This window comes from Numenius arquata, chromosome 1 (assembly GCF_964106895.1).
Source record: "Numenius arquata chromosome 1, bNumArq3.hap1.1, whole genome shotgun sequence".
NCBI lineage: Eukaryota > Metazoa > Chordata > Aves > Charadriiformes > Scolopacidae > Numenius > Numenius arquata.
In genome coordinates, this window is record NC_133576.1 from 54,898,002 (window position 1) to 55,016,635 (window position 118,634).

The following is a 118,634-nucleotide window of genomic DNA, read 5'->3' on the forward strand; positions in this document are numbered from 1 at the left end:
CCCTGTCCTTGAAGCTCATTTCATCTAATTTCAGATGTCTACAATCCAGAAGCCTGTATTTGATCTCAGTGACTTGGCTGCCTTCACAAACAGCAGAGAGCCATTTTTAAGATGCGATTCATCTCACCCTGCAGTAGATGTCTAAAACAGATCAGATAAATTGTGCTTTGCTTCTCTCTGTTGACTATGAACAGTTCAGGTGAATTCCACTCTACCATTCCACATCAATAGAGTGCTTTGCACAGATTAATTTCATTTCCTTCTATTCAGAGGTACTCTCAGCATGGAATAAGAGTTGCCATGTGGCGAGTTTGACCAATGATTACTCTTTAAAAGTTTGCTTCTTAGCAGAAACTTTTGCACAAACTTCTCCATTTTCTATTGTAAATAAGAAAGAATATGCGCTTAGGAAAGAGAGATGAGTTTTCCAAAGGAAAAACCGATACATTAAGATAATACTGATCAACTCAGCAGGCTCATTTTATTGACTACCAGACCATTTTTGAGTTTATTAAATGCATCATGGAAAAAAGTTGGAAGGATGTTGTGAAGGACTTTGTGGTTATTCACAGGCAGTTCCTCTAAGAAGTTGTCAGGTAACATCTAATTATCAATCTGTATTTTTAGATGCAAGGTAATTAAATCAAAATGTAGAATCAAGAATATAGTCCAAAGTGATTGATCTATAGTTCACCAGATACTTTCACGATTAGAGCTACAGATTAGACCAAATTTGGAGAAACAGACAAAAATATAATTAATCCTCCAAAACTTACATAAAAATGCCAAGCCTATGCATAAGGTAAAATATTAACGCATTGTAGTCTGATGCCAAAACTTCACCAGAACTCAATAAAGTAATAGCTGGCACTAATTACAGCAAAGTGACTTTTGGAATTAACATAAACATTTTCAGCCACAAACAGCCTGTTGTCTTAAATATCAGAAGACCTATGTGTCTTTGCAACCTAAAGGTTTGTCAAATAACATACACTTGGTTGTGGAGTTTGGCCTTCCCTAGTGCCAACTCAGTCTTTACTAAAAAGTCTCAGTTGATACTTTAAGAGAAAGAAATATCTTCTGATTAGAGCAGTAGGTTGAGAGTCAGGAGATCAGTGTTTTAATTCTTAAACTGCTACTGATTATTCCACACTGGATAAGTTAGAAACTATCTGAAAAGTGGTGGTGATAGTACTTTCTTTCTCTATTTGTTTTTAAACCCTTGAGAACGGAAACTGTTTCAGCTGTGACATTTTTAAAAATACGAATTCAACAGCTAAGTATAAATTTTTCTTGTGAACAAAGTATTTGATTTTCTACATAAATTTTCCATAGTGTTTTGTTATTATTTGCCTTACATTATCTGAATAATTCCTCAGATAGTCTTTATTATATTCTCCAGTTATTTAACTATTAGGTTAATACATTTCTTTTTTTTTTTTTTTTTTCTAGTTTTTCTTCATTACTCTAGTAGTTAATTTTGAACTGAAAGAACTTCTGATGAACACAAAATGATATGTGTAGCTATTGCTAACGATCGAGCAGTTGCTCAAAAGATAACGCATAGTTTGCCTAGAGCTTTTGGCTGCAACGCTTCTGGAATGACTACTATTGCCAGCGACGTTAACCTAGAATACAAGAAAATCAGAAAATTAATCAGATAGGAGTACTTACCATATGCAGAATTCAAATGCAACTTTTTTTTTTTCTTCCCAGCATCAGAATTCTGGAAAGTTTTCTTCAAAGAGGTGAGAGGTAAAAATCTTGAGAGGAAAGATTTTCAAATACTTAAAGGGATTTACGATAGAAATGGTAGCTACATTATACTAGTAACAACCGAGTATAATTTTCAAAGGCAGGACTTTTGAGTACCGTTCCTATTTGGACTTTTAGGCTGAAAATGGTGAGAGAAAATGCAGATTTCCAAAAAGAGACAGAGCAGAGGAATTTCTTATACAAATATCAAAATATCATTCATTTCCTCTGTCTGGACAAACTTAGAAGAAAAAAACTCCCTTGATGAGAGTTATGTCAAAGCACAGGCAATGAAGGTCCTAGTTGCTTCAATAAACAAAGATGTAAGGTTGCTTGGCTACATAAAGGAAAGTGATTCATACAGGGTTCTGCAATTTTAGGACTTCAAATATCTTATGCAATAACATACAATTATAATTTCTTTTTTAAAGTTTATTAATTCAGAGTCTGACTTTTGTGGGTGTATGAATCCCGAAAAGAGCAAGTAGCTTTTTTATTTCCTGTAAATCCCCAATCCCAGCTTTACTGGCGTGGCACGCAAAATTAGAAATGCCCATGAACAGATAGTCTTCTTAGAATTTCTGGTGTGGAAACATTCTAATTTTTCAATTAAATCTTCATAGAAAGGTTGCCTTTATGACTTAAAGCAAATGGTGAGTAATTCAGTTTCATCTAGCTCCTAGGGTTTCAGTTGGAATTGTTACTATGCAGGGGCTCAGTTGTAAGAAGAAAAGAATGTATTGTCATACCTGCGGGGTATTAGAAATCACAGTTAGGTTTCTCTTCTGATCTAGCCAGTGATATAATGGCATTGAGTTTGCACCCCGATGAATTCAAGTAACAAGGTGCTCTGTTCCGAGTGCTCACTTCTACTTCCGTTTTGCCCTATTTTCAAGGGCTGAATCTATCACAGTCTACAATACTATGTCTCGTTGTGCCAAAATAGCTCAAGTTGGTGTCTTGCCAATGCCAAAAGACTTTGACTCAAAAAGACATTTGAGAATGCTGAGATGAAACTTCTGGATTATATTTTCTTCTTGATTCCTGTTTTAAAGTACATACTATTGTATTTCTCTTCATCACATACTCAAACTAACATAATCACATGTAACAATAAACAATACTGAACTGACAGCCTTTTAACTTTTACTGTTTGCTTAGGAAGTGTGCGAGAGCTCATGTGAAAGCATATTAATTCATTTTTTGACCAACGTATGATGAGTAACAGATTTTACAATAAAAATGGTTTGGGAAAAGACAAGATACATTTTTGGTGTGACATCCACTTTTGACTATGTCAAACAAAGCCATAAAACTTAACTTTAGCCAATATGTCATGCAGACTTTTTGGAACAAAATTATGCAGTTGCCTCACTCCATTCTTTCAGAAACCTTTTCCACAGAGTTTATTACACTCTGACATGGTTATACTCTGCCACTGAGAGCCACTGTCACAAGGAGCCCAGGGGTTTCCTGGCAAATGAGACCAATTGTCCTTTCTTTTATGGGCGGTTACATGTACCAGACTTATCATGGAGCCTTTGCTGGCTCCAGCACTGTAACAGTGTAGAAACAGCATACAGCTCTGCTTTCCCACACACTGTCCTGCGTTGAAACTATTCAGCTGGACTAAAAGCCCTGGCCCCAAGAGATAAAAGCTTATCCTGTCATAAACCAGACACGAGTAATGATGTCGGGGTGCCTCATGCCGATCTGATCTGCAGAAATGTTATTTGCTGCAGCGCTTTCTAGTGGTATTGGAACAAGCTCTGTAGGATCACACTGTGAGGAGCTGCAGTAGAGTTGCAGGAGGAAGCCAAGACGGTTGGAGGAAATACTAGTAAGCACCTTACTCTTTAAGTATTCAGCTTCCCTGAAAACACGTTCTTGTCAGCATTCCTACTGTTGGATCTCTCCTTCCAGTTATGAGACCACACGATTATGATTTTGCACGGTAAACCTAAAGACTCTTTTAAAAGTTTCTTAAATTTCTTGACAAAAGAGCAAGTCTATTATTACTATGTATATAGGACTGTTTAGACTACTGACCACTTGGCAACAAATTGGCTTTACTTTCAATGACTTTTATTTTCCTATTGTTTTTCTTGGATAATATCAAGCTAAAAATACATGAAAAAAAATTTTGCACGTGTTTTGTTTAAAATGAAAATGGTACTTTTTGATGGGCAAGAGACCGGAGTTTTCTGCTTGTAGGTAATATTTCTAGTCAAATTATATGTTGTCAGTAACATTAGCTTTAGGCCTACTTCTGTTAGTGAGCCTGACTTCTATCTTTATAATAATTCATGGAGCCTAACTTTAAGGGATAGTGCATGTGTTATTGGCAGACTAGTCCTAGTCATATGAGATACATCATACATAGCATATTTCATTGCCTGGATAAAATGCAGTCTCTCTGGATGTTGACCCCAAGTAGCACATTTACAGTATATCCTTCTGTAGAACACAACTGTTCAGAGCTCTATTTATAAACTGTTTAGGAGTTAAATGTCTTGTAAATGTTCCTGTCCATAAAAACAAGAGTTTCTGCTTCCAATATATTCGTGAAATGCACACATTTATTCACAAATCAGTCTCTGGACTGGTTTTATCAGTTCTAAAACCCAGCTGAATCAATGAAATTTTCTCTCTTAAGCTGGCTTTCAGTCAAGCCCGCAATCACTTTCCCTGTGTGCCTTGAATGTTTAATCGGTAAACACTGCAGGGAAATATTTAACTACAAACAAAAATCTATCATCACTGCCATGTCATAAACACATAGGGAAATTCCTATTTAATTTTCTGAAATTGCTTGCTTACAGCACTAAGTATGTGGGATTAAACTGACTTGAAGAAAATGCAAACTGAGAAGCAATAAGATGCTTTTGGCCCTATGCTGCTTCTGTAGGCTTTGCAAAGATGCTATCATGCAGCATTTCAGTCATGGCAGGAATGAACTGGAAGTTGCTTGAGAAGAGGTGGTGGGTAGGTAAAAGGTTGCTATAAAACCTTAAACCTCCCCTAAGGTCATACTGCAAGCTGCTTGAAACAACAAATGTTTAAAACAAGTAATGCAGCTGTGGTGTAAATACAAAAGTGCTGTCTAACTAACAAGACTGGAGATATAAAGACAAAGATGAGGTACCTCTGAATGAAGGAGAAGCAATGGCTTTTTATATGATCTTTCCTTAATCTTTACATCCCTTCTGCAGTTTCAAGCCCCAGTTACCTCTTCCATTCCCCCTCTGAGCATCTTGTCTTCTCAGTTCCACTTCTTTCTTTTGTGTGATCATCACTTAACATCTTTGCCAACTGGAGGCCTCCTTCTTTAATGCTCTCCCAATTATTTCACCTCCATCAGCTTGGTTTTTCATTTGCTGCATGCTACTTTAGCCCTGTTTCTGTCTATAGCTCTTTGATACCTAATTCACCTTATTATCTTTCATTCGTTGTAGCATCTTTATCTGTTATTTAGAAATCAGGGGAGCTTTCTCTATCTTCCCATTCAAACTGCACAGTCACCTGCCCAACCTGTTCTGAATGAAGCACTGTTTGTTCTCAGATCTATCTTCCTTTTCTCTTCTTTTCCTAAGCCATACCTTATTCTGTTTGATACTAGTCATTTGCATCCCCTCCTGCTGAGAGCCCTTTGTATGATGTTCATTCCTTCAGTTTCTGATTTCTCTGCTGTTTACAACCTCTTTTTCTTGCTCTGCTTGCACTGTTGCTGACTTCTTGACTGAATTTGTTTTCAAAATGCATACTGCTTTTTGGGTTTGGACTGTGTAACAGAAATCATGTTTAAGAGCTAGTATCTCTTTTCTGGAAGCCAGTCTTTCCAGTGCACACTACTCTTAAACCATTTTTGTATCAACCCCTGGAGGTATTGATACCCCTCTCCAAAATGAGTTACATCCTCACATCACTGCAGTCAGAAAAGGGAGTTTCTACCCAGAGAATTTATGATCCAAATACTGAAAATAAAAGGGATCAGAAAAACATCAAAACATTATTGCTCCTGTTTTACAGTGGCTGAGCTGAGAGTTTAATTCAGGCTCTGTAAAACTTAGTCCGATTTGTTAATGGTGGAAATATTCTGCGACTTAGACTGTCATCTCCCTGGTTCTCCTAGAAGCCAAACGAAGTCTGGGCAGATGTGGAGATTTTCTCAGCAGCTGCCATAGTTACTCGGTGTCACAATTAAGGTGCTGCTGATATTGATGACAGTTGCATTGCAGACTTTACTGTGACGTGCAATCAACCAGTAGAAACTGGTTCAAGAGCACTAAAGCTGGCTGCTATTATTTCAGCTGTCCAGGAAACTAGTCTGATTGTATGTAACAATATGGTCAGTGCCCTTACTGATACCTGTCTTCAGTTTTTCCAACCTTTTTCATTTTTCTTTCAGTGAGATGTAAATCACAGACATTAACAGATATAAACACAAGTGTTACTGTATAGTAAGCAATGATTCTGCTGTGCAGGCTGGTTTTTTTAAAGGACTTGATTTTCTGCTCTGTTGCATTGGAAAAGTAAATCCTTTAGAATGGGAATCTTAAAAAAATGGACCTAGATTCAGTAGTCACTTTCCAGAATCTTGGCCGCATCTTTATATGATGCATGTAATGCTTATTCACTGTAAAAATATCTTTCTTTCCAAAGAAAATTACCCTTCAGCATGAATCCAGGTTTTACCCTAGCATCTCTAGTGTCCTCAAGGGAGATAGAGCATTAAGCTATGGATTGTATCAAAGCATATAACCTGGTATATATAAGCCACTAACAATCCCCAGGCAAAAGTGCAGCCTTTCAAATAGATGCCACAGCTGGCAAACTGAACACAACTAGGTAGGGAGGCATAACTCTATAAACAGTCCTTCTCAATCCTACCACCACAGTCATTTCTTTTAAAGAGATGTAGAGAACAGAAAGGTTGACAAATATATTTGCTAATTAAGTCCTGCCTCAGCTAACTCAGGAGTAAAACGCAAGATGCCTTCCTCCTCCTTTTCTTCCTCCTGACTGCATAAGAATGGCTTGCTGTGAAATTCTCACTTTTTCATTTAAAAAACATGTTTTTACTGACAAAACAAAGTCAAGCAGATGCTAATAACTCTGCAAAGTGGTTCCAGATTTCTTAGTGAGGAGGTGAAGTCAAGATGGGGATGTGGGGGAGGTGCTGGGAAAGGCAGGAGGTAGAAGAAGTACAGGTTGTGAATTCAGTGTCAAACTGGTAATGAACATGGTAATCAGCTCTGACATTTCTAACTGGCTTTCCAATCTTCAGTTTTGATCTTGGCAGAAAGACAGAGAAAAGCCTAATGAACAATTCTGTAGGTAAAAATGTAATTACTTACAACCAGACCAGAGATGTACAGTGTGGAAGGTGGAAAGGGGCCATTTGAGGCCACGCGTATAATTGAGAATCCCTGTCTTTTAGCATGCGTTTGGCTTATTTTTAAGCTTATCCTAGCTAGGTTGATTTCTAAATAACTTTCTTCACCATCAACATTTTTTAACATTATTGTCTACTTTTCTGACTCATTTTCATAGAATCATAGAGTAGTTTGGGTTGAAAGGGAACTTTAAAGGTCATCTTGTCCAACCTCCCTGCAATAAGCAGGGACATCTTCAACCAGATCAGGCTGCTCAGAGCCCTGTCCCACCTGACCTTGAATGTTTCCAGGGATGGGGCATCTACCACCTCTCTGGGCAACCTGTGCCAGCGATTCACCACTCTCATTGTAAAAAATGTCTTTCTTATATCTCATCTAAGTCTACCCTCTTTTAGTTTAAAGCCATTACCCCTTGTGCTATCACAACAGGCCCTACTAAAAAGTCTATCCCCATCTTTCTTATAAGCCTCCTCTAGGTACTGAAAGGTTGCAATAAGATCTCCCTGTCACCTTCACTTCTCCAGACTGAACAACCCCAACTCTCTCAGCCTGTTCTCATAGGAGAGGTGCTCCAGCCCTCTGATCATTTTTGTGGCCCTTCTCTGTACCTGTTCCAACAGGTTGATGTCTTTCCTGTGCTGGGGACTCCAGAGCTGGACACAGTGCTCCAGGTGGGCTCTCACCAGAGCAGAGTAGAGGGGCAGAATCACCCCCCCTGACCTGCTGGCCACACTTCTTTTGATGCAGCCCAGGATGCAGTTGGCCTTCTGGTCTGTGAGCACACATTTCAGGCTCATGTCCAACTTTTCATCCACCAGTACCCCCAAGTCCTTCTCTTCAGAGCTGCTCTCAATCCCTTCATCCCCCAGCCTGTATTGATACCGAGGGTTGCCCCAAGACAGGTGCAGGACCCTGCACTTGGCCTTGTTGAACTTCATAAAGTTTGCACAGGCCCACCTCTGAAGCCTTTCCAGATCCCTCTGGATGGCATCCCGTCTCTCAGTTGCGTCAACCGCACTACTCAGCTTGGTGTCGTCTGCAAACTTGCTGAGGGTGCACATGATCCCACTGTTCGTGTCATTAATGATATTAAACAGTACTGGTCCCAGTACAGACCCCTGCGGGACATCACTTGGGACTGATCTTCATCTGGGTATTGAGGGTAGTTGACCACTACCCTCTGAATGCAACCATTCAAACAATTCCTCCAAATTCCACCAAACAGTCCACCCATAAAATTCATGTCTCTCCAACTTAGAGAGCAGGATGTTGTGGCAGACCACGTCAAAGGCCTTACAGAAGTTCAGAGAGATGACATCCATAGCTCTTCCCTTGTCCACTGATGTAGTCACTCAGTCATAGAAGATGACTAGGTTGGTAAGGCAGAACTTGCCCTTAGTGAAGCCAGATGGTTCACTTGCTGGCTGGTTGTCTCAAATCACCTCCCTGTCCCCATGTGCCTTAACATAGCTTCTAGGATGATGTGTTCCATGGTCTTCCCAGGGACAGATGTGAGTCTGGGAGGTCAGTAGTTCCCAGGGTCCTCCTTTCTACATAGTAAAAAAATGGGTGCAAGATTTCCATTTTGCCAGTCACTGGAGACTTCACTTGACTGCCATGACTTTTCAAATATGGAGAGTGGCTTGCCAACTACATCAGCCAGTTCCCTCCAGGACTCTGGGATGTATCTCATCAGGTCCCATAGGTTTCTGTATGTTCAGGTTCCTCAGGTGCTCACAAACCTTATCTTCTCTTACAGTGGGAGGGGCTTTTCTCCCCCAGTCCCTGCCTTGTGGTCCATCCACTCGAGAGATGTGGGAAGAGAGGTTGCCAGTGAAGACTGAGGCAGAAAAGTTGTTGAGTACCTCAGCCTTCTCATCTGGTGCTACCCATTTGTCGGACTTGGTCATCAGGGGACTACCCTTTCTTTGACCTTGCTTTTCTGCTGACCTACCTGTAGAAGCCTTTCTTATTTTTCTTTGCATCCCTTGCCAAGTTCAGTTTCAGCTGCTCCTTGGCATACCTGACCCCATCCCCACACAACTGGGACACACCCCTGTACTCTTCCCAGGATACCTGCCTTGCTTCCACTTCCTGTGCATTTCCTTCTTGCCCTTTAGTTTGACCAGCAGGTCAAACTCAGCCATGCTGGTCTCTTGCCTTTCTTTCCTGATTCATACACTTGGGGACCAAGAACTCTTGTGCTCTGTGGAAAGCATCCTTAAAGATTTCCTAGCTCTGTTCGGCTACTTTGCTCCCCAGGGCAGTTTCCCGGGGCGTCCTATTGACTAACTCCTTGAAGAGCTGGAATTTTGCTTTCCTAAAATTCAGGGTCCTGACTTTACTCTTCACCTGACCCATATCCCTCAGGCCTGCGAACTCCGTCAGTGCATGATCACTGCTACCTGAGCTGCCTCCAGTCTTGACCTCACTGATTAGCTCACATTGGTGACCAATAGGTCCGGTATCACATCCCCTCTGGCAGGGCTATTACCTGTCTTCAGGAGTTGTACTCAGTGCACTCCAGGAGTCTCCTGCGTTGCATACAGCTTGCTGTGCTACTTTGCCAGCAAGTATCAGGGTGGTTGAAGTCCCCCAGCAGAACGAGAGCCTGCCAGTGCGATGCCTTCTGTAGCTGGAATAAGAAGCCTTCAACAATAGGCTCCCCTTGATCAGGTGGCCTGTAGTAGACATCAACCACAAGGTTCCCTTTGTTGCCTCAGTCTCTTATTCTTACCCATAGGCTTTCAACCTGCTCCTGGCTCTTCTTGAGAGACAGCTCTTCACATTCTATACATTTATTGATGTAGAGGGCAACGCCTCCAACCTCCTTCCTCACCTGTCCCGTCTGAACAGCCTGTAGCCATCGATAGACACACTCCAGTCATGGGATTTGTCCCACCAAGTTTCAGTAATGGCAACTAGGTTGTAGCTTTCTTGCGGCACAGTGGCTTCCAGATCCTTCTGTTTGTTGCCCGTGCTGCATGCATTGGTGTAAAGGCACTTCAGCTGGGCTGTCGGTCCTGTCACCTTCTTAGAGGAACATCCCTTAATTCTTCTGAGGTATTTCCCCAGTGTTTCCCTGTTGGCTCTTATCACCTCAGAAAGCCCCCATCTTTTCTTCCCTGTGGAGGTGGTCATGATACAGGGACAGGCTTTTCTGACCTTGGTAGTGCCTGTGGTGGATATGGACCATCATCCACATCATCCATTGACTGTCCTTCCACATCCAGAGCCTTGCACCTGTTGTACAGAGGCACCTGGGAAGGCAGGATGGGCAAAGAGGGGGGGTTCACCTCCCACCCTGTGCACAGACTTGCCTCCATTCACTCCTCTCCATTAAGCTACTGCCTTCAGCCTGTCAGGGGAAGGATACAGAATCCCCTTGATCTTGTGTTTTTTTCCAGCAGCTGTTCCCATTTCTGTCTCAGGCAGGGCAGAGCATGGTTCCACCAGTCTATCTCTTTCTCAGGCTCTCATGCTCCTTAACCTTTCTACTTCCTCTCGTAGCTCTGCCACCAGGCTGAGCAGATCATCCGCCTGGTTACACCTCACACAGCTATTCTCACTGCTGCAGAGGGCTCTGGCGCTCCCTGTAACCCAAGACCCAGATGGCTGCCAATTTGTAATTTTTACTTTATTGTAAACTTGTATTGTTTACTTCACTTTTTCCTTTATTGTAATTTTTACTTTAAAAATAAGAAGTGATTAATAATGCCAGATAACTAGCAATTACAAATTGTTCAACATTGTGTTTTGGTGATCTTAAGGACATATGCAAGTGTAAGAAGTGATAGTCTGTTACTAGACTAAAATGTTTTAAAATTGGGAATGGTACTTACAATTTTTAGAACCTATTCTAAAACATTCTTTAGAGGAATGTGGTGTGCGTGAATAAAGACCTTCTGAGTAAAGCAATCAGCCACAAACCAGTGTTTATACATGCAAAGCTTTTTATTCATTAATGTGCTGTGGACCAAAGAAAGAAAGAAGAAATAAGGCACTGTAATACTCACTGGTTTCAAGTTACTTATATGGTTTTCGTGGGGTAGTGTTTTATCCCATTACACCATATACTGCTGGTCTAGGTGCTCTGAGCAATCCTATTTATATATTCCTTCTTCAACATGACTGTGGAGCAGGCTGTACCTAGGCTGCATACTCAGGCTCTGCCTATAGTATGTTGCGTAAGAAGCAACCCCACAGCATGATTGGTCCTCGGGTGGCTATCCATGGTGGTATCTCTTTCTTCATTGACTATAGAGAGGGGAAAAGATGACTATCCAAATGCCTAAAGCAAGTGACTCAAGCTAGGTGGGGTTGAATCCCTGAATTCCTGCCGTCATAGCAGCACCCTGTTCAACCAACCAGCAGCCTTGAAAGCTTGTTACAGTCCAAAGCAGAGAAAACTTCCAAATTCCATTTGATTGCTACATCCTTACCCTTCAAGACAAAATAACTTTTACAAGATGTGCTTAGAATAATAGGCCTATGTCTTACACTATGCAAGTAAGGAGTTTTGCAAAATGCATTAACTACAACAAGGGAAACCCCTTGCTTCATTCTATAGATTGAAGAAACTGGGACAAGGAAACTTTTCCTACTTTGGCAGGTCCTGTTCTGTCACTGCTCTTTAGGATATGTCACCTTATTCTACCATTACTTTAATACTTGATACTCCACTCCATAAAGGGGCAGGATGTTTCCTGCTGATGTCAGCGGAGCCAGATCATGTCTGTGGTGAATAAGGATGGAAGAAAGGAGTCCTTTATATTTTCATATTGATAACAGCCTTATTACTCGTGCATAATTTGCCTCTGTTTTCGTGTGAGTATCATATTCAGGGCTTACTTCATGGACTCCATTTAATTTGAACCTACGATTTTCTGGTATCAGTCTAATTGTCTCAGTGCAGTGTTGGATTTCATAGGAGAGCATTCCAAAGCCTGGGATGCAGCAGCAGAAATCTCTAATTTCAGATGCCCGCCTGGCTAATAATTTAAGCTGTTCTTAAGACAGATGACTTCGCTTACAGCTGGAGAACAGCAAGCTTTTATCAACAACACGCTTGCCACAGTTTCTTCTCAATGATACGTCAAGGTCAAACATTTGGAGCAGTTGAAGAGGAGACAGCCCATTTCAAAGCTCCTTTGTTCATAAGCTTCCACAGCCAAAGCTGTACGCTTCCTAGGCTGCAAAGTTAGATTTATGGTTTTTTAAACATATCAAAGGTATTTCAGCAAACACTCTAGAAAAGCAGAACAGCTATTCAAATATTAAGGCGCTTTCATTCTTTAAAATAATAGTTGGGTTTTCCCCAAAGCTTAAAATTGACAGAATCTCTTTAACATTTCTCTCCAACAAGAAAACATTTCGTTCTTACATGGTTTGTACGCATTTGTAGAGACATATCCCCACACAGACTGCTACATGATATTGATGGCCCTGGAGACCAAACTCCTTATGCTCCAAAACAAATACAGCAAAGATTAAAAAAAACCAACAACCAAAAGACACAATTTAAAACATTCCTGGAAACATCTTGGCTCTGTCCTGGAGATTGTAAGTAGATCCTGGCCAAGACCTCGACTTCACCTATAGTATTGCATAAACAGTCTGGACAGTGGTTCACTAAACAGACACTGGATTGTATCCAGGCTGTTTCCCATCTGCCGTATCCTGCTCCCACCCATGCACACAGCATTTTTAAAGACAGAACTAACCCCTGCTGCATTTTCTGGGATGCTTGATTTAAGACTTTCACGCTGAGACCAAGGGCTCGACTGAGCCTCTGGGGCGAGAGGAACAGCATGTGTCGTTGCCAGACCCCAGCCTCAACCCTGTGCAGGAGCTCTTCTGCTGTGGCAGGGCTGGTCATGTGCAGAAGATGACTTCAGGGCTATTTCAAGTAAAAATCTGAACTAGTTCTGGAGGTTTGTTGACCTCAGGGCAAGCAAGGTCCTAAATGTAGAGCTTGGTGAGCTCCGCTGGCCTAAGTCCCTCCTTAAGACTGTAGGTCCCTTTGCAAGTCTGGCCCTGACAGACGCTGCAGGTCACAGAGAGAAGGTGTAGCACAGCGGGTGACTTGTCCTGCTGGGAGATCTCAAATCCAAGGCCCATATGGAGCTGCTGAACCCCGTTTCTTCACTGCAAGCTCTAATTTATTGATCTGACAATGCCATTTCAGTTCCCTTCACTGCAGCTACAGCCTGTATGTTTCACAGCTTGCTAAGGCCACTGACAATCATTGTTTTTATCTAAACTGATGACAGTTCAGGTCAGCGGAAGTTAACCGAGTGCTTATCAAATTAGCATCTGTGTGTATACACAAACTTATGGCAGAAGAAAAGAGGTTTATTTTGCATTTCAAAGCACCCTTTTGATCTAGAAGAGGGCCTTTATTTAAGGGGCATTTTTCCAAATTATTTACTTATTTATTTGTAATTAATAATAAACATTATTATTTTTTAAACCCATATGACCATTCATTTTCTGGATTCTTTTTGCTATTTTACTTTGCTATCAGAGTATGACAAGTTTGGTTTCGTGACTCCTTTATCAGCTACATTCACTATCAAGATTTTTTTTTCCTTGTTGCTATAATGAACTAAGTTCACCAAACCTGGACTCCTGGTTTGGCTGCAACCTTAATGTCTCCAGGTTCACCATACAGCTATAAAAGCTCATACAAATAATCTGCATTGCACTTGCATTTGACTTAGCATGGGAAATGAACTGGAGAATCATACATACGAGAACAAAGTGATTTATCACAATTAGTATCCCATTTAATATCATGTTGCTAAATGATACATTTTAATTTTTACACCATCATTTGCACATGCTAAAAGTGAGCCCCTCCAAGTTAACCTGTAAGTGAAAGCTGAGATGTTTTCTTCAGAATTGCTTTTGGTGTTTTCATGTCAAGATGAAAAATAAAGATTAAAAAAATTTTGCAGTTTCCAGCTAGGTAAATTCTCACGTGGACAATAGGTTTCTGCACATTTATGAAAAAATACTGCTTGATAATATGCTAAAGTTTTCACAACTATTTCTGTAATATTTTTACTTCTGGTTCAGTTGTATTTAATTGCAGCTAAAGTGGTATGCAGAGGCCAGGTCAGTTAACTACTGATGTGCTCTCTCTAGAAGTAACTTTGAAGATAGATAAATGGTGGAAAAATAACGAGGGCCTTCATATATGACTAATAACTTATCTGCACCGGTCCAGTAAATGAAACAGTGAATTTTATCTGGTTGTAAAAAGCATACAATACAAGTTCTGGTTTGCCCATTTTTTCCTTCAGCGCTGCAGCACGTTGAGCATTGCAAGTGCCTTGCAGAACATCTCCAGGGAATAAATTCAATCATATAATAAAGAGCGGTAAACAGTCCCAGAGGAGAAGAAAAAAAAAAAGAGTTTGTTGGTATAATCAGTGGTAAGTACCCAGGAATTTGTGGTTTATAATGCATGTTCATAATCTGCCTTTGTTGATTTTGTAGCGATGATAGAGATACAGGTGGTTTGGCCCAGTTTCTACTAGTTATTCAAATAGCTGCAGGAATGAAAACAATGCCAAGGGGCAAAACATTATAAAAATGGATTGATTAATTTTTCTTAATTGCACCTGTGAGGTCAACTCGTGCTGAAGAGGGAATGTGGCAAGAGGAGAAAAGTTCTGACTTTGCATCCAGACTAACTGAAAGCACGATCGGGCCCGATCCTTAAACAGGGGGGAGGGACACCACTCTGAGGTCTAAATGCCCTGAACTGCTATCTAGAAGGACAGGCTTTTATTGCCTCTCTGATCTTACTACATGGAATGTTTCTACCCATGATGGAAGTTTGTTAGTTCTATTTGCAGGTCAGGTCTATAAATGCTTCAAGGAAAAAAAAAAGTAGTAAAAACGCTTATCATGGAGTTACTAAACAGCACTCATATCTCCACTTGTAAAGTACACACGCTCTCTTTCTGATTTAAAGATTCTGTAAATGAACAAACCACCTCTCTCTATCACAGCCCTTCCCTGATTTTGTCCCATTCCTAACTGTAAGACCCACCGATTCTTTTCTCCTGCACGGGAGAAAAAAAAAAAGGGGGTCAAGTACACAATTGTGGCAGTTGGCCAAGATGATCATAGTCCCCTCACACAGCCTTGTCTCCACCTGGCGCCCCTTCATCGCTTCCTGTAAATCTGTGCACTGCTGTTACCACCACTCTACATCTGGAGGCAGACGGTATTTTCCTTATAAAATAAGCCTTCCTTGTTCTTGCTGTGGATAAGGCAGCAATACCCATTTCTGCTGCTTCCAGACCTAAGATCCAGAAGCAGGAGGAGAACGCATGTATTCTGCTAGCCCAACTTTTATAAAACAGCCTGTATAGCAATATTAAGAACAAACAGAAAAGTGTAGATGTATTATTACGTCAAATAAAACTCGCTCAAAAAGCCTTGTATTCCACTTTAATTCATGAGTCAAAAAGAAAAGCAATGCAAGGAAAGAAAAGGAGTCAGTCTGCCTTGATTTTTTGCCCACATATAAGCATCTGGTGTGATACAAAATGCCCTCAGGTACCCCTCCTAGTATCCAGCTGCTGGTCCAGAATGCCTTTGATCTCCTATAGGGCCTCACCCACATCTGCCAACCCCATGCGTAGGTCTTAGAAACCCTAAGACCTAAACCAACAGGAGAAAAGTGGGGGATGAGTTTCAAAATGTTCCAAGTCATTAACCTAAGAACACCTTAGGATACCTCAGACCACACCAGATGCCTATGTGCGTAACTGAATCAAATCCAGTAGGCTTAGAGGAATTCACACTTTTAAGAATATCTGGTAATATTTTAATAGAGATCCTCACAGAACTGTGAAACGGAAAAAGACACAAAGACTTTCATAATACAATAGCAAATATAAAGGATAACATTTAATAATAAAAAAAAAGAATAAAAAAAGAAAAATATTTCTTTTTGGCTTGAAAGATTCCTTGCAGGGGAAATGATAAAGGATGTATGACCATGTGTTTTCAAGACTGTCAGAAGTGGCGGTTACATATTATTCAGCCACTACTATATTCACAAAGAACTAAAAAGAGGTAGAATTAATCAGAAATGTAGAGAATAAGATACATAATTGGTAAGAACATCCAATGCTATTTCAACAACACTGAAGCCTTAAAAGCATCAAATAAACACCAGACCCACATCTGTCTGAGGTAAAAAAAGGGGGAAAAAGTTGGTAGAAATCTGGGTGACTGCTGGTTAGACCTCATGAAAGTTGTGGATTCTCCCATCTTACCACCATAAGATTAGAATTAAACCTTAAATTGTATTTCATTGGGTAGTTCACATCAAAATCTCATAAAAATCTTAAAAAGTATTTAGGTCAGTTCAATACATACAGACCTACTAGCGATGTTTAGGAATGTTTCTGCTTGGTGATTCAAACTGGTATGATCAGAGGAAGAATTATATTAAGCCTTCTTTATAAAGTTACCAGCAGTAAGACTCATAGATACAGTATTTCTTTCTAAATCTTATCCTGAAATTATATTAGCGATTAAGGTAACATTCCTCAACATGACATTAAGACATAATTGATTTTATTCTAGACTACAGAACATACATAATCAGAATAAAGGATAACATTTTCAAAATCAACTGAAAAACCTCAGGACCCTCCTAGAAGCTTAACTGCTTCACAAAAAATATTGTCTCTACCTTTAACATGAAAAAGAGAAGAAAAAGAGAAAAAAAAAAAAAAGAAAAACAATCTCCTCATGCAAGTATTCAGAAAATTGCATAGCGACCTATCTGGGAAATCCTACCAATGTGTCCAATCCGTGCTTTGTGCCTATTTCTCATGGTAATCTTTTATCTGGGAACAAAGCCGTGCTTGCTGAAACAGCTCCGCTTGTATAAAGTAACAGCTTGTCCAATAAGCAACAAAGGACAATGTAGTTCACAGTACAAATAACCTGGCCAACTCTAGATTGCTCAAGAAACAGAGCAGTAAAGCTTCATTCTTAAATAAAGCTAAACAACCTGGTTACACCATCCTAACGCAGCCCCAGAGAGCATCTGGATACCTAAGTAAACTTGTTCAGAACTAGCAGGATATGTGCCCAGCTCTGGGCCGGCATATCTATACAAATCAAAGGTCGTGATACATAACATCACCTTAATGTCATTCGAAGATCTGACTTTTTAAGTTCTTCACATAGGACTGTTCTTAACACGCAGAGAGGTGGTTTCACTTACCTTGACTATGGCATCCTGTGTCAAATATTTCACTACAAACCAAGCAAGCAGAAGTCCAGAACTCCACCAGAGAATCGCACAGGTACTAAGGCAAGAGAAAGGGGTTTGCTCCTATAAGGCAGTCACTATGTACCTTGGTCACACTAAAATGAAGCTAGCTTTACTCTGGAATAACATGTAGGTGTCTGTCTGCATGTACTTCTGTTATAACTCAAACTATTACTGTCATAAGCTGGTAAATAAGGTAAAATAAAGTGATAGTTACTAATTTTAGGAGGTGGCCAGATACTGAAAAGGATAGTGGTACCTTATTGGTACCCAGAAAGAGAATACGAATGTCGTTATGAAGAGTATGAGAATACATGAGAGAATATGGTATAAGGAATATATGGAATTATGTCACTCTTACCTTATTTTTAAAAACAGATTTAAGCACATTAACAATCAAACAATGAATTTATTTGCAGGATACATTTATCATACATAGAAAACAATACTTATTGTTTGGTTGATTAAATAGAGAAAAAAAGCAAAACAAAAGCACAATACATTATTCAAAGCGTTCCATATATTTGTTAGCTGACATTTTAAAAAAGAAGCTTTCTTTTTTTTCCTTTTTTTTTTAAAAAAAAAAAACCATGATCATGAACAATGCATAGTGGGAACAAAGGGTCTAGAAATCTAACATTCCACAGCTGTGAGTCAATGTGAAAAATAAGGCTATGTAGAGGAAAAAAAAACCACAGTGAATTTCAAAACAATACATATTCCATTGACGGGCTTCAGATAAGATCATCTGAGCATATGAAATCTAAAAGCAAAGTTATGTAAGGAAAGAAGGAATTTAAAATATTAACAAACAACTTGGGAAAGAAGAAACTAAATTTTTCTAGTGACGGCTTGGAAATAGCCTCCAAACTTTCAAATTAGTATCAAGTGACAGTCAATTACGCTATGATGGTGCAAAAACCAACCCTCAAGATCAACACCTAGAGGTGAGAAACATCCATTTCACTAAATAAGGTACAACTACCCATGCCACTTATTCACCACACGGAATGACAAAGTGTTAAAAAAAAAAACACCAAGAAGTTTGATCACCAGTCACTGAATGATTCAGTGAAGGGCTGGAAAATATATCTGCGTGCTCTGAAATGTTAATTACAAGTTCTTTTCACGTTTCATGCCGATGTAAACGGAATGAATGGAATTGCAGTGTCATATCCTGCTCTTTGTTCCTGTCCTTTCACGCTGGGTCAGCAGTGTGAAGGTTTCATAAAGCTGCCATAAACTGAGGTTCTTCACTGTCCTTAGTTGCTGCCATCTGTGCTTCACATGATCATAGTGGATGAGTCCAAGGAACAAGAAAGAGTCATTTTCTGGCAGTCCCTAGTACAATGCTTCCCAAATGCTGCATTAATACAGGATATGTCCCCCAGATAACTCAGCCACATTAAATAACTAATCTATGTATAGTGTTACATGAAGTTCAGGATAAAAAGGGTATAAAATAACTGCTAATATTGGATCTTACCTGAGTTAGATTCCTTGTTTCCTTACTCACAATGTCACAAGACTAAAGCTGAGGCAAGACTGCTTGTGCGAACTGGTCTGAATGCGGGTGTATAGAATGCATATTTTACAAATAACTACTTATTTCTAGAGTTTAACGCATGTCTTTTTAAAATAATTAAATACAGACTAGGCAACATAAATCTTTATAACCCTTCTTCATCTGTCATAAATTATATCCAGATCCAAATTCAGATCTTTCAGACAGAAGCCATACAGAATTTATTTAAAAACTTAATTGCTACAGGTCACCCTTTGCCATCATGTAAAATGTGTAGGAAACTTATTAGAAAACTTGGATTGCTGGTGTTCTAAACTGAACAAAAATATATCCTTATTTCAAGAAAGCTGAAACATCCTGACTGCCATGGGAAGGTCTGTCCTGAAAACGTTATTTCTTCAGTATAATCTACACAGTCTCTCTCACCCCAGTTATCATCCAGAACAGCAGAAACAGCAGCGTTTAGAGTGATGGATTCTAAGGCTGACTTCTTTTAGTTGCCCTGAAAAGTCTGTGTTTACCAAGCTTGTAGCTGAGGCCTCACAGAAAGCAAGAAACACATTTTAAACATCAGCTGAGCAAAACTGATGCAGCTGTGGTTACATTACATCCATCGCTTGTCTTCTGTTAATAAAGAAGAGTTAGATCAGTTAAGGGAGAAAAACATAGCTGCAATTTTAAAATCCAGACAAAGCCATGGAATTCATAGAGAGAAAGAAAAGGAAAAAAAACCCTTCATTGCAGAATATGGACGACTGCTGTTAAGTTATCCCTAAAAAAGCAGCAATACAGACTGTGGCTGTGTATGTACCTTATTATATGTATGTATACACACACATATATGCAAATGCAGAATCATCATCACTGAAAAATATAACTACCAATACAGTTGCTTGTCTCATTCTAAATAAAATGGATGAATTAAGAGATTTTCCACTGTTGGTCATATATTTGGTATGACTAATCTGCAAGTTTGGCCTTTTCTTGTGAAGTCTCTTTCATTTAACTTGCACAGAAGCAAGCTGCTTTTATTTTCCTAAGTTAGCAAAGAGCATGTAACTTCCACATGCTAAGAAGTTAGCCACTTTCACGTCGTATCATGGATTATCAGGACATGCTACGGAAGTATTTGCTGATATAAAAAAAATCTCATAAAAACAAATCAGAACAATGACTGATTATAATTACAGAATTCTTCTGGCAGTTTTCAAGTAAAAGCTACATATAACACTTCCCAATGTTAGACATTACTTTTTCCATCTGATACAGATTTCAAATGCATAGTATATACATAAATAGTAGTATCCATCCGATCTTTAAGAGTGTTCTGTTTTATACTCCAGTTAATATGCCCTATAATTATATTGATGGATCCTGTATTAAAGAATATATTACATTCTGAGGGACTAATTAGAATGAGAAGTGGAAAGATTTCATTTTAAGGAATGACTTCCTTTCAATTTTTACAAAAACAGAAATAGAAAAAACAGCAAACAGTGCAGAGTAAAAATCCAGCACACAATAAACGTTCTTGGTCCTTCTGTGTTTTCTCTTGCTAAATAAACAAACAAAACCCCAGCAAAACTCCTCCCAATAACTGTATCTATTGCACTAGCTTATGTTAGGATTATAGGAGAATGAAATGGATCCACTGAAGAACTTTTTCTTCAGAGAGTGGTCCAACTTAACTACTATCTTTGTCCACAGGTAATCTAAGATGTGCTGGGTCACCATTCATACCCAGTTTGCTTGAAGTCTTGATTCAAAGCACCTGTACACACCTAAATTGGACCCTTATTCAGTAGAATTCCAGCACACAAAGAAAAGGACCCATTAATTATTTTTAAACACTGTGAGTACTGTTTCTCCTATAAAAGATAACCAGGGTCTTTACAGCATACTAGCATGTCTATTCTGCTAAAATCATGACTGATGTCTTCTCCACCCTCTTTTTGATTATGAGGTCAAATGCAGACTGAAGTTCTACTTAGTAGAACTGTGGCTTCCAGTGATTGTGTAAAGTAAAATAAACTGGAATTAGTTTCCTTTGGTAAAACATCATGTTTTGGTAGCACATTAAATAACCAGGAACAACCTGCCAGCCTCATTATAGCAGATGTAACTTGTGTATGTTAAATCAGAAACTTTGGTTTTTTGTATCTTTTGCCTACGACTCCAGGAAGGGCACTATGCTAAAAGATTGTCCCAAGCAGTTGTAATCAACATGAATATATAAAGTATCAAACTTGAAATGTTTTTCACAGAATAGTTATAAAATCACCATAGATTAATTTGTTGTTGCTTTAGATAATAAGACGGCATTGCAACTCTGGTACATAAATAGTATCCACTTTGAAAAGTAAATATCCTGTCTTACTAAATAGCATTAAAACTCTGAAGTGCAAATCAATGTTGTACACTGTAGATGGGACAAGATGCAGAGACAGAGAGTGGCACAGAGTCACTCCCATGAGAAGAGAAGGCTCCGGGGAGACCTCATAGCAGCCTTCCAATATCTGAAGGGAGCCTACAGGAGAGCTGGAGAGGGACTCTTTGTCAGGAGATGTAGTGACAGGACAAGGGGTAATGGTTTTAAATTGGAAAAGGGGAGATTTAGATTAGATATTAGGAGGAAATCCTTTACTGTGAGGGTGGTGAGACACTGGAACAGGTTGCCCAGGGAAGCTGTGGATGCCCCATCCCTGGAAGTGTTTAAGGCCAGGCTGGCTGGGGCTTTGAGCAACCTGCTCTAGTGGAGGTGTCCCTGCCCGTGGCAGGGGGGGTGGAACTCAATGATCTTTAAGGTCCCTTCCAAATCTAACCATTCTATGATTCGATGATTCTATGATGAGTTTGACTTTCAGGGTGTCTCGAGAAGGAGGAGAAGCCTGATGGCATTTTCTGATAGTTTGTTTTTCCTTTCTTGCACTCTGTGTGACTTTTAATAGTCCCCAAAGGGACCGACTCATGCTGGATTGACCGGAGGATTTACTTTTTCTTACCGGGATCTGTGCCGACATGCCTGAGTTGAAATGACTGAAAATGGGCCCAGCCAGCCCATGACAGCACTGAAGAGGTAAGTAAACTAACACAATAACAAATAAACAAACATGCTCTCTCATTACTGCTTGCATCATCGTAAGAAAAGAATATATCTTAAGTAAGTGTGAAGGCTATACTGTGCAAAAATAAAGTAACACATCAGTGGACAAATGCAAACATGATAGTTATGAATCCATACAGTAGCACCAGGAACTGGTGCTTTTAAAATTACCCAGGCTTTTACCTCTAGTGCCAAGAGAATCTATGGTAGCTGGCCATGAATGCTTCAGTACTCCCTGCAGGCCCATACTGTGAGCTTAGCTTCCACTTTAGCTCCTGATGGAAAGGCCATTTCTGTAAAGGAGCTCTGAGCTGCAGCAGCTCCTATGGGGAGCACTGTATGAGACAGGAGTTGCAGGGCATTTTTCAAAATATCCCTATTTCAAATATTCAGGCTCCCAAACTAGAGCAATTTTTTTTTTTTTTTAAATATCAGCCTATATTGAAGCAAGCGGCTGAATGAACCTGATTGATATAAACCAGGCAATATATCACAGGAGGGTATGACAGTCAATATATAGTCCTATTAGGTACAAAATATTACAGACTTAAAGAGCTTCAAAGTAGGTCAGGCATGCTTCAGTCAGCAAAACACCAACTGTTCTTCCACTGTTCTTTTAAGAACAAGGATAAGGTCTGTATTCATTTTAGAAAGCAAAGCCAAATGTTTAATTAGCTCAATTCACAATCATATTCTTCCTCTAAGAATTCTGATCCAAGACCTGCTTCAGTTAAACATCTTTGTTAGCTATCTTTGAACAGAATGAATCCTAGCAAAGGAAAAGACCCCTTTGAAAGACAGAAAACCATCAGTGAGTTACTGTACATATTACATGCATCGCATCAGAAGACAGACACCATAAAAACAACCGGTTTCACTTTTAACTGTAAACAAGTATAACACATACTATTTTCTGAGTAAAACATCACAAACATTACTTATCACTTGTATTGTGCACAGCATACTTCAGCACTCAGAAACTAAATTTCAGTCATCTAGTGGCTATTGCTGACAAATATTGCCTTTAAAAAATCTTCAGTTGTGTATGATAATATACAACTGAATGTGTAAGAAACACAGACATGTGGGCTTTGTTATTCTCCCACATGCCTCATTCTTAACAGACGTTGGCACTTCTTATATACATCCTGAGGACAACATGCTTCCAGTCCATTTTGGCCAGCTGAAAGGAAAGATACTAACCCATATGGCCTCTCTCTCCTCATTAACACATGGTAATCATTTTCTTAGCTTTTCACCATTTTGAGATCAGACTTTAGGGCTTCTTAAGAGTCCTGTTTGGTAGAACAACAGAATAAAAAACCAAAACCAAGACGCTCATGAGACTAAGAAATGATCAAATCCCACACAAGATTTTTGGACAATTATCCAAATTATAAAATAAAACCTAAGTGTTTTTGTTCTCCCACTTTACAAATGTTTGAGGCAAAATAATTCTCTTATTTTGAGATCTAAATTAATGAAGTCTTAGGCTTTTTAATGTGAAACTTTACAATGCAATTTCTCCAAAATTAGTACAGTGCATAAAGAGTATATGCAAAGGTTCCTACTTCTTTCTATTAGTTTTCTCATGACCACAAGCATAACGTTGTACAGATTTAAATTAAAACAGCATCCACCAGCGATTGTTCTTTCAGTGTCATTTTAAGGGAATTATTTCAATCTGAGTACTCAACAAACTTTAAAAGGCGATGGATTCATTATTTCTGTGTACTTTGAGAACTGATGAAAGAGCATCCAATGTTCTATCGTGCTGTCACCATCCAAAGTCCCAGTGCAACATTGGCAGCCAAAAGTGCACTACCAGCAAGCAAAATTAAAAAGCCAACAAGCTCTCTGCTTTGTTTTTCTACAACCAGGGGGCTCAGAGTAGCTTCCAGGAATGAATTTAATATCCACTGACCATCCAAAGCAAAGCAGGGTACAGCATTGATAACTGCCAGTGCTCCTGACAGTGAAATTAGGTATCTGGGTGACATTAATTAAGGTTCAATAATAATATCCAAGATAATGTAAAAAAAAAAATAAATACAAAACATATTTTTTATCTCTAGTATGCAGGAACATATGAGGGTTATTTATTTTTTTTTAGCTACTACTCTGTTTCATGGAAATTATAAGTTCAATGGTTTTTCCACCATAATGTACAAACTCAGAGAAATGCCTTTATAGATTCATTTTTTTTTAAGCACTAGGTTTGGTTACTTAAACAACCCACACTCTTCACAACTCAGATGAAAGCAGGAGACAGCAAGACCACACTTAATGCTGCCCATCCTCCTCCCTTGCTTTGTGTGGTTTTGGAGCAAGGTTATAGCTCTGACACCATGCCTGAAGTAGGAAGGTATTCTAGACCTATGACCTAAGTATGAAATAATGATTGAGAATATTTTCCAAAACACTCCCTCTCTGGAATAAGTAAATGGCTAGAATATAATTGGAAATCTGGCCTCTCTCTCCTACTTATCTGTTAGCCAGAAAAGTTCAGTGGATTTCTGTACGTGTAGGTGCATGGAGAATGAGGCAAGGGTAGATAATTTTTATTGTTGGTAAAGGCTTGCAAACATTCATACCTACCTCCATCATACAATGGCTGGACAGTAAGACATATGACTCAGACAGCAGCTGGGTCAGCGTGAACCTTGGTGCGTTTCCAGAAAAGGGAAGCTTATGTAGCATCTTTAGTTTTATGGACAAATCTGAACTATGCTGTTTAATTATTCTATAACCACACATAAACTTTACAGTTTCTAAGGTTAAGGGTTCTTAGATTAGCCATATTCAAGCCTAATAACCTTTATGTATATGTATACATATAATGTCATTCATTAATAAGCATGTTTTACCTGAATTATAATCCTACCTTTTGAATAGGCTAAGTTTTTTCTTTTCTGTTGAAGGAAAAGGAAAAAAACACAACAACCATACCCTGTTATTTAGTTCAGTATAACGACTCAAAAATTATAAAACTCTGACATAACAAAGCTAGCAATAACATCTCTTTTGTCCTGCCGTAAATTCAGGATTACTTTGACTTTCTTGTCAGAGCTGTTAGGACTCAGTCTCAAGAGTGAGTTAAAAAAGCACTGACCAAAAATATCATGCTAAGCACAATAAAGTGAGAGATTTCATTTTGAGCTTGGCGCATGGACAATAATCTATGCAGAGATGGGATAAAGATGTTAAAATGCTACAGAAATGTTTCAGAGCATCCTGTCTAAAATGATATCCAACTGAAATTTTGCTGGGTCACCAACTTCTAAACACTTCCCTTCTTGCCTTAGAAGAACAAGCAGACTTCAAAGGATACTTGCAAAACGTCTCTATCACCACAGGCACATCGATGCTTAGAAAGTTTTGTCGTGGTACAAAACTGCTGAGACTTACTGAAATGAAAATATAAAGATACACAAAACATGAACAGTCATTCCAGGATCATAACATTATGAATTTTACATTATAATTTTGCAAAAAAATAAGATCTGAAATGACATTTCTTCAAGGATGAATAACCAATCTAAATATAGCTGTGCTTGGTCTTTGTTTTTAAAAGAGTGCAGCCATTAAATCTTTCTTAAACATGGTCACTATCATAGTAAAGTCACTCCACAAAATATAATTAGCATGATTTCAGTTAAAGTAGATCTAAGATATATATTTTCAGAGGCAACTGGATATCTGTAGTCATAAAGACCACATTGTGTAATTTAAGTCCTTTTCAAAGAAAAATATATAAAAAGAAATTATAGATACCAGACTTTTTCAGCATATGCAGACCACATGTATACATTCACACTGCGGGTGCACATGTGTGGGTACTTTCTCTCAAAGCCAGAAAATTCTTTTCTCTCAGTACCTGCAGAAGATACCCCCGTCCTGAGGGGGTATATGAGCAGGGCCGATAGGGAGCAGAGCTCTAGAGTCCCTCTGAGAAAGCAAAGGCTAGGAGATGATGCACGGGTGCATTACACATCTTAACACGTTCGCCAGTACTTAACTAGTTTTTTTTCCCCGTCTTCAGATGATTCTAAGATATAACAGTGCAACTTAAAAACCTGGGAGATGGGACACAGCACCCTTCATATAAATAGTGACTGGAAATTTTCAGTGTCAAGTACCACACAACCTTGAAACACTTCTTTAGTACTGTAACTTCTTTGAAGGTGTACATGAAGCTTCAGCTGACTGAATGTTAAATGTTTACGAGAAACTCCTCAAAGAAAACTGAGGTAGCTTGAGACCTCCCAGAGTGCACTCTGTTAGTACAGGATGTTCCATCTGGGTTGTCTCATAAAAAGTCTTGATGCAGTCTTTTGAAGTAAACAGCAGTCTCAGTCTGCCAGCCTCAGGGACCATTTGAAAGCCTTAGTTCTCTGACAGCTGGAAGAGAGACACCTTTCCTACCAGAAGGCTCCACTCATAGCATAGTGGAGTCTTATCCCCAGAAGGAAGAGATTTAAGTAAATTAAGGCAGAAATAGAAAACCACCTGAAGACAATAGTCACTCTGTCCCTAAAGAACAACTCTGGACATGAGTTGAGGCCAGCCACAATGGCCTGAATTTTCCCTACCAACTTGGGAAAAAGTTATAGCCAGAAGAAATACCATCTCCACAGAGACAGGTGAAAGCAGGAGTTCAAATCCCACTCAATACACACACCCCTTGGGAAAGGAACAATTTAACCCACGCTTCTAAAACCATAGGCTAAGAGAACACTGGAAACCTCAGCACTAGTACATGACATACCAAAAGTGCTGCTAAGTATATCTTAGTTAAGAGTGAGATCAGATTTCTTCAGGTTCAATAAACAATTCAAGGACACTGGAACACAGATGAGACGAAAGAAGTTCCAAAGGCACACGAGGCAGAGAACTGGTCCACTCAGTCACATAAACACATTTTCTTCTTCTGTTTTCTTCTGTTCTTGATGAGTCAGAAGGGAAAATTAGTACAACCAGCAAGCATACCATGAGATGGAGAGATCTGGATAGCAAGGAGTCCCGAAGAAGGAATGGGTTTGATGTGGCAACAAGCAGAGAACTTTCCAATAGCAAAACTGCCACAGCTGTGCCAAGACGGTTTGAAAATCATGTTCTCTCTTACCTTAGCTTAAGAAAGAACTTTGATTTAGGGAACTGAGAGAAAATAAATAAGTCCGTTGGACTACTGAGTGAAGAACATAACAGACAGAAATCAAATCTTGGACACCACCCAGCTCAGAAAGTCAGAGGCATCCAAGTCAAGTGATATCCAAAGCAAACAACTCATCAAGCTGAAGGCTGGTATCAGAACATCTGATCAGAGCTCTTGTTCATGAGCCAAAATAGCAAAATGGCTAAGGCAGCCAGTGTATTCAAAGGTTTCAAAACACGTGAATATAGTGTAATATCAAAGCTTGACTGCCTCTTGATTAACACCTAATGGCCACTAAGAAGTCACCATCCTGAACCTGAAGTTGTGCCTACATTCAGAATGGGTCACTAACCTCGTTCCCTTTTTGTGACAACAAACTGTCTGCTGTCCCTGACAGCCAGTACACACGGATCTAAACTCCAAACCTTGCTGCTGAAGCAATCTTCAAGACACAAAGAAACTCTTCAGGAAGTTGCTGGACTGAGCTCTAGACATAGTAATATGAGGCAATGAATTTAGTGGCTGTAATGGATCAAACCTAATGGCAGCAGGCAAATATGTCCTTCGAGGAAAAAGCAAAGAATTACAGAAATGTTCTCCAGGCTTGTCTTCCAAAGACACTGCCGGGAAGAGATGAAAAGCAATGAGGCTGGGTGAGAGAAAACAGTCATCGTTTTCCCACTCTAATTAAACAATTCTTTGACCTGGAATTAACATTTCTTTTGTTGGCTAATGCTAGCTGGTGTTGGCAAATATTGAGAAGAATGCACAATGGACACAATTTTAATTAGAAGTGATTTGGAGACTAGGTTTACCAAAAAGCTTTTCAAAATCTCTTCATGGGGAAAAGGGCATATATGCTGTGGAGAAAAGAAACAGTACAGCATGAGATATTTCTGTGTGGTCTCCAAAAGAACTATACCTGTAACCTTTTAAATATGGGTTGAAAGCAAAGAAGGATCATCCTCAGCAATAAGGGGAAACAACCATGGAAATACTGAGAAACCAGACTCTAACAGATAGATAGACATTAATCAGGGATTATGGCTGTTGTTGCCCCAAAAACTCCCCAAAGCTAGAAAGTGGCTTTGGTAAGTTCCATCTTCTTTTCATGAAGGAAATCTTGCAGTTTTTGATCCCTGATGCGCAATGCAGATTGAGTAACATTCAGGGATATGATCTTCCCTCAAGCAGTGTGAATTCCAAATGTGAATGTTAGTCACCAGATTCTTCCCAACGAACAAGGGCCACAGAAGGAAGCCAAGATTTTACAATACCAGAAATGACATGAAGGAATAAAAAAACACATACAAAATAAAGAAGAAAGACTGCAAAGTTGCATGGCAATAATGAAAGAGCCCTCCATTTCAACCTTACACATCATCTATCCAACATAGGGAGAGCCTCTAGAGCATAACTGGCCTGCAATAAGAAAAGCTAAAAGTCTTGAGTAATAGCACATGAATTAAACCCACAGTATGACTTTATATTGGTTTACATTAGATACTTTTTACAGAGAGAATGCTAATTAAAAGGATTAATCAATGTGTCCATCCTAAACAACATGCATTCCTAATCATTCCTTCTAGTTCAGTTTTGGCCAAACCTCCAGCACTGTAAGTTCATTTAGGAGTAAGATTGATTACAGGGTTTTTTATACTGAAAACGAGCAATATATAGAGTCCATATAACAGAAGATATTTTTGCTAGGATATTTTACTTTCAGGAAATAGAAGCATTTTATAGAAGTAGTCTGTATAGCCTTTTTCTTGTGAATATGGACATAAATTTTAAAAAATAATGTATCTGGAAACTAGCATCAAATGAAAGGATGAAATAATTACTGCTTCTCCATAAATCAGGACTATCATGACAACAATAGAAGCCTAAGTTGAAAATAATATATGCATAATCTTAGAATGTTATTCAAATGTTTCTTTAGTGACATTACTAGAGAAAGTAAAGCTATAGTACACACTAGTACAACTCCCATATCAGGTTGTGTGTTAAATGTGGTACTACTCTAAAAAGTAATGTTTCCTGCAGGCAGAAAGATCACAGTAAAGAATAAGGCATTTCACTAAAATGTATTCCTATTTCAAAAGTCACACAGTAGAGGAAAAAATTATTTTCCTTCCTTAACTGTAAAAAAATGGTTACCACATTCTGATTGGTCACATTTGGAAAAAAAATCAAACCGGTTGGCCTCAAGTCAGTATTGTACAGTGCAAAGTTAAGTCTGAAATATTTACAAGTTGTTTCATTGGAAGGCATGGAACTCTACAATGGTACAGTAGAATACCTGCTGCCCAAGCCAGGATCCTATAATTTTTAGCTCTGGTGTTTTTCCAAGGGGAGTATAGTTTGCATTTGCAGCAAAGTTTGTAATAAAGTCAAGCTTTTAGCTTTCAAATTAGCACATTCAATGTGCAACTCTCTGGGTTCAGTATATCACTTAAGTATTATATTCCTGTAAATTTTATTTTCACACAGTAACTTCTTAAACTAGAACTACCTCTTTAGATGCAATAACATTATTTTCCATCTTCTGAAAGACTGACAGGTTCTGATTGTTTTGCAGAATTACCATTCAGGAGGAAGCACCGACTAAAACTCCATTGCTCCAACATATGGGGAAAGAGAACAATATCAATTGTTCTAGAGTACCTACAATTTGTATTGTTAGAGACTGAGAAAGGGAACTTAAAATAATTATCACGCTCTATTCTTGAAATTTGTTGCTGCATTTGGAATAGATGTCATCAAATACAGAATTGTGTATTGATATCACACAGGTGAACAATGTTTTTCCTCCTAAATGGCAAAAGGGCAGAAATAACAAGTGAAGTGATCATATTTTGGGCTTAAATGAGGGTATAGTGTAAACAAGTAGAAATAAAGAATTTGTCATGCAGTATTAAAATATGACCAGTACAGAAAGATAAAGACTAACAGATTAACTAAAAATGTGTTTATGCAAGAATGCTAATGGATTCACACCACCAGATTTCATCACTGTTTCTAAAGCTCTTTTGTACCTAATTCCAGTGGTTATTCAGAAAAGTACAATGGCTTGCTAAGGAGGTACTTCAAGATATCTGAAGCAGAATCTCCCCCTGTGAGGTATAAGCCAACTTATAGACAAGTTCCTCACAGGAAGGGAAAGCAGTTTAAGACTTCATAATTTTTGAGGCCATCTGAAGCTAATTTTCACCATGCCACTCAAGCTACTAAGTAAGAATGTAGATGAATTTGTTCATTCTTTCCATACTTGCTCCAAGAGCAGAATTACCTTCTACTTGTATACTTGGTTCAAGCATATAAGCTTGCCTAAAGGAGAGCCATAGTCCATTTCAAAGTAAGGAACTAAGCTGTTGTATGTTATTTATTTTAGGGCACTCAAATAGATAAAAAAAAGTCAGGAAAAAACTATGTTGTAATTGTACTTGTGGCTCAGCAGTCATGGGAATCTGTCATAGATACTTGGATATTAGGTATGATTTAAGCAGTCATGATAATATTCCAGGCAAGTTGTTAGAGCAAGATGCCCTAGAGATTTTACAATAGCATTTTGAGTTTATGTGTTAGTAAAATGCAGGTGCCTGGTTCCCATGACTAACCTGAGTGAGATCTGTTATAGAAATAGCCCTTTAATACTTTTCTGAAAAAAACAACTATCTCATATCACATATGGTTTCTATTACCTTTGTAACTCATTGCACTGTGCACATTTCATTTTAGGCCTGAGTAGTCCATGTCTCTCCACTGGCTGTAACAAGAAATGGATTCTGCATTAAACAAGTTAACTGACAAGCGCTCCAAGACCTTGTTCAAGCAGCCAGGCAAAGTAAACCACATTAGGAATCTTTTTTGTTAAACTGTTTTAATAAATAATACCAACCTGTGTACTGAAGATGCATGGGGTGTCCTACATACAGCATGTCAATATGGGGTGGATGTTTTACCCTGATTAGTCTTGTTTGGTTCTCTAAAGAAGGAGTCACACAAAAGCTTGGAACAGAGTCCTTCTGGCAGTCCATGTTGGTTCGACAAACTTTGCTGGCCTCAATAACTTTTCGTGCTGGCAGACAGGCATACTGCAAAGGGCATTTAAAATGATTATCAGATGTAAAGGTAATTTTCCAATAGATCAGAAAACAGCGTACTATATATTCCTTTGTAAGCAAAGGAAGTGCCTCACTGATATACTATCAGCCCATGAAGAGCTGAAATCTGATTTACTGTTTGGTTTTTTTTTTTTTGTCAAATCCAGCAGAACCTCTACCTGATACATATTCAACCGTTCATTGCATTTTGGTGGAATGTGGAAGACAGAGTGTGCACATGTACCAATATCAAAGCTATTTTACAAAAGAAATCAAGGCATCTAAACATAAGTCAGTGATTTCTAATGAACAGAGGCTGCATCAACATACTAGTACTGACTTACCTGTTTAAGAATTTTTAGTCTTCATTATTTCATTTGACTGAACAAAACTTTATGTTCAGCAAACAAACCAAAAAACCTACTGGCTGTGTGATAACTGAGAAACCATTCTCAACTAAGATAACACAGGACTTAATGCAGTGCTGTGTCCCAAGTCCTACCTATAACACTCTTTCACTCAGCAGTCTGAAAGACCAGATCTTTCTTGCTCCCCACAGACCAAAAAAAGAGTATATCAGAAAGGAACAGGAAATTGTTTTTCCCCCTCATGTCTCTTGTAAAAGCTCAGTGATGATTTTCATTTTGTTCTTAAATACAAGCAAGGAAAGTTCTTCATCTACTGTTTGCCTTAGGAAGACAAAAGCCGAAAAAAAAGGGATTTTCTTGCTTCTTAGGCTGATAGTTACAGTCCCTATAGATGCATGACTGTCAGACACTCTCCATTAAACTCAATACAAGCTCTTTCAATTCTAATGAGGGAGAGAGGACACACTTTCAAGTACTGCTGCATAGCACTGCAAGGACTATTTAAAATAATGTTCAGAAACTCACAGCCAATCTAAGGACACTTGAAGGTCACAGGCTTATGGATGCTTTTATTTCTTCTCTGTTCCTAAGTAGCAGCTATGAGCTTAAGAATGTCAAAGCTCAGTGGGGTAGTGATTTATCAAATCTTGCAGAATTCCAGCATGTTACCAGCCACTGTCATCTTTCAAATGAACTGCTGGTCTGTGTTCAATTCTTAGTGGCTAAATACCACAAAATCACCCTGGAGTGGGAAGTTTACCATCATAGAAACTGTAAGCATAGCAGATGCAGGAATAGAATTATTTCCAGTTCTTTAGGTATTTAACACTAGAGATCAGAACAATAACAAACTGGTATGTGTAGAAAAGTTAACACAGTTGGCACTCGTGCTCTTTTTCTTGTAAAGAGAACTGTTAGAAATATTCCATCCCTGTCAATATGGATCACCTATTTTAACAAACATTTCCATATTTTGAAGAGAATAAGTCAAAAACCTACTGAGAAACTTCACATTTCCACATGTTACAAGAAAATCAACATGATAAAAAAGGAATCAAATAGAGGCCCTGATTTTGAGAAACTGGGCAATCTCTAGGACCTTCTCTTGCACATTTTTAGTTTAACCTAATGAGCAGCACTGCTGGCTTCAGACAAAATAACTGAACAGATGATAGTCCAGTGCTGTGCTTTGCCTGTAGTGCTCAGTACCTTTAAAGACTGAAGCACCAAAATAAAACAATTTCACCTTGTTCTCAAAAGCTGCTTTTTCTTGCTAATATTCTGGACCCAGTGGTGAAAATGGGGGAGATGTCTCTGCCTAAAGGAATGAGGGGTATAAGATCTTTTCTGGTTCTTTCAGAGACTCCCTGATTAATCATGGGAAAAATCATAAGTAATATTTTGGGGTTTTTTAAGCTGTAAATGGGGAGAATAACATACACATAACCTTTATTACAAACTGAAGGTGTTCTTAAGCACTTGAGTATGCTGCATAATTGGTGGTAAAAGTTACTAATTTAATTTAAATAATTTCAGATTTACCAAACAGAATTAGCAGTTTAAGTAACTTACCAGGTGGCTGTCCAATTTATTGCTATATGAAAAGCAAATGTCTGTGAGGCTGTTGTTACTACAACACTCAACTGTGCCGTCCAGTCTTCTGTAGACTAAAGAACATAGGCATAGAACAAATAATCAATATTATAGTAACTTCCTGAAAAGCACTTGGTCTCTGACTAAAGTCAAATCATTCTGCGGCCTTCAAGAATTACAGTAATTCACAGAGACTAGCTGTGGTTCAGTCACAACTAAAAATAAGCTTCACCACTTATATGCATGAACATCATCTGATTTCCATCATGTCACATACTGACTTTTTTATCTTAATAAATCTCCTTGAGATACTGGGATCTACCACTGCAGTGTTCTGAGCATTACAAGTAACAAAATACTTTTATCCATTGCCCCAAGCTTGCGTTAAAGTTTGGCATAGAAAATTGTTACCTGCTACTGCACTGGTTTCACTGGCTTGCTATAGAAATGACCAACACTCAAAATGTCTTCTTAAATATGTGAAAGCCTTTACAAGTATTCAGGTTCTGAAAGCTTCCCAAGCCTTGAAGGCTGCAGCAGTGAATAAATGATGTTTTAAACTGTGAATTAACTAGTCTGGTACAGAATCTTTGTACAGATGTTCTTTAAATGAATTAAACCTAACTTACTCTGCAACAACAGCTTTAAAAAAACACAAAAGAACAGCCTCTAAGAATCTGTGTCACAGCAACACTGCAGTATCTTCCTTAGGTAGATCAAGCCTGCGATACTCGTTGCTGATTTATCACTGCATAACCTGCAATCCACTAACATGGAGCTTTATACCTGGGGCTTACAGGTGCAAGCACTGTACCGTAAAATCCTTTTTTTAAGTACCCTGAGGCTAAGCAGCCACGTATATTTTTGAATAGTGAATGACCATTAAATTAGTTTCCTTATAAACTACATTGAAAATACTTTTTTTTTTTTTTTTAAAAATTTCAAGAAGGTCCTTGGGGCATTGTTTTCTGTCTGGCTTCATACTCAAATAGTTTACTCTCCATTTGTTTTATGGTCAAGTAGATAGGGTCCATTTGCTAGATACATTTTTATTGATATTCTGTATTTATGTCAAGTTGTGAACTGTCAAGATTTTGACAAATGACAGCTGCTAGAGAGCAAACAGAGTTCATTTAATTTCAGAGGAATATTTCTCACTGCTGGAGGCTTATGGCTCTGAAAATGCAGACAGACTGGTCTGATTAGAATGCAGCAGTGGGACAATGGACTGCTAACACAATACAGCGACCAAGCTTGCAAGCACTATTAAGTCTCTAGTATTAAGTCTCTAGTATTTCCATCTAAATAGGACTGGTTCAGTTGCAGAATACACAGTTTTATTATCTATGACTCTGAAATTGCATTTCAGAGAACAGCAGAATCTAAGCATATATAGCTACATCATCTAAGAATTGCTTCTTACTTGCCATCCCTGCGCAGCTGAATGCTTGTGCCAAAGTCGCCTTCCTCTTCAGAGGGATAATCCAAACTGTTAGGTCTCTAAAAGCATGATATTACCCCTACTCTGCTAATTTCCAGTTTAAATATTTATTTTAGGTCCAGCTGTAAGATTACTTTCCTTACACACTAAAAAATAAATAGATTACCTTTTCAGTCTCACAAGAGAACTATAATGCATCAAAAAACATGGGAAGTCAAGCTGCCTGACCTCCTGGTAGCTTCCAGTATGATGGTAAAATGCAGTGACAATTTTAAAGCTCTGAATAGCATCATATAGGTTTTGCTCAGTGGCAGCCGCTTACCTCTGGAATTCAGTTTCCATGGATGCTTGCATGAAACAAACTCTAGAGAGCTTTAGGGCATGTGACAAGACATTCAGCCAATTTAACTTGATCGTTCTTTTTTGTTCTACTTAATTTTTGTTTATTGTTCTAGTTTAGTTCAGTTCATATTTTTTTGTTTCTCAGGGATAAGCTGTTACAGCAACAAGCGCTCTAATGTATAAATGAAAACAGAAGGAAATAGACTGACTTCTAGAAGCAATATGTGCAATTCCAACAAAACTAAGTTTCTGAGTAATGACACTGTGAGGTTGAAGAAGCAAATGAAACATAAAACCCGTACAGTAAGACACATCAGAAGTGGCCATAATAATGTACATCATTGAGTTAAGCCATACAATTTGTAACGTCATGCTGATCAAAGCAGTGAGGTGATGTGTGGAATTTACAACTGCAAAAGACCAGTGAGTTGATCCATATAACTGAACTAAAAACAGAGGAGATAATTGTATTACTGCTACTACCATGCTACGCAATATCCTGAGGAGGCAAATTTCATTACTCAGATCATACAGGATATTTGTATAGGATGACAGATGAATTTCGCTGGTCTTCCAGTCTTCTATCTACCTCTTCCTTACTTTCAGATTTCACAAAAATGAATGGCATATTGGTCAGTGCTTAAGACAGGATAGCAGACTTGACTTATGAGAAATCTGACCCCACCAACAAATCCTAAATCCAAAACAGTCTTTAAGACATGATAAAATTACAATATAAAATAATGAAGAGAGCACTTAAAGCCATACCTCTAGCTGGAAAGCTTAATTGCTGTAGGGTGGCTGCACTTATACAGTAGCCGACCTGTGACTTGTCTGTAATGTCTTCCAGACAGGAATTCCAGTCTTCCACACTATAGACTGGGCAGTCTTGTAGGTTAGTGACAAGGTCTCCCACAAAAAGACCTCTTGGTCCATTGGCAGGAGAATCCTGAGAAGAAACAGTGAACTCAGTCATGTTGTTATAGTTAAAACTACAAGGATTTGTTTACAGTTCTGCCAAATAGCCATGAAATCTTTAGGTTAAGACACTTTCCAGAGAAACAGAAAATCTCAGGCTCCACTGGAACTGATTATTTCAACTTATGATAGAGCATTACAAAACCAACATCCTCTACAAATAACAACTTATTTAGTGCAAAGAAAAGAAAAAGGCAAGTCTCGAAGTGTTCCAGGGAACCTCTTCAAATTTGAGTACTTATTTTCATACAAGTTAGTATGTTGTGGGTTTTCCTACCATTTCAAGTTCAAGAAGGTAAAATTAATACCCTGAATCTTTCAACAAAGCAGGGTGTACCTATACTTTTGAAGGTATAAAGCATAATAAATGTCACTCTCCTGAGTTATATCAGTTCACTTTTAGATCCAAGAAAGACTGAATCCTTTCAGCTCTACAACTGTGCTGTATTTGATTAAGTCAGAAAAAAACCCTAGTCCTTTCCAGAAACTCAGCAGTTTATCTCTACTTTGCTTCCAGCTCACCAAACAAGCAAGGAAATCGGCTCAAAATAATCTTTAACATTAAAACCAGATAGCAATAACTAGAATGATAATGCAGTTTCCAGTAGATTTACTTGGTGCCAATATTGAAAAGAAGTTAAAAAAACCAGCAGAAATAAGCCTGCAAACTCATCTCAAGCATCTAATAGTTTTATAGTACACTGATTAGTCTATAATTATTCATGCCATGTTCCTCCATTTACTAATACTAAAAACTGTAAGATTGAGAAGGAAACTTTAAGCAGACAAAAAGTGCAATATATTAGGTTCTGCAGAGTGCTGCACCGACTAAATTTGATTGCAATAATAAGAGACACAGGTATATTTCAGATTATGAAGCATATAATATGAAAACAGTAAAGATCTTTTCTTACCTCTGCGACCTCAGTGACAAGTGCCCCAACACCCGTGTAATAGAAAGGGAAAAGAATGGCTGGCAGCAGTAACAGAACAATGAAACTTGCAACACCAAGAACAAAATTATGCCACACTCCTAAAAAGAAGGAAAAAAAATCATGTTTCTAAATAAACACTCGTAACAAAAAGGTGTTTTTGAAATGCAAGATCCTCCAGTTACCTTTTAATTAACTTCCCTGAAATAATTAGCTGACGAATAGATGAAAAGTTAATTTGTGAACACAGGTACAGAGGAAGTATACGTATACTGCTTTACAAACTTAAGTTTCTATGATGTCACTTTGTAGGGGGAGTTTTAGAGAAGCCTCTGAGCCCCTGAGAATTATACTACCAGAAAGGACAGGGAAGTGGTAAGTCCATTTTTAAGGTGTCATTCTAGCATATTGATATTTCATCATGTAACAGTACTTTTCGAAGAATGTAGTGGGCAGAGTACCCAGATGAAAAACTGGGCAGAGTATCCAAAGAAAAAACATGCTTCTGAATCAATTATTATACTACAGTTTCTATCTACAAAGTTGTCATCAAACACAAATATTAAAAAACTAGTGGACTGAAATGTATTGCATGTCACCCTCTACCAACAATAAACTACTGAAAATAAGAATCTTAATAAATGGGCTTATATGTGAATAAATACTGTTTATCCTAGTCAGCAAGATGTTTGAAATGTAGTTGCAATTCAGTATTTTTCACGGTTATCTCCATTGTATCAACGAAAATAATTACATGTATATGTGCCAAACAGGTTTAGAAAATTATTTCAAAAAAGGCTCCTTTTACAAGAAAATCTGGACCTAAAACCCCATCAAGAAACTAAGTTGTGCAATCAGCATTTCCTGACATGTTATTCTGGGCAACATACTTGCAACTGCCATCTTTATAGTATGCTGTTCTCCATAGGAAGAAATGAACCACTATTATAAGACACACTTGGCTTCCTTCAACATCCAGTACTATACAAATTTACTCATTTTATTTGTATTCTTGGACAAACATTTTGTATGACCAATGCAGGGAAACTTTTCAATGTTGAAGACTCCTTATTTCCTTACAGTGCTTCATCTTGTTAAGAGGGGTTTGATTCGATTCTATATTTACAGTGCAGTTACAGGACAGGAACTGAAGTAAATATATCTAAAAACATATTAAACTTATCTCTCTTGTACTGGAATCATAACATATGGCAGACTCTTATTTCCCCCGGCTATCTCTACATTTCATCTGGTCTTCTTTTACATTTCTAACGCTGCAGAAATGAGAGGTATTTTTAGAGTACTTTAACTAAGGGTTTGTTGCCATTTCCACTAGTAGGTGCTTCTTAAAGTGATTTCTCTTTCTATAGTTTTTAATCTTATCTCATTGAAAGGCAATCAGATAAATGAAACGTTTCAACATTAATTTCTCTTTATCTCATGCACATATATGTATGCATACTCACACACACACAAGTGCAACAAAACCAAAAGTTTTAAGTAAGTGTTTTAACTTTATTGTTTTAACCTTTTGATCTTTAAAAAAAAAAAAAAAAAAAAATCAGCTTAACAAAGGATAAAAACTAAGACAGAAACAAAATTCCTTTGTAACAGTGTGGCTGCTAGAGAGACTAAACTGAAAAAACACCTCAAAATAATAAAAAAAAAAAAAAGAGGTGATGGAACTGCTAGAGGGTGACAAGGAAACAGCCAAGAAAACATGGGCCTTAATATCATATTCTACACAGTTTGCTGTGTGGAATACAGCAGAAAAGTGTAAAATAGAAAGGCTTCAAATTCATCCCAGGTGATCCATAGAAAAATAAACAGGATCAAAATGAGAATACCTGTAGAGGCACACCGCTGAGTATACCAATTTCATTTTGCTGTAACAGCCTCATCCTTGAATACCTAATTCCTTATATTTAAAAAGACAAACTTTACACAACCCTTAAAACACCTTAAAATAACATTTTTAAAATGTTTAACTCCTTTTTCTGTCAAAGACAAGATGTATTAAAAGTTATGTCAAAAAATAATACAAATATTTGAACTAATTATAAGAACGTGCTGCACAAAAGCACTTTTCATCTACTAGGCATGGAATTAATGCTAAAAATATCACAAGTCTTACAAGAACGCTCATTCACTATTCTTGAACTCACGATGCCATCTGCTGTACAACAACTATACTCTGTAATCTCCAGACTATAGGTGGACTACAAAAAGGAATACTCAGTGTTGTTTTCCACTCTAGCTCTTTTACTTGGCTGCCACATAAAAATCTGAACGCATGTTTCTGTAAACTCAGATCTTCAGAACACTGAGAACAGGTTCATTCAACTGTTCTGACAGTTAAGAAAAACTAAGTCAAGTTTACTGAATATCACACTTTATCATTATCAAACATCCAAGTTCTGAAACAACTCTATCATTAGCTTAAAAAAAGGCACATATTTCTTATACCTAACTGATAACAAGTCATTGATGCTAACCAGTCTTAGAATCATAGAATCATAGAATCATCCAGGTTGGAAGAGACCCTTGGGATCATCGAGTCCAACCATCTACCCTACACTACAAAGTTCTTCCCTATATCATATCCCCCAACACCACATCTAAACGTCTCTTAAACACATCCAGGGATGGTGACTCAACCACCTCCCTGGGCAGCCTGTTCCAATGCCCGACCACTCTTTCTGTGAAAAATTCTTTCCTAATGTTCAGTCTAAACCTACCCTGTTGGAGCTTGAAGCCATTCCCTCTCGTTCTGTCATTAATTACCTGTGCGAAGAGACCAGCACCAACCTCTCTACAGTGTCCCTTCAAGTAGTTGTAGAGATTGTAACATGCTTGTTCCTACCTTGTATTCCCCTATTTCAGGTTTCCCAAGAAACCTGAAAAATGATTAGAGGTGTTTGCTTCTCATTAAGAACATGCAAGCAATTATTTTCTATTACAGCTTATAATCTTATTTTCCTAAATGATTTCTCAGTAATGTATGTAAGCAACCCATTTTGAAAACTAGTATATCTTCTCTTTTGCTTCTGTTTACAGTAGCTGGAAATGGAAATTGATTAATCTGAGAAACAGGGCTTTGTAAGTTAGCCTATTGCAGTGAATGACTTTGGCTCATTCGGGTATTTGGAATATAGATATATTTACTTACCTAACATTTATCGGCATTTGCCTGATTTATGAAAGCTTGAAAATATGCTTTGCTAAAGGCTTCTGTATGCCCAGCCTAAAATTCTCTTTATAATGTTTTAGTTACAATATTCAAGACACTGTGTTTGTATCTAACCATTACAACAAGCTGGCTGCTATCCTACTGCCCCCTGCAATAGAAAGTCATCAGTATCAACAACTAAACCAAGACACTAACTTTTCTAACTTTATTTCAGCAGTTTGGGAACCACCTTTGTCTCTAGAAATCAGTAATACAAGTGGTTCAAGTAGCAGTCTCAGTCTAACTTTCCACAGCAACAGAGCTCTACTTCCCAGTAGCCAGAGACTTCAAAAAACATCAAATCAAAAACATTTGGAAGTTATTTGGAGCCACAAGATGTGATTCTCTTTGGATGTTTGCGTTTCAGCCTTTATTTCCTCCTGATGGCAACATGAAAACACAGTGACCTGTGTAATAACCTAACTCACACGTCACTGAAAATCACTCACAATACTACCAAAAAATCATATAATGGATTGTTCCTGTTGCAGAAAATGATTGTGAATTGCTCAAGGGTTTTCACCTGTGACAGCAAGTCATGTTCTTATACCACCAGTCTTCCAGCTGAGCATTTTCCAGCTTGCAAGCTCCAAGGATTTGCCACTTGGGCCACACAATATGCAAAAAAACCTCAAAACCCCCACAAGAACAAAGGAACCTCTGCACTTGAGCTGATGTAAGAGCTTTTTCTAATAAGAGAGGAAGGTCAGAAACCATGTTTTTTTTCCTCAACCACACAACCAGAACTTATTATGCACAACTATTCTAAATCAGACCTACGATATAATAACATTTTTCATTACAGGAAACTGGTACTCATTTAGACTCCCAGAAACTGTCATCTCTCCTCCAGAAAACAGCACTCTATGGACAGGAATGATCAAATGACTTTCTGAAATCACAATTTAGGTTCTGAACAGAAGAATCACCTTTAGGTAAATAGAAGTTCTTGTATTTCTTCATTTTAAACCTTCAATCCTCCATCAGGGATTAACAAATGATGCCTGTAGAATAAGTAACTGTGCTAAGTAAAAATTTAATAAAAAAAGCACAAACTATTACCTGCACAAAATATCCTTAATTGCTGGACTGGAGAGATAAGTTGCAAGTGGGTTGTGAAGAGGTCAACAAATGCTCCAGGATAGACAATGAAGATAAAAATCCCAAATCCATTAAATCGTACTTGTTCTCTTAAAAAGAAGAAAAGAAAAATGGTGTTACTGCAAACAAACAAATGACAAACTGAGAGATTCTACATAGCACACATTTTTGACGACAAGAATAACTAAAATTATAATTATAAAACTAACTTATTTTTCATAGTATGAATAATTGAAAGATAATTAAACTAAAGGATGTTTTCTGCAGTAGATATCACTTTTAAGCAAAAAGGCTTGGTAAGAAATAAACGATAAGTTCATCTTCTTTTCTGCTTCCTGATAACAGTAACACATAAAATACTTTTTTAAAAAAAAAACCTACTTCCAAGTTAATGCATATTTAAATGCGGGGGGATTTTTTCTTTTCAGTAAAAAAATGGCAGCCTGTAGGATGCAGTTTCAAAATAACCTATGAAAAATTATTTGGAAGAAGCAATCGCTTTCCTTTTAAAGGACACTTAAAGATTTCTGGAATTTATATTTTCTCTGTTTCTCCTAAATGAAATTTAGAGTAAATTATAAACTAACAAAAATGAAAATTATTTCAGGGATTTTCAGGGATTCAAAATTTGTCCACAGCACAACTATTCTGTAAAACCTAAACCTTAAGGATTTACAGTAACAGCACTAGAGACTCAATCTGTGCTAGAAGGAAAAAAAAATAATTAAGTCAAGCACAAAACAGCAGCAGCAATGTACATTGGACAAACTAATTTTTCCCCTGGAAATGGCTGGGAATTGATTTTTTTTTACAAAAATATAACTCCAGCTTGAATACTCAGAGCCTTTGCTCCAGATCTTGAATGAAGATATCACACCACTAAGGTATAAGAATTACTCATTCAGCTTAAAAAGAGCTCTAGAGTTACTCCTGGCTTCTCTGTAGTTAGCCAGCAGCATGTGAAGACACTAAGAGAAAGGAAATTTTGTTACTTCTTCCTGTAGTGGGATGAGCAAGAGCAAGAGCTTCATCCTCCACAGAAAAACCCCTGTGAATACTAGGGGAAAAAAGGCGAAAGAAAACCAGAAGATATGAAACATGGAGGGTCCCAGACCACCCCTTTAATTGAGAACTTTTGGGGTTATAAAAAAGGTAGTAATAGGTTAAGATGCAGTCGTGACTCCCTACACTCAAGAAAATCAGAGAAACAACTTTGGGCTTCAGGCTTATGGGGCAGATAACGATGATGTCCAGGAGAAATGCAGAGGACATCTGCGTATGGGTCTCAGTAACTACCACTTAACCCTCTTATGCTAGAGTGTCATTTAACAGTAGTGACTAACCATGTCAAATAACTTTTCTGTGATGTAATCATCACAGTTAAGTGGCATTAAAAATATCATCTTTGACCAAAATTAACACATCACTGAGATTAACAGGGGCAAATCACACTTGACTGAGTTACTGTTACTCAGTTACTGAGTTAACTGAGTCTGTTCGTATGCTACTATCAATTGAAAATCTATTTTAAAGTAGCTTTGTACAATAGCGCATGGGTCCCCTTCAAGTGCCACAGCTGCAGAAATGCAATTGTTGTCTGAAAAACAGGCGCACTTAAAAGAAGTATTATTTTAAACCTGATGCAGTGTGCTATATTTACAAAGCAGAAATCCTTTCTCACGATCTGTAGAACAGGCACTGTATTAAAACTCTATCCTTAATTGTACACCCTTCCAAACTTAGAATCTAAGGAAACTATGAAAGACAGAATAAACAGACTCCCTAGATAAATTGAAGCAGTGCTAACATCACCTGTGAGTAATGCTCTGGAATACTAGGCTTTGTTGGCACATAGTAAGAGAAAAGTAATTTGTATTACCGAATAGCTGCCACCCCATGGCCGACTTCATGTATCACACCACTAATGAGGATTGCAGAGAAGAAATAGGTCAGCTGGCTGACAGGCAAATTTACACCAGGCACCTGTTGATGTAGGCATGACAACAAAACAAAACATAGGAGGAAATCAAGAGGTACAAAGACAAATCATTGTGCCCCTAAACTAGCTGCTCTCACTCAGCTTCTTCAGACCCGCAACAGAACAGGGGCTATTCCCACACTGCACTATCAATTTGTACCTTTTCTCCCAATTTAGTTAATGCATTTTAAAATATATTAAATATATATTCTTTTGTTGAAGTTTGAAAAACTCTCCAGGTGCAAAAGCCTTCTCCCTGCCTTACTTATTCCCCACAGCCCTGACGAAAAGTGTTCTACTCTATATTAAGCTCAAGAAGTTTATAAAAATGTACACAGACTTCCACTCAAATGAGACAAGTTTGGCAACTGTGAGCGTTAGTTTACAATGTCCTGCAGCCAGTCATGCAGCTATAGAGAAGATCCACCCCTCAAAAAAAAATTTAAAAAACAGTATGGCACTATTGTCCATAGTGGACATAAAGTGTCCATAAAGTCCTGATGGACTTTCCTCCTGCTTGGTTCCTGTCATCCTCTGCAGTGGGATGATAAGGCCACTTCTGCTGCTTGCTCTGGGACAGTTCTCCTGTCTGCTCCACAGCTTTCCTGGCTTGAGGCAGGACACACTCCAGTACAGTCACTAACAGCTGATGTGAACACAACTCGAATTGTAGTCCAGTGGCTATGGGCAAAAATAACTGGCCTGTCTACAGGACTCTCTAAAACCTACCCTCATGGGACACAAAAGGCTGCAGATCCAACTGAACAGATCCCATTTGATCCCATTTTAATTCAGCCCTGCACATTCCTGTATTATATGCTTTCACCTACCCATGCAGCAGAACTCTACAATAGGTTGGTGGGACAATAAATCCTTCAAAAGACTTTTTTCATTACTGTTACACTAAATCATTTAATAAATTCTGTCCAAAGTGTAATCATGACCAAGGTATTTATCTAAACTGGCACGACTATCAAACCTCACTGTATATAGACAGCTGCTCTTCATTCATTAAGGATCCATTGCTTGCATAACGACATCAGCTGGTGGCACTAATGCACTAGCTAACTGGCATTGCCAGTGGCCCTCTGCTCTGGGCACGTGGGAGGACAGATAACATCTCATGTTCAACTTGTGCTCTACTGGATGCACACTGCTGTCTGCTTCTGGAGATAATACAGGAGCAGGCTGCGGACCAGGTGACCACAGTGGCAGTATACCAGCAGTTCTCTCCCAGGTCTCGTTGCCTGCTTTTGTCAACATACACTACATTTGTTATACTCAACCTGCATGTGTGAACAGACCTAAACCATCCCAAAAGCACTGAGTTTATGGCACATGCTAATGATCAGGCTTCCTGTGGCCATGCAGTTTTTTAGCCGCATGCAGTCAGCTCAACTGTACTCATGGCAGCACACAATTCCCAACTTCTGTTCAATAGACTAGCTGAGTACTCTTTTTGAGTAAAATGGTTGGGCACCCCAGCTCTAAGCCATGCAATCATAGGACTTTCCACATTCCTGGAAGATGTTCATACATTCTGGCCAGATAACAATCTTGAGGAAATAAGAGTCGCTAGAAATCCTTCCAGGTTAAAACTGTTGTAAGGGCAATGTCAGTTCTTCCATTACTGCCTCGCGTAGAGACAAAAAAGACAGTATTTGCAATCTCTCGCATTCTGTGAAATACATTCCTTTCGAAAACCATACAATATATTGTCCAGTACCAGAAATCCATAAAACAATTAAATACATTGTTATTAGGCCTTTGACTAGAGACTGCCAGAAAGAGAACTTGAAATACTGTAAATTGGGGCATAAGCCCTTGAACAATCAAAAAATACGCCATCTCCTCACTAATGAATCTTGGCTTCCACTATCACACAAAGCTTTTTACACTTCTTTCCTTTTCCCATAATGTTCTGTAATAAATGAAATAGAATTTCTTTCTTCTTGTGGATCATGGATTTGCTCTGCAAATTTTAAGGCCACCAGTGCCTCTACGCTGCACAGCCCAGAGGCGGCAAATTCTTAGCTCTGTTTTGTATTTTTAGTACTATGATAATTTAAGGCTTTCCAAAATTACTAGCCAATTCTCACTCCTGAGAATTTTTAATATAAACTCTTCCGCATGTTTGCCTTCATTCATCTTCCCCTCTTTTACTACCTCTGCTCCCCATTTTTAAGGCTGATAACAAACCAGCAAATTTTTATGTAGATGAGTATCAGCAGTTAAGTTATTCTTGCAAGGGAGGATTTAAGCATCACATACCCCAATAAGAAGCTGATTAAGATGAGTTCATAACTCTCAAATAAAGACCTGAGGGCAAAATATTTACCACAACTTGCAGCATACGATCATTCTGGGCTTTTGGTGCCTCAGTGAGCATCTGTGTCAATGTTTGCATCAGTGTCTTTCCGAGCAGAATAACAGAGCCAAACATGGCAACTATACCAAACACCATTCCTATGCTGAACCTGCAAAGAGAAGCAAATAGTTTAGCAATGCGTAGCTGCAAGAAGATAGGGTATATTCTCTGGAAATGTAACTGCTTCAGCGCAATTTAGTACAGCAAACTCATGGGGCAAAACTTATCCCATCCTACCATTCGTGTATCAAAAATTCAGTACAAGATATTAGCTAAAGGAAACTAAAACCAATAATAACTCATAACATTGACTAATAACATATAATATTTTCCTTGTTTAATAAATGTCTCATATCCAAACCACATCCTGATTAATTTTCAAATATTATGTTGTTCTTACACATTCTAAATTTTATTCAGCTACCCAATACATTAAACTTGCCACTAGCTATAAATATAAAAATATAATTAACAATGTATAATTTACCATGTTGCAGCACACCATTACATATTTAGGGACATGGATCAAATGATGGGGTAGCATAGGTATTTACTTATGTAAGCTTTTTCAGTAAATTTTGCATCTTCTTCACAAACAATAAAAAGTGCTAAAGAACAATAAAGGAGACTCAACATTTTTTAAAGAACAACAACTAAAAGGTACAATTGCAAGACCAGATTAAATTAAATTACTTAAAATACATTGTTCTTCTAACCAATTTATTTTTCATTAAAATCAGTGATGAAAATCATTTCAATTTACATCAGTCCACCTAATGGTGAATTTTTATTCACCATTATTATTATTATTATTCACTGTTCAATAGTTAGAGGATGCAATAAAAGTTTTTTAGCTAAAACACTTCAATTCACTAACAGTCCTTCCTCTCACAGTAGCATAACTGTTCTCTTACCATCCCTAATGAAGCTCACTGGGAATTAGTTGATTTATTTTAAGCAACGTGTATTTGTAATGTTAATTAAAGAGACTGGTGGAAATATTATACTGTAATAAATTATTCCCATTAAAAAATTGTGATTGATATAGAACTATTTCAAATTGAAATAGTAAAATCATTACATATGAGAGAAACCAATACCAAGCAGACCTCTTTTATTACTGTCTCACTGAGGGTAGCAATACAGGAAATGAAAAGAAATTCAAACCTTATTTGTTTTATATTTTCAGAGCAGATATAAAGTAATGCTAGGAAGGCAACTGAGCAATAATTTTCTAAACCAGTCCAGAAGCACCCATACAAACCATCTTGCTTATTTACCCAATCTGTAATTTACTGTGCAATATTAGCAGGGAAAGGTGCTGGCAGATAAAAGACAGAAGGTGAGCAATGTGCCTCTAAGCATGTAGAGTTGCTGAATGTCTGGGCAATGATTGACAACAGGGACACAACTGTCTGAATACTTTGTAAACTCTAGTGATCAGGCAAGAGCTCAGTGTACAACGATAGACAGATCTAGGATATGAGAAGCTGCTTTCAGACATACTTTTCTATGCAGTATTACATGTAATAGTTGTACTCTTAACTATGTACAGTTCAAACCATAGGTAAAAGTAGTTTACAGATTTCTAGTTTTATAGCATCTCAATATGGAACCTATATTACACCTACGTACTTTTAAGTAGAAGAGGAAGACTTATACTGGCACAGTACAACTATCACAACCACGCTAGTTTGCTGTTATCATTAGCCCAGTGAAATAACCACATCTATCTAATCCACTTTTAAGGCTGAAAAGCCCAGATGCGGTTAAGTTGTTGCCATTGTATTTGACAGAAGAGAAAAAAATCCTAAATTTATACCATAAATACAGAAATCTGGGTTTCCATCTCCCCCAGTTGTAGAACTGGCGGTTGAATACAGCTGTTTGCCATCGGATGTGAAAGGGAGAGACACTCAGGCCGTATGTCAGCAGCCAGTCTTCATAAGATGCCTTCAAAGAGTTGGATGACTGCAAAACAATGGAAAATTAGTTTAACAAAAAACTTCTAGGAAGATTTTGCATTATGTGGCCAAGCAGTAAACGTGATCTGTTCATATAAAAACAGATGTATAACTTCAGGTAAATGTCCTGCACATTATTTATATTTTGACATATAGGTAGGTGTCACATGTAATATGAAAAAGTTCTGCCACTGTTTTGATGTAAATTGCAACAGTTCTAGGATTATGAGAGAGATCAGGTATCCAGTGTTATTTAACAAACAAGTTCTTACATCATCTTTCCTAGTGTTAAATGAGTTTCAGTAGTTTTTAACTGTCTGGTTAGAAAGCTAAAGACTGAAATATTTATGGTATTTTTTCAATTATATTCCAGTAAACATTTTTAAAGCTACAATAAAGAAAAATGCTACTTTTGGCTTCAGCTGAAAAAAATGTTTCTAATATTGGTGAGATACAGATCAGTACTGTGGATACTCTTTCATAAGGGTAAAAATGAGGTCTACATTTCAAACATAGAGACTATGCCTAAAGAGACTGAAATACTCGATCATATTAACAAAAAGCCAGAAGGAATTTAAAATTATCAACCTGTATTGCAACAGCAATTTCACTACAATAATTTCCCAGCATTTCAAGATACTGCCAGAATACCTTCCTAGTAGTTCCAAATATTTCTCTTCATGAGAAATGTGACCTGTAAACTATGCGATTAATACCTACCTGCAGTATTATCTGATATTATAGACCAACAGACATAGTTTTGCAATTGCTACTTTGTATTATATGGTGCTTGTCTTCTCAATAGGCTTCGCTCGGCCTGCTTCATGGAAGCTAGTATGAGAAACCCAACCGAAGGAACACTTTCCTTGGAAGTGAAAGAGTAACTCACAAGCTCAGGAAAAGCACACCAGAGCTTTGAGACTGCTGACTTCAGGCAGTTCTAAGGCAGGAGTGCCTCTGACATAACCCAGACAAGTCTTCAGAGCTGGAGCATTGTTCCTGGGTTTCCCCTATGAGCAGCAGCACCTACCGAAGATATCGGGAATGCGCTGTTCACAACAGGCTCCACTCTCCCTGCAAAAGTAGCTTCACAAGTTTCTGGCTGTCGTCTGTGGTTCTTTAAACAAATTTAGAACTTGCAAAGTTCCTTGCATTCCTCCTGTCCTGCCGCAGTGGTGGTGGGGATGAGGATCTCATCTTGCACAACTATATTCATCGCTTTTCTCATTTTGTTGAATTAATTAAAATTTGAACACTACAAATTTATTTCAAGTAACAATTTTCCTCAGACACGAGACCCATTTACTCAGGTCATCGTTCATTTATCACCTATTACACCATTTATCCTTTCTGCCTATATATTTCTGTATGTTATATGTCATTTCCTCCTTCTTCGCCCTACTGACTTCAGTGACATTTTTGCTATCAGCTGAGGTCACCGACAGAAATTTTCATCATAATGTGTTCCCTAATCAACACTAGTCATGCCCTAAGACACCACTGAGTTTAGTGTCCAAAAGCAGATCAGTATTTGTTAACTTTAACAGAAGAGATCACAAAGATGATTACATCTTTTAAAATAAGCTAAAGAAACAAAGAAAAAGACATCACATAATCTACCAGATCATTAAGAACAAAAATACATACGACATTAAGTACCTCTGACGTCAGAGACTGTCTTTTGGGAATTAAGTAAACACATCCTATTCATTCACAAAGTTCCAAAAAACCCCCAACCATCCACATATTATTATAATAAAGCTAATTGGATATATTGATTTGGCACTTTAAAAATGTGTTCCTTCACATGCAAAATCTACTTTTTCTCCTAGAAAAGCCACAAATTCATCCCTTTAAATTCATTCAAACCACATCACAGCCCCACTGTACTACCAAGACATAAATAAATATGAAGTTTTCCATGAGAAATATGGGATTACTGACCATACATTTGTCAAATGTGGAAAAAAAATAAAAGGTACCAAAATTCATTTTCCTTTTGCATTTTCCTTACAAGCTGAGTAAATGGTATTAATACTCATTAAATAACTGCATTTGCAAAATATATTAAAAAGCTCTATGCAAACTTTTGCTGCTTCTGTCCTGAGCCCAGTAGGATCACCACATGACCAGGTGCACTCTCACACCCTACGATGGGATACCTACGATGTTGGTATCCTATGTTTCATTTCAAGCTTCCTTCGCACAGGCCTTGGCTTGACTTCTTAAAGTTGTATTCTAAGTGATCTTTGCTATATTAATTTTACTATAAAAGCAATACTGTTTTTATTTATGCAAGCTTCAAAATAATGAACGTCTGCTAAATACTCCAGGAGCTCCATAAATATCTGCCAGCAAGCAGGAGTCCTTAACATTCTTCTTTGCTGACAAAATCTGTTCAAGAGCTCTGAACCATTTCAGCTTCCTGACCTTAAAAGCTGATGGCTAACCTTGACTGAACGGACCTAATGCCTCCTTTATTCCTGCAGAATAGCAGAAGGAGGGACAACCTTATACCCTTTGCTCATTCTTGATCCTTCAGGCAGAATGAAATGGCATGATTTAGGACACTGGGGAGCAGGAATTTAGGGGTCTGTCTGAGTGATTCCCTTCTGTAGGATCCAAGCTTCAATGGAAACTATGTGCCACTGGTTCAATGAAGAGCAAAAAGAGGGACTTAAAATTCCAAGTCCCAGCTTGATTCGGCATATTTTTAGTTTGCTAACACAAATGTATCTTGTAAGGTAAGTCTAGCAATATTACAATATGTGATTTTATTTGTGCAAAAATGCATTTATACACACAGCTATGCCTTCTAGATTGTAGACTGTCTAGAGTCTGTCTAAGAGTCAGACTGCCTAACAAAATGTTTGAAATATGAACAAAACCAGTAAGGGAACAAACTCAGCAAGAGACATTGTACATTGAATAAGTTTACAGAACAAACATCAACTGGAAATTACAGCACACATCCTTCTCTTTCCAAAAATATCAACAGGATCACGCATGGAAAAGTACTCCTGTATTATTTTTCACTCTTGCTCTGTATGTCCTTTCAGTGCAATTAAATTCCAAGTGATTTGAGGTCTAGGCAGAGAATGCCTTTTACTATGGTTGCTAGCAACCTCCAGTTCTGAAAGTGGTAGGAGATTTACAGTACCAGTGATAAAACAAGCAACCCTGAGTTTCCTAATTATATAAATCTGGTTATCTAATCCAAATTCTATTCTGGCTGTGGTGCTCATAGTGAAACTCATCATTGAGACGTACACAGCAGTAAGTTCACTAAAACCCAACAGCTCCCACGTACTTCCTGATGATTAATAACCTTTTTCAACTTTTATTAAAAAAAATATATCAAAGTTCAAATTTAACTCCTGGACTCTCTTACTTGCTATAGCATTCCAGGCGTTCCGCCTTCTTTTTCAACATAAATCAGGCACTACATTGGCTCCAAACACTGTGGGATTTCTTTTTTTTTTTTCTCCTTTGCTGCTGCTAAGCTCTAGCAGAGGTTGTAACAAGGAGCGGCTGTTCTTACTTCCAGAAGTGAATGATTTTAAGGTCTAATGCTGAAAGAGATATTCAGAATCTCAGAGATACAAATGGGTCACAGCATCATGGCACAACAGGTCCACTACCTGAATTCATCTCCTGCTTCACACTCTTTTCATCATACACAGTTACTGTCAAAAGAAAATCAGTCTTCTGGCTGACCTTTCTGGTGGTTTTTGGTGTGTCTCGCTGTACTCAGGAGCACATTTTTCTGGTATTCGGCCAATCTTCTAATTTGTTTCAAAACAATGCCATGTTTTTTCCCAAATACCTAATATAGACTTGATGTAATAACATTTGAAAAATATTCAGATAAATTACTGTAATTTTTATTGTCATTATACTTGGCAATTAATAGATCTCATCATTTCCTGAGCTACATTTGCTCTCCAATGATCAGCAGCAGGGGGAGCCACTTATTTTTCCAAGTTTTCTCATCACCTAGAATTTGTTCTATTTCTTCCTATATTTTAGAGGAGTGACAGAATGAACACCTTTTACTTGGAAATCAGTAGGCCCTGTCTGCACTTGGCAGAAACAGATGAAGCTCCTGGACTGTAACATTAACGTCAAAAGGCAAGAGAACTACAGATCAAACCTTTCATTTTTCCTGACATTTAACTAGCATATGTCCTGTTTTGCATACAGAGAAGGCAATTTCAATCACCCCTCAGAAATGATACTTCTCGAGCTTTAAAAAAAACAAAACACTTAATGAAACTTGTGCAACGGACAAATGCATTCCCAGGTAGAATGATGTCTAATTGCTGTATTTTCCTTTCAAACCTTCCCCTCTCTCCATCAGGAGAAAAATGAGTCTTATAATACTCTCTGAAGACTGAAGTTTATTTCTTTAAAAAGTAGTGGTATTGAGCTCTCAACTTATTTTTTTCCAGTAAAAGGACATCCAAAAAAAAAAAAAAGTGCATTAGTTATGCTTTTATATGCAGTAATTTTAGAAAAATCATCAGTCTAAAACACACATTCTATAACCAAACCTATAAATTAAGGAGATTTTTTGTTTGGGTTGTTTTTTTAAAGGATGATAACACTGTAAACTCCAGAAAGCACATTAAAGTGCCGCAGCAGAATAAAAGCTGGCTCCCCTAACGTTTCTCAACAGCTTTGGTCCTTTGACACCGACCCGCTATCTCAGCAGCCGGCTGGGCGGCGTTTTCAACCCCAGCGATGGGCGGAAGCAAAACACCCCCTTTCCCGGCTGCCGCTCAGGCTTCTGTCGGGGCTGAAGGGTCTCGCCTTCCGGACGGGGAGTCTTGCCCTCGGGGAAAGGAGCGACGGGGTGGGCAGGGGCGGCCCGCGGCCTACTCCTCCTCCGCTCCCAGCGTGACTGGCCCCGGCACCTGCGAAACCCCGGGGCGAAGGGCCGCAGCCTGGCGCCGGCCGTTAACGTCTGAACCGTGGAGAGGCCGGGCGCCGCCAGCTGGGGCCTGCAGGCCCGGGCAAGGGAGCGGCACCTCCCTCTGCCTGCGAGGCGGGGAGAAGGGGGTTCGCGGCTAGTGTTTTAGAGGGTGGGCGAGGCGAGCGGGGGACCGTTCGCTGGTGGCGGCTCCAGACCCCGCCTGCGGCGGGACGGGGCTACTGGCGCCCTCCTCCCGGCGGGGTGCGAGGGGGTGAAGCGGGGCCCAGGGCTCCCCGTTGGGCTCTGCCACCGCATCCCTCACCTTGAGCAGCGTATCCGCCAGGTAGATGGCGCACCAGCCCCCCAGCACGCACACCACCACCGCGATGGGGATCATCGCTGGGGCCAAGGCGGCGGCGGCGGCGGCCGCAGTTCATGCGGAGGAGCCCCCGGAACTAAACCTGCCCCGGAACCTTTCTCCATCAGCGATACTGCCCGGTCGGACGCTTCCGGACACCGCGTCGAGCGAGGGCACGTGTCGGAGTGACGTCAGGGGGCAGGAGGGGTGGGGCTGGCTAGCGGGCCGCGCGTGCTCAGTGAGCCGTGAGGCGCGGCGGGGGGGGGAGTGGGCCTGTGCGGGGTGGGAGGGCGAGGCCGGGCAGCCGGGCCTGGCCTGGGTCGGTTCCTTCTCCTTCTGCTAAATTTGCGTCAGCTATGTATGTGTCCGTACGTCGTGAAGAGGGGTAACGACGTCCATGCGCGTTTTTTTTATGTCATTTGTTGAATGACAGAGGCACTCGCAGGCGGCACACACCCCCACGCACCTCCCGTCGCAGAGGTCACCGGCTGCTCCCCCTCAGCCCTCGGAGGAGGGCTGGAGCCTTCTGGGGAGGCTGCACTGAAAATGGCCCAGGAAAGCACGCCGGAGAATCAAATTCATTGGCGGTGGTGGGATTGAAGGGGATTGTGGGAGCGCTTCAGTGATGAGGGAGTGACAGGATTCCCTTTAACTACTAATGCTCTTCCAGAAATTTCACACTGGCTTCATGATGACGAAATTGTTTTGTGAGGTTCCTGCTAAGAGGGGCTTTCGGGCAAGCGCTTTCCAGGCCACTGTTTCCTTCCCAGTCCACTACCATAGTAATTCTCTGAGTTTATGCCTTTCTCGATTTCTCCCACTTCTCTTGGGTGTGTTTTTCACTTGTTATTAGAAGTGGGATGTGCCGTGAGGTCACTAATCTTAAGAGGTGATTTCTCAGGGCCTTTTCTAGTTTAAAAACTTCCGCTCAGAGCTTGAACACTGAAAGCTGCTTGTACTTGTTTACTACAAGATTTGACACAGTTTAAGGAAAAGTATTTATTTGCCTACACAAACTATGCAAACTGAACTGCCCTTCCCTTCCTTTCCCCCTGTGAAAAAGATACATTATCATGTCCTCAGTTTTCTCGTTATTTCTAAAGATTTTTCAGGAATCAAGACAGCAGCAGTGGGAGAGCCCTCTGCATTTGAATCAAGTCAGCAGCAATAGGAGAGCCCTCTGCAGTTTGTGGCTTCCAGTCCACCTTTTCCTTCATGCCCTAGGTAAACTTTCTTTGGCCTTGGCTTGTGAGAAATACTGAGAGGGACATCTCTCTCCTGAAAATACTTATACCACCCATCCTTCAGTGCTGATGCATTAGTCTGTGGGTTCACGGACTATTCTGTGGAAGAGCTGGGACTGCTGTTAGGAGAAGAGTTCATAAAACCAACCTGTCTTTTCCAGAAAGCTCTGTAGAAATTGTGTTTTTAAAAAAGATATACCAGTGTCCATCCTTTGAAACAAACAAAAATGCATCAAGCCCTCCCTTTACTAGAATGTAAGTGGTTTTAATGCTGTTTTTCGGCCACATTTTCAGATTTTTCAGCACTTTCTTTGTTCCATATATGCTGCTTTGTCCTGTCCTTCCCAGAATAGATGCTGCAAGCTTTCCTTGTGCTACCAGCAGAAAGAACTGAAGTTCTCAGGTCTGAACTCTCTGAACTCAGGTCTGAAGTTCTTGGCTCTTTTCAGCTCCTTTTCACTGGTAACATGGCATTGCTGAGGGGAAGTGGGAATAAGAGGCTGTACCCCAGGAGATGGTTAGATCAGCAAGTTTCTTTGTCTTTCATCTCAAGTCAGGGATGGTTTTCCCCCAAGTTTAAATTTTCCATCATCCTTAAATCCATACATTTTGGCGGGAGCTGTTCGTGTTAACCAAAGCCTTATGAGAACTTCGGAGAGAATTTCATTCCAACGTAGAAGCAAAAGAATTACAGAAAATGGATCCAGCCCTGCATGCAATCAAATTTGAGTTTGTGCACTGACATGGACAACTTTGAGATGTCCCCAACATGTAAAAGAAATCATCAACAGAGTCCCAGAATAATCAGATCTGACTACGGTTTTTCTGCAGTTTGCAACTAGCATGTTGAATTGCAAATCATTAAGAAATGATGCAAATACGGTTAATGCTACAACTTATTGATGGAAAACTCAAGTTGTTCCATAGACCAACGTGTATTTAATAAAAACATACAAAATTTATTCTAATGGTGGTCTTTGGAAGCAATGGAGGGGAATTGTATTCAAATAGTTAAGAACATGAGTACTTTTACTAGTAGCATAGCCTCACTGAGATCAAGCATAGTAAAATGGGTGTGTTTAAATGATCCAATTGATAAACAGCTTTTGTAACATTATGGTATTTTTCTTCTATGTTCACTTAGTATAGTCTATAAAATACAGGCCTGAATTTTATTGAGTTGGCATAGAAATTGGCAGTGCAAACAAAAAGCGATGTAACTAAAATACACAGTCTGTATTTTATTGCTGCAAAGTTTAAAACAAGCAAACAAGCAAAAATGAGAATTTTCTAGAATGCAGAAGATAGATATTATAAGTCAACTGCCAGTCCCACTGTCTTTACTAGCCTAACTTGAGCAGGTAATTTGCCCCTGGCAGAAAGGCAAAGTTAATCCTTGTTCTCTTGGAATGAAACTGTTGCAGATTGAACTGTTTTCAGGGGAAGTGTTTCATTTTGCGTTTTGAAAATTATTATTAAAGTGTTCCACTTTCAAATGGGTTAGAAGGCAATACGGATGTTGATATACTTTTTACCACTGGTTATTTTTCCTAGCATCCACATATTAAGCTGAAGTAGCGACTAAAGCAAAATGCCATGCAGTAATCAGGTTTGTGCATGGTATCCATACGTTGTTACAAAGCAGTGTAACTAACAGAGTTTTAGCAGCCACAGGTCAGGTGTGCGTAGTGGCAGGGCATGGGTGGACCTCAAAAGGGCAAGTATCAAAGAACGTTTAGAAAAGGATGTAAATCAGTCATCATGCAAGAATATCTAAGTCCATGCAAAAACTTCAAACAGAAAAAGAATAATCTCATAAGCATAATAATACTGATTAAATGTAATTTTGGCAAGTAAATGCCAAACAGAATGCGTTAATAATACATTAATTAAGATGTTATCAAATTCAGTTCGCGGCTTAATATCACAGGCATCTTTTTCTAGACATAGCAAGTATATTTATCTTAAAATTAATTATCAACATGTCTAATAATTAATCTCTTCAACTTTGGTCTATTATTGAAGTAGATATGTGATTATTCAGACATTACCAGAGAGGGGACATTGCAAAGTAAAAGTAAAACCAGTCTTAACAATTTCAAAAGCCCTGATGTTAAAGGGGTTTGCAGGGCTTCAGGGAAATTGTACCTGTTCACAGTTCATTGCAAGCTCAGACCTAAAACCAGCTAAGGTGTGGATTTTAGCATGGAGGGATTGTAAATTTTGCCAGGTTGAAGACAATACAATCAGAAAATTACTTGGTTGGATAAGTGTTTGAGCCTTGAGGAGAGCTAGCAGGTTTTTAGATATGTTCTGTTCATTGGTTGGGCATTGAGATGAGCTAAACAGAAGAAAGGAAGGCTGGAATAAAACATGATTCTGCAAACATTTATGTTGCAGCGTAACTTGAAAATGAAGGGGTGCTTTCATGTAGTACATGATTGTTTGCAGGAGTGCCCAAGTCTAGCTGAGAATTTCAAGTATAGACAATCATCATAAAATCATTTAGGTTGGAAAAGACCTTTAAGGTCTTCATTTACCTTACTGATATTATGTAAAAATTTCAGTATATGGGAGAAATTCAGGTAATGGGAATTATGGAGATATGTAATATGTGTGGTCTTTTAAACTGAAAGCCAAACAAGAAAAGAAAAAAAACCTTTGATCCTTACTGTGCCTAGAAAAGAAAAAATCAGAATATTATACAATTTTCTTGATAGGTTTTTATGTTCCAATTACAGTACAAAACAGTCTTGATTTATTTAAATAGAAATGAGGTCAAAGTATTTTGTTAAGGTTCAGGGTTTGTTTGCGGTATTTAACCTGGTTACCAAAAATACATACTGGAAAACTGGGATTCCGACTCTTAAAACAAATGAGATTTGTTCTTATGTCCCTGTTCACATAAACAATGTAAGCAAAGGAAAAGCACAGGTGTTCTTCAACACATGCCTTTACTGGGTTAATCTGCTGTTAAGAGTAGTTGTATATACTTTTTCACCATTTGTTAATTTCTAGTGCTGATCTATAGCAAAACAAATCACAAGTTTTTCTTAATTGCTACCAATTTTCAGCGTTTACCTATACGTGCAATTCTGTGAGGCACATCATGAATTGCATCTAAAAGAAGGTCCTCCAAAGCTGTTGTACTCCAAGGAGAAATGGGTGTCAGACTGTAAAGAAAAACAAAGGATAAGGAGACACTTGAGAGATGTGGCTTGAATATCATTCTAGAATCTAGTCCTGTAAGAATATTTGTTTGGGTCTTCAGCTACTCATTTCAGCTGAGAGTTTTGCGTGCTCACCTATTGGGCTTTGCATCCTCTGCAACTGTTTAAAAGTTGTAAGTGAGAAAAAGCATGGAATATCTACCGTAGAGTAGTTATTCAGCATTAGGTCCTATGTTGGAATCCCTTTACAACTTTAAAATTCTGTCCTTGAAAAAGGGTTTACCTAAGCTGCAGAAAAAAAGGGCTCAGTAAGTGAAGGAGGAGAGCACACAAGGGAAGCTAATGCCAAACAGCTATTGCGCCTTATTTTTCTTTTCTTTAAATTACCTGTGAAATCCCTAGGTACACAATCCCCTACTCTACTCCAGAATGCAAAATAAATATAGAATACTTTCAGTGTAACAGGTATTGTTTCGTGCTTACTATAACCTGAAGTAAATGCACATGATAGCATTAGACCTATCTAGTTTGAACCCCAAAACCTGTAGGGCACACTTGAACCCTAGGAAAAGAAGGGCACTTTCCTTAACTTAAAGTGAGAAAACCCTTCAGCAAAGACAAATTAGTTTGTGGTTCACTTTTTAGCAGACTGTTAAAGCCTGTAGCCCTTCTATTCACCTATGCACGTGTGGTATTTAGCTGTTCTGAATAATAGGAATGTCTTGCACAGGACGAACTGATGAGTATAACCATCCACATGGACTGTTGAAGTAGCTCCTGAATTGCTTCATCATACAGCATAGCACTCAGTTAAACCAGCACTGATTTTATTTTCTGTCTCAAGGACCAGGCCGTAACGAGCTGCTTCATGGTCACGTGGCCCTCCACACAGTTGATAAACTGTAATCTTGACCCGTGTCCCAGTACTACAAACCCCCTCTGCCCCTTGTCAGTCAGAGGACCTGTGAACTACCCGTGACAAAACAGTGGTTTTGCCTTCCAGAGATGAGTTTATGTTAGGAACCTGAGCTAAGAACATCAACTTTATTCCCAATAAAAATAAATAATCAGTTTGAAAGTTGACTGCAATAAAGCTGTTAACATCTTCATGGGTACTCAAGTCAGAGTAGCACCTCACCAATAGTTGGTGGGCACAGGAAACACAGATCAGCCTGCAGTTCTCAAAAGTCGTTTCCAGGACAGATGATTTTCAAGCACCACTTTAGCTCCAGATCTTGAGAACTGAACTGTACTTCAAAGGGCTACCCCTTGTGTTGCACAGCCTGATGTGATTGAATGAAGCAGCTTATTATTTATATGGGTTTTTTGAGGTTTGTTATTATCCTTGGATAGAAGATAATGCCAGTCCACAACCCTACTTCATATGGGTGTAAAGTAAGATGTGAAGATTTTAAAAATTACTTTGTACAATTTCCTAAGAAGAAACTATATATACTATTTTTAACACTTGAGATTTGATACTGTATCGGGAAACAACATGTAGAAATTAGCAGCTGGAGGGCTTTACCGGTCTTCTTGTGCCAATACTGATTTCTTTTGGCAATTTGTCTCTGAACAGGTACAATATTCGTATGGCAGGGGACCACCCATGATTGAAAAATGTTCCTGTAGCAGATCTGATTCAATAAAAGTAAGGTTTGATATAGATCATGTTTGACTACTAGATAGATAGGTATGACTAGTAGATTTATTCATATCTTCACCATGGAATGCATTCATTCTTAATTGTCTTATTTTTCAGAGCATTGGAGGTATATGAAGCTGAGGATTTTTTCCTTATGACTCATGGGAACTAAGATAAGTGTCCTGATATTGATTCAAACTCTAAAAATCTTCACACCCATGGTTTATCAATCTTCATCTTTTATTTTCTGTTCAGCAGATACAAACCAAAGATAGCAACTGATCAATCATGTATGATTCAGCAGGTTGGTGCAGTTGTCCTTGAATTTGGTAATTTTTTTATCTAAAGGCATTAATTTCTTTATAATGACCTTGATATTCTGCTTCCTCCAGCCCATTGCCTGATCTCCTTTATTCTGGGTCCATCTTTCTACAAGGAAGATTTTTCATGTCTCAACCATGTCTTTATTCCTGTTAATATGCCATTTAGATGAGGAATCATCAGAAATTAGTCTTTGTTCTCTTTGTTAGACTGCAGATGATTACTCAAGTCTACTACATTTGCTCTTGCAGCGGGATCGTAGCTGTGTGTGAGCTGATTACCTGCACAGCTGCAATTTTGTTTCACACTTTATTACAAGAGATAAATACATAGCTTAGTGTGGTTCTGAGTCCCCAAGTCTTCTGGTTTATCAGTACCTAGTTCTTCTGACGTCTTAGGTCAGATGGGTACAGAGGCAAAATTCATAGAATCATAGAATCATAGAATGGTTAGAGTTGGAAGGGACCTTAAAGATCATCGAATTCCAATGCCCTGCCATGGGCAGGGATACTTCCACTAGAGCAGGTTGCTCAAAGCCCCATCCAGCCTGGCCTTAAACATTTCCAGGGATGGGGCATCCACAACTTCCCTGGGCAACCTGTTCCAGTGCTTCACCACCCTCACAGTAAAGAATTTCTTCCTAATATCTAATCTAAATCTCCCCTTTTCCAATTTAAAACCATTACCCCTTGTCCTGTCACTACATTTCCTGACAAAGAGTCCCTCTCCGGCTCTCCTGTAGGCTCCCTTCAGATATTGGAAGGCTGCTATGAGGTCTCCCTGGAGCCTTCTCTTCTCCAGGCTGAACAACCCCAACTCTCTCAGCCTCTCAGTAATTCCTTACTGTTCATCAGGTGAGGTCTTAATCTGACCATTGAAGACAAGAGCTAGCAGTGTTCCACAGATGGAATCAACTGATGGGGATGGCCCTCATCAAAAGAAGTCTGTTATGGGATTGAAAAAGAGAATAGATGCCTGGTTGAGTTATCCTGATTTGTGAAAATGATGAGACTTTCTGTTCAGAATTTCACCAATGATTCAGTCAGTTCCTATTTTGTCAAACTTTCTTTCCCCAGAACAAATTCTAATGGTGCAATGTCATGTTTTTTGTTTCTTTTCCAAATGATGCTGAATCATTGTAGCAGACAGGATGTTTACAAAGTTAGCATGTCATTTAAAATTCATATTCCCTTCAAAATCTGCCAGTACTCTTGCTCTTTCTTATGGTATCAACTTTGCCAGGTACAGTGGCTAAAATTTCCCAGAAGTGGAAGCAAATTTGTTACTTGTACGTCATCATCACTTTTCAGTTACTCAAAACATTTTGGTAAGTAAAAACTTCACAGAATAAAAAGCAACAGAGAATATGGCTCTTGGGTAACTCAGTGGTCAAAGCTATGACGTTCTAGCACTTGTGTGCATTATATTCCTAATGCAGATTTTAGAACTTAATACAAATTCTTAGATGATGCTAACTATGCTATTAAAAGATGCTGGAACTCTGAAATTTAGAACAAGGTCACTGGCAGCCTCTAATGAGACCATCTTCTTAATACAAGGCTAATTATTTTTCGATGGAACGGTCTGTGATAATAATCACCATGCTTTTATATGGAAAAGAAAGAGAGCATGCAGGAGTTGAATTAATATTTAGCAGCTCAGAAATGTCGCAGAAACAGAATCAGCTAATTTAGATATGTTTGTTGATTTCCTGTCCACTAGATAATAGCAAACATTTTTGCATGCTATTTTATGTCATTCATGTTATTCTTGTTGGCATAACTGTACAAGTAGAAACTCAAGAGAAAGCGCTTGATTTTTTCTTGATATTAAGAAATATATAGACATGGGAAACTGGGAGAAACAATTGAACAGTAGATGATACTTCCTCAAATAACATTTCTTTCGACAAAGCAGCTGAGGTCTGATATTCTTTCTGCAATCTAGGATTCAAAATTATTTTCAGTTTAAAGCAAGAGTAAGAACGGGCTCTGATGCCTGGTAATTGCTAGCTCCACTGTATTTTAAATTTTTGTAGTTCTGTCTAACCTCATATGACAGGGTACCATTGCTAAAAGTCTCTGTCTTTCATCAAGCCTATGAGCCAAATCGTTGTTACATGGAGTAGATATATCTTTACTAAGGGAAAAGAGTCCAAAAGTACAAATAAAATCTGTGTGAGTTAGAAAATGGATGGTGTTATTTTTTTTCCAGGATCCTCTTCATCAGTCCTCTGATAAATCTGCCTGATAATAGGTTTCTTATTTTTAAATCTTAATCATAACTTTGATGTGTTGAATGAAGAGAATAGTTTATATTGCACTGCAACTTTACTTTTTATATTCTTCACCAAACAATTCAAATGAAGGTAGTGATAGGAGTTAATTAACCAAATACTTAATATCCCAGGCTCACTATTCTTACCTGGTAATAAACTGTAATTTATAGAGCTAAAATTAAGATAGGGAAGCAGAGTTTTGCATTGCCAAAGATCTGTAATATGTTGCTAGTACTTGGTGATTTGAAGTAAAACTCCAGGAATATATTTTTTAACATTTTACTTTAAAGAAGTCTTATTTCAAGTGAGCTGAGGTTGTGACTGCTCCTTTGCTGACTTGCATTTTCAGTTGTTGTTTGCATTACACTAAAACATTTTTGACTATAATAGAAAAAATATTTTTCTTTTGGCAGCTTCAGAGAGGTTATATCTGTGCTCATGAGATTTCTCAAAAAGCAAAACATTGAAGAAAGCATATTAAATAGTGACAGCTTAAAGAAACAATTCTGACATTATACAGTGAAATATCTTAGTCAAGAAGTAAGATACATACATGTTTCTGTTAACCATCAACTTCATTTTCAAAACTAGTAAGCTGTTCCAGGAAGCTTCTAGGAATGCAACAAAAGTATATTTTGAACTATATAGAGATTTTCATACTTCAAATAAATACATTGTTGCTATGTCTTTTGGATCTCTGTACATGAGAAATAATAATTTTATGCAGTATTTGTCAATGTACCTGGCCCTAACTTGCCAGGCATTGAATCCACCATCTGAAATGCACACGTGCCTCATTATTTACTTACTAAATCATCTGCTGCACGTATTGAGCAGATGAATCTGCAAGTCATGGGACTGTGCATCCCAGCAGTTATTCAAAGGCAATGGTACTCTGCAAAATCATGATAAAAGTGTCTATTTTTCCCTTTAAAATCTACTCAGATCTACATTTTCTGATATTACTGATAAAATTTGGGTTTACTCCTTTTATCCCAGCAATTTAATACGATTTAACTGTGGTAGTTTATGGGTGTTAGGTGTGTGACAGAGGTAGACTATCTGTTAAATTACTTGTCATTGCTATGAAAATTTGTTGAAGGAAACAGTGTTGAGCTGGTATTTCTTAGGCATATTTGCAAGATGATGGGATTATAAAATGTAAGCAATGGCCTACCTTTGCTAAATTAATGACACATGGAAGAAAGAACTGTGTATTCCAGAGCTGGTTTGTAATACAACTACTATAACACAAATTGAAATGAATTCATGTACAAGACCATGTTACAAAAATATATCGCCTCTTTCATTGCCTCGTAATACTCTTGTTGTAAATGTGAACCTTCACAAGGGTATATATAAGGTCCCTTACCTGACTCAGGCTTTGCTTTAACATGGTCTAAACCTCCTGGAAGGTAGGACCTTAGAATTTACCAGCAAACTCTGCCATTCTAAGAGGACGAAAGACAGATCCATGAGCCCTGTTGTGAATTCTACCATGTTTCAAGTGCAGTTGTTTTGCCTCAAAATATGTGACAACAGCCGTGCTCAGCCTTTCTGAGGAAAGAGGACAAGGGGTCCCCTTGGAAGGAGCTGGTTGCTTTACGTACCTCCATCAAGCTTGACCTAACACAAATGCATGTGCCTGTTGTGTGTGTGTAGGTGTGTGACCATCTTGTCGTGGCTCCTTGGGAAGGGGTTGGCTATGAGTAGTCTGTAAACTGCTAGAGCAAGTCATCAGCTTTATCAGCTACTTCCAGATGACAGCAGTTTTGGGAAAGAGGGCAGCGGACAGTGAGTCACAGGCTTAATTAAGCAGTCTGGGAGGTCATCTTCCTTTTTGAGGTACATGATTGGTCAAATAAGCTAAAGTCAAGGGAAATCCTGTCGAAATCACTATTCCAACCATTATTTGTTATAAATATCTTTGGCACTAATTTGGAAAAATGTTGATCAACTCCTAAAAGTTGCCCTACCCTTCTCTAGCGGCAAGTGGCCAGTACAGTATTACACGTTAAGACTCTGCTGTTGTCACCATTAGGATTGTGGGTCAGGTGGAGAACAGGTACGGTAGAGGAGTGATGAAGAGGAAAGTTCACTCCCGTGAAGATGAAGTGAACAGCAGACTTTGCTTCTGGGAGTGGAAACATGAGGCTGTGCCCCACACACGACTTGTGACAGATCTCCCTCAGTAGCCTTCACCAAAGACATCACTCACAGGTAGCATGAGCATGACTGGATAATAGCGTTTCACCTCCCGCACAAGGTATTGCAACTCCCCCCAAACTCTTCCTTTAGCTTCTCTTCATCCACATACCCTAATGTTCAGCTGCTGGCCACTATGGCCTCACACTGTCAGAGGTCCTCCTCGTGACCACGACTGTCCTGCACGCAGGAACATTACGCTGAGCCCCTGAGGCAGCTGCTGTGCAAGTTGGCTCCCAAGCCAGCAGTGATACAGTCACGTCAGTGTGGCGTTCACCTCCACTAGTTAGTCCCTCCGAGGTGTGTTCTTCATAATTATGTCTCCATAATTATTTCGTTCTCCGGTGTGGCAGTAGGGAGGCACACGCTGCCCCAAACAGCATGGGAGGAGTTGTGTGTTACCTTCTGCTGCTGTATGCCTGGTGCTTGTGAAAAGCCCAGAACAACAGGGAGAGGGAGGGCAGGAAGAGGACCCAAAGGTGTGTTCCTTCAACACCTCCTGCTTGGCACTTGAGCCCTGGTTTTACGATGGTCAAGTGTCACAGGGGACCAAGTTACAGGGTGAATCAAATTCTATATTTAGGAAGAACAACTGGAAGCTATGACAGGAATTCCCTTTTACACTTTGCTTCTCAGCCAAGTCCCACTCCAGCCTGGAGCAGCTCTCAGTGCCGTCCGGGCTGAAAGCATCGGAGCTATTTCAGACACATTAAAAGGATCACAGTCAATACCTCAGCTGGTAGAAGAAGGTACCTCTTTCAGCATCGAAAGAAGGTGCACGGACTCACTTGACGGTTTGGAGCTTTTCTTATATAAGTAAATAAGTAAGCTTATCTTGAAGGGGTCAATTAAAAACTTGGAAGATCCTTATGAAAACTCTTTAATAACTTCTGTGAGGTGAACTACAATAGTTGTAGGTTTCTGCTTATTTTAATATCTCATGCAGCGTATCAGTGTATTCAGAGCAGAGTGTTATAGTTATTGCTTCATAGTCTGTGGGGATCTTTAAAGACTTAAAACAGAAAGTCACTTAAATACCTAGTGACTCATAAGAAGCCTAACTGTATTAGCTTGAGTACAGTAGTACGTAGGTACATGCTTATTGTTTTCTATATGTTTGTTATAGCTATTGAAATATTCCATGAGGGTTTTGATGGTAAGAGCGACGTTCTTTTACTGTAAGCTTATCAGGTAACTGTAGCGGAGAGAACTGCTTTACAGCAAACGGGATCGCATTTGCCTAGAGCATGTAGTAAGTTTTTTTGTAACAGGCTGGAAGCTGCAAAGTGGGGGTTTCTCTTCTTTCTTTGTGCAAGCTGGGTCTCACAGTAGTGTAGTTCCTGTCACAGCCTTTTAATAAGATAATACACTGCAGTTCTGTACCCAAAATACCCGTTGTGCTTGGTGCTGTGAGTGCGGCGGGGGGAAAGGACAGCTTCCAGCTGGGGTGGGGGGAGGGCTCTCCCTCTCGTCTGTGTGCTACTGTACATCTCTTGTGCGGATTACAAAAGGCAGTATTATGATATCTCATCGCATTTAAAGCAAATTGAATAAGTCAGCTTATTATCTTGCTGCAGCCCTGTCAGCAATTACTTTTAGCAGAGGGGCAGAAGATGGGTCCTTTGTTTTTCAAAGGTTCTTTTCAAAACACTGAATTATTTTACTGTAGCAGTCCTGTATTTCACAACTAGTCCTGTTCACGGGTACTTCCACTGTGAAGCCACGGAATTTGCAGGGGAAGCCTTGTATGAAACAGCTCCGAACTGAACTAACGTTGCTGTTGCTTTCTAAGTTTGGCTCAGCATGCAGCCCATAAAAGGTAAAAGGTAAGGTGTGGGGAGGCCAAAAAGACACCGGGGAATACAGGCTGCGTGCGTCTGCATTTCTCTGGCTGCGTACAAGTGAAATCCTGGCGTGGAAATGAGGGTGAAGAGTGACATTTTTCAAGTTTGCAGAGCTGATTGGAATGCCAGAAATAACTTAATACAATCAGTGCGGCACTCGACTCCCTGAGACGCGTGGCCAGAGAACAAAGGAATTTATGAAAATGAACTAATCACTTCAGTAATAGATGTGACTGTGATCTAAGGTTTATTTTCCTGTGGTTGATGGTCAGTATTGCTCTGGAGGGAAACTCAGGGAAGGGAGGGAAGGGGAGAGAGCCAGAGAAGATTGTCTATTTTTACTCAATAGCGTGCTGTTGTCCTGATTTCTCTGGTGGTAATGAGGACAGCATGAACCGGTAGGAAAATCACCTCCTCCAAAAGCAGTCCTACACAATTGTATCATGCATCCATCTTTAGGAACCGGTGTCTGATTGCAATCATTTCAAATGCAGACTTCTTGTGAGCCCAGAGCACCTCACTGAGGAGCACTATTGCTGTACTTGTTTTAAAGTCCAATTTCAATGTAAATCCTTGCCTAGTTAGCTGTAGGTGGCCCAAGGAGTGTGTATCGGTGTTTTTGCAATGCGCAGGCACGCAAGATGAAGGAGTACACCTTAGCTTGAATTTCTTTGTGACAGTGTTTACAAAGTAGATCCACAGTGTTTTAAAATGCTTTATGTTAATTTCCTGTGCTTTTGTTCCCATTTTTCATTCTGATTACAAAGAGGAGAAGGTGATAAGAAAAATTAATTAAACTTTTCTGTATTATGAGTCTTATCTTTCCAATAAACTGTGTGATTGTTTTGTGTTTATCTTTGGAATACAACCACTGGTTAACAGCACAGTTATTTCTATGCATAGTAAAGATTTTCAAAAAGGAAAGAGAGAGAGTGCAGTAATTCCTTTTGCCTTTTCAAAATTAGTGCAAATTTTGTCATGAACTTCAGTGGCTGAGATTTCATCCTCTAAAGTAAATATTGAAGTTTTTTAAGCTACCTCTGACTTTAAGATTGTAAACATAAATGTAAAACCACCATATAAAGCTCACTGCAAGAATGCTGTTTTTATTTCTCATGGTGGGATTTTTTTTGCCAATTTACTAATTTAGCAGAAGCAATTTAAACCCAAAGCAATCTTTGATGTCCTCTGATTTAAGGCTATGTGTTGGTTTGGACAGCACTCTTTACAGCTGAGAGTGCGATCAGAGAGAGACCTCTAATGGCGGGTCATTATTCATTTAAGTTCCACTCAACGTTATACACAGACTTAAAGCCCCTGTGAGAATATGCAAGACCAAGTCTTCCATGCAGCCCCAGTGATACAATTTCAGGCTGATATTCCAGGCTGAAGCCAACCTATAACTGAGCTATACTTTTCTCTGGTACTGCCTCCATGTGACAGTCATACTCTTTGGAGTACCAAAGCCTTTGACCCACTTTTGGTTTCTCAGTGTACTTCTACTGTTCCCTCCTATGTCATTTATTACTTTTCTCAATAATTTCCTTCTCAGCTTAGGTTAAATATAGTAGCCAAAATATGCTGTAGTATGGTTGTGATCAATGAGTTCTCTGGTGAACTCATTTCTCACCTTTTAGTATTGCTATCTTCTTTTGTGTTGTAATGGTTAAATGACCAGACTTTGATGAAGGCCTAGTCCAGTTAAAATCTTGATTCTCAGTGAAAGAATAAAAGGCTGAGATGATGTTTCAATTAAAATTAATCTGCTAATAAAATTTCTTGCCTTTTTTTTTTTAGTTTACATAATCTTTTTTTTGATGTATTTCTGTTTGTTATTGTATATTAATACCGTATCAGTCCATATTTCTCTGCCTGCATAAAATTATATGGAAAACGCTATTCTTTTTTATATCATTGCTAAAGAAAAATTGATGAATCTATATGATCTGAAACTTTGAAGAGAGGCTACTTTGTGCCCTAGCAATTGTCAAAGAGAACTTTACAGTTTGACTATCTATCTTGATCATTTTCAGTCTATAGGCATTAAAGATTTGCAAGGATTTGTGAGTCAGAAAATGGTTATGTCTGCATTTATCGATGTTTTGTAGCAAGTTATGCTTTATTTGAAAGAAGGTTTAAACAGACTTCTAATAATTCCCACGTAGATACTCTGACAGAAATAATCATACATTGTGTTATCCTCAAATGTTTCCCTTAATTCTTACTCATTTTACGATGCTGTTAAGGTTTGAGAGATTGCTTATCTCTACTCATTATTGTTTTTAATATGAAAGAGATAGCTCCATTTGTGGCTATGAAAGATTAATTGGAGAAGCTCAGGTGTTCTGTCTCCTTCTGATATTCAGAAGGAATAACTAACTAAGCAACTCTGAAACTGAGACGGAAACAGGAGCTTGGCGGATGAAATGGATGCCTGTCAAAAGGCAGCATGGGTTAAGTTCTAGCTTATCTGCCTTAGCTATCAGAATGTCAGAGCCTGTAACACTTTCCCATTTTGCTTGCAGGGATAAGCCTCTGTCTTAAAAATGTCAAAGCAGCCAGCGTCACATGTCAAAGCCATTCAGGTAAGAGAGAGTATTTATGTTTTTAATATAACAAAATAATAAATCTCTACCTCCATTGCTTGGAAAACTGCATTTTTGCTCAGACAAAACACCCCAGAAGAGCTAACTGGGGATTATTCTTTTAAAGTGAAAAGCTTGCTAGATATGAAAGCACTGAAAATGTTTGACCTGAAGAGCATCTTATGATCTGAGCTGATCAGATAGGCTGGTTGATCGCTTGCTTTCATGGTCTTTCAAGTGTTAGGTTATGTCTGTTGGTGGATCAGCTAAGCAACACATGGTGATACATCTGCTGATAACTGATCAGTATTATGAGTAAAACTAATTCTTGCAACTATTGGATTTTCCACACAGTTAATATAGTGCTGCAAAAACAAGCTAAAAAGATGGCACAGGTATTGTGAAGTTTTTCATGTCTGCATTCTTTTAGGAAAAAAGCCCACAACTTCCAATATTTGTTTAGGAAACCTTTTATTTAAAAGCCAAGGTAAAATGAGAGAAATGTTAATGTTTTCATTCAAAAAATTCTTGTATGTATGTCACATACCTCCTCAAGTAGCATATGCTCGTAAAGATGAGGTTGATTGTTACATATTTGTAAAAGAAACAGCCGAAGAATTTTCACAACGTTATCATGAAGTTGCATCATGAAGAATGTGTTTAGCTCATGCTATCACTGATTCTTGTCAAAAAGCTAAAATACCTCCTGAACTGCAGAATTTTACAGAATTCTTATGCATTTAGTAAATTGCATTTGCAATGAAATTTTCCAATGAGTTCAGGTTCCCTAGAAATTATGTAAGAAACACAAAATGGAATTTCTAAAGTCTGATCCGTCCTCTGTTTCCCCAAGGTAGTACTAACTCAGTGGATTGGAGTATCAAGAAAATTAATTGCCCAGTGGCTAGAGAGCATACTGAAGTTGCAAGGCACTGTAAAAATGCTAATTTTTTTTATCATCATCAACACTAGTAGAACAGGCATGCAAGCTGCTGTACTCTGATTCAGTTAAATTAGCTGAAGTTTGCCATTGATTTCACTCAGTTCAAATTTTCATCCCTCTTTTACAGTGCCTATGGAAATGTTTCTATGATTAATGAAAAAATGTTGATCCTTTATAGCTCAAAAATATTTACATTTTACATTTAAATTCTATAGGCACATGCAGGAATTTTTATGGAATTAATTTGGTTTACTTATTTCCTTAAAGTGGAGAAGTATTTATAGACTCCTTTTTAATTTTATGATGACTTTCCGACTTCTAAATGTAAAAAAAATGCTGTTAGTTTGTCCAGTTAAAAACGGCATTAAGTTTAAGCATTACGTTTAATATTTTAAGAAACTTCAATTTTTGCAAAGGTAATTTGAATCGTGAGAAAAATTACAGCACAAACTTTAAAATAAATCTATTAAACATTGTATCAAAGGTTGTTCCATCAGGGAGACTTGCACTTGAATCAATGCCTATTACACTTCGAACACTCTAAGAACCATGACTCAAAATGTCACATTACTTTTATACGTTGTGATTCATATATTATGATCCTTTGCTATTATGTGCTATTATAGTAGGACTGACATCCCCTGGAGAATATACATCGTGCTGTGGCAATGGAAATGTAATGGCACTTTACTAACTGAAGTATTTCATGGTAGTCTAGTCTGTGTCAGCAGTGAATTCTTTCTGACCATATGAGATGTATGCTAAAATCTTCACTTGCCAACAGCCACTAAATACAGATGTGGGAGAGTTAAAAGCAGAAACTGCTTCCTGAGAGTAGTTTGGAGCAATATAGGACCAAAGTGGTTCCCAAGAGTAATTTGGGGTCATAGAGGACCAAAGTAGTGTTAATTCCTGGTAATATTCATTGCTGGCCTCCCCCCCCCCAGTGTGTAAAAGGCTGGGTATACCTCTGGCTAACAATTATTCTACCTACAAACACCACTCTTGGCTTTCCTCAGAGGTAAGAGTGAGTGATTTCCTACATTTTTTCTTCAATTACTTTCAGTTTTGTCTGTAGTTCCTCTATTTTTTTTAAACTTGCATATGTTTGCACTGAAGTGGCTTTCCAACTTATTCAGTCATCCTTCTGGACAGCTAAGAAGGGCTGTGACGCCGTGGAGAATTTACCCGTAACAGTCCTCAACTCATGCAGGGCTGCCAGTAATTCAAGACCCAACAGTTCCTGATCTGTATGCCCTGTCTCTAGTAAGAAAGAAGAACACAAACACATCTCTATGTACTAGTTTAAGCGAATCAAACTGGCTTACAGATATTTTTCCTTCAGTCTGTTCAGGAAGACCTTAGTCCAGTAAATCAGTATGCATACCTACTCACTATGAAAACTGCAATGACATCCAAAATATGGTAGGGAATTTCCAAAAACAAAGGACGATGCAAAACCAGTAGTTTTAATAATTATCATGCTTAAAAATAGTAATCACACCTAGAAAGTCTGTCTAAAGCAATTATTATTCAGGATTTCAGGAGTTTGAAGCAAAAAAATATCCTGTTTAGCATTTCACTAGATGGGGAGTAGGCGAGGAAGAGATCACCGAGACTTGTATTTCAGTTCCAGCAGACAGGTGACAACAGCCCTGAAATGTGTTTTAAAAACAAAATTGCAAACTTGTGCTGATCGCAGCACAACACAGTCCTCGCAGAGCTACACTGATGTACAGAATTTGGTCCACCCATTACACAGCTGCTCATCCACACGAAGGGACCAGCATTGGATTAAGAGGGAGGTTTACAGCTCAGGACTTTGGTACAGGAACTGTTTGGAAGTCAGTCGTACTTTCATTTCATACCAGAAATATTTTAATTTATAGTATGTGTTATCAGATCCAGACAGTGTTAAACTTCATCTTAAAGGCTGCTCGTTTCACCAGGTTAATATCTCATGTCTGCATATATCTTGTCCAAACTTTGACGTGAATGCACTTATTGCAGATAAAATAGTTAAAACCTCTTTTGTGTGACACAGATTACTGTGAAAATGCTGAAGCAGACCAAAGAGCAATTTATTTAATTTAATTAGCAGTCTGGCACTTAGTAGTTCATTTTTGTTTCCTGAACCATTTTTAGTCACAGCTGGTCTGTCAATCACAGTAGGAAATGCAAGGGCTGGGTATCAGAATTACCGTGCTGTGGTATGCCCCGGGTGGCTGTGGGAGGCTGGCTTCTGCTTTTATTGACTCCAAGGGGAAGGGATGCCTGAGTACAAAATGAGGAGCAAGAGGAGAGAGAATTCTTAATGGTTCAACTCTGCAAGTTTGTATGACCATGCTAGCTGTAAAGCACAAAGAAGTTTTGTATTCCAAAAAAAAAGCTGCCTGGAGGTACTGGAGCCTGGTGGGGGAGATGCTTAAAATTAAAAATAGCAAAGCTGGTTTTTTCCACTCCTAAATGAAATAATGGGTTAAGTACTGCAAGGCTGAAAATGCACTGCCTCCTGGGAACTTAGGAAGTGCAGGTGAAAGGTTTCACAATATCTAAACTAATGCTTAGTGAAAAAGCATTATGAAATGAATACCCAGTTGTCTATAAAGTATGTGGCCCTACAGACTTTTGCCAGCCCTACTGAAATGGCAGCATTACCTTGCATAAATAAAATAAAGGGAAATTGATAAATAGAATGCAGGGAAAGGTGCTTATTTCTTGGCAAATGGATTCTTAATTTGCTAGACATTTGATTGCAGCTGTCAGAACAGTTGCTGTTACAGAAAACAGCAGGATGTTTTCCTGTGGTTGCCCAAGCTGGGGCACGATCTACAAGACCACGATTTGAGCAGAAGGATGGGATTATTCATCTTCATTTAATGCAAATCAGTCAGATTGGTAAACTACAATAGCACAGCTTGCTATTGGAAGGTTCTCTGTTTCCGCTCCATAACATTACCGATTCACCCCCTGGTTTTACCAGTGGGAGTCATGATATTTTGATGACATTTCCTAGGAGCAGTGTCTCTTCTGAGATCACAAGATAAGAATAGGTATAAATTGTGCATTTAGTTGATCACACCATTTGACTTTTAAAATAATCCAGGCTGGGTCACATCAGGAAATAGATACATTTTAGCTGCTCTTTCCAGAGCAATGTTTTTCACCATCCGCCATCCTTTTATCAAAAATCTTTACTTTTAAGGTATCTATTATAAGCCCTGTTTATGCTATAGCTACTGGCCTCCTGCCACAGATAAAAAAATCAGACTGATGCAGTCATTTGGGTACCGTTCTGCAGGGACATTGCTAAAGCTGGGAGCTAGTCATCTCTCCAGCGTTGGAGCTGGCTCAGCCTGCTCTGACCCATCAGCCCCCACTGCAGACCAAGCTGGGGTGGCTGGGCAAAACCCAGCAGGGGCTGGAGGGTCAAAAATCCTTCCTGCCTTTTCCCTCTTTGCAATGAAGATGCGTTTTTCTAAGACTAAGGCATTGCATTTGCAGTTTGTAGCACCTGTGGGTAAATTTTGTCAGTAAAATCACATTTGAAACACTCGTGGCTTAAGTTGGCTCAGGACAGGCTTTCCTTCTTAACTACCTGTGATTAAAAGAGATGAGAACTGGTGTCACTGGCGGAGGGAGAGTGGTCCAGTGATTTGGGTGTTATTGTAGGATTTGTGTGATTTACGCCTCAATGCTGATTTTAGTACTCACTTTCTGTTTGACCCTGACCAAAATGAAGCAGACAGGTCCCTAAACACACGTCGGTGTCTAGTACTCATTTGTTTAAAGTCCAATGAAATCAGGGAGCATTAGACTAAAATGCCGAACTTCAAAAGCTTTCTAGGTAGCTTTGTTTTTTCACTTTCCATCTTTAAAATGGAGAGGAAAGCACTTCTCTTTCCCATGGGAATGGTGTGATGATGCTTACATTGAAGGCATAAGTGCTCGGAAAAAATGATAATGTCTATACTCTTGTCCCACCCCTTTAGAGTTATGCCATTAACCAACTGTACGTCTATTTATCAATCACTATTACATGCATTATAATTTCCTTCTCACAGGCTAATATTAACATCCCAATGGGAGCATTTCGACCTGGTGCAGGCCACCCTCATAAAAGAAAAGAACTTACACCTGAAGAAGTGGAGGAGGTAAGATAAAAAGGTGGTGTTGTTTTTTTTTATTTTTAATTTTTCCCCCAGAACAATCTCTGCCATTGATGAAAGAAAGCCTTTTAGTCAAGTTATAGCACTACATACCAATCTTAGGTAACACAACTGAACATACTCTGATCATTTATGGAAATAATTGGCCATCTACTGAACGCATATATACATTGTTCTGGTTTTGATGCCAAGGCACCTATAGGAATTTAAACTCTTTCAGAGGTGCATAGCTCTGCTTTAACACCAAAATGATATCTGCTGTCAGGAAAGCCAGCCACGGTTTCACCAGCAGTATTTATAGAGGCTGGAGTTGACGGGACACATCAGGAAAAGTTATAGCAAGGCTTTGGAAGAATCTGCTACTACCTGCTGCCCTGCAGAGGAATTTATTGTTACAGCTTAACAATATTGGAACAGGTTTTCAAACCTGACACTTTTTGGAATATTTATCAACAAGTAGAAATCAAACGTGAAGACTACACATTTGCAAATTAAAAACAGAATTTGAGAAGCCATTTACCTGCATAGGGGAAAAGTAGTCCATTTTAGATTGAGTTCTGTTTTTGCATGCCTGTATTTTACACTGGGTATTTAAGACTGAGCCTTCAATATGAAGTCCAATTTATACCTTAACCACCACTTATCACAAAGATTATGATTAAACACAGATACCATATTTCTGGATATTAGTAAAGCATCTTATTTACCACAGACTTTTATATTAAATAAGGACTAAAACCAACAGTGGAGAACCAGGTAGTGGGATACTCCAAACAAGGAAAAAATGCAAGTAAAGATGGGTGCTTATGGCTTCTTGGACAGCTGGCTTAGTTTGGATTTATAATCCCCACCTGAGAACTGGTCCTGCTGGGCCAGAGCAGTGGATGTTCCCCAGAGCCAAGGGCAGGAAAGGCTCAGTCTGACCCCATGCAGCCAGGCTGCCGCTGGCAGGACTCGGCCAGGTGGACTTGCTGCCATGTGGGTGAAGCCAAGTTGTCATGGCTGGAGGGAGTCTTCTCCTCACACAGAGCAGAGCCATGAGGACCAGGAGGGAGGTGGATAGCCACTTCTCTCCAGGGCTGTGGTGGCACCTCTGCTGTTTCAGCTCTGAACAAGAAGCAGCGAGATTAGTTTTGGACAAATCATCAGCTCCTTCTGACCTGGTACTGGTACTTAAAATGGTCAGGTTTAGTTATGTAAGAGCTAATTCTTCCTTTTCTGTCTAAATCAGACCAATGTCTTTCTGAACTTCAACATATTTGATATAAATAGCATTCTGTTTAAACAGAACTTTCCTGAAGAAATCAAACCCAGGCTGACTTAACTCTTCTTCAGAAGATTTAAAAAAAACAAACCCAAACATACAAAGTGACCTTGAACACATATTGTGGCTTTCTCTCCTGGAGAGAAATCACTGAATTTATTTTCAAGCAAATCAAAGCATATTCTCTCTGCAGTAATTAAACTGGTGAAGGAATGCATGTTATTAAGCAGAAACTAATATTGCATGTGTGAATTCTGGTAGTATTTGAGAAATAAAATAAATGACTAGTACTGATAATTAGATTTGGTTGGGTAATTGAATATTGCTTTGCTTCTCGGTTATGTGAATACTATATATGAGACAGACATTATGGAATGAAAGTTCTTGGCCCCAGTTTTATAGCCAATATGCAAACAAAGCAATGGGAGTAAAGACTACAGAAACAGATCTTGTAATTGGAATAGAATAAAAATGCTACCAGTGGACTTACCTTTTCAGCTTTGTCATCTTGACAAGTTTTGCAATACAGCTCGTGATTCTTTAGATCAGCTTTAGACAAATACAACTTTTGCTTAGTGCTTAGCATTTTTCGCTGTATTTTAAAACCTTGGCAAAGGAGTCGAGGGAAATATGGGGATCACTCAAAGGAATGGTGGAGTCAGAAGGCAACACATATTTTTGAAGATCAATGGAGCAGACGTTAACATACAAAAGAAATGGGGGGTGGGAATTTCAGAAAATAACTCTTTTTCAGTCAGAGAATTTCCATGCATGTATTTGTTAACTCTTGTCATATATCTAAGTCACTCTTCAGAGTTCCATCAATAAAAATGAAGGCCAAGGTCTGATCTTAGCTATGCATTGCACACAAAGTGAGTGATATAGGGAGGGATGCAGTCATAAATAGCACACACCCGAGATTAGATGGGAAAGCTAACATCAAATTATGGAGCACAAAGTATCCAAAACATGGTCAAAGTTTGCACTGTTTGTACTACAAGAAGGGATGGTATTGGACATGGCTTGAAACAGTATTTTTAACACAGTATCTGCTATGGAGGTTTGAAGGATGGTAGTTTTTCCTGATTATTCAGATTAGCTAGCTATGCAAGAAAACTGTCAAAGGCAACAATACATCTTTGACTGTGGATACGATTTTGTGCATCCCTTCAAACAGCTTCTGTATCAATTTACTTATTCTCCTGCTGTGCTTTGCTGCTGTTCCAGGATGTAGATCATTAAGCCAGATATTAGACAGTATATATAGTATCTGGGGCTGGACTAATGACTGGGATTTTAAATGATCAAAACAGAAACAACTGTATGATGTTATTAGCATTTTCTTGTATTAACTAATATCTAAAAAGTGAGGAAGTATTATCTAAAAAGTGAGGAAGTATTAACTAAAAAGTGAGAAAAAATAATACAAGTTTACTAAGCCAAGCAATATAATTGTTGCTTCAATTTTCTTATATATGGTGATCTCTAGAAAGTTCATAAAGATCAGATAAGAAGAAAATGTCAGTTTTCTAAAATTCCTTGGTTTTTTGCTACTTGACATTGCAAAAAGTCTGCTTCCTGTTTAGCACGTTGTTCATTAGTCAACAGAACAAGGAGGGCTTACTGGCCAATAATATTTGACAGATATCTTTGGAATTTTAAAATTAAGTCAAATATTAAGAATTGACTGTTCATAGTCAGTACCCCTTTCCAAAAAGGGTGGCTAATAAATCTAAATACTGAATTAACTTCAAAAAGCCCATCCCAAGAGGACATTAACAGAGTAAACAAAAAAGAAAAAATAATTTCATTGTGAGGTTATTCACAGTAAAATATTAATTCATCTCTAAACCTACATGATTCTCCCTGTATGCCAGCTTTATAAAATATGGACCAGGCTGGAACAACCTTAAACTTCCTACTGGAAAACTACTCCCTCAAAACATTGCTCAGTCTAGAATAGAAATTGTATAAAATACATACTCTACCTCACCTAGGAGGAGCAGCACAGCTGAGGTACCAAGGACTGAAATACTCTGTTCCACTGGGAAGTTAACCGAGACGCTCACTATTGTGTAAGTGCTGTTATTTAGCTTATATTTTTACAGTGTCAACAAAATAGCCATCAGGCGCTACCTTAATTCAAGCATAAAATGACAAAAACCCTTCTGGTTTTACAACTAAGGTTCAGAAAAATTAAACATCAACTCAAGCTGAGTTTGGATGGAGCTTTTGGTGTCCATAACCTACTATCATAACTGTTCTCTAGAGCTGCAGAAGTGCATGATGGTTTTCTTCCCCAGCTGGCCAGCAACTATGAGACTCTGAGAGAAATTAGATGATAGAAATGGTTCTTCCACTTGTTTTCCCTAAAATGTGAAGGACCTGAAAGTTATCCTTAATATTCTACTCTGTTAATTTTCCACTGTAAATTCTTACTCGTTTACCAAAAGTTCCATGTTCCTCTGCACTGAGCACCTTCTAATTTTTTTTTTCAGAATGTTTTTAGACATTTTAGACAACAACCAACAAAATAACCTGTCTCTTCCTGCCCTCCCACCCTCCAATTTCCATTGGGATTGTATTTAGTATAAAAACATCCTTCCCTGTTTCTCAAATAACTGACCTATGTTCATGCTCAAGAGATTGCTATTGCAGCAGTAAGGTCACGGATATCCTTTTGTACAGAGTGTTCCTGCTTCGACAGAGGAGGAGAAAGACAAGAAACATCTCCCAGGAGCTAAGAAACTTCCAGGTCCTGCTGTCAACTTGTCAGAGATTCAGAACATAAAGAGTGAGCTGAAATTTGTCCCCAAAGCTGAACAGTAGCTGGAACAAGCAGGTGAGTAAAACAGGTTCTTTGGATGGCTTTAGGAGAAGCAGGTTGATCCAGAAACCTCTTTGTGTGAAAAGATGGCTTTCTGATTGCTTCAAAGGACCTGGAGTAACACCCCATATTTCAAAATATAAGAAAAAAAGTTCATCATCCTTGGAACATGGGTTCTCTGTTGTTTCAAACAAGGAGCATGTGGGAGACTATGTCTGATGATATATGGCACCCACCAGCCGGCCTGACAGAAAGTGTATTCAGCTATTAGGAATATTGAAGCCAGCTTAAAAATCACAGAATCACGGAATTGTCAGAGTTGGAAGGGACCTCTAGAGACCATCTAGGCCAACTCCCCTGCTAAAGCAGGATTTCCTATAGCACATTACTCATCAGTAAATCTGTAAATCAAAACTGATATACTAATGGCGTCATGTATTTGATCACACAAACATGCTCAATGCTACTTGTGGCACCCAAGGACTTGCTATATATCCATCTGGGGCGCGGAAATATGATATAGGACCTTGAGGAGATCTGTGCTCCTCTGGAATGGCAGGTGGAGACCAGGCAGTGACCCTCAGGCACTGCAGGCAGCACCAGAAACCTACGGGTTGAGCCACTGGTCTATGACTAACACCACAGCTCACACTTAATCTTATTTTATTTAAAAGGAAATCTTCAGCACTTTAAGGCAGATCTCAGAATTATTTTCATCTAATTTCAAACAAGGCCCATAAGCCTCTGTTGTTCTTTGTTCTGAGCCCTAAAGAAATTAATGATCATTTTTATCCATAAAATTATCCTCTGATTTTCTTCAAAAAGTCTGATTCAGTAAAGATGCATCAAGCAGTTACGATGAAAATTCAGCTTTAAAAAGAAGTTTCAGTACAAAAAGAAACCCCTGGCTACAGTAAGAAAAAGATAGTTGTGTCACATAGTAGTCATCTGAATTGTCACTTGTGCTTATTGACACAAGTCCTTTTTATCATGAAGAGAGGCAGAGGAGCTAAGCTGAGGAGAACATAATCTAGAATTTACCGCACTGAAACATAAATGAAGAACAGAAGAAAACAGAAAGCAGTGCATCAGGGTTCTGGGAACGCAGAAGAGCTACGGATGAGGAATCTTGAAGTAATTGGCATATATTCTGAGTGAATTGCCCCAATGCACACTGCAACATTAACCTATTTTTATGTGCAGCATAAATATGCCATTTAGAAGGAAAAAGTGTTTAGTTTTTTCTTGTTTTTTACCCTGCTGTGTCATAATGTCCCTGTTATTTTAAAGAAACAACAGAGTCTTTCTCTTCACAAAACTTGGGAAAAGGAAAATTAACATTTTGTAAAATGTAACATTGTAGTCATTGCACTAAAGCAGTGCCCAGAGAAATATGAATTTTTAATTTTGAGGTTTTAAGGAGTTTTTTCTCTGTAAGAGATATTTAAACATAAATTTAACCCCATATTTTTTCTCAGATGATTTCTATTTTCAACGTATAAAACACTTTTTTAATAATCAGCTTACTGAGAGTCTGACAGAAACATTTAGGGTGTGCACAACGATTCACCCTAAAGAAAAGACTTCTACGGGAAGGGCAGCAAAGTAAAGGGCATCTTGAAAGCTGTGAGGTCGTTATGAAGTCGCTTCTTTCTCCATCATTCTTTCAATATTGTCTTGGTTATCAGGTTCTGACAGTGACACAGATTTCTAGATTTTGGGTAGGGCAGTCAGAGATCACATCTGAAAACTTAGTTTCTAGAATTGTTGAAGGCACAGTACTCACTGGAGAGTAGGAGTTTGGGCTTGGTCGCAGTGCAGAACTAAGCATGTGCATAAATTCTGCATAAAATTGTGATGTAAATCAATCACTTGTCACATCCAGCAGCCTTGAATGGTACTAAATCTAAGGATTGTCCCCTAGAGGACATTCATTGGTTCAATTGTTTTAGGCATGACCTGTAGCCTTGTATAAAATGTGATGTAGTCAGTGAATGGTTTTATGACTGGCCATGCCAAGCCAGTGAAGACTTTCTTTATTTCCAAGAAATGCACGCTCACATCTGCCTGATACTTTCCTTCATCTCCAAGAATCATCATCCCTTGTATGTGATGCTCTCTAAAGAATAGTTAATAGAATATGCCTGTGCAGAGAGTCTACTGACAAACGAGTGCATTCTTTGGTTTTCACAGTTTGGAAATGAATTTTTTCCTCACATCAGTACAATAAACTCTTCAGATATTCACTGTTGAGGGATTTCCCTTTGTTAGTATTTTTTTATTTCTTGTGGTGCTCTGAAGGAAATAGCTACTGAAACTGGTAGAATAACTGCAAATTCACCAGATAATTTCCATTATGCTGTGATCCTATAACGTGATCTTATAGAAGTATCAAAAATATACAGAAATATGTCAAAATACCAATTTTTTTAAAACTACAGCGATCATTTCTAACACTGCCTCTTAGTAGTGTCATTCATCATTGGATAGTTTCAGTAAATCAAGTCAGCACCATCAATTTTGTTTTAATTTCGATCCATGTTTTCATGCTTGGTTTTACAGAGTGCAAACTCATCAGCAAAAATAAGGAACCTGCAAAACAGTGGGTTGGTTCATTATTTACAAACCCATTCCTACATAATTTGCACTTTAGAATAACTTCTGTTAAGTATCTTTGGTCTCTCTCTTTCACCAAATTAGGAAACATGAATTGACTTGCTAAGGTCATAGTTGTGAGTCTAACAGTTTGTGGGAGGGATATAATTAGTAAGATGTCATGAAGCTGGATCCACTGAAGGTCATGGAGTGCTTATCAGTGAAGATATTCCTGTAGTCATCCCCAGCTGCTGGTCTATCACCTATAATTAACTAATTAGCATACTCTTCTTTGTCATAAAGGTTATTGGTTTGTTGGTTTTTTTTTTAACAGACCTGCAGATGATGTATTTGAGGCAGCTAGTTTTAATATACAACATGAGTTGTATATTCATTTTCCTTTTCTTCATCTACAATTTTTTTTTGGTGCTCCTTTTGCATGTGTACATTTCTACCTGCACAAGAGCAAAACATATGCAAAATAAAATACTAATAAAATAGTACAGGCTATTCAACTAAATATGTGTTCTATTGAACAAATAATAGTAGAAATCATTCGATTTGTGACAAAAGGAGCCTCCTGAGATTTATTGCTGACTGTTGTGATATCTCATGTGATAACTAGTACGGTGATTGTACCTGAAAATGGGCCTAAGCAGAAACTAACATTTCACCAGAGAAAATACATAATTGCAACCAGTTACTGCTGCAACTCACGTTTGGTTTCTTTCTTCATTTGTACCTTTTCACATTTTGTTTTCCAAAGTGTGTGGGGTGTGTGTAACAAGACTTTTTACAATGTGCCATAAGGGCCATGGAGTCTGAATGCTGGACCTTTGTTTTAAATGACCTAAACCTTCAGCTGGAGTGGTCTAGTCTTTTCCTCTTGAAGGAGACTATCATACTTACTGCAGAAACTTATAAAAAGGCAAAAAGGGAAATTTACTGCCTTGAAGTTAAAAAAGTCTGTTGTGAACATACGGGCAGCACTCCTGGCACTGCGTTCTGCTTGTGTTTGGAGAAAGTGCTCGTCAGGATCCCCATCACAGTTCTACTCAGAATTTAGCCAGAGAAGGCTGCTGAGCCATGCCAGGGCTGTTCCTGACAGGCTGTTCCTATCATGTTTAAGGTGTGATAAACCATGCAACTGGTACTTGTAGATAATCCATTGTCTTTACCTGAAACTCTGCTAGGGAGGGTAGTTTAATTGCAGAAGCTGAGCAGTAGTTCTCATCAGGTTACAGAAGCAAGGGAGCTGTATTTTGAGGGCAGAAGATAAAACAGCTAGGAAAAGCTTCCCAGGGCAGCTTAGGCTTTTTATTACTTGCAGCATTCTCTCTTCTATAATATACTGGGAATCCTGCCTCACAAAAATGAAGAATTTTGTCATCAGCGTCTGAGATTGGCATCATTTGGGGAAGAAAGAGTGAGAAAGGTAAAAAAGAAGTCCCCTAAGGAATAGCGCTCTTATATCCATGCTTTCAAGATGTTCCTTGGTGTTGCTATTAATTATTTACAAAAAATGTTAATTACCCTGGCCTAAAAATACACATTATAACTTTGTCCACTGAGTACTGCAGATTTTAATTACAGTTTCATGCAATATACTGCTCTTAAGCTGCATTTCAGTTAACAGTAGCCATCTATCTCTCCCGATGTCACTGCTCTGCCATACTGTTCAATGATTGTGCCTTACTCCTGTGCTCTTATGGACCACAGGGATACAGTTGAACTGCTCTACAGTAACAAGCAAAGATATTGCCATTTTGTCCAGCAAACACATCCAGTGTTCTTGCTAGTAGAGGAACTCTGACATGCTGTGAGCTCTTGAAACAGCCCCCCAGTTTTAAGAAAATGTGTTCATTTGATTAAGTCCAAGTAGTCAGCCCTCACAGGAGAGAAGGGAATTTTATGTCCAGAGGATTCCAAGGTAGGCCAGGAGCTCAGATCTCCTTAGCTGGAGTGGGGAAAATGGGGTGAAGAAGGAGGATGGGCTGCAAAAATTTCTGCAGGACCCTTCTGCCAAAGTCAAAGAAAGCTCAGGGAGATCTCATCAATGTGTAAATACCTGAATGGAGGGTGCAAAGAGGATGGAGCCAGGCTATTTTCCGTGGTGCCCAGTGACAGGCCACCCCCAGACCCACTCACTGTTTGGCCTGTGTTCATTTCAAAGTAATTCTTGTGTTTTTCTATCCTTGATTTCCTACCATCCTGTTGTCTTTGGTTCAGAGTTCCCCGATTAGTAGCCAGTTCCCCGAGGATTTCATGGCCAGCCATCAATTTTGCGAAGTCACTTCTGTTTGTAGAATTGTCCTAAGAAACTAGGAAGTTGTGGGGTTTTATGATTTTTTAACAGTATGTTTAAGGTTCTTTTGGTTTGCCTTCCAGGTTTTTTGAATCTACTTATGTCATGCTTTCAGACTTTAAAACAGAAGAGCTAGAAATTTCTTTTCAAAGTGAAAACTGGAATCCCCAGGACATAATTTAATATCAGAGGAACCTTTGGAATCATGTTATCTCCTTGGGCGAAAAAAAGTTATTCATGTTTTGTTTCCCAGAGTTTCTGTGTTCAGAAGTAAAAATTTAGTTCATTGTCTCTAACATGGCCCACAGCTGTCCGTCACAAACTGAGAGTCTCTTCTCTACCACCGAGGAAATGCTGTGGTAAGCCCCCAGCATGTCATTCCTCAGGCCTTTGCAAGTCAAGGAGTGGTTTCCTTCTCATTCTCTTGTGGAAGTGAGGAGGAAAGCACATAGGAGGAACTCTGCTTTCTAGGTGCATAAAAAAGCTTTAAGGTGTGCGTTAGGAAGTTGATTTTACTGAGTGAAGAACAGGGCATATTCTTATGAACAAATACTTCTACATAAACTAGATAGGAAAAGGTTATGGGTTGGGGTTTTGAAAACTGACTAATAACTTCAAAACAAGTACTGAAAAATCAGAAAATATTTTTCTCCAAAGCAAACTTTGGAGTTTCCACAAGAATTGTGGAAACACAAATTCCACAAGAATGGATACTTGTATTTTTTCAAAAAATAAAGTATGCAAAAAAAAAAAGGTATTTTATTTCCAAACTGTGTCTTCAAGCAGAGTGTTTATGTTGCTGGAAGAGACAAGCACAAAGTATTAACTTGAAAAATTCCCTACTAGTTTTTACAACATGAGCATGTTATTTACTCCCCTACCTTTGCCATACTTAAGAGAGTTTGCAGACATGTAGACACAAACAGGCCTCTACACACAGGTGGAATAAATTTCTCCATTGAGCCTCTCACTTCAAAACATTAATTCCCTTAAAGTAACAAAATACTTCTCACACTAGCAATTTGGTCCCAAAAATCTCTGCTCCATTCCTGAGTGAGAACTGTCAGTTTCTGGGAGAAAGTTCCAAGTATTTTCTTTGAAAGCTGAAAATTCACTGCTATTTAATAACTGGTTTCCTGTGATCACTCTGTTGATTACTTGGTCCTGAACTTTTATTGTCAGGCTTTTTTACATAGAAGCCCTTATATTCACATCAGTGCTGTTCATGACAGATTTTTGTAAAGACTAAAGTTTTTAGTCAGTCCCCTCAGTTGGATATAATTTCTGGGGTGACTTCCCTCAAATGAAGCTCAGAAAGGCAGAAGCCTCCTGAAGATACCAGGTGTGGAGGGATCGGTGAAGTGTGAAGATTAGATACAGTCAGCAGGCTTTTTCTTGCTTATCTCTGTTATATGTATTAAGAGTTAGTATGAACAAACTGCAGCATTAAACAGTAAGTACCACTGGAATGTATTCCTCTTGGAAATTTTAGAACAGGATATCAGGAATCCCTAAAACTTCGGCTATTTGTTCTGTGAACAGATCCTGGTATTTAGAGAATGTTCTGTAACTTAAATGGCACTTATCCTGAGGCACATGCATATAAACCCATGCAGAACTAATTCTAATTGTAATCAGGGTACTGTGGGTATTAGAAGCTGTTTGGAGAGCAGGAAAGAGATAGTACTGACTGCTGTTAAAGAGTTAGGAGTGAGATGAAGGTGATGCTGTTCCTCTGTACCTGGGAACTGTCCTGCCAGCGTTACGTATGCTTGGAGCACCAAGACACTGTAATGACAGGAACCCAAAATAATAAGTAATTCCAGTCTCTCTAACCTTATACAGTTCAAAATGTGTTCAGCACAAAGGTTTTCAAGTGCCTACATCAGAGTAGAAAAGCTAACTGCTTTTCAATACATGAAGTGCAACTTCCTACATTATTAACAGCTCAGATAGTTTTATCAAATCTACATAAATTGTAGCCAATTAAGCTGACAGTATGATCTGAAATATCACAGCTCTGATGTGATAATCAAATGAATTTTCTTCTAAATTTAGTGCCTCATCATTTTGTTTTATAGTTTTTATTCATTTCATTTGATAAAAGACTACCTAATTATGTTTTCACAGCCTTGTGCTCAAGAACCACATAAATGACTGCATCACTGTACTTTGTCATCTCTTGCAGAGACGGCTTGCTAATGTGTGAGCCTTGTGATCCCTGCCTGGGAGCAGGCCATCTACAAGTGACAGGAGCCCTACTCTGTACTTAAGATGAGGCCTGCTTCAGCCCCCTAATTGTTCCTCATCTGCCTTGTTTTGAAAAGCGTAGCTCATTTCAGAGCCAAGGCTACCTCTATTCCACACTTGGTTGCGAATTCCTTCTGAGAATAAATACACTGTGCAATGGTAGAGCTCGTTGTACGTAGGTAGAACATCATATATAGGCAGAGCTCACACATTACACTGATGCCAACATCTGTTGCCCAGTTGGCAATACTACTGAGAAAATATTATGCTGCAGATGTTACTGGCTTTTGCTGTCCCTATCTGCTGCTGTTTTAACCTGCTAACTCCCCTCTGACTTGCAGCAGCAGCCTCAAATACACTGTATTTCCATGCACTAACAGAACAAAGTAGATGGCATAAATAAGCATTTCCTACAGGAACATGTATTGGTTTTACTGTCAGTATTGGTCATGCTTTATTTTTCACATTTGGTTTCCTGCAGGCTGTAGCTAGTTGAAAGGAAACTTAGCTGAGCTAACCTTTACTTGAACTTGGGAACAAATATAAAATCTGGTTTTCTCTCCGTCCATTTAGTGGTCGTGTTAGTATAGCTGTATTTGTCTCTGACCTCAAATGACTGAGCTCCATGTGCGGACATGGATTCAATAAAAGCAGAATAAACCCCTCAGACTTGGTGCTTAGAACTTCTCTGCTTCAGCAAAGTTGCCATAACATTGCTTTTAATTTACTAATTCAGTTATTCAACTGATAAAAAAAATAAATTGCATCCTTCAGCTTTTAACTCTCCTGGGTCTTTGTTCCTGTTTGTTGCCTTGGAGCAAACCTCATCTTAAAATTGCTGTTTCTCCTGCACGGCCTTACAGAGCCTTTCATGGTATGGAAACATAATCTTGGAGCACACAATAGCTGTGGCCATGAATGCACTTAGGGAAGAAGTGGGTGATGGCCGTACTTGCCCTGCTTCCTAGCAAAAGAACCACGGGAGAAGCAGGTTAACCAGCCCATGTCCGCTGCCATGTTAGTGCATTTTAACAGCGGCAGTAGAAGCAATACTGGTGTGCACGAGGAGAGAGACTGGCAAAATTGCTTTTACTGAGGAAATATCAAAGAACAAAAAACTTCCCCCAAAGCCAAACTGCTCCTGTTCTGAGGGAAGGATGATGGCAATAGCTAGACGGTGTTGTTTCAAGGCTTTGAAACGTGCTGCCTTTATATATAAGATGAAACCAACACAAAGTGTGTACTGAAATGGAAGAAAATACAAAACCAAAGACTTGAAACCAAATATTTGCACTGAGATAGGCAGAATACAAGGAAAAGCAAACCTCCAGTTGTTTCTGTGTTTGCAAATCATGCTGTTCTTGAGTGCAGTATCTATGATCCTTCCCAAAGATTGTCAAAGACCAGGGTAGAGTATGTCCTCTCCTGTAATTAATTAAGGATCTCAGACCTTAATTAAGCATTTAATTAAGGATCTCAGACATTTTACTTTTGAATTTCTAAATGTCCTTGGTGTTGTGGTTCTGTCTGAAAAAAGTTGAATTGATCTGTCTCCTCAGGGTTTGAAGGAAAGCACTTACTTTGGAAAAAAATTTAATCTTTCTCCCTTTTAGTTCTCAAGTCAAGAAATGCTCTCTGTGAAGACAAGGGGCATATTTTCAGTTTTTCAGTCCATTATGCTGAATGTAAATTGAATTCAGATGGGTATATCTCACATGTACCCTTTTTTTTTTAGTTTAAGACTTTCATTCAAAAAGTACCAAATTAGGTAGTATTGCAGTCCTTTCCACTCTATATATGTTTTCCTTATTTCTGTTCTTAAGTCTGGCAAGGAATATATTTGCTATTATATGTTTGAACAATTACTTCTGGGGCTAACCATTGCTGCTTATCTAAGGAGCAAGTAACTGTTATCTACCAAGTTATTTCAGTTGAACACATTAGTAGACAACACCTGAGTCACTGCTGAGCATCTGCATGCTTCGAAGTCTTTGACAAACAGTAGAAACCTCAGTGAAGATGTTCACGTTCTGCTTCACGTATGTAGAGAATAAGAGGTTGAACCTGGCCAAACACCACAGCTCAGCTGACAAGCAGTAGCTTGCTGGGTCATAGGGCAACTTGGTCACCTGTCCAAGTGCGAAGTTATTTGCAGTTTGGTTGAAATTAAAGAAATCTATTTCACTAAAGCAGGATGAGAAATAGGGCAATCGGCTCAAACTTCTTCAATGCCTTACTTTAATAGACACCACAGAGGTGATTGCAGACTGGCTCCCAGGGAAGCTACTACTGACATGAGGCCAAAGGCCTCATTTTGAGCTGAGGATTGACTACCTTCAGCAAAGTCAAGTCCTTGGGACCCCACCTGCAGTGAGAATTTTGGCATTTAACCATTTCCATCAAGGCAAGCCCGTGGCATGAAAATCATGTGCAATGGCATTAGGGTGCCTTGAGCAAATGGAGCAGTCCTTCGTGTCCCTCACCAGTGTCTGTGATTTTATTAACAGTACAGGGATGAGATACATTTTGGGCAGAATGATGCAGGCAGCTGTTTCTGGTAACCATGGAGGATGACAGAACAAGGTATTGCACCGCTTTATACTCATTTGCCTCAGAAAGCACTACAAGCTCCACGTCTCCCAAAGTCTCTCTTTGCCATGGAGGTGATCCTCTTTTGTGATCTACCAGTGAATACAACAGCCTGGACTCTGCCTTCGGTTAAACATCTACTCGGTGGCTGCCTTCACCTTTTAGGAGGGGAGCTGAAGTGCCCCAGACTCTGGGGGTAGGCAGACAGGAGTGAAGAACAGATGACCTAGAGCCTATGGCACCACCTTCTGCCTTGATTGCTGTATCCCAAGGGCTGGATGAAGGCCAACATTATCTTCCCCTGACATGGTGCACTAGTGTTGCTCAGGGACAAGTCTTGGTCCCTTCCAAGGGGAAACTGGCTGTAAGGAGACATACCACACTATAGAGAGAAGAAAGAGGTTGGAGACCTCTGTCTCACTCAGAGCCTGAGTGTCTCTGATCACACAGGTCCATTCAGAAACCTGATGCCATGCAGAAACCTGCTCTTCTGCCATCTCAAGAAGATGGTGCTACATATGCCATTAAGAAACCTTGAGCCACTTCTGCAAGCAGAATCGTGAAGCTTGTGTGGAGAGCTGTTTAGATACAGCTAATAGAAAAAACTGAAAGCAATCTGGTTGTCTGCTCTGGGGCATTGGCATTGTCCTGAGTAGAGCCAGGAGCCATTTCCCTTCACACTGGATTTACAGTGCTAACCATCTCCTCCAGATTTGTACCTGAGTACTTTTTTTAAAAACAAGAAGAACAATTTGAAAACATGCAAGACAAGGAACATGCTGGTGGCCCCTCCTTTCTGCCTTGGCTCAGCGATTATCACAAATACCCAGCCAGGATGCATGAATAAAGCAGGTCAATTCCTTCTTCTCCTCAAAAGGATTAAAACTTACATTTCTTGCCTCCCTGGAGACTGCAGACTGCCTTGGCAGGGGGGAGCCTTTCTAGACTTTGAGTTAAAGCCAGGCTGCTGTGCAGAAATGAATTAAAATTAATCTGTAGACAAGTGAGCCTGACGGCAGCTTAGCAATGTGCAGCGCAGCTGGCAGGAGAGAAACCTGCTTCCATGTGCCTTAGCCTGTGGATTGCTGTGTACCTTGTCTAAAGGCTAATTTGTGTAGCAACAGTTTCCTCAAGCTGTGCTTTAAAAGAAACCATGGTAGCTGCTGCTGTGTTTTTGTATGAAGCCTGATGCAATTAGGTAGGTGCTGAGGAGGAAGGTCTCTGTGGGAACCCACCAAGTTTCTGGGTGCTGCTCAAGGTTACATGTCTCCCTGGTACTCAGCTGAGCAGGTTTATCAAAACTCCAGATTTTGGAGTAGATGGGCATGAGCACAGTTTGAGGTTATGGTGTAGTTGGACCACGGTTTTGAAGATCACAGTTTTAGAGTTAAGCACCTATGTCCTGTTTGCACCTTAGGCATCTAAATCGCCAGGACTCTGTCACCCAGTACTAAGGAGCACAATCCCATTGCCACTGAGTGGGAACTATGCTTCAAAGTCACTTAATTGCTTCTCAAAATGCCATTCCAAATGTGAATATGTAAATTGCATATTGATCATTGTTAAGAGTGAATAAGCCTCCATGTCCTTCTGCAGTCAGATCCAGGACTCATACTGATACAGCTGTGCGAGTGCTTCAACGGGAACTGCTACATGTATATTCTGAGAAGAGCCTTTCTGCAGAGCTGAGTTAAAGAAATCTTTTCCACAGAAACTGTAGATCATGTTGGTGCAAATTCAAACCCAAAGTAATTGGTATTGGATAGGTGTTTTTTAACAGCAGGTGATTCCTCTCACCTTTTCCCTGTTTCTCTGTGGAACAAATATTTTTTTTCTTTTCAGTTTCTTTAATCAAAAAACAATTTTGTGTTGTGACAAAGAGTTGTGGGATAGTTTAGTTCTTCCATATATCTTCCACTCAATCCTAATACCTCATTTCTAAATGCTTGCTTGCCACAGATTGCAAAATCAAGTATTAACAGTACCGTTTTGTACCAAAACCATGCTGTAATGCCTTCGTTTATGTTTTGAAGAAATCTATTCCGTGGGGAAAAAAACGGGCTTACATTTGGAGCTCCAATAAATGACAAAACCCTATAAACACAACATATGTATACTGGTTACTGATGTGAAGCAACTTCATGTGTACTGTAGCTGTATGTATCAAATATTAAACGACTCGCCAATAAGCTTTCCAAAGCAGAGACAATTACCACGTTACCTGCAGTAGCTTTGAAGAAGCAAGATATGCAATAAGCATATCCTGCATGGACCAGATGCCAAAATACACAGTTTCCTAAACAGTTAGTTACATGTCAAGTTAAATGAGCAGCCTGAGTATGATGTCCTGCCTTCATGCTTATCCATCTCTGAAGAGATCCTCTGTGTTATGGACAAGATGGCTGTCAAATTTCCCAACCTGATTAAGATCTCTCACTTTTCCATGGCAAGGAGGCATGAAATCCAGGACAAGAGTGTTAAATATTCAGAAGAGGTTGCAGAGAATGTGGGTTAGGGAAAGACTTATGCTGGGTTTTGACAGTTAGCAATCACTTTCTTACCACTCTTCCTTCTCCTGTTTGCTGTATTTTTCCAATGTATTTTGCTTCATGTGAAGTGCTAAGCATTTCAGAAAAAGTATTTGCAAAGTGCACAGAGACATCTCAGTCCCAATTTGAATATTTTGAAAATAAAACCGTAGCCAACTTCCATCTCTTCTGTAACTATATTTGAAGAGAAGTAACCATTCTCGGACCCTCTCTTTTTATTGCACATGCTAGAGTTATATTGAAAGAAAACAGGTGGATGAATAGTACCATGATTAATCACGGTTCAATCATGTTATGATATTATCTGTAGGCACATTAGATATACACTATATTTATATGGAACAACACTCACTCATACATTATGAATTCTGTTGAGAAGAAGCCATATGACCAGGAGAAAGTAGCATTTTTAGAAACTGTAACTAGCACAGAGAGTCAAATGTGGGCTATTTGCAGTACAGCCTGGATAAGGTGGCAGAAGAGGCAGAATTCATGATGAATAAATTGGATATCGCTGCCCAAATAGAGACAGCTGAGATTTCTGTTTTCTTGCTTGGAGAGGAGCCCCTTCTCAGTGTCTCCAAGATCACAGAGCTTGCTGCTAATGCATTAAAAGCAAAGAAATCAATCCGAGAGAGCTTAGTGATGGGTATTGCTTCAGGAGTGGCAGCTCTTGGCTTGCCCCAGCCCCATCACCCCCACACTCCCCATCCTTGTTCCCTCAATACAGCCATACTAAAGTGGCGAGCCGCACGGCTCTGCACCAGCCACACAGCTGAGGAGAAATAACCTCCCCCACCTTCGCATCTCAGCGAGGACCACTAAACACCACCTCAGCTGACTGGCATCTCTGGGCACATCTTCTCTTTCAGCTGAAGAGCAGTACGGAGCAGCGCAGTTTGCCCCGCAGAGCTTCAAACTGCCCGAGTTCCAGGGAAATACCTGAAAATTCCTGAAAGAGCTGAAATTACGGCAGAGCTTCGTCCCTTTGCTGGGGCTGTCAAACAAACCCGACCTTTCAAAGCAAAGCCTAGATCTAGGGTTTGGCTCTAGGCAGCTGCTGAAGCGAAGGGGGACGATTCTCTCTCTCTCTGTAACTTTAATTGCACTTTAGTTTCGAAGCGGTGAGCGCAGCAGGCGGCAGTGGAGGAGCGTCGGCAGGATGGTCGTTCGTCCGCCCGTCCGTCCGTCCCCTTGCCCCGGCCCCCCGGCAAGGCAGGGTGGGAGAAGGGAGAAGGCACGGCGCCTGGCAAGGGTTTCTTGGGTTTTAAGTGCCGAGGAGCTTTTTGTCTTTACCGGCAAAGGCAGCAGGGCATCATCTCCCTCTGTACAAAAAGAATTTGTAGAAGTTGACAAGTTACCCTGCTGTATTTTTTCCCTTTCACTGCAATAGCAAAAGCAGGCATCCCGTGCTGCTGCCCTTCGGGGTTTCCCTGGCTACCACAGAAATGTGCCCTTTCACTTCCCCCACCCTCTTCTCGGTGGTAACAGTCTGTCCTGCGGCTCCTTCAGCCATGTGAACCGCTAAAATGCAAAAGTCTTTTCTGACAGTAATTTATCATCTTGTGCTCACTGGTAAAGGTTCCACACACACACACACACACACACACCCCGCCCCAGCATTAATTTTCAAATTAAGCTGTGATTTTACCAGGTCTACTTGTGATTCTAGTAGAGAACATTGCCCAAAGGGTTTATGCTGAATCTAGTTGCTTTACACCCTGGGTTGTTAGTAGGATCTGGGGGAAGCTGATTTTTTTTTTTAAATTATTATTATTATTTTTTATGGAAAAGAACGGGAAATAATTGTTACAGTGAGATAAATCACAGTCAAAACATATATCTAAATACTGCATCGTGACAGTAACTCTTAAGGGAAACTAGAGGGCAGACTTCTAAAATACTTCAAGCTCTATAAAGATGCAGATAGGTACCTCATCGGCTTCTCAAAAACTGTTAAGTGCCTAACTCCTAGGGGATTTGCATGTTTAACCAGCTAAATGCTTTCAAAATACTGTCCTGAGATGGCTCAGAAAGCCTGTTGCAGAAAAATAATAGTCACTGCTGGGTGTCAGCAATGGAGCAAAGCAGTTCCTATTGTAAGTCTGCTAATTATTATACCCAATATAACAGAGTTTCCATTTCCTTATGCCTCCCTTTCTCTCAAAGTTGTTGTGTCATGAATTTTGTCTTATTGTGTACTAGAAATTACTTTGGACTTCACAGAGTTTTTTAAAATTATTATTACATGTGTGGGTATTGTGTGAGGCTGTTCTTCTGACCCATCCATGTGGGGCTTGGCTTCTGATCCGTGCATTGTGGGATGTTTACACAGACACTTGCAGTGGCAGAGAAAAATGGAGAGAAGTGAACCCTCAAGGTCAAATCGCCAAGAAGGAAAGGAAATTAACAGAAAATTTATTTGGAGTTTTTTAAAACTCTCATGATCCAGTCTTCAAGGCTGTGGGAGATGGGACGTACAAGCGTTTGACATCACACAGCTGAATGAAGGTGGAGATCAATGCAGCAGGAGACAGATGAGTTTAAGGCTGTGAAACCAGTTTGGACATGCCAATGTATATTAGACTACAGAGCTGGGTCCTGCCCTCAGCTGGACCACAAAGGTGCGGGAATAGCTGGAGTTAAACCATACTATTTGGATTTAAAAATAAAAACCAGAACACAATATTTCTTCCCTGATTAGAGAAACTAGCTGTCTCCAGCAACTTCTGGATGGCAGGAGTGTTGAGCAGGAACTAGGGTTTCCAAATCTGGCAGACCTGAAGTTGTTGGCCCTTGGAAGCCCCCGTCAAAGACCTGCACCAGCCTGTTGGCAGGCTGCTGGGAAGCCAGCACGGCATCTGATAAGAAACTGCCCAGATCAGTCATGCTCAATGTTCCATGTTACATCAGGAGAATTGCTGAAAGCAAGATGTTTCCATAAAAAGTTACACTTTCAAACCATAAGCCTTTCCCAGTGGAGAAATGTTCCATCAGAAAATGTTGGACCAGTTTGACTCTTGGCATACTCTGAGGTACAAAAGCTCATTGCATTTTAAATAAACTTCGGCAGCCTCAGCCCATGCCAACTCTCAAACAACAAATCAAGCAAACTAGACTTTTTCTCCTGTAATTATCCAACCTAATAATTCTCTTGTCATTTTCCCCTTTTGCTTCACTGAAGGAAGAAAGGTTGTGTTTATAGTACACCAAGATGCTGTTTGCTTCTAGGTTCATCACCCTGGAATTTGAAATTCATAAACAGCCATGATATAAATATATATAGCTTTAATCCCAAATTATGTCTGTACAAACGGCACCAAAATTCAATTACCTTCAGGACACACATGATCAGACTGTTTTATAAAACACCTTTTTGACATAGTCCTTTCTGAAACCAACATGAAATGCACATTTTCTTCAGGGACAAATGAAAGACCAAGTCTGCCCTGCCAAGGTTTGAACACATGGCTTTTGAAAGTCTAACAAGTTTACACCTAAAGCTTAGACCTTTCCCCTGGAACATTAAAGTTGTATGAGAGATGGAGAGTATTTGCAATGAAAAATGAATGGCAGAGCTAGCATCCTGGAGGATATGCGAATTCTGAAGGATAATGAAATAAAAATGTTCAGACAATGTTAAAGTTTGGTAGGATCTGAAAAAACAGGCAGTATGGAAGCTAAGGGGGAGTGTTTATGTGTTCATCCCTGCAGATGAGTTAATATACTGTACAGCCTGCCTTATATTGTGTAACCTGAGAACTACAATTTATAACAATTTTCCCCTGACCATCTCAGTTCTGCAAAATTGTGTGGTTACAAAACTAACACAGTAATGCCGATTCATCTTTTGTACATACCAGTGCATCTCTGAAGTAACCTACCTTACTTAAGTAACCTACTTACCTGAAGTAAGTATAAGGGAAAGAAAATTTGGTACCTATGTCTTAACTTTTGAATATGAATAACCACTATTAAGCTATGTGTTCAGTCTCGACTGATTAACTGATGTTTATGTGAATCATTTATCAACTTAATATTGTTTTAAAATGTGCTTTTTATCATTCAGTTCCTTGACTTTTTGAAAAGGAAAAAGCCATTGACTCCACAAATGTCAGTAGGCAACAAAGACCAATGGCACTTTAGAAATGCTCTTAGTGAGGGTACGTACTTGTGGACTCCGTAGGAACCAGCAATGTGCCAGATATTTCACTTTCTGTAGACTTTGCCCCTGCAACTCTACCATCTCCCACAAAATAAAAATTCAGAATCTCTTGCTTACAATTTTTTATTTAAAAAATACAAATAACTTTTTAAACTCTTCTCAGTATGTGGAATCCATGCAGACACCAAGCAGTGTTGCTTACCACTGGGCGTGCGCCTCTGGAGAAAATGTCAACTTATCAGGAGTATTAAGTGGCAGCCAGCATGACAATTACAAAAGACATGAGCATTCAGGTGTGAAATCAGAGAACCTTTCCAGCAGCAGCATTTTGTTGTGTGATATGTTGCATTCAGATTTGTGACAAAGTTTTGTACATAATTTAGAGTAAAGCTTTAATATTTGATTGGAGAGCTAGCACCAAATGAAGTGCCAGCAGAAGAGATGTCCAAGGCAAATGCCTTCTTCCAGAATCTCTTTTGTGTGCTAAAACAACTTACTTGAAAATCATCACTCGTCATTTAATCATGTAGCACTGCTATGCATTTTGGAGTTCGTATGGCATGAAACAACATGATCTTGAGGGTGACAGCCCACTCCTGCAATGCCTTTTATTGCACGGCTTGAGGAACTACAATAAGACTGCTGAAAGGATTCAACCAGAAGAGTCTTTACCCTACATAAAAATGTCAGTAAAAATAAAGTCACCTTTCTCCAAATTTCAGCCTCCCCAAATCAACAATTTTTCTAGAAAAATGAAACTGGGTGGCCTGAATTTTCACAGAAAAGCACAGAACGTCTGAGGATTTTCAATTTCCTGAGAAAGAATCAAAGTTTTTAAACTAAATCAGGCACTTCTTGCAAGAAGCTTTCTTTGTTAGATTCCCAGCTTCCTGTCCACCCTGAATAACAAACAACATTTCTAAGTACTTCCAACACCTGTTGTTCAGTGTCTTCAAAGCCTTGATGCTATGGGTCTGGTGCAGACACAGGCCATTAAGATTGTTACAAAATTGTATAGTCCAAGCTATTAAGCCTATTACAAGGCTGCGAGATGCCGCACCAAACATCCTTCTTCCCTGCTGGGCACAGTTCCTGGTGGTGGTTGGCCCATGCAACTGTCTGTAAGTCTCTCTGAGCTGAGTGCCTGGCCAAGGCACGCGCAAGGCTGGTGGGGTGAAGCTTCCACCAGAGTGAATGGGACTGACACGAGAGCAGGCAGCAAGGTTTCGAGAAGTGCAAAACGTGTTTGGTCCCCTGCTTGTGCTACCCTACATGGGCTATGAGAGGGTTTGACTTTTCGGAGCCATAGTGCTTGCGGTGGGTTAGATCATGATACAACCCAAAGGCTGTGGAGTCCAAACTCATAAGTCACTTTTGAAACAACCCAGGAATTCTGTTTTTTCACTTTATAATAATTTGACCGTGTTCAATCCAGGTTACACAGCGCATTGTAACTGGTCATTGTGTTCTTGCCTCTTGTATTTTCGCTGCAGACACCTGTGAGGCATTTCCCCCCAGTTATCTCTGCGGTGGGCTACCAAGCACTGAGTGTAGGGAGTCTCTGCAGCAAGAGCACTCACCACCATATACATTTTCTCCTAGCTGGAAACTTTGTTTTCAGAGACACATCCTGGTTGAGAAACCCCAGTCATGCAATTAACTCTCAGCAGGTGCATTTCATATTGCATCAATGAGTGCCTCCTTACAGAGCTTTCATCATGCTCAGTACAACAAAGCTGTCCTGTTGTTTCAAATGTCACCTTTTTTTTTGACTTTTTCTTTTAGTAGTTGATTTTTATTGCTGCTTTTATTCTGTGCTGAATGACTTATGAATCATCATTTTATTTCTAATAGTGCTTAGCCTGGCCCCTTCTGCATCTATCTTTGTCCTGTAGACATCACGATTACCAGTCTGAGGGGTTTTTTCAGAAGGGGACCTAGCAACATCTTTTCGTTTTCACGGTGCACCACCACCCAGGTGCATTTCTACTGGCTATTTTTCGCCTGTGCCTGCAAGCTGCTAAGTGGTTTTGGTTATCATTGGAGAAATCATTAGGATTTGTAGCACCTTGAAGGAGGTAATAAGCACTTTCCAGGATCAGCTCTTAGGCCTTGGCTTCCTTACTGAAAAATTTGCTACGACAGTAATTCCTGAAGTTTCACAGTCTCTGTTAGTCTTTGTCTTAAGAATCTGAATTGCTATTATGGGGAATGAAAATGAAATAAAACTAAACTGCCCTGGAAACCCCTTTCTAATCTCAGTGCCATAATTTTTTTACTACTTAAGCTCTTTAAGTCACCTGGCTTCATTAGCAGATTATTTGGGTGTACTTGCTAATAAGATCAGGATGATACCTTAAAAAGGGGACCAAGCCCTTGAGTGATGCCTACACTGGGAATCAAAAGCTTTTTAAAGCAGAGGTGGTATGGGTGAATGAGAATAGCTTAACATGACCTCAGAGAACAATTTTTTCCCTATATTGATTAATAATTGCAAAGAACAATGATTATAGGCCCACACCTGCATGAACTTAGCAGGGCCTAGTAAAGTGCCATAGAGGAAAACCTTTTTTTTTCTCTTCAGAAGGCAGTAATTCAAAAGGTAGTCGGTACTGCAGCATAGTTCTCATTAACAGAAGTAGAAAGAGCCACTGCAGCTCCTCATCAACAACTTTAATCACAGTGTTTGACGTATATTGCTTGATTTTGGCTTCCCATTAGGATTCACAAATAACCTCATACTCTCCCAAAGCAACTGAAGACGGGTCTGCAAAACTTTTTTATAGGGATGACATTTTAGGTTACGAGAATTTTGGGGCAAAACATCAATGAAAAGCAGAAAAAAAGAAATGAAAACCTGAATTTAATGTGAGGTAAGCATATATTACAGCCACGGTGCTTTAAGATATATAAACAGTGGAGAGAAAATGTTAAGGGTAGCTCCGGAAAGTTACAGTAGCAGTAGAAATACCAATAGCAAAGTATATCAGAGCTTGTATGATTTTTGTTTGTTTGTTTTTTGAAGTGTTATCCCCAGTCCCTTAAAAATTCAGCCTCTTTCTGAACTGCTCAGATATGATAAACCTCAAGATACATCTTCCCATTTTTGGAACTGTTGATTTTTACCCCTATAAAAAGCATATTTATACCAGCATCTGTAGTGATTCCATAAGCTAAAAATGTGCTCATTAAGGTGGTACTTCATCTAAATGATGTTAACTAGCATCCCATCACATATAGTTTTAGGCAGCTTTCTGATCTCAGCCAAGAGATGCCCAAACAAAACTAAAAATGGCTGATAAGACTGAGGAGATAGAAAAGTTCAGAATCCATTTCTGTGCTCTAGGGAGTGTAACATTTGTAATGTTAAATATCCTAAACCTTTTGAATTAGTATGAGTCAGGAAGTTCCCATTTGTTATAGGAAGAAGTTAGTTTTCACTGATAATGGTGAAATCAGGTTTTTTTCCACTTTTGAAACTGCTAATAGTTGCAACTTCTTGGACTGTTAGGAACCACATATGATAGCATTTGGATCATCTACATCTGGGTTCCACTTACCAAGAATTAAAAAAGGCCATGTAACTCACGTCAAGTATCACGGCTTTATGGATACTAGGTCTTTTCAGGGAACCAATGTTTAGAATTCGTGTTCTGTAAGAAATTTTGGAAAAAGATTGATTCTGATTCAGAAAGAAAATGAGAGAGTTTGTTTCTCAAAAGAAAAAAATCTGAGGAGAAATAATTTTGAAAAAATAGAAATATTTCAGCATGATTTTTCCCAACTATTTCAGCAGCCTTTACTCCTGGGATCTTTCCTGGGAGTGTCCTGGGACATGATGGCAAACTGGGGACTTGCCAGGTGTGTGGTGGCTGCCCCAAAGCTCCTCACTCTGGACATGGAGCCTGGGAGCTCTAAGGGCTCCAACTCCATCTAAGGTTTCCAGGGCTGCCCGACCCCTTACTACAAATCTACAGCTGGAAGTTTGGAGATACCAGAACCTGGGGTCATCCCAGAATTTCTAGGTGTTTCAGAGGTTCCCCTTAGGAGTCAGAGCTCTGAAGTCCCTAGACAGAAGAAGGACTCCCATAGGTTCCCAAATGTTGGACCCTGCCCTGCAGAACATGGTTTAGGCCCTCTGAGAACAGCCACCTCTGCTTGGCTCTCTGGTCCATGGCAGAGAAGGAGGTTTGAGGGAAGAAAAAGCATCTAACTTGAGAAAAACTTTAAGATGTTATAATTTGAGTGAACCAGCTGCACTGTTGTCTTCTCAAGATGAAAAGATGCCTGCAGTTGGATGAGTAAATAACAAGTCTCTTGCCTAAAAGATTTATAATGAAATTTTTCCTTTTGGATAACAACTGTCCTAGAGACCAGCTGAACCATCAAAATCACTGGATTTTGCTGTTGTTACATGATTAATCCAATGACAACTAATGGGAAATATTGGTCCTTCAGAGAACTGTTAGACTTCTGTACTTATGCAATACTTAGTAATTTGCTTTAGAAAGTTAAAAAAAATCTGATGTATAGAATGTAAAGAAGCCAAGTTGCTGCTTCAACCAGGAGTCTGTGAACAAACCTCACCATGAATAATATTCACATATATGATCTGCTCATGTGGTTTTTTGTTCATGCTTGTTAACTCTCTGAGAAAAACTTGCACAAATCAGCTGCTGTGCCCAAGTAGTTACAGTCTCCAAATGACTAAGGGAACCGCCTAGCAGCAATGCACAGTTTAATACTTTGGCACTGAGGCAAAAATCCTCCAAAGATCTTCAGACACATAATGATATCTAATCTGTTTTCTTTACCACTTCAACTGTTATGACAGCCATTAGGTCAGCTCAATGCCATTCTTCTTAATTGTGTTACGTCAACTAAGTATCCAATTATACCTTTCAAAAATGCCACAGATTTGTTCCTTATTGACAGGAGATAAAACTTCTGCCATATGACATGGACCTGTTGGAGCGGGTCCAGAGGAGGACCACAAAAATGATGAGAGGGATGGAGCACCTCTCCTATGAGGACAGGCTTGAGAGAGTTGTTGTTCAGCCTGGAGAAGAGAAGGCTCCGGGGAGACCTTATTGTGGCCTTTCAGTACTTAAAAGGGGCCTACAGGAAAGATGGGCGCAAACTTTTTAGCAGGGCCTATTGCGATAGGACAAGAGGTAATGGTTTTAAACTAAAAGAGGGTAGATTTAGACTAGATGTTAGGAAGAAATTGTTTATGATGAGGGTGTTGAAACACTGGCACAGGTTGCCCAGAGAGGTGGTAGATGCCCCATCCCTGGAAACATTCAAGGTCAGGACAGGGCTCTGAGCAGCCTGATCTAGCTGAAGATGTCCCTGGTCATTGCAGGGGAGTTGGACTACATGATCTTTAAAGGTCCCTGCCAACACAAACCATTTTATGATTCTGTGATTCTATAACATATTGATCTGAAAGACCTCCATTCAATAGTTGAGGCTCCAGCTCTCTGTTCAGAGCCATTGGGCTAAATTGTCTGTTTTGCAGGTTCTTTTGCTGACAAAGCTTTGTGTCAAGAGTAGGTAACAGGAAATTTTGACAACAGTATAAAAGGAGGAATGTTTTCAATTGACTGTTTTTTTGTCTTAAATAAAAAGGTTTATGGTGGTTGACTAGACATGCTGTTACAGAGTACTCTATTGCAGCTCCCCTGTGCATGCACTACCGAATCACAAATAGTGGAAAAGGTCAAAACTGTCCTCAGTTTCCCATGTCATCCTGTCTGCAGGCAGATGTAAATTAACTTGAGGAACCACATATGCATGAGAAAGTGTGTATATATGGCTTTCAATAATTTCTTCAGTGGAAAAGACATCATTTTTGTCTAACATTTTTTGTCAGACAAATCTAAAGAGTAAAAGTTCTGACTTTTTTTGTTTTGAAACCCTGTGTGTATGTGTATGCTCAACCTGAATCTCCGTTTTTAGCTTCTTCCCCTTATATTTCAATTGACTGTGGGTAAAGTGAAAAAAAAAAGAAAAAAGACAAATTATTTAATATTTCCAGTATTTCACAGAGTCACAGAATGGTTGAAGTTGGATGTGACCTCTGGAGGTCATATAGCCCAAACCCTCTGCTCAAGTGTGGCCATATATGAGATATGTTCAGACATATGAGGGTTGCTATTATTATCCTGACAGAAACATAACAAACATGTTGAAATAATTTGCAAGAAGCATGCAAGAAAGCATAGTTTAATTTAAAGTAGGCTTTTTCATTTAGTCAGCCAGCTACCACCGAGAGGGAGTCAAAATATGAACTCCCCTTTGCAACCTGAACCTTCCCTCTGATGTCCCATCATGGTATAAATATATTAACCTGGAGCACATTTGACTTCCTAGTGCTTGTTCTGCCATCTGTGTGGACAGTGATTCCAGATACACTACAAATGTTAAAGCAGTTGCACAGGAGAAGATGATCTTAGCAAGTGGTGCTTACTGAAGGGAAGCGAGGGCAGATGAATTAAAGCAGATGCTTTGGCACTTCAGGTTACCGTTTCAGGAAGGACAAGGATTTTACTAGATGTATAGGAGAATTAGGGAGTCGAAGGAGATAGTCCAGCTTTATTTCACATTCCCAATTCACTAGAGCAATCAAAGTAGACATGTCCCTGGATTTACCTTTTTCACAGGTTTTTCTTTCTGAAGATCAGTGTATTTGTAATTCTAGGCTAATTCTGCTCCAGACTAACAAAAGTGCATGAACTCTGTCCCCTTCTTACTTTACTGAAACTGATACCCTTTTCATTCCCAGAGTGCTATTTGCTAGGAATGCCCAGATGTCATTTAAAAGTGGTGGGAACAAAACTCTTTCCTGGGTCTCCTAACTCCATAGGAAGTCATTACCTTAATTTCCCACTTGCACTTTTGAAGGGGCATTTTTTGACTCTTTTAATCAATTTTTTCCAATTAGTGCAAAATTTTGTCCAAGCAGTCATACCTGTTGAGCATGTTCAATGCCCACTGTATGTAATGAATGCTTTTGGTTGATTACAATCTTTAGAGTTTACATGATTTAAATCATGCTTCACAGCTTGGTTAAACAGTATTGTAAAGAAAAGACCCAGTTCTCCAACTGTAAGACCCCGTATGCTCCCAAATAGAGGACTTCTTGCTGCCTTTTCTTAAATGTTGCATGTATGACTGTGATAGTGGTGAGTAAGAGATCTATAAATGGGTTCTGATGAGGAGTAAACATCATGTGGTCGTTCACTTTGGAAGCTTGTTGAGTGGGAGGCATTTACTGAACCTTGCTGCACTTGTTATAATCGCTGACTTTCTATGAAGTGCTAATAGGATATGTCTGTTTGCTCCTTTGTAAAGTTACTTGTTATAAAACAAGCTGCCTTAACAGAATCTTAGGGTTAAATGTGTAAGGCTGGAAACTGTTCAAATAAAGACAAATTTTATTTAGCCCTCAGGTGATTCACGCACGGTCCTTAATTATATAATAATAGCACTGAATGCGGTCATTTTATTGCAAATAAAATCCAGCCAAAATCTGGATTCATTTCATATTTCATCTTCTTTTAGCTAACGTTGTATAAGAACAGAAAATACTGACAGTTGGAATTACTGGTGCTTTTTTTAGAGTAAATCTTTCATCTGTTTGCTGTTAACCAGTTTGGGCATATTTTCAGGGAATAAAAGGGAGATTCAACATTAAAACTCAAATTTTGAAGGGGGGAAAAAAGTGAGATTTTACAATTCATCAATTTATTTACATGTGTTTTTGAAGTTGCATCTATGTTGAATAGCACAAAAATTTAACTATTTTTAACATAAAAAGAGCTGTTGCTTTTTCCTGTGGTTAGAAAACTCAGGGACCCAGTCTGTTCTGTCCCAGAAGTTAACACTGGTATCTCATTGACTGCAATCACAGCCCTGCAGATTCTCAGACATGGAACAAAGAAAGTCTTGAGAGCTGAAAAAACACCTAATTCCATGATTCAGAAAAGCTCCTGAGTATGTGCTTATGTCCATCCTTAATCAGGAAAACATTTAAGCTTTTGCTGTCAAGTACATCCTTTTCTGTTTTCTTTAAAATGGCAGAGTGTTGCTCAGTAGAATAAGGTTGATTGGATCGGCAAGAGAGGCACTGGTAGATAAACTGCAGCAGCTGAAAGAATAACCAGGGAACATAACTGTGAGGATTATTAATGTACCATAAGCAACCTATTTTTGAGTTTACAGACTCCTATTGATCTCTGGAGGAGTTAGAGCTCTAAAAATAACATGCCTTTGGGAGCAGGGAGAGAGAGAATTGGAGCTGGTCAGAGGGAGGTCTGACTGGATCAGAGCATCACAGGGAGATAATAGAGGGTCCACTGACTGCAAAGGGAGTTCAGGTAGCAATTATAAGCAACCAGAGAGCAGAAAGTACACCTGAGAGAAAGATAATATTATTAGCAGGTGTTAAAATAGCACTGCTTGCAAGCAGTGTGCTTTAGACAAAATTTGAGAACAGTGGGCTTGATTTTCCTCAGCACCTGAGCATGGAGGCAAGGCTCACCTTCTTGACAATTTTGTTGCTCCTGCTTTTGGATGGCAAGTGGCAGGGTTCTTGGGGTCTATAGTATTTTTCTTGCTCACCCTGTTAATTAATTAGTCTTGTATGTGCATGGCGTCTTAGAAGACTGGATCTCCTTGGACTAAAGTTGCTATGGTTCAGTTGTAACTGGGAGAACTGGAGACAGCAGACCTTTTGTAGGGTCCACTGCCTAGTGAGAGTACTGTGCCATGGGAGGGGGAAGAAGAGAGGTCTTGCTCGGCTGCCTGGGGTATGATGCCAGCTGGGGCCTTTTAGCCCTGAGTTCATAAAGATATTAAGTGATATTATTATTGATTTCAGCAGGAGATGGGCGTCAAAGGTCTGTGATCTATGGCTACATGAAGGGAGGACAAGGGAGAATTTGAAGAAAAGGAGCATGTGGCTAAAAGTAATCTCAACAGCCAGATTACTTGGGTGATTAACAAGACAGCAATATGGTATATAACACCTTGTTGTTGTAGTTGTTAAACTCACTGACAATTCCACAGCAAAACAGGGGCAAGCAGGGACCTTGCACCTGGCTCTCAGGAGTGGAGGACAGCTTTCCTTGAGAGCAACAAAGGCTCTTCCCAGACTCACAGACTGGCTGAGGCTTTAGAGCACCTCTGGAGATCATCCAGTCCAATCCCCTGCTCAAGACAGGATCATTGCTGAGCCGTGTCCAGTCAAGTTTTGAATATCTCCAAGGACAAAGGCTCCACAATCTCTCTGGGCAACCTGCTCTGGTGTTTGACCACCCTGACAGTAAAAGAAGTTTTGTTGCCTGCTTACATGAAATTCCCTGTGTTTTGATTTCTGTCCTGTCCCTGGGCACTGCTGAGGAAAGTCTGGCTCCATCTTCTTTGTACTCTTATCACCAAGATACCTGAAACTTGGTGTGTGCACTTGAATCTGCTAAAAAGATATAAAAAATCCTCTGTAATCCTAAAAAAACAGAATGCTAAGTTACAGCTGTCCTTCATACCACAAACCTGTCCATGATGCATTTGGAAGCAGAACGTGATGCTGGCCTCTTTCAGCAGAAGGATTAGAAAATGCTTGTGACACTGACACCCACACATTATATGCTCCGATGTGCTCCTACTGCACTCTGCACACCCTCTCTTCTGATCCTGGGCTTGGGGGCTTGGGTTCAATCACAGCCAGCAATGTTTTATCCACCCACCACTAGAAAACAGTCACCTTGTGATATTCAGGAACAGACACAGAACAGTTTGAAAGAGAAAGGAGAATACTCGACTGAAACAGAAGGAGAGCATGTGTAGGCAGGCAGTAATTATATAGGACAGGATTACACGTGCCTGCGTATCCTGGGGAGCCATCAAACACAGCCTTAAAGTTGGATTTTGTTTTTGAGGTTGGAAAGATAAGTGCCTAAAATTACCTGATTGGAAGGAAATTTCAGCTGAAAAAAAAAAGTACTCAGGCTACGAGACAATTATGTTGTTTGATTGCAAATGTCCACAGAGAGTGTTAGTGGCACTACATGTGGTTTTATGACCTCTTTCCCATGGACAATGACACCTCCTCACTTTTTTTTCCAAGTCAAGTTAATTAACTTTTGACTTCTTTATTCAAAAGCCACCAACACTTTCAAGCAGTTAGTTTAAGCCGTGCAGGGTTTCTCTTAATAGCACCTTTTTTTCTCCAGGGAAGTGTTTCTTCTCAAAGCTAAGCAATTCCAGCCTTTTGAATGTCCCTCCAATATTTGTTCAAATGTGTACAGCCTACACGTGTTCAGGAGCACAGCAAAAACTCACTCTATATAAAACATTGTGAATACAGAAGGTTGTAATTTTTTTCTCTGTCCTGTGGCTTTTCTTCTACTTTTTAAGCATTTGTTAAAGGTTCATGAGTTCAACAACAGTTACAAAAACCGAAAATATTACCCCACCCCAAATACTTACATCTTAGCTGATTAAACATATATTCTGAGAAAGTTAGCATCTTGAACTTTTGAAAGTCAACTGCAAAACCTGTTTTCCTCTCTATTGAGCTGTCTGGAACCACTGACATCAACAGTAACCACAGATATCTCTTAACTTCAAAGAGAACAGGAATAGACCCTATGCTGGGCTTCAAATTAGCTGTGACTATGCAGGGAAGAGTCACTGTAGACAGGTCAATGGAAATTGCTCATCATTCACTAGACAACAGCTAAACACACACCCCTCACCTCTCTTTACATAAGTAAATAAAATAACTCCAGTGGAATTTATACAAACAGCACAGAAAAATACTATGCTATCGTGTCCAGAATACTGTCTTCAGTGCAGGTCAGTCATGGAAATTAAAGCAGAAATAGGGGAGGAGTGGAGTTGTGACAAAAATAGTTACAGGAACAGATACACTACCAAAAGAAGACAGGCTGAAAATCCCTGGGACTGTTCAGTTTGGACAGGAGACAAAGAAGGAGACTCGCTACCAGTAAGGACTCTAATGGGCAGAGCAGAGAAAGCAAGAGAAGAGAATAATCAAAGCAGCTGAAAAAAAATTTAAGAAATAATATGTATGCATATGTGTATATACCAGTAAATAGTATTTACTGGTAAATTTAAATAGTATTTTGATTTTTATCCAACTGATGCATCCCTACTACCTGTGGTGTGATGGCGCTGCTGTGCCATATGGCAGGATTTGCCACCGGTGCCTGCAAAATCACAGAATCACAGAATCACATGGGGTTGGAAGGGACCTCTGGAGATCATCTAGTCCAAACCCCCCTGCCAGAGCAGGTCCACCTACAGCAGGTTGCACAGGAACTTGTCCAGGCGGGTTTTCAACGTCTCCAGAGAAGGAGACTCCACCACCCCCCTGGGCATCCTATTCCAGTGCTCTGCCACCCTCGAAGTAAACAAGTTCCTCCTTATGTTTAGGTGGAACTTCTTATATTCAAGTTTGTGCCCATTTCCTCTTATCCTATCCATGGGCACCGTTGAAAAAAGACTGGCCCCCTCCTCTTGACACCCACCCTTTAAGTATTTATAAAGCATTGATCAGATCCCCCCTCAGCCTTCTCTTCTCTAGACTAAAAAGACCCAAGTCCCTCAGCTTCTCCTCATCTTTGTAGCCCTCTGCTGTACCCTCTCCAGCAGTTGCCTGTCCTTCTTGAACTGGGGAGCCCAGAAGTGGACACAGTACTCCAGGTGGGGCCTCACCAGGGCAGAGTAGAGGGGCAGGATAACCTGTCTCGACCTGCTGGTCACACTCGTCTTGATGCACCCCAGGATGCCATTGGCCTTCTTGGCCACAAGGGCCCATTGCTGGCTCATGGTCATCGTGTTGTCCACCAGGACTCCCAGGTCTTTCTCCTCAGAGGTGTTCTCCAGCAAGTCAGCCCCCAACCTGTACTGGTGCATGGGGTTATTTCTCCCCAGGTGCAGCACCCTACACTTGCCTTTATCGAAGTTCATCAGGTTCCTCTCTGCCCAGTTCTTCAGCCTGTCCAGGCGTCACTGTATGGCAGCACAGCCCTCCATCGTTTCAATGACACCTCCCAGTTTTGTATCGTCAGCAAACTTGCTGAGGGTACACTCCATGCCCTCATCCAGGTCATTGATGAATATATTGAAGAGGACTGGACCCAGTACTGACCCCTGGGGGACTCCACTTGTTACAGACCTCCAACTAAGGATTCTGTGCCCCTAATAACAACCCTCTGAGCTCTGTCTTTCAGCCAGTTTTCAATCCACCTCACTGTCCATTCCTCTAATCCACACTTCCTAAGCTTACCTATGAGGATGCTGTGGGAGACTGTGTCAAAAGCAGTGCCAAGGCTTCCTGGGAATGATTCTGAGGGCCCATGTAGGGCTGGACACTGCTCACCCCAGGGCAGAGGCAGTCCTGGAACCCCCTGTGCTCTGCCAGGCAGCTGAGGGCAGCTGGGCAAGGGGATGGGGTGGAAGTGGGGGGGTGAGGGGGGCACAGCTAGCTTGTACTGAGGGCAAAACTCAAGGCTTGAAAGGCCTGAGCTCTTAACAGAGTCATGAAGTTTCATCAGACAGAGATTTGGAGAGTGGGTGGAAAAAGCTAGTGGATCAAAAATATTTGTTTCACGCCCACTCTGTATTCCCCAAGCTTGGGTGTAAACAAGTACACTCGGTGAAATCAAAATTGCAGGTGTGGGGTATATACACCCCTGCACAACTTACAGGCCCTTTTCCGCATGCTCTCAAAATACCTGTGAGTGCACTGATAAATGATTAATTTCTGGTCTTGTATTTGTCACACAGGTATGACAAGAGAAGCCGAATGGATTCCAATGAATGGAGATAATTTGAAATATTTTATATATTTGTATGAAGACTATGAACTTCCTAACTCTGCAATAGCCCATAGGAACAATCTTTGTACATTTATGTCAACATTTTCTTGTTGTCTATTTTGCTTAACATAAGAAAGTACTGCTGCAATAAAACTGAACACAGCAACTAGCGATGAATGTGTGTATATTCAGAAATTACTTTGACCTGAGAACAAGGGATAGGGTAATTTGAAGTTTGAGTAAAAGTAGAATAAATACTTTAAAAAAAATTAAAATCATTATTTGGAATTAATTTGGTTTCTTTCCTTTTGAAAAAAAATCAATATGGACAAAAGAATTTTAAAATTATTTGACAAAATGTAGAATAAATGAGGAATGTAATGTCCAATTTCCTGCTGTGTATTCCTGGTTACAGAACAGGAATCATGTATCATGTGTAATAAAGGGAATGAAAATATTAAAAAAGATGGTGTTTCTGATGAGTTTAGCTAAATTCTTCTTTTGTTGTAGAGCCAAAATATTTCTTTTTCTTGAGAATCTAAAATGCACTGGTGTTCTGATATTTATGCATCACTTTTACTTGATACAATGAAAATACAAGATGTGTGCTAGCTGATGGAAAACCTGCGACCTTTATTCAAATGAACAGGTCAACCAGCCTTGATGGAACACGCTTCTGAGTAAAGGTTGAAGGATCACTGCCTTCAAAAGCCCAAATAAAAAGGGGACATTGAAATACTGATGCTGAGTAAAAATCATGTATGATCACACCAACTCTCACGTACAATGATTAAGCCCTGACACTTGTTTTATATGGATTGTACATAAATAAAGACTATTCGATGCATATTCTATTTTTGGAAATGAGATCTTATTGTTAGAGAAATTTAATACACTGTGTCTCCTTGGTCTCTCTTGTGTTATTTACTGTGAAGGGATAAGAGGAGCTATTTTGTAATAACATTCTTCTACTGTTGATTGAAAACTATTCTACATGCTCTGAAACTCTCTGCCTGGCTCTTGTTTATTCAATTAAAATAAAGATAATTATTCTGGTTAGAAAACAGATTTCAAGTTTAATACTGCTAACAATGACATCCATTTAATTCTTGTTTGCTACACCAAACAATACAAAAGCTGGCAATATTTTTGTATTTTAAGTTATTACATATATTTGCATGGCTTTGTACAGGAAATTAGAAAGGAGCTCTACTTGCTGCAGCTCAATTAAAAGGACATTCTTGTATTTTTTACTTTCAATATGCAATACTGACTTTGCTTACTATCCTGCTTCATCCTTATACACTTATGGCTGATTTCCCTGAATGCATTCCTTGGAGGCGAACATCCCCAAAAGACAGGTTGAAATGAAAGTGTCAAGAGGCAGAATGCATCAGAAGCACCTTTCATTTACATACTGATAAGATTAACATGTCTATTCAATCGAAAATGAAGAATTTTCCCCCACACTGCATTATCAGTCACTGATATTGGACTGCATTGTTCCTGCCAGTATGGAAGTGATAAAAAGAGGAGAAAACACAATCCCTTGAGCCAAAAGCATGTTGAAGGTGAGATGAGTCGGGGCCTCAGCTTTTGTAATTCTCTACTCACTTTAAAAGTACTCATTTCAGAGAACTGCGGAAAGGTAAAGCCACATTTTTTCCCCTCCTTTCACAGTTAGGAAACTTCATAGTGGAAATTCCAGGGAACAGGCAGAGCTAGGACCGCATCCCAGTCATCATGTCTGAATGTGTCAGTGAAAGAAAACAACACCCATCCCTGATACAGAAGCGTGCTTCTTTTGCCAGCTTTCAACCTCTTGCTACAAAGTGGAGGGATACCACCAGTCGCCATTGAAATATCTTCATGGCGGGGAGGGGATAGGCAGAGGCAAAGAATATTTTTTCTCCGCTTCATTTTTATTTTAAATGAAGTTTCACAATATAAATATATGCAGTTTTAAACCAGCTCAATGCTGACAGCTATGGGGCATGGGGATAAGTGAGGATCTCAAGTTAGGTCTTAGCACTACAAGGAATCTTTATTAAAGCATAAAATTAGCAACTAAGTACTAGAAAAAAAGGAGGCTATGAAGACTCTCTGTGTCTCAGCTGGCAAACGGTTAACAACTGCTCTGAACCACCATGTGAAAGTGATGTTACTTTACATCTAAACCCTATGGAAGGGTCTGACTGTGGGACATAACACAGACCAGTGAGAGAAACCCCAAGGAACTCTGCAGTCTATTACTTCTGGCATGGAAAATTTTGGTGCCCCTCCCTGCCCCCTCCCCCTCCCCCCCCCCCCCCCCCGATGTTAGATTTTTGCACAAATTTAGGGAAAGATTGAGGTCCTACAATGAAAGATGAACACAAATACATAATAACAGATCATGCTAAAATCATGCCTATTTCATGTGGTTACGTGCCAACCTTTGTCAGTATGAGCCAAACTTGTTAACAGCTATATATATTAACACCTCACTAATGAGATGATATATAACCGCCCCTCAGCAGTGAAGCCAGGGGAATGTTTGCAGCAAAATAAATAGTTATCATAACTGAACCACAGAGAAATAAACTCCCCGCCGCCCCATAATGCCTAACCTGCTTAATGAGGAACCCATGAAATAAAGCAAAATAGCCGGATTTCAGTGTCATCCCCTGTGCTCTGGTCTCCACATGGTGCTGGCATGACAGTCAATCAAAAGGACATTATTGCCCTGGTCTCACTAAGCACTGTGCATGCAAAGTAGAGGAAGAATTTCCTTTGTTAACTCCCTATCCATTTCTCTGCACTGTAATTTTTTTTTTTGTCCCAACGCTGAAAGAGAGACTTCTTTAACCTCACTGAACATATTTTTCTGAGCAATTGCTCAACAATGTGGTGGAGACATGTTCTGTTAGAAACCCAGAAATAGTTATTGTACTGTGCCCACGGCAAAGGGTTTAGTCTAATGAGACACCAAGACCTCGACACATTTGCGGAGAGACTTTTAATCATCGGCCACTGAACAAAAACATGCTCTAATGATTTCTCTGATCATCTGCACAGAAAAATCCAAACATATTGAACTTAGAGATAAAGATAAAGGTAGAGATAAAATAATAATTACTGTTACTGGAAAACTTTTGGTGAGTTTGAATGTATTTCAATTGATGACTCTGGTTTAATCACTTTCATTTAAATATTAAAATGCTTCTGCATTTCTAAAACAAATAGTGTTACTTGCCTTAAAACTCTGGAGGTTTGGCTGTATGCATAACTTGAATTATAGAACTAAACTGGCAGTTTTGCATTTTCTCTGGTGGTATAAGCTATTATTTTTAGTAGTAAAAGGAAGGCCCCACTGTACTACTTTACTTACTGTACCAGCAAAACATCTGTAGTTACTTGCAACTGTGTTTATGGATGTGAATTCCCAAAATCAATGTCTTGAGATGCAGCTCACTGAGTTCAGTGGCATCTTACCAGGGCTGTGCTCAGTCACCCTCACAAGGATGATAAAGATGGCCCTTTTATTTATCTCTTGTTCCATGATGTCTGTAAATTATTTATGGGAAGTTGTAATAAAAATCCAGCACTTTGGCTATTTTGTATTATAAAAAATTTATGTTGAGAGAAGAAAATCAGAGAAGGCTGTCCAAGGAAAGTAGTTGTATTTTTCTTGGTAATAGCTTTAGGGCCAAAATGTTGAAACAATTTTCTTTTGGCCTTGTGACTAAATCCTGGTTTCCCTCATCTATGTGCATTTAATTTGAATCAGTTTTTGCTTTAAAAGTGAAGCAGATTGAGTAATGTCCTTGGCAAAAAAATCCCAATTTTGGTATACAAGCTGCCTAGTACTACTAGTGCATGAATAATTACAAAGGAAGCTCCCCCTAATGCCAGTTTTCCAGCCTTAAAAAGTACTGTAGCTTTGCTCCTTAATTTCCCCCCCTAGATAAAATAGTTCTCTAGAGACAAAACAACTAAGGGTTAGATATAAGTTCAGTCAAACTTGGTAAAATCCAGTTTTCCTGAGTCTTTGAAAGCAGTCTAAAGCCATTTATAAAATAAACACATCTGTTCATATGTTATACTCGCTTCCCACTACATTACTTTCAGTGACTATGAAATGGATATTTTCAAAGATATCCTACAGAAGACTGGTGACTAAGCAAGTGCAATAGCAAAGCGACAATGTTCTGGCCCTGATATTAACTGTGGAGTCCATATGCACCAATAGTGATAAATCTTGTCTGCTAACTAATTAAATTTGATTTTGTCTGGGTGTCGTACTGTGAAAAGTGACCTAATCCTTTGCTATATTTTTAGTGAAACTGGAATTCAATTTGTCTTTCTTACACATGCTGCATTCTTAGTGAATGTTTTTCACAGGTACTGCAATAGTCTCCATTGAGAGTACTCTTCATCTAATACAGTGGTTCTTCATCTTCGTATCATAGTTACGACTTTCCTAGCTGATCATTTGCAGGGTCAGAATGGGTCTTAACAGATCTCCCTTCTATCAGGACACTGATAATGCCAGCCCTGACCTAAGGAGAAATGCAAACATCAGCATGTAGCTGAACTGGACTTTGTAATGATGCATCACATGGTATTTTCTGTCTTTATTAGCACATAGGTGTTGATCATGTGGTTCCCCTGTATTTGGCACTGGTGAGGCTGCTCCTCGAATACTGCGTTCGGTTTTGGGCCTCTCATTTCAAGATAGATATTGAGGTGTTGAAGCATGTCCAAAGAAGGGCAATGAAGCTGGTGAGGGGTCTAGAGAACAAGTCTTATGAGGAGCGGCTGAGGGAACTGGGGTTGTCTCTCTCTACAACTACCCAAAAGGAGGTTGTAGTGAGGTGGGGGTCGGTCTCTTCTCCAAGGTAACAGGGGATAGGAAAAGAGAAAGTGGCCTAAAGTTGTGCCAAGAGAGGTTTAGATTGGATATTAGGAAAAATTTCTTCACTGAAAGAGCTGTCAAGCATTGGAACATGCTGCCCAGGGAAGTCGTTGAGTCACCATCCCTGGAGGTATTTAAAAGACATGTAGATATGGTGCTTAGGGACATGGTTTAGTGGTGGACTTGACAGTGTTAGGTTTATGGTGGGACTTGATGACTTTAGAGGTCTTTTCCAACATAAATGATTCTATGATACTATGATTCTAAGTTTGGACACAAGGGGCAGGATTCATATGCCTGCTTGGACACAAGGAGGATCCATATGAGTAGGTGGACTCAAGTGCAGTGGGAGAACACAAGAGAGGTCAACTCCTAGAGACTGAGAAGGGGAAGGTGTGAATGAGAGGCAAAAGAGGAGGGCATAGATGTAGATTTCTGCTTTGAGAAACAGATCAGGGTGCAAGAGTCATTTCAGGGGCTACCAGGGTCCCTACTGCCATAATGCCTCTTTCCTCCTGTGCAAATTTTCTAACAGGCAGCTCAACAGGAACACCAGAGCAGGTCCAGCAGGGTGGAGAAAGGTATGCACTGGCTGACATATGACAGATGAATGCTTAGAGGAAGGCCAAAGACTTGAGGAGACCTTTCAGGGCTCTTTGGATCCTTACTGTTACTGAACTCAGTAACTAACTACCTTGTTCCTTGCTCCCCACCAACAGTGGTGTGTCCTGGTGTGTACTGAGGTGCTGATTTGGAAGTGCAGGGTGACTGATGGAAGAAGATGGGGGGGTCGAATAATTAGGGGTCTACTTCTCAATTTTTCTGGTTGCCCTCAGAGTCGCTGCTAAGACTGGCCCTGGCCTGGTGGCCATATCTAAAATTAGGAAGGTCAGGAGAATACCCAAATTCATGCTTTCCTACAGAAACCAGGAAACGAACAGAACTTTTTAACTTTCACTGTACAGTCTAATAGCAAATACACACACACACAAAATCAAATAAAGCACTCTGCCCTGTGAAACACATAGTGTCCTCCTCCTCTCTCTTTCCATGACAGCCACATGTCACCGGAGCCGGGGTATGGTTTACCATCCCTCTGGATTTCAATGTTCTCAGCGCTTCTCGCATACTTCCTGCATGCACATCCATGCACTCATCCTCCGTTTTTATTGCTGAAGGTTAGTGAGGATAAATGAAAGCCCCCAATGCCACTTTCTATGGCCATTTTAGATCTCTCAGATAATCTCCCGTGAGGTCACCCACCTCTTCTAAATGTCACGCATGCATGTGATCTGAAAGCCTTCACAGGCTGTCCTCACGCCTGAATGACATCCCAGTGACTCAGGCACTAAATGACTCCGAATGAGGCCATGTCTTAATTCTCTGCTTTGACTATTTCTCCAATAAAATGCTGCTGACTACCCTAGAGCTGAGAGCTATCAAGTGGGCAGTGTGAGGGAGGAGAACTTTGTGGAGATGGGGAAAATGACACCAGACAGCGCCACACAGTTGAGAAAATTCAGTCAGCATCAAATTCATATAGTCATTGTGACACAAATGTGACATCTGGGCTCTTCCCTGGCCCTTGAGAAGAGAAAAACGTGCCCTGTCAATGCTGCATGTCCAGCAAGGCAAGAGAAAGCTACAGTCATGTTGCTGACCTAAAACCAAGAGCCAGGTCATCTGCTGGTGCAACGTGGCACCATGCCATCTACCTTGCTGAAGTTATGCTGGTTTGCATCAACAGTTGCTTTTGCCTGTAGCCTTGGAGAATCAGGAGGAGAGAGACACTTGGAAGAGCGTAGGCTGTAAGAGAGGAAAAAAAGATGCACAGAATCCTTCACCCTGTGGGAGTGCAAATTTCACTTCCCAGTTTGGTATTTCATGTGTAAATCCCATGGTTCACCAGCACTCTCCTGGAGAAGGGCCTCAGCAGGCTCTGGAGGAGCCTGGGGAAGAGCGTGATTCACAAAGGCATCAAGTGGGACTGCAACCTCCCAAGTCCCATCCCACCAGGCTGGTGGCAGGCCAGGGCAGCAGGGACCGAGGACTGGGGGTCTCTTCTCCCCTTCCCTCCAGTGGGAGCCAAGGTTCGGTTATCTGGTCTCTCCCATGGTCACTCCCATCCAGCCCACTCAGTCGGGGCTTCCTGGCCTATTGTCCTGCAGGGAGCTCCTCACATCCATGTGGAAGCAGCCCGGGTACCCAGGGTTTCTAGTCCTTCCCCACAAAGCAAGGACTATCTCAGCCCTCTGAGAGCTTCTTTAGGTTGGCTATGTTTTCCATTGCAAAGTCCTTCTAGCCTGCTTGAGCAAGTGAACCAGCGTTTTGGGGAAGTGATTTTGCATTGCAGGATGGCATGGTTATTTCGGGAAATGCATGTGTATGTCAATGCAGAGGCATTATTCCTCCAGAATTTGTATTGGTGTGTCCCAGCATTCACACTGGTGTTGCATTGCCCAGCAACTCTTTACCAAGAGCAGCTTCCACCTCTGCAAGGGGGTGTTTCTTGCACCAGTATTGACTTGGGACAGGACAGGATGAATCTGACAGAAGAATATGGTTGTGGTTACATTCTTGCTTATTGATATTTTTAGCTTACTGATATTTTACATGCCTCGGTCCTTCTCTTCAAGGAAAATCAACAAAATGAAAGGCATATCCAAAAATGTAAATTCCTAATATCTTAATATCCAGAACAAGAACTATTTCTACTCTTCAAATTTCAAATTAGATAGAAAACTACCCACTTTGTTTGTGAGGCAGGGGAGAAAAATAAAAAAGAAAAAATAACTCTGATGTCAGCGATGGTGGAGTTTAATTTCCGTACTTCTCCCATCAGTTGTCAAAAATGTGTTCTTTACAGACTGATGTCAGCAGAAGTGCTCAAGTTGTGACATCCCCGGGAAGCAGCTTTTTAAACATCAGTGGTGTTGGGCAATGACCTTCCAATGGCTCTTCCTCTGAAGAGAGGCAATGCTTTCAGGCAGGCATTTTGCATGCTCTATGTCCTGTACATTTTCAGCATACTCACATGCTCAGTAAATTTTCTAAACAGAGCAATTATGATGCCTCCAAAGTATCACAAACCAGCATGCATCCCAAGCTTTTTCCTATTTAAGGATTTTGTTTTTCAGCAAAGCATCTCTATGTAGAAAATCATTTGTGTGAATCACCAAGACCTGATAAGACACACACCTCATAGTTCAGAGGACTTTGTGATTGAAGGCTTATCATGAACTGAAGATGCTAGAGTACAGCCCTCAGAGCAGAAGATCCTAGAGTACCAATCCTCAGAGGAACTCAAAAGACTATCTAATCCACCTCCTTGTCTCCAAGCCCAAGCAGCTACACTTGCCTAATTCCAGGCAGATTTGTAGGCAATACATTCCTTACAGCACACTTTAAAGATCCATGCCTGATGGCAGCCCTACAACCTCCCTAGGCAACCTATCCTAGCATTTTGTTGTCTTTACTGTGAGAAAGTGATTCCTAATTTAAAGCTGATATTATTGTCCTGCATAAATGTAACATATATGGGTGATATTACATGTGATGCTTGTGCAGGAAACATACAACACTGAGTAGAGCAATCAAATTAGAAAATAATGTCAATCCTATCAATTTCCACCCTAAGGGTGAGAAAGCAAACATTATATTTCCAAAGGCATGATTACCCTGCATGCAAGGGGCTCTTAACTGGGGGCCTTTGTCTCTTGTGATTCTTCTAGGTCAGATGACAAAAATAATGAGTCCTAAAATAAAATGAGCTGGTTCTTGCTGAACCCAAGCAAGAGCTAAAGGATCACAGTCAAGAGCAGAACTGGTAGCTCCCAGTCATGTGAAGCTTCACTTTTTCTCTGTGTTTTGCCTATATAGACAAAACCCAAAACAAGGCAGAAAAGAAAGAGGAGAAATGACTAAAAGTTTAAAAGTCAAACCCAAAACCACTGTACCAGCCAGACGGTGTAGCTCAGCATGCAGTTTATTGCCTTCACAGACAAGTAGCTCAGATGAGTTTGAAGGCAATTGGTATTATTGGAAATTATGTAATTCAAGTGAAAAAAGTCAGCATGAAAAGCCAGGGCATAAAATTTGATATTAGCTTCTCCAGCAATTCTATTGGTTGGGATTTTTGGTTACAATGAAATGAAAGGTAGGTATAAGAAATAACTGCCAGAGAGATTTTCTTGTCTGAATAGTCTTAGGAAGTTGAGATGAGGCTAGTAGCTAATATAAATCGAAGCTTTTCTGGAGCTACAGCTTACTACACGTAGTTGTGTAGTGGACATAGAAGGCCTATAATAGTTTTGGAAAACCTGGACCTTTTTCTTTCCTTAATGCAAATTTTCACCACTAATAACAATCCCAAGAAAATCCTTTTCTCTCCCCTCCATCTATATTTGTTATAGGAGAAAGTAATTCTAACTGCCCAGCAGACCATTTGCATCCAATACATCAACCCCATCCAAAAGGATAAGCAGAACGAAGGTGTCCATTTCCACCAGTGAATGCATAAACTTTTAAAAATAACACATTGAAATAGGCCAAGAGAAGAACTTTACTCCTCCATCCTTACACGTAAGTCCCATAGTGATGCCTGCTTTTATGGCCGCGCAGGCTTAGAGAGGAAGCCAACATTAAATAGTTTAAGGTTGAATAGTTTGGCTCCCCTTGGAGCTAGCATCTGTGACCTTCGGAAGACTGTGTAAACCAGAAGCCAGTAAATATTTGTTTCTCAGGGAACCTTAAACAATTAAGAGCAACAAGATTTATTGACGGCAGTGAGTTACAGCAGTGGCCTCAGGGGAGGGTCATTGCCAGCACTTTCTGAGTGTTTCTAAAGTGCCCATCTTACACAACACTGTCCTGAACCAAAACAGACAGTTTGGTGTCACCTTGATAACAGGACCACCGCATTTCAGTAAGTAGGAAGGACATTGTCATGAGTGGCAATGGCCATTAGGATTGTTTAGCTGCCTGAAGGGACCCTGGCTCTAACTGCTCTTTCTGCCTTTGAAAATACTCTGAACACTTTTCTTCCTGATGTCTTAGCAATGAATATTTATTCTCTCCATTTGTCTTTGTAGTTGAGAATTTCAGTGTATGGGAAACCACAAATGGCCTATAGGAACTTAAATTCTCCGCAGTAACTCTCTTCTGCAGGTTGGGGTAATGTGTTGTAATTCAGGAGGCTGTGGAAATGTGGTATTTTCTCCAGTAGCTCTTCTCCAAAAATATGAGGAAGATCAGGAGAAGGCCCTACCTGCCTGGCTGCAAAAAAAAAGTAATTATAAAATCAACCTTTTTATCATTTAATGAAAACATTTACAGAGGATGAGGCAGTAGGAGGCAATCCTGCAAGCCTATCCGTGTCTGGCGTAACCCAAGTGAAGTTAGTGGTAGCGACAGCAAGGGCAGCCATGCAGCGCTGATGGCTGAAGACTCTGCTCCCTAAAGCCTCAGTGAAGGTGGCATCATGGGAGCGCCTGAGCAGAGATTATTGCTACCCTTCCCCAGCCTTGCTCATTAGGGTCTGTTCACCCCATACAGATGGCTGGTGGAATGTCTACACATCAAGAGTTAACACACTAAAAATAATGTGCTGTATGTAGAAACTCACCAGGCTCTCTTCTATAGCAGAAGAAGGGTCCAATTGTAAAGGGTCTGATCTTTAATACAACCTTTATTCCAGTAGGAACATTAGAGAGAGTGGTCAGGCACTGGAACAGCCTGCCCAGGGAGGTGGTGGAGTCGCCATCCCTGGAGGTATTTAAGGGACATGTAGACGTGGCACTTCAGGGCATGCCCTAGTGCCTGAGATTGTTGGTTTGCATCTGTTTGTGGGTGGGTGTGGTGTGTGGTTGTGGGCGGGTGTTTGTTTTGGTTTGGTTTTGGTGTTTTGTTGTTGTTGGTGGTGGGTTTTTTTTGTTGGTTGGACTTGATGATCTCAAAGGTCCCTTCCAACCAAGAAGATTCTGTGATTAGGAGCTGAATATGCCCTACATATCAGCTGAGAAAACCAGTATACAAGGCTGAAAAATTAAGGTAAGACAGATACTTTGGCCCTCAAAACTTCTCCATGCTAAGAACATTGCATTTCTGCTTATACCAGAGTTGATGGCAAAATTCCGATTGGCTTCAACCAGCCCTTATTTCCACCCAACTCTGTAAACTTTGAACTGGGAAATACTTGTTAAATCACAAAGCTCATTTGAAGAAAATTGCAAAATATAACTCCCTGTAGAAGAGTTCTTCCTGTAGAAGACTTGTCAGACTTTTAACAGCTGTTTTATTTTGTCAAAGGTTTGGGGAAAAATGGACAAATTGCACAAATTGCTTATTGTTTTACATGTACAGCTGGTGGGTGTCAAAAGTGAGTGGATGTGGCTATTTCAAGGTATCTCCTGAACTTGAGTGTTTTGTTTTCAAGGGAGTGCAATCATCCAACCCTGGAGATGATGTTAAGGTACTGATGTTGGGAAGTATGGGCGAATATACTTAATGCAATCTATCTTTTTAAAAGCTCTGGCTTAGCTAGTTTAATGGAAGTGCTGTACTAGCAGCACACAGTAGCTGCCTGCATAGTGATGGGCTGGAACTCTGCCTCAGGCGTAATTTAAGAAGCTAATATATTAATTTTGACTTTTTTTTTTTTTTTTTATTTTTTTTAACCAGGGCTGTAGGCACATTCATATGTTACTGTGAGCTATATGAAGTTGTAGGCAGAGAGATTATCTACTCCTCTACATATATAAACCTACTTACCTTTTTAAATCAGGTTTCTTCTGACCAGACTTGTCATTTCCATAGTGCAAATTAAGGAAATTTTCTTTGTGATAACTTGCTTCTTGGACCATAGTTCAGTGAACAGAAAGACCGGAAGAGGTCAAAAGGTAGGGAAGCCATGGTTGTACCCTATCAAGATGGTCAACATTGGCCTAGACTACTGTATTGTTGTCATTGCATGAACTCCTAAAAGTACTAATAATATCATTACTTGTAATTTTGAAGAATTTGAAGCG

General features: G+C 39.5%; 2 protein-coding genes across 2 annotated transcripts; one reads left to right on the plus strand and one right to left on the minus strand.

Moving 5' to 3' along the window:
- Positions 1–22,514: 22,514 nt before the first annotated feature.
- On the minus strand, positions 22,515–52,964 carry MBTPS2 (membrane bound transcription factor peptidase, site 2). The gene is made up of 11 exons (XM_074154403.1): positions 52,881–52,964; positions 47,502–47,650; positions 45,650–45,788; positions 43,213–43,316; positions 41,295–41,422; positions 36,986–37,104; positions 35,862–36,042; positions 33,290–33,384; positions 31,145–31,340; positions 25,420–25,495; positions 22,515–24,077 (listed from the first exon to the last, which is right to left on the minus strand). Exons 1-11 carry the CDS (start codon positions 52,953–52,955, stop codon positions 23,855–23,857), a joined length of 1,485 nt encoding a protein of 494 aa, XP_074010504.1. The 5' UTR covers positions 52,956–52,964; the 3' UTR covers positions 22,515–23,854.
- A 15,190-nt stretch (positions 52,965–68,154) lies between these two features.
- On the plus strand, positions 68,155–107,957 carry SMPX (small muscle protein X-linked). The gene is made up of 4 exons (XM_074160478.1): positions 68,155–68,208; positions 73,216–73,305; positions 77,273–77,426; positions 106,681–107,957. Exons 1-3 carry the CDS (start codon positions 68,170–68,172, stop codon positions 77,411–77,413), a joined length of 270 nt encoding a protein of 89 aa, XP_074016579.1. The 5' UTR covers positions 68,155–68,169; the 3' UTR covers positions 77,414–77,426; positions 106,681–107,957.
- Positions 107,958–118,634: the final 10,677 nt, after the last annotated feature.

What these genes read in the sequence shown, in the direction of transcription:
- MBTPS2 (XM_074154403.1), bottom strand. Translation starts at nt 52,955, where the DNA reads ATGATCCCCATCGCGGTGGTGGTGTGCGTGCTGGGGGGCTGGTGCGCC. An exon ending in ATTAAGGATATTTTGTGCAG is followed by an intron (nt 37,105 to 41,294) that starts GTAATAGTTTGT and finishes CCTTCTTTTTAG; the next exon opens with GAGTGTGGCATAATTTTGTT. An exon ending in TTGTCACTGAGGTCGCAGAG is followed by an intron (nt 36,043 to 36,985) that starts GTAAGAAAAGAT and finishes GTTTCTTCTCAG; the next exon opens with GATTCTCCTGCCAATGGACC.
- SMPX (XM_074160478.1), top strand. Translation starts at nt 68,170, where the DNA reads ATGTCAAAGCAGCCAGCGTCACATGTCAAAGCCATTCAG. An exon ending in CACATGTCAAAGCCATTCAG is followed by an intron (nt 68,209 to 73,215) that starts GTAAGAGAGAGT and finishes TCCTTCTCACAG; the next exon opens with GCTAATATTAACATCCCAAT. An exon ending in CACCTGAAGAAGTGGAGGAG is followed by an intron (nt 73,306 to 77,272) that starts GTAAGATAAAAA and finishes CCTTTTGTACAG; the next exon opens with AGTGTTCCTGCTTCGACAGA.